The following is a 144,179-nucleotide window of genomic DNA, read 5'->3' on the forward strand; positions in this document are numbered from 1 at the left end:
CACACAGTCAGCTACCTCATTGCGCCTCTTTTTTTCTTTGCGTCATGTGCTGTTTGGGGAGGGTTTTTTGGAAGGGCCATCCTGCGTGACACTGCAGTGCCACTCCTAGATGGGCCCGGTGTTTGTGTCGGCCACTAGGGTCGCTAATCTTACTCACACAGCTACCTCATTGCGCCTCTTTTTTTCTTTGCGTCATGTGCTGTTTGGGGAGGGTTTTTTGGAAGGGCCATCCTGCGTGACACTGCAGTGCCACTCCTAGATGGGCCCGGTGTTTGTGTCGGCCACTAGGGTCGCTAATCTTACTCACACAGCTACCTCATTGCGCCTCTTTTTTTCTTTGCGTCATGTGCTGTTTGGGGAGGGTTTTTTGGAAGGGACATCCTGCGTGACACTGCAGTGCCACTCCTAGATGGGCCCGGTGTTTGTGTCGGCCACTAGGGTCGCTTATCTTACTCACACAGCGACCTCGGTGCAAATTTTAGGACTAAAAATAATATTGTGAGGTGTGATGTGTTCAGAATAGGCTGAAAATGAGTGTAAATTATGTTTTTTGAGGTTAATAATACTTTGGGATCAAAATTACCCCCAAATTCTATGATTTAAGCTGTTTTTTAGGGTTTTTTGAAAAAAACACCCGAATCCAAAACACACCCGAATCCGACAAAAATAATTCGGTGAGGTTTTGCCAAAACGCGTTCGAACCCAAAACACGGCCGCGGAACCGAACCCAAAACCAAAACACAAAACCCGAAAAATTTCAGGCGCTCATCTCTACTTTAAAGCTACACCCAAGTAACTGCACCTCCCACTAACAATACCCGATAGCGGCAGCTACACCCACCATGGTCTTATACTAGTAATGAAGAATCTGATACTGTGACCCCATCACGTCACGTTTCTTTCACAGCATTTCTCACTCCACTGCAATGACTGCATTCCTCTGCGTAGAGGGGGGCTGGGCCGATGGGCAGGGTGACAAATGCCCACTGGGATAGTCCCAGTTTCAGTGCCTTGGGCCGGCTGTGGCACCTTTAGAACTCGACTATCTGTCCAGTGCTTGTCTAGTAGGGCTGTGATTTCATTGTATATTCATTGTCCCGCAATTCTCGGTCCATTTGCAAATTGGCCGCATGCAATGGGGGTGGTGGCTCGGGGTTGGATTATGGGCGGGCAGCTTCCCAGCGACCAGCCCCTTCCTCACAGACTAGACCCTCCTCTGGTGTCCACACCCTCTTCTCCTCCCCTTGTTTCATACTTCTTTCCGTCCTCTGCTTAGGGATGTAACAAGGATGCTGCTACAGCCACCCTAATTATATTTCTTTTGCATCACGTCACCGAGTGCTTAGATATATTTTAGTAAAAGTCATCTTCATGCCTTCTCTAAAGGCCCCCATACATCTGCAATGGATTGTCGCAATTTCCCAATCCCCTGACGTCTGGGTTGGGGAAATGTGAATATTCAACAAGTTGAAAATACTCGATTCCTCAATCCTGACCGAAAATGGGTGGGGGTTGGCAAATTGGTGATTATAATATTAACATGAAGAAATTCCCGATCACCGATCATAGCACTGATCACTATGTGTGTACGGTGGCATTGCCCCTGTGTGTGTGTAGGGTGGCACTGCCCAATGTGTGCCTTAACTGTGGAGGTTAGAAAAATACTGCACTTTATCAGAGGGCTCATGACGGTTGCGTCAACCAGTATCAATGGTCACATAAATTAGTGATATAGGCCCTCATTCCGAGTTGATTGCTCGCTAGCTACTTTTAGCAGCCGCACAAGCCGCCCACGGGGGAGTGTATTTTACGCTTTGCAAGTGTGCGAACGCCTGTGCAGCCGAGCGGTACAAAATATTTTTGTGCAAAACAAGACTAGCCCTGCAGTTACTTATCCGGTGCGATGAATCCACAGGTCCCGGAATTGACGTCAGACACCCGCCCTGCAAACGCCTGGACACGCCTGTGTTTTACCAAACACTCCCAGAAAACGGTCAGTTGACATCCATAAATACCCATGTCAATCTCCTTGCGATCGGCTGTGCGAATGGATTCTTCGCTAGAACCAGTGCACAACAACAATGCTCTTTGTATCTGTATGACGCGCGTGCGCATTGCGATGCATGCGCAGTTTTTTTACCTGATCGCTGCGCTGCGAAAATTGGCAGTGAGCAAACTCGGAATGACCCCCATTGTGCGACTGCACATGACACCCATACAAATACCCCCTCTGGCAGCATTCTGTACTTAGTTATTTAGTTTCCACCTGCCACTGCTGGACGCCCCCCTTAGCGGCAACAGACATGCCCATAGGTGGAGCTATACACGCCCTTTAGGCAGAGCAGGACATGCCACTTCAGCGGCGCATAACGCAAATTCTTATACCATTTAGAATCTCCCTGAAACTAGTTCCCTTAACTGGCAAGTGTGATTTAGACTAGAGATGAGCGCCTGAAATTTTTCGGGTTTTGTGTTTTGGTTTTGGGTTCGGTTCCGCGGCCGTGTTTTGGGTTCGAACGCGTTTTGGCAAAACCTCACCGAATTTTTTTTGTCGGATTCGGGTGTGTTTTGGATTCGGGTGTTTTTTTCAAAAAACACTAAAAAACAGCTTAAATCATAGAATTTGGGGGTCATTTTGATCCCAAAGTATTATTAACCTCAAAAACCATAATTTACACTCATTTTCAGTCTATTCTGAATACCTCACACCTCACAATATTATTTTTAGTCCTAAAATTTGCACCGAGGTCGCTGTGTGAGTAAGATAAGCGACCCTAGTGGCCGACACAAACACCGGGCCCATCTAGGAGTGGCACTGCAGTGTCACGCAGGATGTCCCTTCCAAAAAACCCTCCCCAAACAGCACATGACGCAAAGAAAAAAAGAGGCGCAATGAGGTAGCTGTGTGAGTAAGATTAGCGACCCTAGTGGCCGACACAAACACCGGGCCCATCTAGGAGTGGCACTGCAGTGTCACGCAGGATGGCCCTTCCAAAAAACCCTCCCCAAACAGCACATGACGCAAAGAAAAAAAGAGGCGCAATGAGGTAGCTGTGTGAGTAAGATTAGCGACCCTAGTGGCCGGCACAAACACCGGGCCCATCTAGGAGTGGCACTGCAGTGTCACGCAGGATGTCCCTTCCAAAAAACCCTCCCCAAACAGCACATGACGCAAAGAAAAAAAGAGGCGCAATGAGGTAGCTGTGTGAGCAGGGCCGGCGCTACCACTAGGCAGCTTTAGGCAGCTGCCTAGAGCGCCGGCCGCTGGAGGGCGGCACTTTGCAGCACAACTAGGAGTGAGCGGCCTCCACTTTCCCCAGCAACCCACGGACCCGGTTTTTTTTTTTTAAGTATAGTTCTGTGGGTTCCGGAGGGGCGTAGGGGATTGAGGACAAGTGCGGCATCAGGCAGCAGCAGGCGCCCGCCCCCCGACAGAAGCAGCCGCCCACCTCGCGCTATCTGCAGCGCACTATGCACTCGGAGCCGACTGCAGCACCAGGAACAGTGCCTCCCCGCCAGCAGCAGCCGGCCGCCCCTCACCAGCTGCTGTGCACTATGGAGCCGCCGGCAGCAACAGCAGCAGTATCTCCCCGCTAGCAAAAGCGCTAACCCAGGCGGCACAGTGAGCCGGAAGATGGTGGCAGCAGCGGGGCACAGTACCTTATCCTTGCCAGCGGTAAGATGTCGCCCCCTTTGTGCGATGGTGGGGCACCCGGAGTAGTGGCTGCCTGGAGTCACACCCCGGGGAAGTGGTAGTTGCTAAAGTGTGCACTGAAGGGGGAAGGGGGGTTGGATTTATGTACAGTATGTATGGAGACATTATGTGTATATAGATGTATGGAGACAGTGTATATATGTGTGTATGTATGGAGGCAGTGTATGTATGTATGAAGGCAGTGTATGTATGTATGTATATATGTATGTACATATGGAGGCAGTGTATGTATGTATGCATGTATGTATGTATGTATGGAGGCTGTGTACGTACGTAGGCCGTGTATGAATGTATATATGTATGTACGTACGTATGGAGGCAGTGTACTGATGTATATATGTGTGTATGTATGTACGTACGTACATACGTACGTATCTACGGAGGCAGTGTATGGGTGTATATATGTGTGTATGTATGGAGGCAGTGTATGGATGTATATATGTGTGTGTGTGTGTGTGTATGTATGGAGGCAGTGTGTGTATGAATGTATATATGTATGTACGTATGGAGGCAGTGTATCGCTGTATTGTATATATGTGTGTATGTATGAAGGTAGTGTATGGATGTATGAAGGTAGTGTATGGCTGTATATATGTGTGTATGTATAAATGTATATGTGTATGGAGGCAGTGTATGGATGTATTGTATATATGTATGGAGGCAGTGTATGGATGTATATATGTGTGTGTATGTGTGTGTATGTATGGAGGCAGTGTATCGCTGTATTGTATATATGTGTGTATGTATGGAGGTAGTGTATGGATGTATGAAGGTAGTGTATGGCTGTATATATGTGTGTATGTATGAATGTATATGTGTATGGAGGCAGTGTATGGATGTATTGTATATATGTATGGAGGCAGTGTATGGATGTATATATATGTGTGTGTGTGTGTGTGTGTGTGTGTGTGTATGTATGTATGTATGTATGTATGTATGTATGTATCTATGTAGGCAGTGTTTGGATGTATATATGAATATATGGATGGATGTATAGAGGCAGTGTATGTTTATATATGTATGGAGGCAGTGTACGGGTGATCCCCCCCCCTGCCGGCCACCTGACAGACGGGATCCCGGCTTCAGCATGGTGACCGGTGGTCTCCCAACCGCCGGTCACCCGATATCAACCCTGTGTGTATGTATGGAGGCAGTGTATGTATGTATGTATGTATGTATGTATGTATGTATGTATGTATGAGAGAGGCAGTATATGTATGAAAGAGGCAGTGTATGTATGTATGTATGTATGTATGTATGTATGTATGTATGAGAGAGGCAGTGTATGTATGAGAGAGGCAGTGTATGTATGAGAGATGCAGTGTATGTATGTATGTATGTATGTATGTATGTATGAGAGAGGCAGTGTATGTATGTATGTATGTATGTATGTATGTATGTATGTATGTATGTATGAGAGAGGCAGTGTATGCATGTATGCATGTATGTATGTATGTATGTATGTATGAGAGAGGCAGTGTATGTATGTATGTATGTATGTATGTATGTATGCATGTATGTATGTATGAGAGAGGCAGTGTATGTATGAGAGAGGCAGTGTATGTATATATGTATGTATGTATGAGGGAGGCAGTGTATGTATGTATGTATGTATGTATGTATGTATGAGAGAGGCAGTGTATGTATATATGTATGAGGGAGGCAGTGTATGTATGTATGTATGTATGTATGAGAGAGGCAGTGTATGTATGAGAGAGGCAGTGTATGTATATATGTATGAGGGAGGCAGTGTGTGTATGTATGTATGTATGTATGTATGTATGTATGTATGTATGAGAGAGGCAGTGTATGTATGTATGTATGTATGTATGAGAGAGGCAGTGTATGTATGTATGTATGTATGTATGAGAGAGGCAGTGTATGTATGTATGTATGTATGTATGTATGTATGTATGTATGTATGTATGAGAGAGGCAGTGTATGTATGAGAGAGGCAGTGTATGGATATGTATGTATGAATGTATGAGAGATGAATGAAATAGAAACAGATAGGCAGCTGGGTAGGGTGTCCGGATGTGGGAAGGGGTTGCCACTGAGTGTAGCTATCAAATAATTCCCGATATCTTTGAGAGATAATGCAGTCAACGGCTGGGAAATGTATAAGATGCCACCTATGAACTTTCACCTTAGTGACTGGGAAAGTGAGTAACTGATGATGTTGGGGGGCAGTAGGCAGACATTTTGCCTAAGGTGCCAAGAAACCTTGCACCGGCCCTGTGTGTGAGTAAGATTAGCGACCCTAGTGGCCGACACAAACACCGGGCCCATCTAGGAGTGGCACTGCAGTGTCACGCAGGATGGCCCTTCCAAAAAACCCTCCCCAAACAGCACATGACGCAAAGAAAAAAAGAGGCGCAATGAGGTAGCTGTGTGAGTAAGATTAGCGACCCTAGTGGCCGACACAAACACCGGGCCCATCTAGGAGTGGCACTGCAGTGTCACGCAGGATGTCCCTTCCAAAAAACCCTCCCCAAACAGCACATGACGCAAAGAAAAAAAGAGGCTTTTTACTGATATTTGGTGTTTTGGATTTGACATGCTCTGTACTATGACATTGGGCATCGGCCTTGGCAGACGACGTTGCTGGCATTTCATCGTCTCGGCCATGACTAGTGGCAGCAGCTTCAGCACGAGGTGGAAGTGGATCTTGATCTTTCCCTAATTTTGGAACCTCAACATTTTTGTTCTCCATATTTTAATAGGCACAACTAAAAGGCACCTCAGGTAAACAATGGAGATGGATGGATTGGATACTAGTATACAATTATGGACGGGCTGCCGAGTGCCGACACAGAGGTAGCCACAGCCGTGAACTACCGCACTGTACTGTGTCTGCTGCTAATATATAGACTGGTTGATAAAGAGATAGTATACTCGTAACTAGTATGTATGTATAAAGAAAGAAAAAAAAACCACGGTTAGGTGGTATATACAATTATGGACGGGCTGCCGAGTGCCGACACAGAGGTAGCCACAGCCGTGAACTACCGCACTGTACTGTGTCTGCTGCTAATATATAGACTGGTTGATAAAGAGATAGTATACTCGTAACTAGTATGTATGTATAAAGAAAGAAAAAAAAACCACGGTTAGGTGGTATATACAATTATGGACGGGCTGCCGAGTGCCGACACAGAGGTAGCCACAGCCGTGAACTACCGCACTGTACTGTGTCTGCTGCTAATATATAGACTGGTTGATAAAGAGATAGTATACTCGTAACTAGTATGTATGTATAAAGAAAGAAAAAAAAACCACGGTTAGGTGGTATATACAATTATGGACGGGCTGCCGAGTGCCGACACAGAGGTAGCCACAGCCGTGAACTACCGCACTGTACTGTGTCTGCTGCTAATATATAGACTGGTTGATAAAGAGATAGTATACTCGTAACTAGTATGTATGTATAAAGAAAGAAAAAAAAACCACGGTTAGGTGGTATATACAATTATGGACGGGCTGCCGAGTGCCGACACAGAGGTAGCCACAGCCGTGAACTACCGCACTGTACTGTGTCTGCTGCTAATATAGACTGGTTGATAAAGAGATAGTATACTACTAATATTATATATACTGGTGGTCAGGTCACTGGTCACTAGTCACACTGGCAGTGGCACTCCTGCAGCAAAAGTGTGCACTGTTTAATTTTAATATAATATTATGTACTCCTGGCTCCTGCTATAACCTATAACTGGCACTGCAGTAGTGCTCCCCAGTCTCCCCCACAATTATAAGCTGTGTGAGCTGAGCAGTCAGACAGATATATAATATATATAGATGATGCAGCACACTGGCCTGAGCCTGAGCAGTGCACACAGATATGGTATGTGACTGACTGAGTCACTGTGTGTATCGCTTTTTTCAGGCAGAGAACGGATATATTAAATAAACTGCACTGTGTGTCTGGTGGTCACTCACTATATAATATATTATGTACTCCTGGCTCCTGCTATAACCTATAACTGGCACTGCAGTAGTGCTCCCCAGTCTCCCCCACAATTATAAGCTGTGTGAGCTGAGCAGTCAGACAGATATATATAATATTATATATAGATAATAGATGATGCAGCACACTGGCCTGAGCCTGAGCAGTGCACACAGATATGGTATGTGACTGACTGAGTCACTGTGTGTATCGCTTTTTTCAGGCAGAGAACGGATATATTAAATAAACTGCACTGTGTGTCTGGTGGTCACTCACTATATAATATATTATGTACTCCTGGCTCCTGCTATAACCTATAACTGGCACTGCAGTAGTGCTCCCCAGTCTCCCCCACAATTATAAGCTGTGTGAGCTGAGCAGTCAGACAGATATATATAATATTATATATAGATAATAGATGATGCAGCACACTGGCCTGAGCCTGAGCAGTGCACACAGATATGGTATGTGACTGAGTCACTGTGTGCTGTGTATCGCTTTTTTCAGGCAGAGAACGGATTATAAAGTAAACTGCACTGTCCTCACTAGTAAACTCTCTCCACTCAGTCTCTACACTTCTACAGTAACAGTACTCCTCCTAGTCAGCTCCAGTAAATCTCTCTCAGTCTCTTATAATCTAAATGGAGAGGACGCCAGCCACGTCCTCTCCCTATCAATCTCAATGCACGTGTGAAAATGGCGGCGACGCGCGGCTCCTTATATAGAATCCGAGTCTCGCGATAGAATCCGAGCCTCGCGAGAATCCGACAGCGTCATGATGACGTTCGGGCGCGCTCGGGTTAACCGAGCAAGGCGGGAAGATCCGAGTCGCTCGGACCCGTGAAAAAAAACATGAAGTTCGGGCGGGTTCGGATTCAGAGAAACCGAACCCGCTCATCTCTAATTTAGACCAGCCCACATGTTATGTGGGCTGGTCTAAATCATACTTGCCAGTTGGGTCTTCATCTATCCATGTTGGGTCTTGCACACAGCATACAGAATTGCATCACATTCCCGGGCAGAAAAGCAAATCATATATACTCCAATAAGCCCAACACAATATGCCATGGATATATACTGGTGACAGAGAGCTTCATCCCTCATTCACTCTCAGTACCTCTTGCTAATCATGCCCCTCTATAATCACACTGCCCAGGGCACATGCATGAAGCATCCCAGGCACTGTGATCACCAGCGGGGCCGCGCATCGTGATCGTTCATGGACACTGAACGATCTGCACTATTATGAACGATTTGTCGTTCCGATCCGTCTAAAATGGCCAAATCGTTCATAATATCATCTAGTGTATGAGCACCTTAAGACATTGAATGCAGAGTACATGTATTGGCAGCTGTCATATCACTGCACTGACAGCCTGCCGGGGGACCAGAAGCATTCAGTCAGCCGAGGGCAATCACACATGTGGCTGAATCCAAAATACAGCCCTGTCAGCGGGCCCCCTGGGACCCACCGGGCCCTAAGCGGCCATCTATGTTGCCTAGCGATAAATTCGCTACTGGCTGGGCACCCCCTGATGATTTAGAGGAGAAATGCAGCACACAATTGATCTGTCCTGATGATTCCTGAATTACTTTCGGTCCTCCCTCTGCTGGCAACCTTTGGCTTCTGTATAGCAGGAAAGATATAGCTTAATTTTCACAAACCAGGGAATGCGGAATCTGGGCAACAAGATATCCCCCTAAGGGAGTCCATAAATCAACCCTAGTCCTCCACATGATAATCACCCTGCTACAGCTTTGCAATACTGGGTATACAGTACACAGGCAGATAAAATGCCTGTCAGACCGATAGGCTTTTTATTTGACACTGTAGATATCACATGCATACACTGTGAGATCTCTCACAGTGTATTGGCCGTGACATCGTTGCTCCACCCTGGGGAGGAGACATTTGCCCGTTCCTTCCCATGTGAAGGAACAAGGGAATATGTGTGTGTGCCATCCGCTGCAGGGTATACACTGCCTGATGCAGCTAACATGACACTTACAAAATATCGAATTGGAGGGACATGCTGGATGGTCCGGCATGTCTGCCCAATAAATATTCCCGGATTGGTTGTACGCATACACACTGCAATTACTTGGCTGATGCCCTGATAATGGGCGAATCAGCCAGATAATTGTAGCGTGTATGTCCAGCAGGGCCGGTTCTAGTCCTTGTGTCCGTCAGTCACATTACAGCACACAGTAGTACCCCTTATGCTAATTACGCCAGGTAGAGCCCCTTACACACATTATACCACAGTAGAGCAGAGCCCCTTGTACACGTTATGCCAGGTAGAGCCCCTTATAGAGGGCAAACAGAGGCAAAACAAAACCACAGGAAAAAAATACCTGATTCATGCCCTTTACATTATTTGTAATTTTTACTTATAGTAATGCCCCTTACACATTATGACACACATCATAATACCCATTACACATCATTCAACACACCTTAATGCCCATTACACAGTATGCCACACACGGTAATGCCCTAATCCCCAGTAAGCAGCCTCTACCTCAGGCAAATACGCATTCCCCACTCTCCCTCCAAGACAGGTCACGATCTCCCCCCTCTCCCTCCCAAGCATGTCCCCGTTGTCCTCACACCCCACCCTTTGCTCCTAGGCACATGCCTGTTGTCCCCCCCTCTTCCTTCCAGGCACTATGCCCATTGTCCCCTCTCTTTAACACCTTAATTCCTTCGCATTGCCCAGCGGCCAGCTTTCTTTCACTCATGGCTCCGATGCTTAGCTCTGCCCTCTCTCTCTCTCCTCCCTGGTCCCCATCCTTCTCTCCTCCTCTCCCCAGACTCCTCCTCCATGGCTCTGCACTCTGCCTGTATTCCCAGTGCTGTCCAGGGCTCTGTGCTGTTGTCTCTCTCACTGATTGAACCCAGGCTGTGTGGGGGCTCCCTGCGGGATCAGAGCGCTGCCCGACCGGGACTCCACTCCTCACATCCGCCAGCTGGGACTTCGCTCCAGCAGCAGCAGCAAGAGCAGGAGGGGAGAGAGCCAGGACACAGAGCAGCCAGCCAGCTGGGGAAAAATGAGAACCAGGGCGGTAGCGGCGGATCTACCATGGTGCATGGGGGCAGCTAGCAGGGTGCCAGATCACAGGACACACCGGCTACACAGCCAACCAGAGGGACACTCAGCAGCAGCACCCAGGTGGGGGGGCAGGGGCACTACTACCCCGGCGCCCTCTGGTGTCGGCTGCAGCAGGCGCCCACGCTGCCCCACGTTCTTGCTGCAACTGTTTTTAGTGTGTGGGGTACGGGTGGTGGATGCCTACGAGGTAACTGCAGCCGCGCCCTCAGGCCGTAGCGCCCCGGGCAGCCGCCCTGCTAGTCTGCACCTAAAACCGTTCCTGATGCCCATCATCACTGTCACGATCCTCACATCTACAGTAAATGTATCCACTCTATATAACCATATTTTATGTATGCCCTGTTACCCCTACTTTATCTTTCTGAAAAGCACTGTGGCCCCTTATCAATTAACCATCATAATAATAAGAATTATTGTAGAATTAATAATTAACTACATTTAACATTTGCTTACAGTGTTTATTGCATCCATTCTTTCTTGTGTGCACTATCTTTCATTGTCTTTCCTTCCTCCAAACATTCTTGTTTTACGTTTTCATTTTCTTTTTCTTCTTTCAGAATGTTCTAATGCTGAGCAGTGTACTAAGGCTTCAGGAAGCAACTAGCTAAATTAAAGAGAAGCATATGATATGAGAGGCTTGTATGGTTCCTCACAGTTCCTAATTTAGCTGAAACTTTTGTAAACCCCTGGGGACGGCTGAATTGCACACCTGTGAAATTGCTTAGCTTTCTGTCTACAACTTTCTTCTGGTATTCTCTCTTTTAATCAGCATATAACATGCCCAGAGCTACTCTCTGCCAGTTTCGCTAGCAAATCAAATGGCTCTCGAGGGAGTAGAGTAGGAATGGCATTATTCCTTAAACTAATACAAAAAGATCACTGTTCATCCCAGGGCTGACATAACCCTCCAAATGTGGTGTGCTTACTACATTGTCCATTTACGCTACACTATTAGGTATAGCCACAGTATATTTTACCTCTAGTCTTTAGGAGACACACTCCAGCTTTTTATTAAAATGCAATATAGTATACACATTACCCATAGTCCTTTAGGAGCATATTTATCACAATTCGCATTGATGTTGTAAATACAGCATGCTACGTCTAAATTCGCAATGCAAAAATGGATACTTTCATGCAAATTTACCAAGCAGGAGACGGGTTTATAAGACCCCGTCCGGGCGAAGAGCTGAAAGCAGAGTGTTAGAGTAATGCTATTACTTTACTTCTTGGTTCAGCCTCTCTGCACGTTCTGCACATGACGCGTATGCGTTGCTGGAATGGCGATGGAGAGGCAATACACATTCCGGAAATAGGTAAATCAACTGCACAGCAGCCTCCACAGAATTCTGCAGAACTGAGTTCCCTTTATAGAGGCGGTGATGTATCAAGCAGTAAAAAGAGTGAAGTGAACTAGTGGAGGAGTTGCCCATAGCAACCAATAAAAAAACGCTTCCTCAAAGCTGATTGGTTGCTATGGACAACTTCTCCACTGGTCCACTTCTCCACTCTTTACACTGCTTGATACATAAACCCCATAGTCTTTAAGGCAGTAAAATAAAATCCTGTTACTGTCCTTTACATTCCGTACGTCTTCTGCTGACATTTTACCACATTTCCAGTACTGTCTCCTTCTTCTGGGAGCAATGCACTGGGAATGCTTGATTTGGTCCTTTAGATGGACTAGGATTTTGCTGTACTGTTTAAGAAAGTCCCATCTAGCCAATGAAACATTAGAACATTAGGTGTGATAATTACAATATCCAGCTCAATAGATGATAAAGATGGAAATGAATCAACAAATATAAAAATGTTAATTACTACCAGGGCCGGTGCTAGGGTGTTTGGCAGCCCCTGCAAACTATAAATTTGCACCCTCCCTCCCACATATAAAGGGACAGAGCGTGCTGATGGGTGTATTCTCACAAGGAAGGGACATGGCCACACAATAGTACCCCAATTCAATTTACGCCACCCGGAAGCACAATCTTATTCACATTACACTGCATGCAGTGCCCCTGATTCACATTACACCACATAGTAGTATCCCTGATTCACGTTACAACACACAGTAGTGCCACTTATTCATGATATGCGACTCAGTAGTGGCCTTATTCACTATACGTCAGACAGTAGTTCATCTTATACAGTACACAATGCCAACAGTAGTGTAGTGTCCCTTGTACACAATGCTCACAATAGTGCCCTTTGCACATAATGCCCACAGTAGTCGTGCCCCTTACACACACAGTAATGCCCACACTAGTAGTGAACCATATGCATAAAGTTTTGCCTACAGTAGTAATGACGCTTACACACATAATGCCCACAGTAGTAGTGCTCCTTACACATACAGTAATGCCCACAATAGTAGTGCCACTTACATGTATCATGGCCACAGTAATAGTGTCGCTTACACACATAATTCACACACAGTAGTAGTGCTGCTTACACATACAGTAATGCCTACAATTGTAGTGCTGCTTACACACATAATGCCCACAGTAGTAGTGCCACTTACAGATGGGTCCACAGTTATCTTGACTAGTTTTCTGCGCCTAGTCACAACATGACTTATTAGCATAAACCCTTCATCTATTGTTCTCAACTGCAATACAATACAGAGAACAATACAGCAGGGGATTAAGTCATTACAGCAGGGGATTAAGTCCGATTGGCCAGTCTCAGTTAATCCTATTAAAGGTCAAGATAAATGTGGACCCATCTGTACATGCATCATGGCCACAGTAGTAGTGCTGCTTACACACATAATGTCCACAGTAGTAGTGCTGCTTACACATACAGTAATGCCCACAATTGTAGTGCTGCTTACACACATAATGCCCACAGTAGTAGTGCTCCTTACACATACAGTAATGGGCCTGATCGCAGCAGCAAAATTGTTCTCTAATGGGCAAAACCAAGTGCACGGCATGTGAGGCAGATGGGATGTAGTTACAGCCGGTCACAATACCTCCCCCTACATCCTGCCCCCTCAAAATCCTGAAGGTCGGTATGCATCCTTTTGACCCAGTCGACCTTTTGACCCTGTCGACCTAATGCATGTCTACCATTAGTGGTGGACCTATTGACTTTGACTGTAGACCTTTTTAGTGTAGCTCTATAGTCCGGATACCGCCACTTACACATACAGTAATGCCCACAGTAGTAATGCCCTTGTACATACATACATACATACATACATACATGCATATAGGCAGTGTCATATAGACACATACATAAATACATACATACATACATACATATAGGGAGTGAAAGAAAGAAGGAAGGAAGGAGAGGAAAAATTCAGACAGACAGACTGAGACACCTGTCATGTCACATGTGCAGCTTCCTTCTCTTGGCCATGCTGCCAGCCAGAAGTCAGGATATAAGATGACGAACATGGTGTTGTAGCCCCACCCCCACAATTCTAGGCTCAGCACACGCCCTTCTAACCCCACTGTCTCATCACCATAGAGCAGTAGCAGCAGTAAGGAGGGACTAAGGAGGATGTGTAGCACTGTCTGCCTCTGAGGGGAGAGGAGATCCGGCCTGCGGGATCATCACTGAAGTGCTCCTGCCTTGCCTTAGCTTGCTGCTGTCTGTCATACAGGGGGTAATTCAGAGTTGATTGCAGCAGCAAATTTGTTAGCAGTTGGGCAAAACCATGTGCACTGCAGGGGGGGGGGGGCAGATGTAACATATGCAGAGAGAGTTAGAATTGGGTGGGGTGTGTTCAAACAGAAATTTAAACTGCAGTGTAGAAATAAAGCAGCCAGTATTTACTCTGCATAGTAACCCACCCAAATCTATCTCTCTGCAAATATTATATATGCCACACCTGCAGTGCACATGGTTTTGCCCAACTGCTAAGAAATTTGCTGCTACAATCAGGTCTGAATTACCCCCATCGCCTGCAGACCCACTATGTCAGTCCCTCCATTGGCTGCCTGTGTTCTACCGTATTCAAAATACTGATACTTACACACAAGGCTATTAACCATACTACACCAACAAACATCTCTTCGCTTATCTCAAAATATCTCCCAACCCATCCCTTTCGCTCTTCACAAGATCTCCGTCTCTCACCCACACTCATTACTTGCTCCCATGCACGATTACGGCACTTTCTTCGGGCTGCACCCACTCTGTGGAATGCACTGCAGGGGGGGGGGGGGGGGGGGCAGATATAACATGTGCAGAGAGAGTTAGATTTGGGTGGGGTTTGTTCTAACTGAAATCTAAATTGCAGTGTAAAAATAAAGCAGGCAGTATCTACTTTGCACAGAATCAATATAACCCACCCAAATATAACTCTCTCTGCACATGTTATATCTGCCCCCCCCTGCAGTGCACATGGTTTTGCCCATCTGCTAACAAATTTGCTGCTACAATCAACTCTGAGTTACTCCCGATGAATGTCTAGCGAAGAATATTACCCTCACAGCTGCATTCAGAATGGATTGTAATGGTAAGAGTCTCTTAGTAAGACCAGTAAGAAGACTTTGGATATGTTTCTTAGATGTATGTAACATGATTTTGAGACAAATTGAATGTGGGGAGCAAAGGACAGTTCTGAGTCAAGTATGACACCTAGGCAGCGGGCTTGTGGTGTAGGGTTGATTGTAGAGTTCTTAACAGTGATAGAAATATCAGGTTGGTAACTGCTATTGGCCGGTGGAAATATAATTAACTCTGTTTTGGAAATATTAAGTTTGAAGTGGCGAGATCACATCCAAGATGAAACGGCAGAGAGGCATTCAGTGACCCTGACCAACACAGATAGAGACAAATCAGGGGAGGATAGGTAGATTTGAGTATCATCTGCATACAGATGATACTGAAATCCAAAAGAGCTGATTAGTTTCTCAAGAGATGAGGTATAGATTGAGAAAAGCAGAGGACCTAAGACTGAGCCCTGCGGTACTCCAACTGAAAGAGGTAGCGAAGAAGAGGTGGATTCAGAGAAACGGACACTGAAAGAGCGATTAGATAGGTAGGATAGGAACAAAGAGAGGGTCGTGTCCTGAAGACCTAGGGATTGCAGTGTTTATATGAGAAGAGAGTGGTCAACACTGTCAAAAGCAGCAGCGAGATCTAGAAGAATAAGTAGTGAGTAATGGACTTTAGACTTCGCAGTGACCAGATCATTCACTACTTTAGTCAGTGCTGTCTCTGTGGAGTGTTGGGAGCGAAAGCCTGATTGATGTGGGTCCAATAAGTATGAGTTAAGAAAGTGTGTGAGGTGAGTGTAGGCAAGTTTCTCAAGTAGCTTAGAGAGACATGGGAGCTGAGAGATGGGACAATAGTTTGACAGAGAGTTAGGGTCAGAATTTTGTTTTTTTCAGAATGGGAGTAATCACTGCATGCTTGAACAGTGAAGGAAAGATACCAGTAGACAGAGAGATTACAGCTGTAAGTTAAGGTTGGGATGAGCACAGGAGACAGAGCTTTACTTATCTGTGAGGGTATAGGATCAAGAGGAGAGGTAGTAGAGTAGCAGGATGAGAAGAGTGTTGATACTTCATCTTCATTTGTGGGATCAAATTAAGAGAAAGTGCCAGAGGGTTCAGGTAGGGAATTGAGTAGGTCACTGGTTGAGGAAGAGTATACCATTTCATCTTGGATCTTATCAATCTTGTCCTTGAAGTAGGAAGCAAGATCTTGCACCTTGATAGTGGCTGGCATGTTGGGTGTAGGAGGGTTGAGAAGTGATTTAAATGTATTAAAAAGTTGTTTGGGGTTAGAGGCTTCAGCAGAGATGAGAGTTTGGAAATATGTTTGGCAGTGTCCAGGGCATTACGATAAGAGTGACAGACAGTCTTATATGTGAGGAAGTCACTTGGAATGTGAGATTTACGCCACTGGCGTTCAGCTTTACGTGACAGTGTTTGTAGGTGTCTTGTTACTTTAGAGTACCATGGTTGACATCTAGGCCTACGTAGAGTGTGATGGGTAGCTGGAGTCACTTGGTCAAGGGCTATCTCTAGAGTCTAGTTCAGGTGTGATACAGCTATCTCAGGAGAAGTGAATGCAGAAATAGGTGAAAGCAGTTGTTGCAGTGAGATGGAAAGTTCTTGAAGATTAATTGCATTCATATTTCTATGGGTTTGAGGAGGATTGGAGGATGTCAGCGACACAGAGTTTGAAGTATTAGAGGAGAGCATGCAGGTGATAAAGTTGTGATCTGAGAGAGGGAAAGGCATGTTAGTTAATTCAGAAACTGAGCATAATCTGGTGAATACTAGATCAAGGCTGTGGCCCTCCTGATGAGTAGAGGAGTCAGTCCATTGTGAGGGGCCGAGAGAGGAGGATAGAGAGAGTAGATTGGAGGCATAAGCAGCAGATTTTGGACTATCAATAGCAATATTAAAATCTTTCATGATGATGGTGGAGATGTCAGAGGATAATAAGTGAGGGAGCCAGGCAGAAAAATCATCTAGAAATTGTTTGGTTTGCCCAGGTGGGTGACAGATAGCTGCAACACGCAGAGAAAAAGGAGTGTAAATTCTGATAGTACAGTGGGGCAAAAAAGTATTTGGACAGCCACCGATTGTGCAAGTTGACCCACTTAAAAAGATGAGAGAGGTCTGTAATTTCCATCATATGTACACTTCAACTGTGAGAGACAGAATCTGAAAGAAAAAAAAAACAGGAAATCACACTGTATGATTTTTAACCAATTTATTTGTATATTCTTGCGGAAAATAAATATTTGGACAATCAAAAAGTTTAACTCAGTACTTTGTAATATAACCTCAGTTGGCAATTACAGAGGTCAAACGTTTCCTGTAGTTTTTGACGAGGTTTGCACACACTGTAGCAGGTATTTTGGCCCACTCTTCCATGCAGATCTTCTCTAGATCTGTCATGTTTTGTGGCTGTCGCCGGGCAACACGGACTTTCAACTCCTTCCACAGATTTTCTATTGGGTTGAGGTCTGGAGACTGGCGAGGCCACTCCATGACCTTGAAATGCTTCTTACGAAGCCACTCCTTAGTTGCCCGGGCAGTATGTTTAGGGTCATTGTCATTCTGGAAGACCCAGCCGCTTTCCATCTTCAATGCTCTTACTGAGGGAAGGAGGTTTTTGCCCAAAATCTCACGATACATGGCCCCATTCATCCTCTCCTTAATACGAATCAGTCATCCTGTACCCGTTGCAGAAAAGCAGCCCCAAAACATGATGTTTCCACCCCAATGCTTCACAGTGGGTATGGTGTTCTTGGAATGCCATTCATCATTCTTCTCCCTCCAAACACGGCGAGTGGAGTTTATACCAAAAAGTTAGATTTTGCTCTCATCTGAACACATTACATTCTCCCAAATCCTCCACTGGATCATCAAGATGGTCACTGGTAAACTTTAGACAGGCCTGGACATGTGCTGGCTTAAGCAGGGGGACCTTTCGGTCGCTGCAGGATTTCAATCCATGACGACGTAGTGTTTTACTAATGGTAACCTTTGTGACTGTGGTTGCAGTTCTGAGGTCATTGACCAGGTCCCCCCATGGAGTTCTGGGCTGATTCCTCATCGTTCTTAAGATCATTGATACCCCACGAGGTGAGATCTTGCATGGAGCCCCAGGTCGAGGGAGATTGTCAGTGATCTTGTATTTCTTCCATTTTTTTAATAATTGTGCCAACAGTTGATCTCTTCTCACCAAGCTGCTTGCCTATTGTCGAGTAGCTAATCCCAGCCTTGTACAGCTCTACAATTTTGTCCCTGGTGTCCTTAGACAGCTCTCTGGTCTTGGCCATGGTGAAGAGGTAGCAGTCTGATTGTTTGAGGGTGTGGACACGTGTCTTTTATACAGATAACCAGTTCAAACAGGTGTCATTAATACACACCTGTCTTTCCCCACACACTGCAGCGGGCGGTGCACGCCCAGGGGAATCTGGTTTATAACAGCGGGATCCCGGCCAGCACGGCTAAACCCTCCAACTCTACAACCCATTTGGGCTCTCTGGACTTACCCGAGGACGCTCGGGTCTTTTTAGCCCTATTGGAGAGGTAATTCAACAATTTATTTCCATCTATGTACCGGCTTCTGGAACCTTGAGGCGATTTACAATACAGCCCAAGAATATAGAGCCTATAATTGCTCTCAGCATTGCTATCTATATTCAGCAACTGTGTTTCATTTAACAACTAAACAGCTTTATACAGCAGCCTTGGCAACAGTGTTGCAATAGTTGTTTCATTTGAACTGCTGCTAGCCATCTAATTGGTATCCAGTAGGCATTTCTGTTCTTATTATCCATTGAAACATTATATGCAATTTATGTGAGCTCTAAATTCAACATACGTGGCTATTCAGTGAGGATAGGGTTTTATGCATTATATTTTACATATGAGCTTGTGCTAAACAAAGTGTATTTTATATTGGTTTATAATAAATATTTATTTTATATTTTTATCTGACTCTTTGGTTGTGAAAAAACTAGGACTTCACAGTGTCAGAATGAAATGAGCGCCTCTATTTAACATTTTTCTTTCCGATCCTTCTAGCTCAGGAGTAGCACACAACTCCTTATAGAGGCGTACGTACATTTGACACTGTTAATTCCAGGTTGAGGATATCAGTCCTGCATAATTTATAACTGATAGACATAGCGCAGCAATTTTTTCTTCTTTTTTCTGTCATTAATACAGGTAATGAGTGGAGGATAGAAGAGCTTCTTAAAGAAGAAGTAACAGGTCTGTGAGAGCCAGAAATCTTGCTGCTTGGTAGGTGTCCAAATATTTATTTTCCACAAGAATATACAAGTAAATTGTTTAAAAATCATACAATGTGATTTCCTGTTTTTTTTTTCAGATTCTGTCTCTCACAGTTAAAGTGCACCTATGATGGGAATTACAGAGCTCTCTCATCTTTTTAAGTGGGTCAACTTGCACAATCGGTGGCTGTCCAAATACTTTTTTGCCCCACTGTATGTATTTCAAATGATGTAATGTGAGTAATGGAACCTCTTGTGGAACTGTGTATGCAAAAGATTGGGATAGTAATAATCCAACCCCACCTCCTTTACTGTTACCAGGCCTGGGTGTGTGTGTGAAGTGGAGACCACCGTGTGATAGTGCTGCAGGGGAGGCCGTGTCTGGTCATGTGAGCCATGTTTCTGTAATAGCCAGCAGGTTGAAGTTGTTAGATATGAAGAGGTCATGAACAGAAGTTAGTTTGTTACAAACAGAGCATGCATTCTATAAATCACATTTTAGAAATTTGAAGGGTGCAGGGAGACGTGATGTTTATAAGGTTAGCTGTATTTCTATATTGCAGTGAATCAGGTGAATGTGAGTGGGGCAGGTGTTTGGTTCCTGGATTAGGTGAAATGTCACCAGCTAATAGCAGTAAGAGAGAGAAGTAAATATAGTTGTATGAGGTTTGTGAATGTTTTTTATGGTGTCCAGATGTGGATGTTATTGTTAAAGTACAAAGATGAGTAAATAGGTCATGAAGGAGATAAATGCATTGAGCTGTCAAAGTCGAAAAATATCATAATGCATATGCCTTGTACTAACACCAGGCGCATGCCCGCTGTGCGCGCGCCCATTCTGCCGTGCGTGCACATACTCGCAATTTGCGTATGATCGCTCCCGCGTTCCTGCGGGTGGTGTGCGCATTTACGGTAGTGTTTGTGAGCGCATAGAGGGTTATCAAAACATTTCATATTTAACCCAAAGAGTGCACATTGTACACATAGCCCCCTGCACCACATCAGAAAGAAATAGCTGTTTAAAATAGTTACTGAACAAAGGGATTCACCTTTACAGGATAGGAGAGGACAGAACAAGGTTACAAGGTGGTGTTTGGTATTCAGCTGTAGGGTATTTTAAGGGAAACATTCTGGTGTTGGTTAGAGGAAGATCGCATATTGCAGCGTATAGTTATGTACAGAAGCAGAATATAGATATAAAACTGTATTTACTATGTATTATGTATGCGGCGGGAATCCAGAGGATACCACCCCCAAGAGCAGTTGAGAATGACATCGCCCACCTTTTCAAATCAACCTATGACCTCTCCTGTAATGTAAATGAACATCTCTGTGTCCAATAGACAAAGGGATTACAGTGACCATTGTATTGTTTTGGATGAAGTGAATAAATAGAGCTTGCAGCAGGCTTGGTCACACAAGACTCTGAACGCTTTCTACCTGATAGCGGAGGACTGGTCTAGGACGCGCTTGCGAATGAATTCTCACGTATGTACATTCTCTGTAGCCATTATTCTGTTTAGATATCATGTTAGCTTGTAGTGTATAAATTGTATTGTTATTTCCTTTTGTCTAATTAATCCGCAGTGGCCTTAGAACCCTGTGGTTTTACTCCATATCGGTGTTGTGTCCTCATTTCTCTGCTAGGGGTTATAGGGTTATTATATTCACAAACTGCTTAAGGTTTTAACGTGTATTTGGTAAAGGGTACGCACTGTGAGTACTTTGTACCGACAGCGCTGCACAAGGTTTAAAGTGTATCATCATTACAGTGCCGTGCTGCAGAAGGTTTAAAGCATAAACGTATCATTACATTGTATCACTAACAAGGTTTAAAATCTATCATCCTATTGTGTGCGCACGGTGTGTACTTTGTACTCCCGGCGCGGCGTCCTGTACGCTAAGTCCGTAAGCTATAGGACTCTGTACGCAAATAGCGTACACAGTATGTAGCATGTGTATTCAATCTAGCGGCCGCAGCGGCCCCACGATAAAGGTGTATTTAAAGTTATAGCTTTATGTTTAAAGATAATAATTGACATTATCAATTGGGGGCTCGTCCGGGATATCACGTTCTTAATGATGCACTGTACATTACAAACGCGGCTGTAATTGATCGGCTAATGATAGACGCATCGCAAAATGCTGACGAAAAAAAACATCCACGTTAATGTATTGTTGTGGTATCAGTAAGACGCTGATAGGAAATTTTAAGGGACAAGGTGTTTCTCATAATATTTAAGATGCTAAAAGGTATTTTTATTGTTGCAAAACAAGGTTCAAAGGTCATATTGTGTTTGATTCAGATTGGATTGTTTATTTGTTTAAGTAGGTTTAAAAGTATATTTAAAAGTTTGCATAGCTTTGGTATAGTTTTATTTTTAACTCAACCCTAAAATAACTTCAGGGGCTGGCATGGTGTGTGATTTCTTTGTGACAAAGGAAGCCGCATGGTCTGTCCTCCATTTTGGACTAACCACATGGCCTGTCCACCATTTTGTGTAAACCTCATGGATGTGGAAGGGGGAGGAGCAGCGGCCATTTTGGGAAGGTCATTTTTTCTAAATGGCTGATTTTCACTGCCCGGAATAATCAGCCATCCTTGGTCAAAAAGAAATCACCATTTATGAGTTACCAATGCATTTATTTAACCCATGCCATAGTCAATTACAAATAGTTTCAGATGGGGCTTAATAAAAGTTAATAGTAAGATGAATACGTGATGTAAGAACCACATACAGATATAAACAAAGTTTTTTTTCTTTACCTCTAGGATTCAGTTAACTCTGCTTGTTGTAAGATAGCCATTGAAATGCAAATTAACCTGTGTAATTGCTTTTTCCTAGCAGTGAAAAACCACCTTTACAGACAGCCAAAAGCACAGCATTCATATGCAAATTAGAAGCTCTTAATGAGTAAATGAGTCTCAGGAGACCAGTGAATTGTACATAGATATAATATTATAATTATGTGTGTGTTTATATCAATGTATGTTCTGCAAGATAGCTATCCAATATGAATCATACCATTGGAATTATTGATTACTAGATTCATTTAGACCTGTATTTTGTACTCTTTATACCTGCTCGCATTATTGCCATAAGCATTGATTACTAGATTCATTTTGACCTGTACTGAGAAAATTTGTTGCTATTTAGTTAAAATATAGAGTTAATATTTAAGGAAGTAAGTGTAAGACGCACACACAGCCTGGCCTAGTTTTAAAGGTTTATACAGAAGAAACTGTGTGGTGTTAAGTGAGCGATTATAGGTAATATCGCTTACAATTATAGAAGTGTGGGATTTGTAGTACTGCGGACGTACGGCCTTTGTACACGTGTCTCGGACAAAACACGGGACTGTGTACGCTACGTAAAGCCATACGCACGTGACGTGTTTACGCAACGTGCGTACAAAGTACGACCGCTAAGTACAAATTACACGATGGCATTGTTTTAGTTTAAGCGCGAGACGGTATCCACGCGATAATAGCACAAATTTGTTCAGTTTCCAATATTTAGTTTAAAAAAACTTTTTTTCTGTATTACCTCTGGGGAAAGCTATCAGTTAACAGGAAAGGATTTTTCTGATCAGAAAACTATAGAATGATAGGGTGGGCTGAAAAAGGGTTGAGTTTATTGAACCCCTCTTGGTGAACTTGGTGATCTTGGTGAAGCTTGGTGAAACTTGGTGAAGCACGGTCTAGGTGAATACGTGGTGAGCACGGTCTAGGTGAATACGTGCAACGGAGTGTGATAAAGTTTTCGTGGTATTACACGCCGGCTGTTTTGGAGCACAGTGTGAAGACTCCAGTGATCCTACCACTTATAGATAGCAAGTGTCTATGAGCAGTACGATTGGACCGCACGGTTGTATGGGCAATACGTGATGCAACGTGATACGAAGTTTTGCATATTTGTGCGTAAATCTCGTCATCATACGCGTTATGGGAAGCACATGCAAGCGTGATTTGTGTAAAGTAAAGGTTTAAGGGAATTTTCGCCGATCTCTCAGGAAAATCTTGAGAGGTAGGGCCTGCAACGGCTACACGTGTCTGCTAAAAAGGGCGTATCCGTGATACTCGGAGCAGAAGAAGTTTAGTGGAAGAACTTTAAGGATTTCCACCGTAGACTACTGTGTTTGGAGCATTTTAGGCAGTTTTCCCGTGTTAAAAAGGTCCACAATGGAAGCCAAGTGCACAACACAGGGACGTTCAGCAGTCAGGGTTCAGACTGCAGATTTCAGACCCAGGGGGTCAGCTCGGTTAGTAATGTGGGGGAAGTATGGTCCCCACACTGAGACCTTTTGTGATGAATGGACACGAATGACTGTGGGGGATAAAGCACCATTTCCTGGGATAGGTAGTTTTGACTCAGAGGTATTGCGTAATCTAAGGCTTAGGATCTGTCTGATAAAATCCCTAAAACAGAGGATCAGACACACAAACTGTTTACATTTATGGCAACGAGAGAGTGATATGCAGAGGGAACTAGCTTACACAGCTGGTTCTAACCCTAGCAGGAAACTGATAGCAACTGCACCACCACCATACATTACAGGAGAGGAAATGGCTACAGAGAATGGCATACTGATATATGATAAGAGTAAAGTTGATAAATGTATTAATGACGATAAGAGTAAAGTTGATAAATGTATTAATGATGATAAGAGTAAAACTGATAAATGTATTAATCCTACCCCTGCAAGTTGCATCCCATTTTAAACTTCCCTCAGGACTACAAGCAAGAAGATAAACCCAGCACGATATTGGCACTCTCTCTAGCAGCCACCATACAAGACACCCAAGTGGGCACGTCCCAACCAGTAAGAGCAGTAGCAAAGGCCCCTAGCAGAGGGACAGGTGAGGTCGTGTCCACAGGTAAGTACGGTACTGTACATTATGCAGAGACAATAGCACCTCACATTGTAGAGGCAACTAAAATGTACATCATAGGGAGGTAGCTGTGTCCGTATTAATGAACGGGTTAAAAGAAACATTGAGAACAAGGGTACAAACCACTCAACCTAATTGGAGAGGTATCTCGGTGGCTGCATTAAGAGAGTCCGCTATCGAGCACGATCTGAACATCATTAAACACAGGGAGTCACAGGGGGATAAGCTGATGACAGTAAGTATAAAAGCCCTGACAACGAAGCCACATCAACCGAAACCCCAGACCCCTGATGGTAAGTCGTATGTAGTTAAATGATATAACTGCCAGAAGGAAGGACATTACGCACGGAACTGTAATTATAAAAGCACACATAAGATATACTGACCGCCTAGACAAGAAAATGAGCAAAGTTATGATACACGTAATTGGGATCAGGGATCACATAGGAAAAATTTTGGGCCGCACCTGTAGTCTGCAGCCAGTGAAGTTGATTGCTAGCCTTGGAAGTGAACCTGAGGTCACAGTTGATGTAGTTGGTAGATCATTTCTTCTAGATACAGGGGCGGCCAAGTAAACTCTGTGATTTATCTTTAAAAGTTTCCTCTTCATCTCTGACGTTCACCAACAGAACTACAGCTCAAACGTCACATGTCTACTCAGTCTTTTCAGAGGTCTGCCCAACCCCAGTATATCTCACCAGCATCATTGTGCCTGGCCATGCACAGAGGGTGGAGAGTGGAAATACTGGTGGAGGGAGACTGTGCAGAGATACCGATAGACATGTTGGTGTGACAGCCTGATGGTGAACGGAAATCAGACAATTTTTCTTTTTTAGTCTCTCTCTCTCTCTTTTTCATTTTCCACGGATGGTTTACTTCACACAACAGTTAAGCACATTGTAATGCAGGATTTATGTTCCCTACAGAAAGGTCGCTGACTCGGAAAGAATCGTATCACTGGAGTGTCTGTTCCGGGAAGGCTGAGAGGCAGTACTGTTGAGACGGCACCTGAGCACTGAGAATAATAAGACCAGAGGCGGCTGTCGCACCAGTTTTTCTTTTTCCCTTTTATTATTTTCTCCACCTCCCGTCACCCTCCTTTCCTCCCCCTTCTCATTCTTTTCCTCTTCCTTTAACAAGATGGACTTACCCCAAGAGACTGCGTTCCGGGTTTTCCTGTTGACCCTGTTGTTGACCAGAGCAGTCTGTTTCGGTGAGAGTACCAGAGAGGTCGAGAAAGGATCTGGAATGGGTTCTGATGGCAAGGACGGATTTGTAGAATTCCAAGAGCAACACATTCACCGAGCAAAGAGCCGACAGAATGCCTGTAGACCCTGAACTTATACGCCAAATAGCCGACGGTGGAAGATATTTTCGCAAAAATACATCCATTCGGAAGAAGACTTTGATGGACATTCTACAGACATTGATGGACATTCTAAAGACTTTGATAGACACTCTAAAGACTTTTAAAGACTTTTTATGGACACTTGAAAGACTTTGATTACCACCCACAGCAAGGATACACCCATCCGGACAAGACTTCAACCAACACCCAAGGATGATTGCACAATTGTTGTATGAATGTATTTGTGATGTTTCTTATCTTCATCTCTACAACCTTCAGGTAGTGACACACATAGTCGACAGGTGATATATATATCCACATATTAGCATTCACAAGTTTTTCCCCTCCATGTATCATCACTAAATGTGCACCCCATTTGTTGGAACAAGAAGCCGAAAATAGCTCGGTAGTGTTTGTTGGCCCACTTACAGACCCTTAATACGGGATAAGAAGGATTTAATGTATACTTCGCAATACCTCGAAGCTTATCTAGAACATGTACGGCACGATGATACATGCCCCTCAGACATGAAGTTCATACATACATGCTTTTACTATCCCACTAGGTCATACATTTCCCTCCTACTCCTCTCCTCCTACCACCCAATCATTTATAGGTATTGTATTGTATATTTTTCTGTTTAATGTTTAGATAGTCTCAGTTATTGTTGACTGCCAAAGGGTGGATTGTCAAAGTAAAAAATATCATAATGCATATGCCTTGTACTAACACCAGGCGCATGCCCGCTGTGCGCGCGCCCATTCTGCCGTGCGTGCACATACTCGCAATTTGCGTATGATCGCTCCCACGTTCCTGCGGGTGGTGTGCGCATTTACGGTAGTGTTTGTGAGCGCATAGAGGGTTATCAAAACATTTCATATTTAACCCAAATAGTGCACATTGTACACAGAGCCCCCTGCACCACATCAGAAAGAAATAGCTGTTTAAAATAGTTACTGAACAAAGGGATTCACCTTTACAGGATAGGAGAGGACAGAACAAGGTTACAAGATGGTGTTTGGTATTCAGCTGTAGGGTATTTTAAGGGAAACATTTCGGTGTTGGTTAGAGGAAGATCGCATGTTGCAGCGTATAGTTATGTGCAGAAGTAGAATATAGATATAAAACTGTATTTACTATGTATTATGTATGCGGCGGGAATCCAGAGGATACCACCCCCAAGAGCAGTTGAGAATGACATCGCCCACCTTTTCAAATCAACCTATGACCTCTCCTGTAATGTAAATGAACATCTCTGTGTCCAATAGACAAAGGGATTACAGTGACCATTGTATTGTTTTGGATGAAGTGAATAAATAGAGCTTGCAGCAGGCTTGGTCACACAAGACTCTGAACGCTTTCTACCTGATAGCGGAGGACTGGTCCAGGACGCGCTTGCGAACGAATTCTCACGTATGTACATTCTCTGTAGCCATTATTCTGTTTAGATATCATGTTAGCTTGTAGTGTATAAATTGTATTGTTATTTCCTTTTGTCTAATTAATCCGCAGTGGCCTTAGAACCCTGTGGTTTTAACCCATATCGGTGTTGTGTCCTCATTTCTCTGCTAGGGGTTATAGGGCTATTATATTCACAAACTGCTTAAGGTTTTAACGTGTATTTGGTAAAGGGTACGCACTGTGAGTACTTTGTACCGACAGCGCTGCACAAGGTTTAAAGTGTATCATCATTACAGTGCCGTGCTGCAGAAGGTTTAAAGCATAAACGTATCATTACATTGTATCACTAACAAGGTTTAAAATCTATCCTATTGTGTGCGCGCGGTGTGTACTTTGTACTCCCGGCGCGGCGTCCTGTACGCTAAGTCCGTAAGCTATAGGACTCTGTACGCAAATAGCGTACACAGTACGTAGCGTGTGTATTCAATCTAGCGGCCGCAGCGGCCCCACAATAAAGGTGTATTTAAAGTTATAGCTTTATGTTTAAAGATAATAATTGACATTATCAGAGCTTAAGCATTATCAGCCATTTTGTTAAGTAGCAGCCCTGATGTAGTGAAGAAGTATGCTTTGTTGAGAAATCATAATAATGCTGACATTTCATAGTTAGTACGTTCTGTGGAAAGCAATGTCGTAGCTATAAGTCTTGAAAACATGTTATTAGGCAGTTTGTCTTGTGTTTAGACTACTCTTGAACGACACAATGGAGGGTGGTTTCTGGGAATGCATTTTGTTATACTTTGTGAAGTATATCAGTTTTTCATGAAAGTAACTTTCTGCTATATAATGTCATGCTGAATAAAGTAGCTTCAGTCTCATTTTGTGGACATAACTGCATGTGTTGTCTGCTTCCTGGGATTCCCAATCGATTGGTAAACAAACAGTATCGTATACAGACAATTGAAGGGACTTGCTAGAGGAGGCTTATCTCCAACAGTCATGAGTATTAATAAGAGGTGTGTGGATAATTGAGGCGGCAATGTGTACAGAGGGGTGGGTTGCAAGGAGAGTAGACAATGTATTTGCTTTGAAGAGAATACCATGGAGTGTAATGAAGTACAACAATCTGAGGTGCATGGTGTGTTTGTGAAAGAAGGTATTTAAGCATGAATGTATGTGACAGTTTTAAAGCTGAACATTCAAATACTTGATTACTGGTGGTGTTTAGCTGTTCATTTACAAACACATTATGAATGTGAATGCACTTTGACTAGCACAGCTGACCCTAGATTGCATGTAATGAATACTATGTCTAATTAATACAGGCTACCAATGAGAAAAATGTGATGTTGATAAAAGGCGATAGATTACACTGTATTCGACTAGGCAAACAACAGCCATATACAGTAGACCTTCATTAAGTATGGATTAATAAGTAACATTTGCAGTACAAGTATTATAATTGCATACAAATCATGATCTACAGTAGCAAAAGTTGCTAAGCATAGATTGTTTGCATAGTGATCACAAAGTGAGGGTTGCAGAGTAATATATACATACATTAGAAGTTACAAAGTAGTTAATTTGTAGTTGTTTTAGGTGCTTAATGTTTCCTACCAGTAGATGTGCAGCGGGCATTTTTTGTGTTTTGTGTTTTGGTTTTGGATTCGGGCTCGCGGTCGTGTTTTGGATTCGACGCGTTTTGGCAAAACCACCCTTTCGGGTTTTGGATTCGGATGCGTTTTGGATTCAGGTGTTTTTTTTTTAAAAAACGCCTCAACAACAGCTAAAATAATAGAATTTGGGGGTAATTTTGACCCTATAGTATTATTAACCTCAATAACAATAATTTCCACTCATTTCCAGTCTATTCTGAACACCTCACAATATTATTTTTAGTCCTAAAATTTGCACCGAGGTCGCTGGATGACTAAGCTAAGCGACCCAAGTGGGTGGCACAAACACCTGGCCCATCTAGGAGTGGCACTGCAGTGTCAGACAGGATGGCACTTAAAAAAATAGTCCCCAAATAGCACATGATGCAAAGAAAAAAAGAGGTGCACCAAGGTCGCTGGATGGCTAAGCTAAGCGACACAAATACCTGGCCCATCTAGAATTAGACTCCAGTATCATGTGAATTATAAGGTCCAAATCACTGGAAGAAAATGACAAAATCACTAGAATTAAAAGCCAGTATCACAGGAATTATTTGTTCTAATCATTGGAATTATTGGTCCAAATCACTGGAAGAAAATGTAAAAATCACTAGAATTAAAAGTAGTGATGAGCGAGGTTCGGTTTTAGTCGGTTTTACTCGGTTCTCAAAACGGCATCTTATTGGCTATCCAAAACACGTGACATCCGTGAGCCAATAAGATGCCGTTTTGAGAACCGAGTAAAACCGAGTAAAACCGAATCCGCTCATCACTAATTAAAAGCCAGTATCACAGGAATTATTTGTTCTAATCAAGGGTATTATTGGTCCAAATCACTGGAAGAAAATGACAAAATCACTAGAATTAAAAGCCAGTATCACAGGAATTATTTGTTCTAATCAATGGTCTTATTGGTCCAAATCACTGGAAAAAAATGACAAAATCATTAGAATTAAAAGCCAGTATCACGGGAATTAATTCAAATGGCAGACACTGAGCAGCACGATGCAGCACAAGACACTGAGCACTGACCAGTGATACTGAGCACTGATGATACTACTGAGCACTGATACTGAGCACTGATGATACTACTGAGAACTGACACTGAGCAGCACAATGCAGCACAAGACACTGTACTAGTATTAGTAATGTAGTATTACTGAGCACCACAAGACAATGAGCAGTGATACTGAGCACTGATGATACTACTGAGAACTGACACTGAGCAGCACGATTAGCACAAGACACTGTACTAGTATTAGTAATGTAGTATTACTGAGCACCACAAGACAATGAGCAGTGATACTGAGCACTGATGATACTACTGAGAACTGACACTGAGCAGCACGATGCAGCACAAGAGAGACACTGTACTAGTATTAGTGAGCAGCACAAAAGCACTCTGGAATTGTCACCCCCCAGATACCACTGTTACTGAAATGATGATGACCGATGCACAGTCACAGGACACTAATACCACAGCACCCTACAGCAGCAAGATGCAGCACAAGAGAGACACTGTACTAGTATTACTGAGCAGCATTAAGCACTGATACTGAGCACTGATACTGAGATTTGACACTGAGAGAACGTAGCCACGTCCTCTCTGTACCATCTACAATGCCCGAGTGAAAATGGCGGCGACGCGCGGCTCTTTATATGGAATCCGAATCTCGTGAGAATCCGACAGCAGGATGATAACGTTTTGCCTCTTTCTGGTTTTCCGAGTCAGGCAGGAAAAACCGAGCTGGGCTCGGACCCGTGTTTGACACGTGGAGTTCGGGGGGTTCGGTTCTCGGCGAACCGAACCCGCTCATCTCTAGTTTTCGTATAGTTTAAGTACAGGATAAGTATAGGCTGAAAAACACTTATATTTCTATACTTTGATTTCTACACCCTGCCTATGTCAGCCAGGATATGTCAGCCTTGTAACCCTTAATATGTAGACCAAATACCAAGTGTATGAATTTTCCCTGATTAAGGCCACAACTCACTACCCATTACCCACTGAGGGGTAGTGAGGAGAGCAATACATTTAAAACAAACAGATGCTGAAGGGGAGATATACCATCACAAAACACTAAGATCAGACTGTTCTTAAAGTTATTTCAAATTACCTAAGAATGCAGTACTATTAACTAAGCCAAATGTATCAGTGTCTGCTGGGAGCAGCAGTTCCGATTACCTAAGAATGCAGTAATATCATACCTCCCAACATGACCCTTTCCAGGAGGGACACTATACTCTGCTTCTGGACTTTTCTCTTAATGTATGATTGCTGGCACCTGTGTTGAGCAGGTTATTGGATAAGAAAGGTGGTTCAGCACAGGTGACGGCAATCATAAATTAACAGTGAAATCCAGGAGCAGAGCATTATGTCCCTCTTGGAGAGGGTCATGTTGGGAGGTATGTAATATTAACTAAGCCTAATGTATCAGTGTCTGCTGAGAGCAATAGTTCAGATTACCTGTAGGTGAGAAGATGACAGGGACGTGCAGTCAGGGGAGGCAGTGCCTCCCCTGTCATTAATGAGTAAAATAATACAAAGAAGATACTTATGACACATAAGTATCTTCTTTATTATTTTACCTATCATTATATATGTTCAAATCACTTTGGGAGGCACCGATCGTGGTGCCTCCCGTAGTGATTAGGAAAAGTATGGGGAGCGGGGGGCGGGCACAGGCGGGCCCTAGCAATGGGCTGGAAAAGCCCATTGAAATAACATGGGAAAGCGGCACCATTAGTGGTGCCGCTTTCCTACAGGGACGTGCTTTCAACCTATGAAAGCACGTCCCTGTGAGTGAGGCCACAGTGATTGGCCAGCGGATCCGTCTCTGGATCCGCTGTCAATCACTGTATGGGGCGGCATCGGTACCTGCGGAGGTGCGGCGGCGGAGGTACGGGAAGCGGCGGGCCGGGCGGCGGAGGTACGGGATGCGGAGGTACGGGATGCGGAGGTACGGGATGCGGAGAGGCGGGCGGCGGTAGCGGCGGCGGTAGCAGAGTTTTGGCAGCGGAAGCGGTACCCATTTCAAAAATGGCGCCTTAGCGTCATTTTTGAAATTCAAGATGGCCGCCGCGAGCCAATCATGGCTCGCCGCGTCATCGCCCCGCCCCCTCCCGCTGACTTATATAAGTCAGCGCGAGGCAGCGGCTGTCAGTCCGACGGCGGAGGAGGAGCGGAGAAGAGCTCCTGAAGACGCCGTGGAAGTCCTGGATGGGCGGCGGCTATGCAAAAGAGCTTAGCAGCCGCCGCCCACCAGGTGAAGATGCTGGAAGTCCTGGGAAGGCGGCGGCCATGCAAAAGAGCTTAAAGGCCGCCGCCTCCCAGGTGAAGACGTCGTGGAAGTCCTGGATGGGCGGCGGCTATGCAAAAGAGCTTAGCAGCCGCCGCCCACCAGGTGAAGACGCCGGAGGAAGACCCCAGAAGCCCTGGGGAGGTGGCGCCCTCCCAGGTGAAGACGCCGGAAGCCCTGGGAAGGCGGCGGCCATGCAAAAGAGCTTAAAGGCCGCCGCCCCCAGGTGAAGACCCAGTTTAATAAAGAATTTTTTAAAGAATGTGTTGTGTTTTTTTTTTTATATTTTCTTTACAGGTGGACTACAGGTGCCAGCGGGCCCTTTATGTCCGGGCATGCTGGCACTTGTGGTTCTCCAAGTGCCAGCATGCTGGGGCAGGCTTGCTGGGACCTGTAGGCCACCTGTAAAGAACAATATTACTATTCTTTGCAGGTGGACTACAGGTGCCAGCGGGCCCTTTATGTTCGGGCATGCTGGCACTTGTGGTTCTCCAAGTGCCAGCATGCTGGGGCAGGCTTGCTGGTATCTGTAGGCCACCTGTAAAGAACAGAACATACAATGAACCCCGCACCCACCGCCACCAGGGGTGCGGGGCATAGCACTGGGCTATCAGCCCAGTGCTGGTTGTTGCTCGGGAGGGGGGACCCCATTTTGATTTTTTGGGGACCCCACTTTCCGAGGAATTCCAGCCCTGGGCTGACTGGTTTGGGGGGTGTTTAATGGCATGGCAGGGGGACCCCACACTGAGTGTCTACCCTGCTATGGCATTATCCCCCCTGGCTGGTTCTGCATGGTGCTGGTTTTAGTGGTGTGGGGGGACTGCACTTTTTTTTTTTTTGGGGGGGGGGGGGGGGCGAGTTTAGCTGCAGTGCCTCCCCAGGCCCTGACCTCACCGCACGTCACTGGAAGATGAACATGAAGATAGAAGTAGGATCACAGTCTTTGCAGGGGTTGAATATGATTGATACAAAGTACAGGATAAGTATAGGCTGAAAAACACTTCTATTTCTACACTTTGATTTCTACACCCTGCCTATGTCAGCCAGGCTCTGTCAGCCTTGTATCCCTTTTTCAAACACATAGAGAATATGAATATCTATATGATCAAGAAATGTCAACGTTCTCACAGACAGCTGTGACTAGTCACAAAGAGATGATGATTCATTTAGAAATTAAAGTCATTTGGATATCCAGTCAACAAACCCATCCATTACGACATTCATGCGATTTAATTAAACATGATGAATTCCCATTTTCTCCCGAACATAAAATGTTTTCTAATCTATCAAAGGAAGAAAATGGTGCCATTAAATATTTGAGTGAAAAAAAAATCACCTGCTGATAAGTATAGGGTTGTAATTATGAATCATATTTATTATATTGATGATGAATATCCCAAAATTCCACTAGTTGAATTTTACCAAAAGTGTATAAAACGTTAAGCAGTGCACGGGGAGGCCCATCATCATCTCTCGTTACTCTGACATATATTGTCACAGTACTCTATGTAGATCTTTTCTACAGCCAATGTACTACATCATCTATTAAAGGTACAAAACGTTTTCTTAAAAATTTGGGACAGCTTGCGTCAAGCTCTACACAATAACAACAACGGAGGGAATGGATGCTGAGAGAGGTGTGGAGTCAGAGGTGCATGCAGTAACAGCCATCTCCCAGTAACCACAAAGCAGTGGTGCAAGTAGAAAAAATGTCTTAAAGGTACTGTGTGTCAAATGGGTCTGGCCACATTCCACATGGGGCATGGCCAATTAAAATGGGGGCGTGATAGACATACAGGGGGAGGGGCAGATACACATATGACCCCAATAGTCCCAGATACACGTTGCCCCACAGTGCCAGATATACATTGCCCCACAGTGCCAGATACACATTGCCTCACTGTGCCAGATACACAAATGCCCCCAGAGTGCCAGATACACATTGCCCCACAGTGCCAGATACACATTGCCCCACAGTGCCAGATACACATTGCCCCACAGTGCCAGATACACATTGCCCCACAGTGCCAGATACACAAATGCCCCCAGAGTGCCAGATATACATTGCCTCACAGTGCCAGATACACATTGCCCCACAGTGCCAGATACACAAATGCCCCCAGAGTGCCAGATATACATTGCCTCACAGTGCCAGATACACATTGCCCCACATTGCCAGATACACAAATGCCTCCAGCGTGCCAGATATACATTGCCTCACAGTGCCAGATACACAAATACCTCCACTGTGTCAGATATACATTGCTCCTCAGTGCCAGATACAGAAATGTCCCCAGTGCCAGATACACATGTCCCCCCAGTGGCAGATATGCTCCCAGTGCCAGATATGCCCACAGTGCCAGATACAGAGACGCCCCCAGTGCCGGATATGCCTCCAGTGCCAGATACAGAAATGTCCCCAGTGCCAGATACACAATGGGGAATTGGTATCAGATATTAAAGTGGGGGCGCCCATAGGAAACAGTGACCACAATAAGGTCACATTCAATATAAGTTTTCATAAACAGTCCTATACTGGCTCAACTAGGACTCTAAACTTTAGCAAAGCAAACTTTGAAATGATGAGGAAAACTTTAACGGATATTGATTGGGAAGGTTTGTTTCTAGGAAAAAATACTACAGAGAAATGGGATGTATTAAAATCACTACTAGCTAAAAATACTCTCAAATTTATTCCTACGAGCAGCAAAAAAAGGATTAAAAATAATAAACTAATGTGGCTTAATAAAAAAATAAAGGAACTTATGGGCAAGAAAAGGCGAGCATTTAAAAAATACAAATCTGATGGGAATGCGGAATCATTTCAGCACTATAAGGACTGTAACAAAATATGCAAAAAAGAAATAAGAGCGGCTAAAGTAGAAACAGAAAACTAGTAGCTAAGGAAAGCAAATCAAATCCGAAAAAAAATTCTTTAAATACATTAATAGCAAGAGATTAAAGAAGGAGAGTATAAACCCTGTAAAAGTCAAGTCGGGAGTCTTAATCAAAAATGATACTGACATAGCGGACATACTTAATGAATTTTTTTCAACAGTATTTATTAGAGAGGACCCAATTCAGGGACTAACACACAATCTCAATAATGATAATATCCCACTGATAGGTACTTATTTAAGTGAGGAGGTAGTCTGTGACCTATTAAAACATTTAAAGATTAACAAGTCACTGGGGCCCGGTGGAATTCACCCAAGGGTTCTTATGGAGCTTCACTCTGAACTGGCAAAACCGCTATTTTTGATATTTAAGGATTTAGTTATATCAAGTATGGTTCCCAAAGACTGGCGTATAGCGGAAGTAGTGCCTATATTCAAAAAGGGAAGTAAAGCTGAACCAGGTAACTATAGACCAGTTAATCTTACATCTATAGTGGGGAAAGTACTGGAAGGTATTCTAAGGGATAGTATTCATAAGTTCCTTGAAGCCAATAAAATCATTAAAAGGAATCAACATGGATTTGTGAAGGACAGATCCTGTCAAACCAACTTACTTGGTTTTTATGAAACAGTAAGTGCAAACCTCGATCAGGGTAAAGAGGTGGATGTAATCTTTTTCGACTCTGCCAAAGCTTTCGACACAGTACCCCACATGCGACTTATCTACAAGCTACAAGAAATAAGGCTAGGAAGCACTATATGCACTTGGGTCAAGAATTGGTTAGATAATAGAGAACAGCGCGTTGTGGTTAATGGATCGCTTTCAAATTGGACTGAAGTGTTAAGTGGTGTGCCACAAGGCTGGTATTAGGACCGCTATTGTTCAACATTTTCATTAACGACCTAACAGAAGGTCTAGAGAGCATGGTGTCAATTTTTGCAGATGATACCAAATTGTGTAAGGCTATAAATATGGAGGAGGATGCCGAGTCTCTTCAGAATGACTTAGTTAAATTAGAATCATGGGCAGCCAAATGGAGAATGTGCTTCAACACAGACAGGTGTAAGGTAATGCACTGTGGGGTAAAATTAGTGGAAAAAGATTTAGGTGTTCTCATAGATAACAAACTAAGCAGCAGTTCCCAAAGTAGGATGGCAGCAAAGAAGGCTAATAAGATACTAGCATGCATAAAACGGGGAATTGATGCAAGGGACGAGGGTGTTATACTCCCGTTATATAAATCACTAGAGAGACCACACCTTGAATACTGTGTACAATTCTGGGCACCGTACTACAAAAAGGATATCCTGGAGCTAGAAAAGGTTCAGAGGAGGGCGACCAAACTAATTAAGGGCATGGAGACGATGGAATACAAGGAAAGGCTTGAAAGACTAGGCATGTCTACATTGGAAAAGAGGAGACTAAGAGGGGATATGATCAACATCTACAAATATATAAGGGGACAATATACAGAGCTTGCGCGGGACCTGTTTTTGGCCAGATCAACACATAGGACTCGTGGACACTCGCTCAGGTTAGAGGAGAGGAGATTCCGCACAATACGTCGTAAAGGCTTTTTCACGGTAAGGACAATACGTGTTTGGAATTCCCTGCCTGAGGAAGGTTTAATGGCGGACTCTGTCAACACTTTTAAGAATGGGTTAGATAAATTCCTAATGGATAAGGATATCCAGGGTTATGGTGCGTAGTCACGCACCATAGTTACTATAAAAAGGGATAAAATGTAACGGCTGACATCAGCATCAGTCAAAATTTTAGACAAATCATCATGCATAGGAGACCACTAATATGTTGAACTCGATGGACAATGGTCTTTTTTCAACCTCAAATACTATGTTACTATGTTACATGGCCCCCCAGTGCCAGAAATGCCCCCCAGTGCCAGATACAGAAATGCCCCCACAGTGCCAGATATGCCCCCAGTGCCAGATACACAAATGCCCCCACTGTGTCAGATATACATTGTCCCCCAGTGCCAGATACAGAAATGTCCCTAGTGCCAGAAACACGTCCCACCAATGGAAGATATGCTCCCAGTGCCAGATATGCTCCCAGTGCCAGATATGCCCCCAGTGCCAGATATGCCCTCAGTGCCAGATACACATGTCCCCCAAGTGCCAGATATGCCCGCAGTGCCAGATACACATGTCCCCCCAGTGCCAGATACACATGTCCCCGCAGTGCCAGATATGCCAGCAGTGCCAGATATGCCCCCAGTGCCAGGTACACATACCCCCCTTCCCCTGCTGCTGCTGTGCTGTAATGTGTGTGAGGGGAGGAGAGCGCAGCGTGCGCCTCTTCTGCCCCTCAGTCTCCGGCGGTGGTGCGGGTCTCTACCTTCAATTCAGCGCCGATCCATGAGCCAGTCAAAGCTTGCAGACCGGCAGCCAATCAGGAGCCTTGGCTGCCGGTCCGTGAGATCTGATTGGCTCACGGGCCGGAGCTGAATTGAAGACACTGAGGGGCAGGAGAGGCGCAGGCTGTGTTCTCCTCCCCTCATGCAGTGGCGGTGAGCAGCAGCAACGGATGAAGCGAGCAGCGGCCTGTCGGCGTGGGTACGGCGTACCCACGGCTAAATTCTTAAGGGTACGCTGTACCCACCCATACCCGCCCACTTGCACCCCTGCCACCAAGCAACGCTCCTGGTTTCCCTCATCATCTCTGATACTATTGGCCCTGCACGCAACAGCATATTTGTGTGCAGGCGCAGGGTAATGCATGCATGTAAGGGTTTTCAGAATATTCATGCAGTTGCAATTAATCGCTCCACCCATGCTAACATTGACACTGTGTACAGTTAGTGTGTACCTCTGAATCAGGCCTATAAGTGTTCTGCCACAGACTTTTTAATGTTTCTTATTGATGTGATCCGCTACTGTATAAGAACATTTTTTTTGGCTTGAGAATTATTTCTATTTCCAACAACAGAGGACAGTGATGCTATCATATGCAAATATATTTTTATGCATCAATGTGCAAGAGCACACCAACAACTAATGAATTAAGTAAAGTGCCCCGCCTTAACATGTTTGCTGGAGTTCTTAGTAGTAAATACAAAACCCTTTGTTGCACATTTCTTTTTCAGCTGTGGGCCTGAGGAGAGATCCTTGCTTCTCTGCTATGGAGAGAGGGAGGAGCAAGGGAGCTGCCAAACAAGAAGTGCAGAGCAAGAGCTGACAATATACTGCAATCAGGTAACATGCTGCCTATGATAATCCTGAATACTACAACATCTACATAATAATGAATGGTGATATGTCCTATCTCCATCATGACATGTGCTCCCCCACCCCTCCCCCCATCTAATGGCTCCCATGGCAGAGACAGGTCCATATTAAGGTTGTCCTGTAACCACCCTATTATTCTAGTTTGTGCGTGTGCGTTTTTCACTTTTTACTAGTGGAATTGAGTATATATGTTTGAAATCTGTATCTTATATATGCATCTCACCACAAGAGATGTAAATGCTGTAAAGAACACAAATTTATTACAACCAATTCTGATCAACCCATAGGTTCACAAGTACACGCATGTGAATAGATAGAAAAGGGCTGTGTGACTGTTTATCTTGCTAATTCTCATCCACAATTACCCTTGTAGCGTCATCACTTGATGTGGTTGTTAAAAATCCCTTTGAACTCTGCGGGCTATTCATTTCAAATTACATTAAACAGAAATGATTATACTTTGCTTGAAGCCTGCACTGGTCAACGCATTCTACAATACGACTCCTGAAAGCACTAACAGCTTCTATTTCATTAGTTGCTGAGTTGCCAAAATCTGCATTTTTCGGGTTTGGTGAGCGTGCGGCATGCCGTCCGAACTCAGACGTATTTTTAAATGGGCAACACTTACAAGGCATGGTTTTGCATTGTAAGTACTGTATTTGCCCCTTTAAAAAAATGTCCAAGTCCGGCCATACATGTTAGAATATTAGCAATATTTTCTCTAATATACCCAAATAGACAACACTGAGAGCAGGGGAACAAAAACCTGACTGTAAATAATAATTACACGCTGTGCTTATATTTTGCTGAGCTGTTTACGCAACATTATTTCCTTATTTATGTCTATTGCAAAGATTTATTGCAATTGACTGCTCATATATGTTTTCATAAAGTCAGGTTGGAAAGATAAGTTTATTGTATACAATCACTAATCCCTGTCTTTAACAAATAAAACTGCTCCCTACTGATTTCATTTTTGAAACTCATATATTTTTACTTCACAGCATCCAAACATAAAATAATTCTAGGATAAAAACCCATTAATAAAACTGCGCCGACATAAATCTCTTTCCTTTTTTTTTTCAAGCTGAACAAATAAAGCATAAACTCTTCCATTGCCCTGATCGTATTAGAAACAGCCTCTTTCATCAATATTACATTGCACAAAAAGGTTTAAAATGTCTCCATTAGGCATAAGATAATATATAAACAATATAAAATCAGCAAATTGTTCAAACAGCAAGAGTGAAATAACTTTAGCCTTAAATTAAGTTCCCTGTGTTCTCTAACGATAAGTAGCTTCTAGGGTGGCCAATCCCGGGATCCGGATTGGCGGGATCCCGGGATTTAGGCCAAAAATCGGCCATGATTCAATACCGAGATTGGAAGCTCTAATCCCGGGGATTGAGGGATCATGCGGCCCTTTGTTTTTTTAAAGCCGGGCAGCGTTGGGCGTCCTCAGGATGCCGCTCCCCCGGCGCAGCGTGATGTGCAGTCACAGGTCATGCTGCGCAGTCAGCCATCCACCTCCGCAGAGTCCACTGGACGTCTCACAACCCCGTCGTATAGTGAGTTATATGTGTGGGGCGAGGCAGGGCGAGAGGGGTGGTCACATAGGGAATAGCCAATCCCGGGAATCCTGGGATTGACCAGTTTTCAATCTCGATACCCGGGATTGAAAAAATGGGCTGGGATTGGCCACCCTAGTAGCGTCTTCCCTCTAAAGAAACTACCTATTTAATAATAATAATAATAATACTAATAATAATAATAATAATAATATTATTAATAATAATAATAATAATAATAATAATAATATTATTATTTTAATATGCCGATGATACAGAATAACTTTGAAAAGAGGTCTTATGGCCCAAAGATTGTTATCTTGCCTAAAAATAACTTTTTTTTTGCTGTTTACATTGTTGAAGTCCAAATTATAATCCTTTCACACTGACAAAAATGACCTGGGATATTGTACATGAACGCGCAGTAACCTGGATTTTAGTGCAGTGTGAAAGTGCCCAGGGAAAATATCCTGGGTCAAGCAACGCAGCATTTCAACCCGTGTTAAAAGTAGGGTTAAACAAGCGTCAGATCCGGGTTGCTGTGCGGTGTAAATGAGTTACCGGGGCGATGCAACCCACTATCTGTTCACTGTATGGAAAGGGTAGCGTGTTGAAAACGATTTGGACTAACAATATATCAATCCGATATATCGATATTGGGCGCATCGACTGGATGGTCTTTAAGGTGTGTGTCTCGTACATAGGGGGTCATTCTGAGTTGATCGCTAGATAAAAATTAAATTAAAAAGCGGCACCTCAGCGCATGCGTATGCGGCGCAGAGCGCATGCGCGACGTACTTTCACAACGGGCGAAGTATTTTTACACAAGGTCTAGCGACGCTTTTCAGTCGCAAGGGCAGCCACAGAGTGATTGACAGGAAGAGGGCATTTCTGGGTGTCAACTCACCGTTTTCAGGGAGTGTTCGAAAAAACGCAGGCGTGCCAGGAAAAATGCAGGCGTGGCTGGGAGAACGCAGGGCGTGTTTGTGATGTCAAATCCGGAACTGAACAGTCTGAAGTGATCGCAAGATAGGAGTAAGTCTGGAGCTACTCAGAAACGGCACCATTTTTTTTGTAGTCGCTCTGCGATCCTTTCGTTCGCACTTCTGCTAAGCTGAGATACACTCCCAGAGGACGGCGGCACAGCGTTTGCACGACTGCTAAAAACTGCTAGCGAGCGAACAACTCGGAATGACCCCATAGACCCCTTTATTTCGATCCACCTTTGTCATTTATACATACGTACGAATAAGAACCAGCCTGGGTAAACATAATTTGGGTTGGCCACACTCTATCAGCCCACGTTACTTGATAACACCACTGTCACCGAGAAAAATAATGGTTTACTAAATATAGAAAGTTAAATCAGTGTGTACAACTGTGACACCAGCCCCCTGAAACGCATGTAAAGAGAAATGGGACTTTAGTTACAGTCTTCCTGTCATGAATAAGTATCTAATCGATACGCAATGAAAACATCGGGATTTTGCTCTCAAATTTCTGCCTATTTCACAGTATTGCTTCCTGCTCCTATTGTTTGTTTTGTCTGTCCCAATAAAGCTTCAAGTCACATTACAAACCAGTTTACCCAGATCAAATTTAGTAAAATAAAGATCTGGTTAATTTCTAATTAGGTTCCAATGTCATCATTAAAGATCTTTTGAATCCCTTGTCCCCAAAATAGTAGGTTTAATTTCATCCTTGATAATGATGTGTAACAGCTATCTGCGGAAGGGCTGAAAATCCTTAAAAGTCAGCTAATCTCTTAAAGCATGAAAGTGCCGTCAGTCGCATACATTATTTAACAGAATTGTATAATATTTCATCTGCCTCATCTGGATAAAAGTTAATTACTTGGAGAAATGTGATGAATTCAACAGTGTTCAATTACCATCCATTTGGCCATGTACAGTGCATAATGTTACAGCATCCGGATGCAGAGATTAAGACAAAAAGCTAAACTAACACAGTAAAGTAGTTTATTACATTGGTTTATACAACCCAGATTATTTTTTTTTTTTATTCTAATTAGAAGTTTTAAAAGCTTCATTAATGAAAGCATAAAACATATTATTAAAAAGATATATAGCCTTCTATATATTTAATACTAATATTACTTTCTTTCCTGGAGCTTTAGTGGAATAGACAATAAAGATTTATATATTTGGTCCTATTCCATTATTACGGTTTTAATGCTGTGTAGAATTTATCAGGTTACAGTACTGGCGAGGAGACCGTTAAACTGTACTCAGTACAGGACTGCAACAGGGATGAAAGTACATAACGTATGTATAGTGCAGTGCAAGCTGTGCTAAACTGCAACGCTAACAGATTTCCCTATGGACACCAGTCATAAGATAAAAATAAAATGTATCTTTTAATATAATGTAATAAAAATAGATTGCTGCGCTGATTATACATATACAAAGTTGGCGTCACAGCATGGAATGTCAGGTTTATAGGGTATCGGTAATCTTACAGCTGCGGAGCGAAGAATTGTCATTACTACATGAAAAAATAATGACTTTTTACGCAAAAGCCCACCTACAGGAAGATCAGAGAGATGCAGTAGGCTCAGCAGCGTACAAAGTGCGGCGTCTTTGTTTCCGTAGGGCTGCTAAGGCAAAATACTGTACAAATGCCTAATGTAAAAGAGCTACTGATGATATTCATAAGTGTGTTTGTAATATTTCAGTAGCTTTTCAAATAAGAAGATATTCTAGATAGTGAGGGATTTTTTTTTTCAGATTAATATCACTGAATACCTGGGAGTCCTGATAAGTGGAGACTTCACGTGTATGCTTAGCGTACAATCAGCAAGTTTGTACTGCACATGCTACAAAATAGCTATCTGCCTAGATCTGTATGCAGATGTGGGAAATGCTCCGGCACTAGCTAATTATGAGGGAGATTTATCAAATCTTGTAGAGAGATAAAGTACCAGCCAATCAGCTCCTAACTGCCACATTACAGGCTGCGCTTGCAAAATAACAAAAAAAAACCAGCTGCGCTTCAAAAGGATACCATTTACATACGATATTGTTTAAAACCACGAATTTCAGATATTTAATAAGAACGTGCAAAATGAATCAATAACAACATCCGTATGATTAATAAATGACTAAGGGGGACATGTACTAAGCAGTGATAAAAGTGGAGAAGTGAGCCAGTGGAGAAGTTGCCCTTGACAACCAATCAGCTGCTATGTATACTTTTATAGTATGCAAATTATAAATGTTACGGCAATGCTGATTGGTTGCCATGGGCAACTTCTCCACTGGCTCACGTCTCCACTTTTATCACTGCTTAGTAGATGTACCCCTAAAAGAGCCTGATAGCCAATATCTAGACCATTTTTAGTCTCTCTTAGGGCAAGTCTTGTATGCAAATGCCGGAATAAGCAATATGTGCTGATAAATGCGAAAGTTCTCCCTGCAGGAAGATATTGTTATGACATCCAGTCTGGAGATCGATAGTTACCAAATCCCTTGTGGTGTTGGCCGGGTATTCCACCTAGCGAGGGTCCAGAGTATCCTCTTTATCCAACGCAATGGTCGTGGTGGTTCTCCCTTTATTAATTTATTACACTGCAGAGTAGCACAATCTTATTCACATTACACTGTACATAGGCCCAGATTTATCAAGCCTTGGAGAGTGATAAATTGCACAGTGATAGTGTACCAGCCAATCAGCTCCTATCTGCCACGTTACAGGCTGTGTTTGAAAAATGACAGTTAGGAGCTGGTTAGCTGGTACTTTATCACCATGCAATTTATCTCTCTCTATGGCTTGATAAATCTGGGCTATAAAGCCCCTGATTCATATTATACCACATAGTAGTAGCCCTTATACACAATGCCCACAGTAGTGCCATTTATACACATAATGTCCACAGTAGTAGTGCCCCTTACATGTAGTAGGGGCGCATATAGACATAATGAAGGGCAGAGAGAGGGGGAGACATATGCTGGGCAGAGAGAGGGGAGAAACAGATGCTGGGCAGAGAGAAGGGAGAGACAGATGCTGGGCAGAGAGAAGGGAGAGACAGATGCTGGGCAGAGAGAGGGGGAGATAAATGCTGGGCAGAGAGAGGGGTAGATAGATGCTGGGCAGAGAGAGGGGGAGATAGATGCTGGGCAGAGAGAGGGGGAGATAAATGCTGGGCAGAGAGAGGGGTAGATAGATGCTGGGCAGAGAAAGGGATAGATAGATGCTGGGCAGAGTGTGGGGGAGACAGATGCCGGGCAGAGAGAAGGGGAGATAAATGCTGGGCAGAGAGAGGGGTAGATAGATGCTGGGCAGAGAGAGGGGTAGATAGATGCTGGGCAGAGAAAGGGGTAGACAGATGCTGTGCAGGCAGAGTGTGGGGGAGACAGATGCTGGGCAGAGAGAGGGGGAGATAGATGCTGGGCAGAGAGAGGGGGTGATAAATGCTGGGCAGAGAGAAGGGAGAGACAGATGCTGGGCAGAGAGAAGGGAGAGACAGATGCTGGGCAGTGAGAGGGGAGAGACAGATGCTGGGCAGAGAGAAGGGAGAGACAGATGCTGGGCAGTGAGAGGGGAGAGACAGATGTTGGGCAGAGAGAGGGGGAGATAAATGCTGGGCAGAGAGAGGGGTAGATAGATGCTGGGCAGAGAGAGGGGGAGATAGATGCTGGGCAGAGAGAGGGGTAGATAGATGCTGGGCAGAGAGAGGGGGAGATAAATGCTGGGCAGAGAGAGGGGTAGATAGACGCTGGGCAGAGAGAGGGGTAGATAGATGCTGGGCAGAGAAAGGGGGAGATAGATGCTGGGCAGAGAGAGGGGTAGATAGATGCTGGGCAGAGAAAGGGATAGATAGATGCTGGGCAGAGTGTGGGGGAGACAGATGCCGGGCAGAGAGCAGGGGAGATAAATGCTGGGCAGAGAGAGAGGTAGATAGATGCTGGGCAGAGAAAGGGGTAGACAGATGCTGTGCAGGCAGAGTGTGGGGGAGACAGATGCTGGGCAGAGAGAGGGGGATATAGATGCTGGGCAGAGAGAGGGGGTGATAAATGCTGGGCAGAGAGAAGGGAGAGACAGATGCTGGGCAGAGAGAAGGGAGAGACAGATGCTGGGCAGTGAGAGGGGAGAGACAGATGCTGGGCAGAGAGAAGGGAGAGACAGATGCTGGGCAGTGAGAGGGGAGAGACAGATGTTGGGCAGAGAGAGGGGGAGATAAATGCTGGGCAGAGAGAGGGGTAGATAGATGCTGGGCAGAGAGAGGGGGAGATAGATGCTGGGCAGAGAGAGGGGTAGATAGACGCTGGGCAGAGAGAGGGGTAGATAGATGCTGGGCAGAGAGAGGGGGAGATAAATGCTGGGCAGAGAGAGGGGTAGATAGACGCTGGGCAGAGAGAGGGGTAGATAGATGCTGGGCAGAGAAAGGGGGAGATAGATGCTGGGCAGAGAGAGGGGTAGATAGACGCCTGGCAGAGAGAGGGGTAGATAGATGCTGGGCAGAGAGAGGGGGAGATAAATGCTGGGCAGAGAGAGGGGTAGATAGACGCTGGGCAGAGAGAGGGGTAGATAGATGCTGGGCAGAGAAAGGGGGAGATAGATGCTGGGCAGAGAGAGGGGTAGATAGATGCTGGGCAGAGAAAGGGGTAGACAGATGCTGGGCAAGCAAAGTGTGGGGGAGACAGATGCTGGGCAGAGAGAGGGGGAGATAGAGGCTGGGCAGAGAGAAGCGAGAGACAGATGCTGGGCAGAAAGAAGGTAAAGGTGCTGGGCAGAGAGAGGGGGAGAGACAGATGCTGGGCAGAAAGAAGGTAAAGGTGCTGGGCAGAGAGAGGGGGAGGCAGATGCTGGGCAGAGAGAGGGGGGACAGATGCTGGGCAGAGAGAGGGGGAGACACAGGTGCTGGCAAGAGAGAGGGGGGTACAGATGCTGGGCAGAGAGAGGGGGAGACAGATGCTGGGCAGAGAGAGGGAGAGATAGATGCTGGGCAGAGAGAGGGGTAGATAGACGCTGGGCAGAAAGAGGGGGAGACAGATGCTGGGCAGAGAGAGGGGTAGATAGACGCTGGGCAGAGAGAGGGGGAGACAGATGCTGGGCAGAGAGAGGGGTAGATAGACGCTGGGCAGAGAGAAGGGGAGACAGATGCTGGGCAGAGAGAGGGGGAGACAGATGCTGGGCAGAGAGAGGGGGAGACAGATGCTGGGCAGAGAGGGGGGACAGATGCTGGGCAGAGAGAGGGGGAGACAGATGCTGGGCAGAGAGAGGGGTAGATAGATGCTGGGCAGAGAGAGGGGGAGACAGATGCTGGGCAGAGAGAGGGGTAGATAGACGTTGGGCAGAGAGAGGGGGAGATAGATGCTGGGCAGAGAAAGGGGTAGACAGATGCTGTGCAGAGAGAGGGGGAGACAGATGCTGGGCAGAGAGAGGGGGAGACAGATGCTGGGCAGAGAGAGGGGGAGACAGATGCTGGGCAGAGAGAAGGGGAGACAGATGCTGGGCAGAGAGAGGGGGAGACAGATGCTGGGCAGAGAGAGGGGGAGACAGATGCTGGGCAGAGAGAGGGGTAGATAGATGCTGGGCAGAGAGAGGGGGAGACAGATGCTGGGCAGAGAGAGGGGTAGATAGACGTTGGGCAGAGAGAGGGGGAGATAGATGCTGGGCAGAGAGAGTGGGGGACAGATGCTGGGCAGAAACAGATGCTGGGCAGAGAGTGGGGGGGACAGATGCTGGGCAAAGAGAGGGGGATGCTAGGCAGAGAGAGGGGGGCAGATGCTGGGTAGAGAGAGAGGGGGGTGGCAGATGCTGGGATGAGAGAGGGGACAGATGCTGGACAGAGAGAGTGGGAGATAGATGCTGGGTAGAGAGAGGGGGGATGCTAGGCAGAGAGAGGGGGGTGGCAGATGCTGGACAGAGAGTGGTTGGGGCAGATGTTGGATAAAGAGTGTGGGGGCAGATGCTGGGCAGAGAGAGGGGGGGCAGATACTGGGGAAAGAGGAGGGGTGGATGCTGGAGAGTGAGGGGACTGATGCAAAGGAGAGGGGGGTGTGTGTGGACAAATGATGGACAAAGAAAGGTGGGGACAGATGTTGGACAGAGAGAAAAGTGAGGACAAAGAGAGAGAGAGGGTGGCAGATGCTGGGGAGAAGGGGGGCAGATGCTGGTGAGTGGGGGGATGACAGATGCTGGGCAGAGGGAGAGGTAAGGACAAATGCTACACAGAGGGGGAGGAGATGCTGGGGAGAGAGTGGGGGAGGGGGCAGATGCTGGGCAGAGGGAGAGGTAAGGACAGATGCTACACAGAGGGGGAGGAGATGCTGGGGAGAGAGTGGGGGAGGGGGCAGATGCTGGGCAGAGGGAGAGGTAAGGACAGATGCTACACAGAGGGGGAGGAGATGCTGGGGAGAGAGTGGGGGAGGGGGCAGATGCTGGGCAGAGGGAGAGGTAAGGACAGATGCTAGACAGAGGGGGAGGAGATGCTGGGGAGAGAGAGGGGGGGGGGGTACTGGGTTCAGAATATAGAGAATCAGAATGAAACATGTAGAAGTCAGAGAGAGACAGAGCCTGCACAGAGAGGATGCAGATACAGTAGGCAGGAGCTACAGAGACAGGAGCTATTACTGTGGAGACAGGGGGCAGGCTGATTACTCACAGACAGGTGCCATGCTGTGATATCCTCAGTGTTCCAGGGGAGAGAGGAGCATGTGACAATCTCCTCCAATCAGGGGCTCTTCTTATCAGCATGTGCACCTCCAATAAAAGCTCAGCACATGTTCTTCTGACCATTTTGTTGAGATCAGGGAAGAGACTCGGGAGTCATTGGCGCTCATTCCGAGTTGATCGCTCGCTAGCTACTTTTTGCAGCCGTGCAAACGCATAGTCGCCGCCCACGGAGGAGTGTATTTTCGCTCTGCAAGTGTGCGATCGCATGTGCAGCCGAGCGGTACAAAAACATTTTGTGCAAAACAAGACCAGCCCTGAAGTTACTTATCCTGTGCGATGGTCCTAGCAACGGAGGTTCCGGAATTGACGTCAGACACCCGCCCTGCAAACGCCTGGTCACGCCTTCGTTTTTCCTACCACTCCCAGAAAACGGGCAGTTGACACCCATAAACACCCTCTTCCTGTCAATCTCCTTGCGAACGGCTGTGCGAATGGAATCGTCGCTAGAAGCTTGGAACAGCAACGATGCTGTTTGTACCCGTACGTCGCGCCTGCGCATTGCGATGCATACGCATGTGCAGTTTTGCCATTTTTTTACCTGATCGCTGCACTGCAAAAATCGTCAGCGAGCAATTAACTCGGAATGACCCCCGGAGTTGGCACCGCAGTGAGTTGCAGTGACGTCCCCTGCTGCCGCTGTCTCAGAGCTGCCGTTTATACAGTGCAAATAAACTAGAAATTATCCCGCACCAGACTAAAATATAGAGATTAATTACTATTATAGAGAGAAAGAGGGTTAAGTTTGCAAGAGACAAAAAAGATTTTGCCATCAATAAGGTGTTCAGATGGCATAAGCTATCCGAACAACAGTCCAGAAGATTGAGAGAGGATCCTTATACCTCATCAGAAATTGACTCTTCAGTGAAGACACAGGTGATCATATATCGATAAATACCTCCAGTTATAAAGGGGACTTAGACCAGAGACTTTCTTTTTTAGAGGACGGCAGGGCTCATCGTGGACAAGGAACAAGAGGAAAACGAGACGTGGCCGCAAGAAAGACCAAAAACAGACAGAGGTGGGAGTCACCCCCATCCGGGAGATATCCCACCCGGACATACAAGAAAAAATAAACAAAATTAATCAACTCAATATCATTAATCTTACTGAACGGACCCTTACGGAGGAGCAAAAGAACATATTGATGAAGGGCCTCTCTTTCTCACCCTCCAAACCCCTTAACCGGTTCATATGGGGAAAAAATTTACGTCTTTTTGAAAGGAAGCTTCTATTGAAGAAGTTCTTTTCCATGAAATCTAATGAAAATCTGTTTTCCTCACAATCGATAGAGTCGGGATTCAGCCAGGGAAATGAGAATATGACCATTCCATGGTCATCTCAAGAAAGGGTAGCCCTGGAATCCCTGGAGGAACTATCCAGTAATGGACCACCAGTATTGGATAATCTTATCACTACAAGAAAGATATGCAAAAAAAGATCTACTTTTGTTCCTCCTGAAATAATTAGTCCAGAAACTACGGTTTTCCTGAATTTGGTGTCCAAAGAATTTGATCAAATTTATAGAAAACTGGACACCTCAGACTGTCGGGGAATCTGAGTAGAAAGGAAAGATTGGCCCTAGCTGAGATTAAGGGGTGGGACGATACCATAATTAAACCCTCTGACAAAGGGGGCAACACGGTATTGTGGCCAAAGGTGTTGTATATGAGGGAAGCACTCAGACAGCTCAATGATACAACCTGCTACCAAAGACTTACATTTAATCCCACTCAAAACTACAAGGAGGTCTATAACAACATGATTGAACGTGCCTTTATAAATGGCATCATTCTCAAGGAGGAACGCGATTTTTTACAAACCATTAATCCAAAAATCCCCACATTTTATCTACTCCCGAAGGTCCACAAAAATTTACAGGAACCTCCAGGACGCCCCATTGTATCCGGAATAGGTGGACTCTCGGAGAAGGCGAGCATTTTCTTAGATACTCACCTTAGATCACACGTGACACAGCTAGCATCATATGTCAAAGACACGCCTGACGTCTTGAGAAGATTAAATGATATCCAACTAGAGGATAATTATATTCTAGTGAGCATGGACGTGGAGTCCCTTTATACGTGCATCTCCCATGATCTAGGGATGAAAGCAGTGGAATATTTCCTGCGCATGGAAGGGATTGGTGACTTTCAACTTTTTCTACTGAAGTTACTCAAATTTGTGTTGAATAAAATCTACTTTGTCTTTGATGATCGCTACTACCTCCAGGTAAGAGGGACGGCTATGGGGGCGGCCTGTGCGCCCACATATGCCAACCTCTTCCTGGGGTGGTGGGAAAGAGAATATGTCTTCTCCGATAGAAATGACCACCATACACTGCATATTATTACTTGGCTACGTTATATCGATGATGTTCTCATCATTTGGGGCGGCTCTGAATGTGAAACGAGTTCCTTACAGAGTTAAACATCAACGACCTCAATCTGAGACTCACGATGAACCACAGTTGCCAGGAAATTCCCTTTCTTGATTTGAGAATCTACCGGGATGGAGAGAATATGCTGGCCACAGAATTACATTGAAAGGAGACTGCTACGAACAGCACTCTCCATAACTCCAGCTCACACTTTCCTCCCACTATATCCAACATACCTCAAGGGGAGTTCCTCAGGCTTAAGAGGAATTGTTCTGATGTGGAAACCTACCGACACAAAAGTGAGGAGGTCACCATCCGTCTCAAGGAACGAGGCTATAGTCATAGGTCCATCAAAAAGGCACGTAACTTCCTCCTGAAGACAAGTAGGAACTCACTTATCTTTCAAGAGAAGAAAGACAATGATCAAGATGAATTAAGATTTGTGGTAGATTTTTGTCAGGAGTGGAGACAACTCAAGAATGGTATACAAAAACACTGGCATGTGCTCCTATCTGACCCAGGTTTGGCGACCAATCTGGGAGACAAGGTCTCAATGAGCTGGAGGAGGTCACCCAATTTGAAGGACCATTGGGTACAAAGTCATTACCAGCGGAACCCCTCTGTGTCTCCCACGGTAAGGGGCACCTTTCCATGCGGGACATGCAGGGCCTGTAACTATATCTTGCCAACACAGGAAATCGTTGATAAATTCGGAAAGCAACATAGGATCAACGATTTTTTCAATTGTAAAACAACCAATGTGGTCTATTGTCTTCAGTGCTTGTGTGGCAAAAGGTATGTCGGGATAACTACACGCATGTTCAAACAGCGGATACTTGAACATGCGGGTACAATTAGGAATGTGGACAGAGACTTGCAGAATTTTCGACAAATCACGACGGTGGCGAGACATTTTCTCCAATACCGCCATGACAAATCTCATAGGATGCAAGTTTTCGGCCTGGAAAAGGTTAAACTTGGAATAAGAGGAGGGGATGCAATGCAGGAACTACTTAAAAAGGAGAGCCAGTGGACCTACATGCTGGGAAGCCTTGCTCCATCTGGACTCAATGAACATATAAATTACACAGTGTTCCTGTGACAACCTCCATATGAACCTAGTCCCATCTCTCGATCCACAATAATAATCGCCTTTGTCATCTTGCACTCTTACATCCATCCTTATGCACACTTGATTATTCTTTATTTTACTCTGTCCTCGTGTTTGCGATCATATTTATTTAATCTACACATTACATAATTCCAGCACTTTTATTTACCAACAATACACAATTAAAATGATCCCCATCTCTCCTCTATCATTTTCTCCTTCCCTTAGATCCCCTAATCACATTTACCTATTACACTCATTCACAACACTATAGTCATGAGGGCATGCACTCACATACATCATGTTCCCAGTTGTGTTTTGGTCATCTTCACTTGTGTCATTTTTTTCACCTTGGGTTGGGTTTGTATCACTGCACTAACACACTTATTACTAATTCGTCACTTCCCTTTAGGTCAAATCTACATGTAGGCCCCCCCCCTTCTCCCCCCCCCTTCTTTAGACCATTCTGGCCGAATCACATTACGCACATACCATCAACATAATTACACATTGCATTAGCATATTTTCGCCATTTCACATCTCTAGTCTCATTATAGTCACATAGCAGCCTCACAGTAATAGGGTTAAACACTTTTTTGTTTATTTCTCTTTATTTTTCTATATTTATACTCATATTCATATTCCTGCTCATTTTTTTTAATCTCACATAACACTAAAGGATACTCTGATGGGGATTTTACTAAGATTATCAGATAATTAGATCATGATTCTTTAATTTCTTTTATGTTTAATGTTTATTTTTTATCATTAATATCTGTATAGTCTTTTTATTTTTATTTATATTTTTCATTTATTCTTCGCTATTTGTATATAATAAAAATCTTTATATATACCCATATCTATATTGATTAATTTATATCAATTTTATTTTACATTTATTATTATTATTTATTTATTTAGTTGACTGGACGATCAGTGGTATTTCTTTACTTATTTTTACAACATAAATCTATATTATGATATCGCAATACTGTGAGATATATGTACTCTACATCAAAGTTTTCCTTATGATACCACGAGCATATTACTATTATTTTGTGTTTCTATCAAGATATAGGCACGAAGGTCAGGTTCGGAGTGAAATATTTTGCATATGGATTATATCCTATTGTTAATGTATTACTCTATCACATTCAGGCTTAAGATACCGGCCTAATGTTTTGAATTCTCTTTATGGACTGTTGTGATTAGTGAACTAAGCATAGCTTCTAGTATGCGGCACAGGTGTGTTAAGTGACGTGTAGCACACGAATTTACATATCGGCAAGGGCATTGGCCAATGCTCCCTTTTTAAGCATATCACCTGAACACCACCTTAGCCTGCAAGGTGAGCAAGCCCATGTGGTGAAACGTACGTCCAAAAACGGCCCGACACACGGACTCCCCACTGCAGGGGGAGCCGTGATCAGCAGTGCGAGCATACAGCGGCTGAAGCGGCACAGAACGGCTGATCGGTATCTCCCCCTTTTTTCTTTTCTTTCTTCCAGTTTGGACGGAGGCTCTGGCCCCGGTGGCGCATCCGGACCCTGCAAGGCTGATGGCATCAGGGTCCGCCTAACACCACAAACGGGACCACGAGCCGCCGCCTGTTCTCTTTCTTTGTTTTCAACAGCACAGCCCGCGGTCTCACTCTCATCTGTCCTCCGTTCCTTGATGAGGTCAGATAGCAGAAGGGATTTTCGGACTGGAGTGCCCACTGTTTCTTTTCTTATTGCTCACATTTTAGTTACCCACACCCCATTGTTCTTATACCAATGGGATCAGTGTTCCCTTTGATATGGTAATAATCAGTGGCTTACTCAATGTGTAAACATCAGTATTTATCTGCTATTTTATATTCAGTTGACACTGCCATTTAAGAGAAACCGTGCTGTGGGAACACAATTAAACCCCCTCTTATTTTTTCAATTATACCTCATTGTTCCATTAGCGAATTGTGTGCACATAATTTATGTGGTATTTCAGTCAGCCAAAAATACTGAGGCTGATTTGGGTTTCCTCTATATCCTTCTTTTCCCCTCTCTCTCCCCCTTTTTCTTCTATATGTACATTTACCCTTTTTCCAGTGGCGCATTTGGACCCTGCAAGGCCGGTTTGGCATCAGGGTTCACCTAACACCACGTTAGGAATTTAGGTTTTTTGTCCATCTCTTATTTTTCTGGACACAGCTCACGTTCCCACTCTCATCCGTCCTCCGCTCTTAGATGAGGTCAGACAGCAGATGGGATTAGTGAACTAGAGTGTCCACTAATTCTATTTTCCTTACACTGTGTGTTTTTTTAAATTAATTTTTGTTCATGGTTACAATCCCGCATGCATTTAAAGACGCATAGTGACATATATCTGTCATGGTAAATTTTCTATGATTTTGAGTGGCTACTCATAGGGCATTTATATTTTGACCATATACTACACATAAAGGTTATTTTTGCTGGATCTGGTGTGACTTATGCAATTTGTTGTTCGCTTCTGCACAATAACAACAGTCACTTCTATTATACACAACCAAATCCTTCCAGGGATCTCACTTAGTAACCCTTTTGTGTGATACCTTGTGACACCAACATTTAGATACACACTTTTAGGTTGTTACATGGTTACCTTTGAACTGCTTTGCCCATGGAATACTCTGTCATGGTTATTTTTGAATTACATTGTGTATAAAATGCTCAGCCACATGGCTGGGTAGCCACCCATATTGTATTTCTGTGAATGCTATATTTGCAGCCAACCCTCCTACAATATTGAAGGGGATTTAATTATGTGTTTTATGACTACTTGAATTTATAATATTCTTACTGGAGATACAACAGAGGAGTCATGCCGATATAATTATTAGATCTTTGTTATTCGAGCTGGGATCTAGAAGGATATATTAGTTTCATGTGCAGATTTTCTTCAGCCACAGGATCTGATGACCTATAATGTATTATGTATGCCGCCTGCTAGAACCTAGACAGATGACTGTCTTTTGAGCTGTGTATGAATTATATGCTCAAGTTTTATGATTACATATGATTTTTGATAAATTTTTGCCACAAGGACGAATTTTACGTCCAACATTATATTTCTAGGGGAATTCTTTAAATATTATTTGAATTATATTACCCCATGTATTTTATAGTCCAATGTTAAAAAAATAAAAGTTACGTTTTAACTTTGAACAAACATTTCATCATCACATATATATTACCAAAAAAGAGTGCTCCAAACAAAGGAATTTTCTTTTATCGGTGAGCTGTGGGTCCTACCACATACGTCGATTAACTGTGTAGTTTATACACTGCGACAGGTGCTGCTCAGCCGGCAGCATCAGCGCACAGCAGCAGAGTAGAAGAGCCCGGCGCCTCCCTCCTTTGCATACCCTTGCTAGGGTATGCAAAGTGTATGCCAGAGGCTCAGACAGCAGCTGTGCAACAGAAAAAAGGAACTTCATGGAAGAGGACTTAAAAGTTTCAGGTCACATCTTTTGTCAGGGTCCTTTGATGCCATACCCAAAGATCTCCCACTGGGGTGCCATGATGTGAAGGTGGGAGGCAGTGGGGGGGGGAGGGCGGGGATGGGGGGCACTAATGGTCTTTGTACAGGACCCACTAATTTCTTCCTTGTGTTGTAAACACTGGACATTTGTCTATAGCGGACGGTATTGATATCCCGGTGCTTGGTACGCGTGCAGTTAGAATACCGACAGTGGCTTCCCGATGCGCAGGATCCTGACACATGCGATGTAAGTATCCTGTTCTACCCCCTGTACCCTCCCTTCCCGCAGCCTGACTCTAACCCTCCCCAGTGGTGCATAAATATACCCCCCCCCCACCCGCAGCCTAAACCTAACCCTGCCAACCCCGCAGTCTAAACCTAATCCCCCCCCTCTGTTCTACCCCCTTACCCTCCCTTCCCGCATCCTGACTCTAACCCTCCCCAGTGGTGCATAAATATATCCCCCCCACCCGCAGCCTAAACCTAACCCTCCCAACCCCGCAGTCTAAATCTAATCACTCCCCCCTCCCTGTTCTACCCTCCTTACCCTCCCTTCCCGCAGCCTGACTTTAACCCTCCCAACCCCGCCGTCTAAACCTAATCCCCTCCCCCCTCCGTTCTACCCCCCTCACCCTCCCTTCCCGCAGCCTGACTTTAACCCTCCCCAGTGGTGCATAATTATACCCCCCCCACCCGCAGTCTAAACCTAATCCTCCCCTTCCCCCCCGCAGCATAACCCTAACCTTCCCCCCACAACCTAAACCTAACTCCCTCTCCCTGCGGCCTGACACCAAGGAGCCCCGGCATACTTAAGTTCAAGATGCCGGCAGTCGGGATTCTGGCACTGACATTTTTATCCAAGTCGGGATTCCGGCAACGGTATTCCGACTGCCGGCATTCCGAACGCTGGTATGCCGATGGCATCCCGTCTATAGGACATCTTTTGCACTTTCTATGTATATTCGATGCTGCAAAACTCTACATGCACAAACCACATAGTAATAAAAATGTTTTCTTGCTTTGATTACATATTACTAGTTACACTACATGTATATGGGCGGTATTCACATGATATATCACGCCCAATCTCTTTTGTAAAGTGATCCCCATTATCGCGCATATCGCACCCATAGTAATCGGTTTTAGCTGCATAAAGGGTTGGGCGCCCTCGTTACCCCAGGGGTAGCGATCTGAAATGATGATACCACTCCCATCAGCAGAAACAGAACGCATGTGGAAGGGGGTGAAAAGAATTGAATACCGCCCATATATGTCAAAAGGAGAAAGGAAGGTGGTGGAAGTGGATGTGTAATACTGTGAAAGCACTATACAAATTAACAAGTGTCTCTGCAGTGAAGCACGGTACTGCCTGAGCCTGTGGAAAGTCACCTGACTGCTTTTGGTAAATAGGATGTCTAGTTGTTCCACCAACCAGCAAATGGTGCATGCGAGTTAATAAGACACTTGGCTGAGGTGGCTGCACAGTTGAACATATAAGAATAGATAAGCTTACTGAAGGAAAGAAACAGACATACCCAAGAGTACTGCAGCTATGGCAATTGTGGATTCTAGCTGTCATTTTAAAAATATTATTGAATGTCCAGCAAGTACAGTATTTCTGAGTTTACCGAGTCATTTAGCGTCCATCAGGAGCCACATACTGAGATTAGGTCAGAGAACAGTAAGGGTGGAGGAAAATTTAGCATTAATCATGTTTGCAGGTTTGGTGAATTTGTGACAATAATGGAAACTTTTTGAGTTTCGCTGTTGCTGCGGTCATTCCGTCCACTACTATTCTGCATTGTATTTGTGCAGACAATGAATTGTCAAAGTCGAAAAATATTGTAGTACACACATCACGTACTAACAACACACACATGCCTGCTGCACGTGCACTTGTTCCGCCGTGCGTGCACATATCCGCAATTTGCGTATGGTCGCTTCCGCGGTCCTGCGCGTGGTATGGGTATTTACGGCGGAGTTTGTGAGCGCATAGAGGGTTATCAAAACATTACATATTTAATCCAAATAGTGCACATTGCACACATAGCCCCCCTGCACCACATCAGCAAGTATCAACAGTTTAAATGATTCCAGGACTAAGGGATTTGCCTTTGCATGATAGGAAGGGACAGACTAAGGTTATAAGGTGGTGTCTGGTATCCAGCTGTAGGGTATTTTAAGGGTAACATTCCGGTGTTGGTTAGAGGAAGATCGCATGTTCCTGCGTATAGTTATGTGCAGAGGTAGAATATAGATATAAACTGTATTTACTGTATATTATGTATGCGGTGGGAATCCAAAGGAGACCACCCACAAGAGCAGTTGAGAAAGACATCGCCCACCTTTTCAAATCAACCTATGACCTCTCCTGTAGTGTAAAGATGCATCCCTGTGTCCAATGGACATTACAGTATCCATTGTATTGCTTTTGGAAGTAGTGTATAAAAAGCCTGTTGCTGCCTGGCCAGTCAGAAGACTCTTAACGCTATCTACCTGATTAGCGGAGGACTGGACCAGGAAGCGCATGCGAATATTCTCACGTATGTACATTGACTGTAGCCATTTACTCTGTTGTATTGTAGTGTATAAATTGTATTGTTAACCCCCTTTCAGATATATACTCTGTGGTGTTGGAACCCAGTGTTTAACTACAAATCGGTGTCGTGTCCTCTTTTCCCTGCTAGGGTTTAAAGCGTATTACATTACCTAACTGTATAAGGTTTAAGGTGTAACATCATTGCAGTGCTTTGCTGCATAAGGTTGAAGGTGTAATATCATTGCATTGCATTACTACTAAGGTTTAAAGTATAACTCTGGGTGTGTGCGCGCTGTGTGTACTTTGTACCCCCAGCGCGGCGTTTGTACGCTAAGTCCGTACAAGGTACGGGACTCAGTATGCAAATAGCGTACAAAGTACGTAGAGTGCATATTAAGTCTAGCGGCCGCAGCGGCTCCGTGGTAAAAGTGTGTTTAGAGGTATAGCTTTATGGTTTAAGATAATATCGACATTATCAATTGGGGGCATCGTCCGTTTTTTCCACATACCCGCAGCCTAACAGGTTAAAGCAGACTTTATCTATCAGCAAAGGGTGGACAGGTATCTCACGTAAGCCTTCTCCTGGTTGGTGGATACACTGGAAACCCTATTTGTATTGCTGATTAGATGGCGTCTGCTCTGCATGGTTTGTAGGGATGCTGGTAGGACCCGTAAAGTAAATACACAAAGCTATTTTAAAAATCTGTGAATTACTGTTTGGCGCCAAATGCGCACATAACACAAGCATACACCTGTACTTTGTACTTTGTATACCTGCTCATATTGGCCCTCATTCCGAGTTGTTCGCTCGCAAGCTGCTTTTAGCAGCTTTACACACGCTACGCCGCCGCCTACTGGGAGTGAATCTTAGCTTCTTAAAATTGCTAACGAAAGATTCGCAATATAACGAAAAGACATCTCTGTGCAGTTTCTGAGTAGCTCGAGACTTACTCGGCATCTGCGATCAGTTCAGTGCTTGTCGTTCCTGGTTTGACGTCATAAACACACCCAGCGTTCGCCCAGACACTCCTCCGTTTCTCCAGCCACTCCCGCGTTTTTCCCAGAAACGGTAGCGTTTTTTCACACACACCCATAAAACGGTCAGTTTCCGCCCAGAAACACCCACTTCCTGTCAATCACATTACAATCACCAGAACGAAGAAAAAACCGTGAGTAAAATACCTAACTGCATAGCAAATTTACTTGGCGCAATCGCAGTGCGGACATTGCGCATGCGCATTAGCGACTAATCGCTCCGTTGTGAGAAAAAAATAACGAGCGAACAACTCGGAATGACCCCCATTGTTACCATAAATACTGATTACTGGATTCATTTAGACCTGTATGGAGAAATTTGTTGCTATTTAGTTAAAACATAGACTAAATATTAAGGAAGTTAACGTAAAACACAAATACAGTCTGGCTTAGTTAAACAGGTTTATACAGAAAGAAACTGTGTTGTGTTAAGTAAACGATTATAGGTAATATCGCTTACATTTATAGAAGTGTGGGATTTGTACTATTGCGGACGTACGGTTTTTGTACACGTGTCTCGGACAAAGTACGGGACTGCGTACGCAACGTAAAGACATACGCACGGTTGCGTGTTTACGCAACGTGCGTAAGGGTACGACCGCTAAGTACAAATTACACAATAGCATTGTTTAGTTTAGGGGCGGAACAGTAGCCACGCTACAATAGCACAAATAGCTCGGTTTCCAAAATTTAGTTTAAATAAAACCTTTTTTACTGTATTACCTCTGGTACTAAGGCTGTTTATCTGAATGAAAGTTAATTTTCTGTACAGAAAAACCAAAGTGTATTTGAGTGAACGAACGTGAGTGAGCAAACATAATAAAGGTTTTGTGGACCCAGGGAATTCGGGATCCCGTCGAGTGGTACACCAAAGTGAGTGGAGACTTGGTAGCGTGAGAATAGCTGACTCACGTTAATATAGATTGAAGTACAAAGGAGCAAGGTAGCAGAGTACCGCAGACCAGAAGGTCAGCAAGGTTTAGAGTACCGCGGCCCAAGAGGTCAGCGAGGTTTAGAGTACCGCAGCCCAGGGGGTTAGCGAGGTTTACCCATATAGGCTTGTTTTTGATACGCTCCGGCTGAGGTTTCGCAGCCTGAAAAATCGATTCCATTGGTCGTACGGCGGATAAGTAACAAGTACCTATACGCTGTGCGATTGGACCGCGCGTGAGTGGGTGCAATATTTAGTGCAACGTGATACCCTTTTTACGAGCTTTGCGTAAAATCGCGGTATCATTAGCACTGGATATAGCATACGCAAGCGTGATTTGTGTATAATAAAGGTTTAGGAAGTTTTCGCTGGTCTCTCTCAGAAAATCTCCAACAATTTATATTTACTGGAAAGGATAAGTTATTCCCAGAAACTTCCAGTGAATAGAGGTTACACAGGGCCCTAGGTTGGGTACATTACCTTCGCTATTGACAGTGTATGGTAGTATTGGCCAACGTGGGCGTGAGTGGGTGAAAGCACTCGGAGAACTTTCACCGTTGCCTTATATTGAGTATTTTGGTTATTTTTGTGGGATTAGCCAAAAGGACAATACCTGCAAAATATGGGGGCCAGTTGCTCAAGTAAGGGACGTTCAACCAGGGTTCAGGTTGACATTCCGCGGCCCAGGGGGTCCGCGAGGTACATAATGTGTGAGAAGCATGGACCACACACAGAAGTTTTTTGCAATGAATGGGAACGTATGACTGCGGAAGATAGGGAACCATTCCCTAAGGTAGGCAGTTTTGAACCAGAGGTATTGCAGAATTTAATGAGTAGGATATGTCTAATAAAATCCAGAAAACAAAGGATTAGACATACAGATTGTTTAAATTTATGGCAGCAAGAGGGCGATATGCAAGGGAAATTAACATATGCAGCAGGTTCCAAACCTAGCGGGAATGAGAACACAAACACACCATTGTCAACACAGGTCGAAGGGGAACAGAAGGCTACAGTCAATGATACATCCGTAAATGATAGTAATATGAAAGAGCAATTTATTAACCCTAACTTTTGCAAAATGTATCCTGTTTTGAAGTCTCTCCAAGGTTTTAGGTCACAGTGAGATGAAGGATTCAGCCAAATCGCAGCTCTCCTCCAAGCAGTCATGTTGCAGGAAACTCAGGTGGGACCTGTCCAACCAGGTAGAGCAGTAACAGTATTCCCCAATGAAAGAACTGGTGAGGTCACAGCTACCGATAAGTATGAGACAGTTCATTGCACAGAGACAACAACACCACACAATAAACAGATCAGGAACGGAATGGTAGGATTACACCCTGTCTTGGAAATAGTAACTCCCAATGGGGGAACCGATAGTCAGGAAGTAGTCCTCACCAGGGATAATGCAATGTATTGCCCGTGGCCCAGAGATGAGCTGCGATCAATCATTTCAGAATTCCCCGACCCTCGGAAGCATTTAGCCAGATGTCAGAAATTTATCAGAGATCTGGGTAATGCGTATGAACCGACAAACCAACATTGGTGGACATTTTTGAAAGCATGCCTACCCCCTAATATTGACACCCAAAAATTTACCACTGATTGTAGGCTAGAGTCGGATAGTCCTATGACTGACAGAAACAATCAGGAAAATATAGAACGAATTAATAGGCAACTAGAGTTGTGTTTCCCCACTGAGTGGAGAAGAATTTTCTCCATAAAACAGAGGGAAAATGAAATGACATCTGAATATTTCCACCAAGCACTGCAGGAAATGGATAGATACATGGGGGTATCAGATACAGGGAACGACACGAAATGCTGGAAGGTAGCCGTGTCTGTGCTAATGGACGGACTCGATAAGACAGTAAGGGACAGAGTACAAACATCTTTGCCTAATTGGAGAGGGGTCACAGTAGCTTGCCTTAGAGAGTGCGCAATTGTACACCACAAAAATATTGTTAGGCGTAGAAAACAACAAGAGGAGAGGCTGAGGGTTGAAAGTATGCAGGCTCTTACACCAAAGTCTCATCAGTCCAAACCCCAAAACCCTAGTAGTGACAAAAGACCGAGAATATGTTACATTTGTAAAAATAAAGGACATTTTGCTAGAGATTGTAAGAGTAGTACAGCACATAGCCAATATAGACCCCTAGGCAGAATAAACAAGCCACGTTATTAAACACATAGACGGGATCAAGGGACATATAGTAAGGAATCACGATACAGTATAGAAAAACACAGATTCGGTTAAATGGGAAGAACAGAATAAATGCAACTTTACCCTTTTGACAGAATTTACGGAGATTAGGAGGAGGCCTCTAAACTTCTGCTTCTCTCTTTAGCAGAAGTGACCTCTAAGTAATTTAACAGGAGTTTTGTTAGAGATGGTATACATATAGAGTGCTCCCACCCAGGAAGCACAAAATATGTTAAATACCCACGAAGACTAATATTGCATTCCACTGTTTTAGATGCATGTCCATCACAGGTAGAGGAAATTATCTCAAGGATACCGGGTTCCCTATGAACTTAGAATGGACAAGACACTGGATTGATGGCTGGGATAGTCCCAGTAGAGATATAACACACATAAATTTTTTTTTAAGGGGAACAGACCGATTAGGGAATCATTCCCCGTAGTGCCCAATCCAGATGTCAAACTTTGTAAAATCTTCTTTGCCTTTACAAACTTACCTGTTACTAAACTCTGTAATTTGTCTTCAAAGTTTCCTCTTCATTTCTTACGTTCACTGACAGGATTATAGTTCAAACGCCACATGCCTACTCGGTCTTTCAGAGCTCTGCCTAAATCCAGTATATCTCACTAGCATAGGGACACCAGTATCAGTGTGCCTGGTCATGCACAAAGGGTGGAGAATGGTAATACTGGTGAAGATAGACTGTGCATAGATACCGATATACATGATGGTGTGACAGCCTGATGGTGAACGCAAAACTGACAAATTTTATTTTTATTATTTCCCCCCCTCTTTTCACTTTCCAAAGATGGTTCACTTCACACAACTGATAATACAGTTAAACACATTGAAATGCAAGATTTATGTTCCCTACAGAAAGGTCGCTGACCCGGAGAGAACATCGTATCACTGGAGTGTCTGTTCCGGGAAGGTTAAGAGGCAGTACTGTTGAGACGGCACCTGAGCGCGGAGAACAACAAGACCAGAGGCGGTTGTCGCACCAGTTTTCTTTTTTTCTTTTTTATTACTTTCTCCATCTCCCACTACCCTCCTTCTCTCCTTCCCTTTTCCTCCCCCTTCTTGTTTCCTTTCTCTTCCCTTAACAAGATGGACTTACCCCAAGAGACTGCGTTCCGGGTTTTCCTGTTAACCCTGTTGTTGACCAGAACAGTCTTTTTCGGTGAGAGTCCCAGAGAGGTCGAGAAAGGATCTGGAATGGGTTCTGATGGCGAGGACGGATTTGTAGAATTCCAAGAGCAACACATCACTCGAGCAAAGGCGAGTATCAGAAAACGATCTGGTAGTCAGGGAGCTCGGAGGCACTGTGAAGGGTTATTGGCTGAGGAAAATTGCATTTGTAAGAATTGTGAGAACATAGTTGAGGATGGGTGCATCCAGAGATGTCAGTCCAGCCTTAATATCAACATGGACCGTCATCCATTGAGTGATTACCACTCACTAGTGGGTAAGGTCTTAAACCAGACAGAATGCTGGGTGTGCTCACAAGTACCTCAAGGTCAGAGCAAGTCAGGATTAGTACCGTACCCTTTAGCAATAGATGAGGTACTCAAATTATGGGGTGGGAGACCGGTGGACAAGAAATTTAATATTTCTAGGCCCCCTAGTTTGAAGCTCCACCAGTATCATGTAGATAGATCCTTACTATGCTTCAACATTTCCAATTACCGAAAACCAGGAAATTGGGAGGTGACATGGAATAACCAGACCATGGCCTTTTCGCATAGAGCTGATGGGATGCCCATAGACTCTGAACTTGTACGCCAAATAGCCAACAGTGGAAGGTATTTTCGGTATAGGTATACTCGAGGAAGCAAGACCATGTGGGTTGGAGAAGTCTCACCAGGGTACTGTGCTCATATCATCCAGCCTGATACTTGTACTGAGCAGATGGGAGAACTAGGGATTGGGTTTTTCACTTGGAAAGTTTGTAATATGGTAATGTCATATTCTGTCCCATATGTTCTCCCCGATGATGCCTATTTCATATGTGGGAGGAAGGCGTATAAGTGGCTTGCCCCGAAATTCAGAGGGATTGTGTTATGTTGGAAGAGTGTTGCCAGAGGTCATGACCATAACCCATGATAAGATGAAAGATGTTCACTGCAGTGCTCAGGCTCCTTGTACTCATACTCACTATGAGCACATCGTCAAGAGACACCTCATAGATAGGACAGAGCACGTAGCCTCTGATTTGATCCACGAATCCACCGGGATTCAATTCCTTCTCGCATTAGACATCACCCGTACTGCCAGAGGAATTATAAATTATAGGTATATCCATGCGCTAGCGAACTTGATAGATAATATCACTGAGATGTATGGCGACACCTTCAGGTATACGGGTAGGGAGTTGCAAGCTTACAAGACAGAACTGATCCAGCATAGGATGGTCCTCAATTCTATCACAGCCGTGATGGGTGGGTATTGTGTCACTTTGGCAACTCAATATGGTGTGAAGTGCTGCACGTATATTACAAACAGCACTGATGACCCAACCGAGATCATCGATCAAAAGATGGACGATATCTTGCAGTTGAAGTGGGAGTTCCGGAGGAGACACAACCTTACCCTGACGGCTGTGGGTAATGAGCTGACCAGCTGGGTCTCAGGGTTGAACCCACGAAATTGGTTCTCAGGATTAGGAGAGTGGGCTCAAAATGTTATTATAAGTGTGGGAAAGTTTCTCCTTTGTATCCTGGGAGTCGTCATAATTATTGGCTTGATATTTAGGTGTGTTCGAATTCTAAGGCGGCGCAAGCGCGGCACAAATTTGATGAGTTTAAGGAGCGGGGGCATTGTTACAGCAGCAGATTTAATTTACGACCCATCTATAGAGACAGTGTTATGATAAGGATTGCAAATGAATTCCATGGCCTGTTTCTTTCACCCGTTTTTCCTTTGTCTCCCCTTTGCCCAGATACACCGATCCGGAAAAGACATCGACTACACCCAAGAATGATTACGAAAATGTTATGTGAATGTATTTTAGATATGTGTCTTATCTTCATCTCTACAACCTTCAGTTAGTGACACACATAGTCGACAGGTGATATCCACATATATTAGCACTCACATATGTTCCCCCTCCATGTATCATCAACTAAATGTGCACCCCATTTGTTGGAACAAGAAGCCGAAAAGAGCTCGGTAGTGTTTGTTGGCCCACTTACAGACCCTTAATACGGGATAAGAAGGATTTAATGTATACTTCCCAATACCTCGAAGCTTATCTAGAGCATATACGGCACGATGATACATGCCCCTCAGACATGGATTCATACATACATGCTTTTACTATCCCACTAGGTCATACATTTCCCGCCTACACCTCTCCTCCTACCACCCAATCATCTGTAGATATTGTATTGTATATTTTTCTGTTTAGTGTTTAGATAGTGGCAGTTATTGTTGACTGCCAAAGTCGAAAAATATTGTAGTACACACATCACGTACTAACAACACACACATGCCCGCTGCGCGTGCACTTGTTCCGCCGTGCGTGCACATATCCGCAATTTGCGTATGGTCGCTCCCGCGGTCCTGCGAGTGGTATGGGTATTTACGGCGGAGTTTGTGAGCGCATAGAGGGTTATCAAAACATTACATATTTAATCCAAATAGTGCACATTGTACACATAGCCCCCCTGCACCACATCAGCAAGTATCAACAGTTTAAATGATTCCAGGACTAAGGGATTCGCCTTTGTATGATAGGAAGGGACAGACTAAGGTTATAAGGTGGTGTCTGGTATCCAGTTGTAGGGTATTTTAAGGGTAACATTCCGGTGTTGGTTAGAGGAAGATCGCATGTTCCTGCGTATAGTTATGTGCAGAAGTAGAATATAGATATAAACTGTATTTACTGTATATTATGTATGCGGTGGGAATCCAAAGGAGACCACCCACAAGAGCAGTTGAGAAAGACATCGCCCACCTTTTCAAATCAACCTATGACCTCTCCTGTAGTGTAAAGATGCATCTCTGTGTCCAATGGACATTACAGTATCCATTGTATTGCTTTTGGAAGTAGTGTATAAAAAGCCTGTTGCTGCCTGGCCGGTCAGAAGACTCTTAACGCTATCTACCTGATTAGCGGAGGACTGGACCAGGAAGCGCATGCGAATATTCTCACGTATGTACATTGACTGTAGCCATTTACTCTGTTGTATTGTAGTGTATAAATTGTATTGTTAACCCCCTTTCAGATATATACTCTGTGGTGTCGGAACCCAGTGTTTAACTACAAATCGGTGTCGTGTCCTCTTTTCCCTGCTAGGGTTTAAAGCGTATTACATTACCTAACTGTATAAGGTTTAAGGTGTAACATCATTGCAGTGCTTTGCTGCATAAGGTTGAAGGTGTAATATCATTGCATTGCATTACTACTAAGGTTTAAAGTATAACTCTGGGTGTGTTGCGCGCTGTGTGTACTTTGTACCCCCAGCGCGGCGTTTGTACGCTAAGTCCGTACAAGGTACGGGACTCAGTACGCAAATAGCGTACAAAGTACGTAGAGTGCATATTAAGTCTAGCGGCCGCAGTGGCTCCGTGGTAAAAGTGTGTTTAGAGGTATAGCTTTATGGTTTAAGATAATATCGACATTATCAGAATATATACATCTAACATAAAGAGGTATATAAATCAACCTACATTTTCAGATGTCCATTATACCCTTTTCAGACAGAAAATGAAATTACCAGGTGAAGCAGGTCTACCCAGTCATTTCATGAAAAACATGGGTCCTTTTTCCCTTTTTCTGTATGAAAGGGTCGACCTGGGTTGAAATTCCCATGACTTCAACCCAGGAATTTACCAGGGTTGGAGACACGGGAATTTCGACCCGTGTTGACCCTTTCTCACAGACAAATCCGCAAATTACCGGGTAAAATTTTTTGAAAGAGACCGGCAAAACGACCCGTCACTTTAGCAATTGCCGGGATTTCTGTCTGAAAAGGGTATTACAGATGGGTGTGGATCATAGGGTCAATGGTAATTAGGTAAACAGTCATTAGGTCGACCACTAATAGTCGACAGTGACTAGGTTGACACTTGATATATGTTGACACAGTTTTTAGTCCAACATGGAGAAAGGTCGACATGAGTTTTTAATATATTCTTTGGGGTCGTCTTCTTCGTAAAGTGACCGGGAACCCCAATTAGTGCACCGTATACTCCTCGCTTCGCTCGCCATGCTTCAGGCAAGGTGCCTCACTTGACTACCGCTGCGCTCGGCACAGGTTACTATTCCCAATCGTAGTCCACGTGGATCGTAAAGTATGAAAAAGTTTTAAAAAATGGGAAAAAAGTGAAAAACTCATGTCGACAGTTTCACGTGTTGACCTTTGTCATGTCGACCTATTGACCATGTCGACCTATTGACCATGTCGACCAATAGGGGGCAATGAGTGTCGACCTAAGTGCTGTCGACCTAAAGACCGGATCCCTTACAGATACATTCCCAAAGCATGTGTATTATAAATGAGGGCAGATGAACTGTAGTGTGGAAAAACTAAGGGAGACAGTTGCACCGATACTTCGGAATCCGACGTGTCCTCAGCACCTATAGGTAATTCCCTTTTAAGCAGGTGCCGTTAAACAGATGCTGCTGCTAATGATTGGATGTAAGTGCACTAGCCATGTGTTCTAAAGCAATTGTTGTGTATGTCATTAGTGCAGTACGTATTGTGTAATGGTTAGCGTTACTGCCTCACAGCATTGAGGTCATGGGTTCAATTCCCACCATGGTCCTAACTTTGTGGAGTTTGTATATTCTCCCTGTGCTTGTGTGGGTTTCCTCCCAAATACCAAAAATATACTGTTAGGTTAATTGGCTTCCAACAAAATTTAACCCTAGCATGTGTGTACATGTGGAAGGGAATATAGACTGTAAGCTCCACTGGGGCAGGGACTGATGTGAATGGTCAAATATTCTCTGTAAAGCGCTGCGGAATATGTGTGTGCTATATAAATAACTGGAAATAAATAATATGTTTGCTTTCTGTTTTTGAAAACATTGCATGGATCAGTTTCTTATTGCAGTTCCATTTCCGGCCTGCAGGATGTGATCATGGGTAATACTGATGCACACAACCCCAGCCTATCATTTATAGACTTTTACCATGTTTTGGAGACTTAACAAATATATTGCTTTGGCTTCACAGAGCTGTAAATTTACTTATTTTATTGTTCCACAGTCAGTACCAGACGTTTGTAACATGTGTTTCCTATGTTATTATTATGAGCCCTTAGGTGTTTCAATATTTCTTCAGTAGCTGTTATTCAGCCTCTGGTCTCAGATCACCAATAGTAACATTCTGTGCAATATAAGGTTTTTTGTTTTTGAACTTAATGTTTGATGTACAGTATACTGTACTTTACCAGCATATTAAAGGTATTTACAGTAAGAAGAGAATACTGCTTGTTTTGAGGCATGTTTGACTAGGACTAGAGAATATGTTGCAATGGGCAGCACGGATGGTGTAATGGTGAGCATTACTGCCTCACAGCACTGAGATTGTGGGTTTGATTCCCACCATGGCCCTAACTGTGTGGAGTTTGTATATTCTCCTGTACTGACATGGGGTGTCTCCAGGCACTCCTGTTTCTGCCCACACTCCAAAAATATACTGGTAGGTTAATTGGCTCCCAACAAAATTAACCATAGCGTGAATGTGTGTGCGTGTACATGTGGTAGGCAATATAGACTGTAAGCTCCACTGGGGCAGGGACTGATGTAAATGGACAAATATTCTCTGTAAAGCACAGCAGAATTTGGGCCGGATGTAATGTCTGTGAGATCCTGTACTTTTTTTAAAGTAGTAAACGTTTACAAGGCAAAACCAACCAGGTTTCGCCTTGTAAACATTTGCTGCTTTAAAAAAACATCCTCCATAGGTGTGTGTGTGTAGGTGGGAGTATCACCATTTGACCATCACTTATGTGCCATATTGTATGTTGCATCTACAAGGGCACCCATGAGTTGGGTACCGTCCTTCAAAACTCTGTTTTACTAAAGTGTGAGTTTTTTTTTAGAAGTGGAGATGTTGCCCACAGCAACCAATCAGATATTAGCTATTATATCTTCTAGAAGCAGCTAGATGAATGTTAAAAGGATTCTGTTTGGTTGCTATGGGCAACATCTCCACTACTAAGAAATCACACCTTAGTAGATATAGCCCTTAGAGGGAGAGGTACTAAGCAGTGATAAAAGTGGAGAAGTGAGCCAGTGGAGAAGTTGCCAGTGGCAACCAATCAGCAGAGCCGGCCCTGAGGATAGGCAAACTAGGCAAATGCCTAGGGCATTTGGTATGCCTATGGGCACCAGCAGCTTCTGCTGATTAAAATGATATGCAGCATGCCTATATTCTGTGTGTAGCATTTCGTATGCAGATACAGCCACAGTCGCATACAGTATATAGGCTTGCTGCATATCATTTTAATCAGCAGAAGCTGCTTGTGCATCCTATCCACATAGCAATGCAAGTGAGATGCATTTAATCAAAAAAGGCGCCCGTTAGCAGAGCTGCCAGCTGACTCACGCCAGGCATCTCCTGCTGCATGGCGCATTGAGGCAAGATGTATCAGGACACATCTGTATCCAAGCAGAGGTCACAGTGTTAGCGACCGTGTGAGTGCTGTGTGTGTGGGTAGGTTGTGCAATAGTGTTCGGCATATGTGTAAGGGGCATTATACGTGTCATGTGTATAAATGCATTAATAATGTGCGGCATACGTTTAAGGGGCATTATGTGTATAAGGGCATTAATAAAGGTTGGAATAATGTGTAAGGCGTATTATATTTAGGAGGACATTAATAATGTGTGCCATGTGTAAGGGTCATTACTGTGTGGTATTATGTGTATAAATGCATTACTAATGTGTGGCATTATGTGTATAAAGGTGCTCTACTGTGTGGTGTTACGTATAGAAAGGGCACTACTGTGCGGTCTAATGTGAATAAAGAGCAATATGGTGTGGTGTAATATGAATAAGAGGCACTACTGTGAGGAGTAATGTTTATAAGATAAATTGGTACTGCTGTGTGATATAACGTGAATAAGGGACACTATTGCATTATAAAATATGAATAAAGTTGCAGTCCTGTGTGGCGTAATTTGAATTGGGGGTACTATTGTGTGGCCATGCCCCTTGCCAGCAAAAAACACATACCTTTTTGGGCTGTGCGCCGAATGTGCGCACTGTTCCTATTTAAATTATAGGAGGTAGGAACACCAAAATAATGACAGCTATGGGTGAGGGATGATGGTGCTGGGAAAGAGGTTCAGGTCAGAAGCAGAACAAGTGGTGGTGATAGGGGGCACCTGCCAAAATCTTGCCCTAGGGTATCATATTGGTTAGGGCCGGCTCTGCCAATCAGCATTGATGTAATATTTATAATTTGCATACTATAAATGTATACAGAGAAGCTGATTGGTTGCCATGGGCAACTTCTCCACTGGCTCACTTCTCCACTTTTATCATTGCTTACTACATGTCCCCCTTAGTCTGGATCATCAACTTTGGTTGTTTGCTGCCAGCCATCACAATTAGCATATGTTGGCTTTACACTCTTTTACTTTTGATGGCTGATCTGATTCTTGACTTTGCATTGTTTGAGCTTACAGTATCTTTGCAGTTTCATGACTGATCTGATTTCTGATGCTGGATTGTTGGACCTTGCCTTCCTCCATCATTTATCCATACTGTTACACTAAGTCATGAACCCCAATGACTGTACAGAAGAGTAAGCATACAGATGGAGGTGCGCTCATCTGAGGCGGCTCCATCGCAAACGAGCACTCCCGGCGAGACTAGGTGATCCGTCCACTTAGTCACGCCGGGAGTGCACAGAGACGCTCCCATTCAGAGCGTCTCTGTCCGGGTGAGCGGACGGAGACGCTCTCCATTCAAGTCAATGGGGTGCATCTCTGTCGCGGGTGGGCGCGCGCCCGAGCAGACGGGGACGCTCTAGGTGATAGGGGTGCCTGGGCCGGCGCGCCTAGTCACAGACGTAGCCACGACTAGCGTGGCTCCGCATCTATATATAGATATAAGGTAAGAGAGGCCAGGATATAGGTGATCTCAGTTCTGTGTAGGCTGACATTACAAATATATATAGGAACTCTTCACCAGAGTGGAGTCCTCTTGCCAGTTCCGTTTGTGAAAACCATTAGACTCCGTGCCCCAAAATAGAAAGTGCCCATTACGATAAACATATAGAGTCTACTTCCTAATTCTGACAATAGTGCAGGGCAGGACCGGATTAAGGCTGGTGGGGGCTCGGGGGCAATGAAGTTGTGGGGGCACCCCACCAGTAAATGTGTTGGCAACCCAGAGCACCACCTGTGCCCCCCACTGCACGCTGAGCACCCCCCAGTGCCCCACCTGCACAGCAGACACCCCACTGCAGCACACCCTTCCCCCTGCAGCACACAGACGCCTGCGGCACAAACACATAACTCCGCAGCAGACACTCACACACGCACAGCAGACACACTACCTGCTGTACGCTGCCGCTGCAGCATGGCCAGGGACAGCATATCGCAGCAGACCCGGCCGGCTCAGAGTCCGTGTCTTGCGGGATGTTACTTCCTTATCCCACGACACTGACTGTAGATAGAACAGCTCCTCGGCGGGCGCTGCCACTAGGGGACTACTCCGCTGGACGCAACACGGTGTGGGGGCCCCTAATGTGTTGAGGCCCCGGGACAACCTCCACTGTCGCCCCTCCCATAATCCGCCCATGGTGCAGGGGATGTAGTCCTTATGTTGACATTTACAATGTTGACAATCATAATATCGACACCAAATCTTTTTTTATGTCATTATGGAGTATTGTGTGCAGAATTTTGAGGGGAAAAATAATTTATTCCATTTTGGAATAAGGCTGTAACATAACAAAATGTGGAAAAAGTGAATACTTTCCGGATGCACTGTAGATATCCAGCAGGTATCCTTACTACATTTATCTCTTTCTATGCTCCAGGCGACTGAGCACAAGCATCGGAACTACAATTGTTTTTTTTTTTTTTTAGAAAGTTTTCAGAAGGACATATGGGAGCAGAAAAATCCAAGTCTCCGGACAATGACCTATAAATAAGATTTTAGTAGCGTGAACATCTTATATATAATTTACAGAGCAATCACAATGTAGTTGTCAGTTTTTAATTACTTTAAATAACAACAGGCTTTCAGCTCTTCCAGATATCTACGAACGGTGCTGAAAACACTACGTCCACTGCACAAAAATACCGTAGACTTGTTAGGCCAGTAATAAATCAACCGCTAGATTAATGTAAAATGCGTACTTGATTCAATCCACATACTGTAATGTGAGGGAAGGCAAATAGAATAACATCTATTTCCATCATCTGAGCTTTGTCTAGATAACCTCTCCAGTCTGCATTATTAATCAGAACTCAGAGAATGTAGGGCCGGCATTGAAGCCAGACTGTGTCGTTACTTTCTCCTGTAATGAAAATAAGTGCCAGCGATAAAATGGCAACTTTCTTTGTTATAAAATCACCTCTCTGCTAATATCCACTATAATTTATAATTTTTTTTATCTACAGCGCATTTTTTTTCCCTTTCAGGAATGATTTTTAGATTATGAAAAGTTCCATTTTTAAAATCTCATTTTAAAGGGATTCAGTTTACTGCTTGCAGGAGGCTTTCAATCACCTCGATTTCTCCTGTCAGTGTCTGCAACATATTTTACTTAGCTCCGTGTACGCTGGTAGGTCTCTTGATAAAAAGAGGGCAGAACATTTTCAATACGCTACCCTGTCTCTTCACATGTATCACTAGCCAAGCTGTCATTAATGACAAATCATCACTATTAGAGTTTCAGCTGTCTATTATTTTTAGGAAACAAATTGGTCTCAAAACCCTTATTCGTAGGGGATCTGGTGCTTAACCTATTTCGGAGAAGATGGAATGGAAACAGCCTTCCTGCAGACTCGCCTTCTGTGCAGGGGGGAAAAGGTTTGTTAATTTCAAATGGCGACCACATTAAAGCCAGTTTATATTAGCATGTGTTCATGCAGTCAAGGGCAATAAAATCAGTGCAGCAGCATTAAGGCTATCGTTGTACAGGTTGAGTATCCCTTATCCAAAATGCTTGGGACCAGAGGTATTTTGGATATCGGATTTTTCCGTATTTTGGAATAATTGCATACCATAATGAGATATCATAGCGATGGGACCTAAGTCTAATCACAGAATGCATTTATGTTTCATATACACCTTATACACACAGCCTGAAGGTCATTTAATACAATATTTTTAATAACTTTGTGTATTAAACAAATTTTGTGTACATTGAGCCATCAGAAAACAAAGGTTTCACTATCTCACTCTCACTCAAAAAAGTCCGTATTTCGGAATATTTGGATATGGGATACTAAATATGTAACAATAAAAATACAAAAAGTTGAATATTTAAATGGGATACGGTCAATAGGTCGACCACACTTAGGGCGACAGTAATTAGGTCAACATGCATTAGCTCGACATGGTCATTAGGTTGACATGGAAAAAGGTTGACATGCGTTTTTCGGGTGTGGTATGGAAGGTAGATAGTAACTAGGTCGACAGTGTCTAGGACGACCACCGTTGGTCGACAGTAACTAGGTCGACAGTGTCTCTAGGTCGACATGGTCTAGGTCAAAAGGTCGACATGAGTTTTTTTATATATTTTTTGTGTTGTTTTCTTCGTAGAGTGACCGGGAACCCCAATTAGTTCACCATGTCCCTTCGTATGGCTCGCTTCGCTTTCCATGGTCGACCTAATAACCCATACCCATAGATAATATGTCTAAATATATTGCAAAAGATGTAAGGGGAGATATATCAAGCCTTGGAGAGAGAAAAGGTGGAACATTTTCCCAGTGCTACCAATCAACTGTCAGTTTCACAGCACTGAGGTCATGGGTTCTATTCCCACCATGGCCATAACAGTGTGGAGTTTGTATATTCTCCGCATGTGTGCGTGGGTTTTCATCCAGGTACTGGGATTCCTCACGCAATCCAAAAATATACTGGTAGGTTAGTTGTCTTCCAACAAAAATCAACCCTATTGTGCAAGTGTGTTTATGTACATGGGCAGACCTGATGGGCCAAGTGGTTCTTATCTGCCGTCAAATTCTCGGTTTCTATGTAACTTCTCTACTGTTTTTCTCCCTCACAGGCCTGATACATTTACCCTGGTATGGTTTGTCATTGCATATGATTGGTGAGTAGTGATGTCATAATGAAACGTGTGCATTATAAATATATAAAGATTATAAGGAATAAATTTGACTCTTGTTTTCCATTGTCGACTAATGGATTGCATGACAAAATCACTTTCTGTATGTTGATAGTGAAAAAGAGGAGGTCAGTAATTAAAGGGTAATTTATTTTGTTGCAACTTTTTAAAGAAAAACAAATCATTAAGTCCTTATTCCTGTTTCATGGTGTCCTCGCTTCTTCACATCCTCCGATAGTACAGTATCTATGCTGAGGCTTTCTCATGTCTTGGTGTTTGTAAGCCAATGACCCACCACACATGACCCAACACAAAACTATAGCTTTAGGCGTTCATCAGGTCTCACTTCATAGAAGCCTGGCATCATCCAGGGCCATCACAGCACAGAGGAAGTAGCTTAAGGGGAGAGACCCAAAACAAGTTGGAAAATTGAGGGATTATAAGTATTTATTATAACGAGTAGAAAAAATAATATTATTCTTTAAGGGTACTAACTGTATAATGATGTTAGATGAGGACTTGCTGAAGAACGAGCTGGTTCATTCGCACTCTTTACTCCTTCTGATCCTGAAAAAGTCACTATGCACCCATCACAAAAATTAGATTGTAAGCTTTTTTGGCCAGTGCATCAATGTTCAACTTCTGTGCTATGTAATTGTAAACGTATGTACGTAAATATGTGATACAATTTTAAATTACAATATTGCAGTGCATAAACTGTTTTTCTTTCTTTCTCTTACGTCCTAGGGGATACTGGGAATCCATTTAGTACTATCGGGTATAGACGGGTCCACTAGGAGCCTTGGGCACTTTAAGAATTTGATAGTGTGCGCTGGTTCCTCCCTCTATGCCCCTCCTACCAGACTCAGTTTAGAAAATGTGCCCAGAGGAGCTGGTCACGCTGAAGGAAGCTCCTGAAGAGCATTTATTTTATATGTTTGTTATTTTCAGTCAGGACTGGATGGCACCAGCCTGCCTGCTTCGTGGGACTTAGGGGGGAAGGGAACGGCCCAACCTCTTGTAGGGTTAATGGTCCCGTTTTCCCTGACAGGACACTAGCTCCTGAGGGAACTAGTTGCAAGCCCCACCACGGCGAGCGTACACCACCGCAGCATGCCGCCACCCCTAACAGAGCCAGAAGAAGGAAGAGTGGTGAGTACTAAGCCGGCGTCCCTGTTAGCGGGTCGCCGGCCATTATGGCGACATGAGGGTACGGAGATGCACGGCTTCTGAACGGAGTGGACCGCGTCTCCCGCTGTGTAAGGACACAGATGTTGAACAGCGGACACAGTACCCAGACTGACAACAAAGCCATAAAAGGAGTCTGTCTCCATTTTATGCACTCAGACACAAACAGCCAGTATAAAAAAGAGCGGTAAGACCACGCGCCATTGGAGGGGCGGGGCTTCACTATGAGCGCATCCAGCAGCTCACCAGCGCCATTTTCCCTGTGCAGCTGACACAGATGCTAACTGACAGATACACGCAGCTCCTCTGGAGAGACTCCAGATTACCTTAGCGGTACCTGGGGGTCATAGCACGGGGGGAGCGGTTATTAGTGTACTTTGGGGGGTCATTCCGAGTTAATCGCTCGCTAGCTGTTTTTAGCAGCCGTGCGAACATAAGGTTGCAGCCCACAGGGGAGTGTATTTTAGCCTTGCAAGTATGCCATCGCATATGCAGCCGAGCTGTGCAAAAACATTTTGTGCAGTTTCTGGGTAGCTCTGAACTTACTCAGCCCTTGCGATCACTTCAGCCTGTCCGGGGCCGGAATTGACGTCAGACAACCGCCCTGCAAATGCTTGGACACGCCTGCGATTTTTCAAACCTTCCCAGAAAACGGTCAGTTGCCACCCACAAACGCCTTCTTCCTGTCAATCTCTTTGCGATCAGCTGTGCGAATGGATTCTTCGGTGCATTCGCATGCGCAGTTCTGACCTGATCGCAGCGCAGCGAAAAAACTAGCATATGATCAGGTCGGAATGACGCCCTAAGTCCCTAATCTAGGTACTTAGTCTGCGACCCAGCTAAACTTGGCATAAGTGGTCAGGGCGCTGTGTGCTGGCTCCATACTCTCTCATTGTCTCCCTGTAAGGGCTCTTTGTGTGTTAATTGTGCATTTAACCTTTTCCTGCTTGTGTGTGCTGTCGCTGTTACAGTATGTCAGGCAAAGAGTGTGTTTCATGTAAGGCACAGGGTTCCTCTTCTCCAGGGGGTTCACTAGTGTGTACTCAGCGTAGTGTCCCTTCCCAGGGTAGTGGGGCAGAACCAGCATGGCTGGACTCCATTAGGGGAATGATTTCCAACATTTCTACTAAATTGTACCGCAATGAAAAAGAGACAATACTTAAGACAATCTATGACTGAGTTTATGAAAAGAGACTCAATACTCAGTCCCTGCAATTTGTCCGCAAAAACTTACTTTGGCCCACATCCTGCAGTCTGACTCTGATAATGAGGGGTCAGACATGGAGGAGGGGAAGGTGGACTCAGAGGTGGGGGAGGGTACTCTGTCACAGGGAATAGAGGCTCTCATAGAAGCTATCAGAGAAGTTCTGCATATCCCTGATAAGATAACAGAGGAGACTGAGGAATCTTATTTTAATATGAAAAAGAAATCCTCAGCCACTTTTCCTGTGTCAAAGGAACTAATACCCTGTTTGAAGAACCGTGGGTTAATCCTGATAGGAAATTTCAAATCCCTAAAAGGTTGCTATCACCTTTTCCTTTTCCTCCTGAGGATAGGAAAAAATGGGAAAATCCACCGATAGTGGATGCATCAGTATCCAGGCTGTCACGAAAAAAATTGTATTGCCTGCCCCGGGTGCAGCCTCCCTGAAAGACGTGGCTGATCGTAAAATTTAAACCCCACTCAAATCCTTGTATACAGCTGCTGGGGTGACCCAGAGACCCACTATAGCATGTAGGTGGATTACAAGAGATATTACCAAATGGTCGAGTAACCTAATTGAGAGGGTAGACACCTTGCCTCAAGGGGAGATTATTTTACTCCTGCAACATATACAGTACACTGTGAATTTTATGGTGTAACCCTTAAAAGAAATAGGCTTGCTTAATGCATGCACCACTGCTATGGCAGTGTCAGCACACAGGGGCTTATGGCTACACCAGTGGACTGCTGACGCGGACTCCAGCACAGGCGTGGAAGGCCTACCCTTCACAGGAGAGGCCTTATTTGGAGATGAACTAGACAAATGAATCTCCAAAGCTACTGCGGGTAAGTCCACATACCTTCCTACTGCCGCTCCCCCAGCTAGGAAGGCCTACTCAGGACCCAATTTACAGTCCTTTCGGACTGCCAAGTTTAGGGGCAAGCCCAGAGGTTCTTCTATCTCCACCAGAGGCGCTAGAGGTAAACCAAGCAAACCATCAACTGCTGGTTCACAGGAACAGGGCTCAAGCTCTGCTTCCTCAAAACCTTCAGCATGATGGTCGACCGAGATGCCTGGAAGACTGGCAGGTGGGAGCCCGGCTAAAATTCTTCAGTCACATCTGGACAACATCGTGCCAGGATCCCTGGGTTATAGATCTTATTTCCCAGGGCTACAGACTGGAGTTCCAAGAGCCCCCACCTCACAGAATCTTCAAATCAGGCTTACCAGTTTCACAAGAGGCCAGTATAACTGTACATAACGCCATTTAAAAAATGGTACAGACCCAGGTCATTGTTCCAGTTCCACCTCATCTGCAAAACAAGGGGTACTATACCAACTTGTTTGTAGTACCGAAACTGGACGGTTTGGTGAGGCCGATTCTGAACCTCAAGTCGTTGAACCCGTACTTACGTGTATTCAAATTCAAGATGGAGTCTCTGAGAGTGGTGCTCTCAGGTCTGGAGGAGGGGGAATTCCTAGTGTCTCTGGATATCAAGGATGCGTACCTTCACATTCCGATCTGGCCGCCTCATCAGACTTATCTATGATTTGCACTGCAGGACTGTCACTACCAGTTCCAGGCCATTTGGTCTCTCCACGGCACCGAGAGTGTTCACCAAAGTGATGGAAGTGAACATAATTCCTGGACGATCATCTGATAAAGGCACCATCGAGGGAGTGGTTGTTGGACAGCATTGGCCTTCCAACCAGACTACTCCTGGATTACGGGTGGATGCTGAACCTACCAAAATCTCACCTAGAACCGACACAGAGGCTTGCTTTCCTGGGAATGATACTGGACACAGTCTCAGAGAGAGTGTTCCTTCCCTTGGAGAAGGCTATGGTAATCCAGTCGATGGTTCGGACTGTCCTGAAGCCAACCCGGATCTCGGTGCATCTTTTCTCGTAGTAAATCCTTTTCTCGTAGTCCGTAGGGGATACTGGGCGCCTGCCTGGTGCTTTGTTCTACCTGCACTGTTACTTGGTTAAGTATTCTGGTAGTGATGAGCGGGTTCGGATCCTCGGAATCCGACCCGCCCGAACTTCACCTTTTTTTTTTACACGGGTCCGAGCGACTCGGATCCTCCCGCCTTGCTCGGTTAACCCGAGCGCGCCCGAACGTCATCATCCCGCTGTCGGATTCTCGCGAGACTCGGATTCTATATAAGGAGCCGCGCGTCGCCGCCATTTTCACACGTGCATTGAGATTGATAGGGAGTGGACGTGGCTGGCGTCCTCTCCGTTATAGTAGAACACAGAGTGACTTAGTTATAATTGTGGGGAGGATTGGGGACGGGGAGCAGCTGTTAGGGAGTACAGTGCAGGGTTTTGATTATACCACCAGTGAGTTTAATCCTTTGTTTCTCTGCCTGAAAAAAATGCTCCGACCACCATATCTGTGCTCACTCAGTGTGCTGCACTGCTGCATGATATATCTGTGCTGAGTGCACTGCTCTGCTCACACTGCCTAATTGTGGGGACTGGGGAGCAGTTATAGCAGGAGTACAGTGCACAGTTTTGCTGACAGTGACCACTAGTCCAGTATACGTTTGTCTGCCTGAAAAACACTCCTGTGTTTTTTTTTTCTTCATACTAGTTTAGCAGTCTGCTGACAGTGTCCACCAGGTCCGTTATACAGTATATTATATATATAAGCAGCAGTACGGTAGGCCACGGCTGTACCTACCTCTGTGTCGTCAGTGCACTCGTCGTCCATAAGTAATATAATACTATACTATCCATCCATCTACATTGTATACCTGTGTTTTTTTTTTTCTTCATACTAGTTTAGCAGTCTGCTGACAGTGTCCACCAGGTCCGTTATACAGTATATTATATATATAAGCAGCAGTACGGTAGGCCACGGCTGTACCTACCTCTGTGTCATCAGTGCACTTGTCGTCCATAAGTAATATAATACTATACTATCCATCCATCTACATTGTATACCTGTGTTGTTGTTTTTTTCTTCATACTAGTTTAGCAGTCTGCTGACAGTGTCCACCAGGTCCGTTATACAGTATATTATATATATATATAAGCAGCAGTACGGTAGGCCACGGCTGTACCTACCTCTGTGTCGTCAGTGCACTCGTCGTCCATAAGTAACATAATACTATACTATCCATCCATCTACATTGTATACCTGTGGTGTTTTTTTTTTCTTCATACTAGTTTAGCAGTCTGCTGACAGTGTCCACCAGGTCCGTTATACAGTATATTATATATATATAAGCAGCAGTACGGTAGGCCACGGCTGTACCTACCTCTGTGTCGTCAGTGCACTCGTCGTCCATAAGTAATATAATACTATACTATCCATCCATCTACATTGTATACCTGTGGTGTTTTTTTTTCTTCATACTAGTTTAGCAGTCTGCTGACAGTGTCCACCAGGTCCGTTATACAGTATATTATATATATATAAGCAGCAGTACAGTAGGCCACAGCTGTACCTACCTCTGTGTCGTCAGTGCACTCGTCGTCCATAAGTAATATAATACTATACTATCCATCCATCTACATTGTATACCTGTGCTGTTTTTTTTTTTCTTCATACTAGTTTAGCAGTCTGCTGACAGTGTCCACCAGGTCCGTTATACAGTATATTATATATATAAGCAGCAGTACGGTAGGCCACGGCTATACCTACCTCTGTGTCGTCAGTGCACTCGTCGTCCATAAGTAATATAATACTATACTATCTATCCAACTACATTGTATACCTGTGGTGTTTTTTTTTCCTTCATACTAGTTTAGCAGTCTGCTGACAGTGTCCACCAGGTCCGTTATTATTATTCTGTATATATTATATATATAGCAGTACGGTAGGCCACGGCTGTACCTACCTCTGTGTCATCACTCGTCGTCCATAAGTATAAGTAATAATAGTATACTATCCACCCATCTACATTGTATACCTGTGGTGGCTTTTAGTTGTGCGCAAAATATGGAGAACAAAAATGTGGAGGTTAAAAAAATAGGGAAAGATCAAGATCCACTTCCACCTCGTGCTGAAGCTGCTGCCACTAGTCATGGCCGAGACGATGAAATGCCATCAACGTCGTCTGCCAAGGCCGATGCCCAATGTCATAGTACAGAGCATGTAAAATCCAAAACACAAAAGATCAGTAAAAAAATGACCCAAAAATCAAAATTAAAAGCGTCTGAGAAGCGTAAACTTGCCAATATGCCATTTACGACACGGAGTGGCAAGGAACGGCTGAGGCCCTGGCCTATGTTCATGGCTAGTGGTTCAGCTTCACATGAGGATGGAAGCACTCATCCTCTCGCTAGAAAAAAGAAAAGACTTGCGGCAAAAGCACAGCAAAGAACTGTGCGTTCTTCGAAATCCCAAATCCACAAGGAGAGTCCAATTGTGTCGGTTGCGATGCCTGACCTTCCCAACACTGGACGGGAAGAGCTTGCACCTTCCACCATTTGCACGCCCCCTGCAAGTGTTGAAAGGAGCACCCACAGTCCAGTTCCTGATAGTGAAATTGAAGATGTCAGTGTTGAAGTACACCAGGATGAGGATATGGGTGTTGCTGGCGCTGGGGAGGAAATTGACAAGGAGGATTCTGATGGTGAGGTGGTTTGTTTAAGTCAGGCACCCGGGGAGACACCTGTTGTCCGTGGGAGGAATATGGCCATTGACATGCTTGGTGAAAATACCAAAAAATCAGCTCTTCAGTGTGGAAGTATTTCAACAGAAATGCGGACAACATTTGTCAAGCCGTGTGTTGCCTTTGTCAAGCTGTAATAAGTAGGGGTAAGGACGTTAACCACCTCGGAACATCCTCCCTTATACGTCACCTGCAGCGCATTCATAATAAGTCAGTGACAAGTTCAAAAACTTTGGGCGACAGCGGAAGCAGTCCACTGACCAGTAAATCCCTTCCTCTTGTAACCAAGCTCGCGCAAACCACACCACCAACTCCCTCAGTGTCAATTTCCTCCTTACCCAGGAAAGCCAATAGTCCTGCAGGCTATGTCACTGGCAAGTCTGACGAGTCCTCTCCTGCCTGGGATTCCTCCGATGCATCCTTGAGTGTAACGCCTACTGCTGCTGGCGCTGCTGTTGTTGCTGCTGGGAGTCGATCGTCATCCCAGAGGGGAAGTCGGAAGACCACTTGTACTACTTCCAGTAAGCAATTGACTGTCCAACAGTCCTTTGCGAGGAAGATGAAATATCACAGCAGTCATCCTGTTGCAAAGCGGATAACTGAGGCCTTGACAACTATGTTGGTGTTAGACGTGCGTCCAGTATCCGCCGTTAGTTCACGGGGAACTAGACAATTGCTTGAGGTAGTGTGCCCCCGTTACCAAATACCATCTAGGTTCCACTTCTCTGGGCAGGCGATACCGAGAATGTACACGGACGTCAGAAAAAGAGTCACCAGTGTCCTAAAAAATGCAGTTGTACCCAATGTCCACTTAACCACGGACATGTGGACAAGTGGAGCAGGGCAGACTCAGGACTACATGACTGTGACAGCCCACTGGGTAGATGTATTGCCTCCCGCTGCAAGAACAGCAGCGGCGGCACCAGTAGCAGCATCTCGCAAACGCCAACTCGTTCCTAGGCAGGCTACGCTTTGTATCACAGCTTTCCAGAATACGCACACAGCTGAAAACCTCTTACGGCAACTGAGGAAGATCATCGCAGAATGGCTTACCCCAATTGGACTCTCCTGGGGATTTGTGGCATCGGACAACGCCAGCAATATTGTGCGTGCATTACATCTGGGCAAATTCCAGCACGTCCCATGTTTTGCACATACCTTGAATTTGGTGGTGCAGAATTATTTAAAAAACGACAGGGGCGTGCAAGAGATGCTGTCGGTGGCCAGAAGAATTGCGGGCCACTTTCGGCGTACAGGCACCGCGTACAGAAGACTGGAGCACCACCAAAAACACCTGAACCTGCCCTGCCATCATCTGAAGCAAGAGGTGGTAACGAGGTGGAATTCAACCCTCTATATGCTTCAGAGGATGGAGGAGCAGCAAAAGGCCATTCAAGCCTATACATCTGGCCACGATATAGGCAAAGGAGGTGGAATGCACCTGTCTCAAGCGCAGTGGAGAATGATTTCAACGTTGTGCAAGGTTCTGCTACCTTTTGAACTTGCCACACGTGAAGTCAGTTCAGACACTGCCAGCCTGAGTCAGGTCATTCCCCTCATCAGGCTTTTGCAGAAGAAGCTGGAGGCATTGAATGAGGAGCTAAAACAGAGCAATTCCGCTAGGCATGTGGGACTTGTGGATGGAGCCCTTCATTCGCTTAACCAGGATTCACGGGTGGTCAATCTGTTGAAATCAGAGCACTACATTTTGGCCACTGTGCTCGATCCTAGATTTAAAACCTACGTTGGATCTCTCTTTCCAGCAGACACAAGTCTGCAGAGGTTCAAAGAACTGCTGGTGAGAAAATTGTCAAGTCAAGCGGAACGCGACCCGTCAACATCTCCTCCTTCACATTCTCCCGCAACTGGGGGTGCGAGGAAAAGGCTACGAATTCCGAGCCCACCCGATGGTGGTGATGCAGGGCAGTCTGGAGCGACTGTTGATGCTGACATCTGGTCCGGACTGCAGGACCTGCCAACGATTACTGACATGTCGTCTACTGTCACTGCATATGATTCTCTCACCATTGAAAGAATGGTGGAGGATTATATGAGTGACCGCATCCAAGTAGGCACGTCAGACAGTCCGTACGTATACTGGCAGGAAAAAGAGGCAATTTGGAGGCCCTTGCACAAACTGGCTTTATTCTACCTAAGTTGCCCTCCCTCCAGTGTGTACTCCGAAAGAGTGTTTAGTGCCGCCGCTCACCTTGTCAGCAATCGGCGTACGAGGTTACTTCCAGAAAATGTGGAGAAGATGATGTTCATTAAAATGAATTATAATCAATTCCTCCTTGGAGACATTCACCAGCAGCAATTGCCTCCAGAAAGTACACGGGGACCTGAGATGGTGGATTCCAGTGGGGAATTAATAATCTGTGAGGAGGGGGATGTACACAGTGAAAGGGGTGATGAATCGGACGATGATGATGATGAGGTGGACATCTTGCCTCTGTAGAGCCAGTTTGTGCAAGGAGAGATTGATTGCTTCTTTTTTGGTGGGGGCCCAAACCAACCAGTCATTTCAGTCACAGTCGTGTGGCAGACCCTGTCGCTGAAATGATGGGTTCGTTAAAGTGTGCATGTCCCGTTTTTACAACATAAGGGTGGGTGGGAGGTCCCAAGGACAATTCCATCTTGCACCTCTTTTTTCTTTCTTTTTTCTTTGCGTCATGTGCTGTTTGGGGAGTATTTTTTGGAAGGGCCATCCTGCGTGACACTGCAGTGCCACTCCTAGATGGGCCAGGTGTTTGTGTCGGCCACTAGGGTCGCTTAGCTTAGTCGTCACACAGCTACCTCATTGCGCCTCTTTTTTTCTTTGCGTCATGTGCTGTTTGGGGAGTATTTTTTGGAAGGGCCATCCTGCGTGACACTGCAGTGACACTCCTAGGTGGGCCAGGTGTTTGTGTCGGCCACTAGGGTCGCTTAGCTTAGTCGTCACACAGCTACCTCATTGCGCCTCTTTTTTTGTTTGCGTCATGTGCTGTTTGGGGAGTATTTTTTGGAAGGGCCATCCTGCGTGACACTGCAGTGCCACTCCTAGATGGGCCAGGTGTTTGTGTCGGCCACTAGGGTCGCTTAGCTTAGTCGTCACACAGCTACCTCATTGCGCCTCTTTTTTTCTTTGCGTCATGTGCTGTTTGGGGAGTATTTTTTGGAAGGGCCATCCTGCAGTGCCACTCCTAGATGGGCCAGGTGTTTGTGTCGGCCACTTGGGTCGCTTAGCTTAGTCACACAACGACTTTGGTGCAGCTCTTTTTTTCTTTGCATCATGTGCTGTTTGGGGACTATTTTTTTAAGTGCCATCCTGTCTGACATTGCAGTGCCACTCCTAGATGGGCCAGGTGTTTGTGTCAGCCACTTGTGTCGCTTAGCTTAGCCATCCAGCGACCTCGGTGCAAATTTTAGGACTAAAAATAATATTGTGAGGTGTGAGGTATTCAGAATAGGCTGAAAATGAGTGGAAATTATGGTTATTGAGGTTAATAATACTATGGGATCAAAATGACCCCCAAATTCTATGATTTAAGCTGTTTTTTAGGGTTTTTTGTAAAAAAACACCCGAATCCAAAACACACCCGAATCCGACAAAAAAAATTCGGTGAGGTTTTGCCAAAACGCGTTCGAACCCAAAACACGGCCACGGAACCGAACCCAAAACCAAAACACAAAACCCGAAAAATTTCAGGTGCACATCACTATATTCTGGTTTGGTTAGCTGTTGCTGTTCCTGTTCAAGTTTGGTTATCATGGCTTTCCTCTTGTTCTGTGTGTGCTTGTTCATAATCTCACTGGTAGGAGGAGCATAGAGGGAGGAGCCAGCGCACACTATCAAATTCTTAAAGTGCCCAAGGCTCTTAGTGGACCCGTCTATACCCCATGGTACTAAATGGATTCCCAGTATCCCCTACGGACTACGAGAAAAGGATTTAACGGTAGAAGATAAGCGTACCAGAATTCACACATTAAGTGTTGTAACGTGTAAAACAAGGTTTCTTTATAATCAAATTGTGTTCAAATAGTGATCATAAATTGGTGTTTGTTGGTTGTATGCTTTAATAAGAGCGTACCCCACTCACTATGGTTGTGGGATAAACAAAGCCTATAAAGGTATCTTTAGATTCTATGGTGAAAAGTGAGAGAGTGTACCCCACTCACAATAATGTGGATGAAGCAAAGCACGTAAAGGTATCTTTGGCATTTGTTTTTGTATTGTATCTTGATGTGTGGTGACACTTCAGGGAAGAACACTATCTAAGGCAGCTCCATTTAGCACCAGTGTAGCAAGAGTCCCCTAATCCCCCTTTTTGGTTTAATAAACCATTTGGGTATTAGCAAAATCCTATGTATGTCAACAGTATCCAGTTGGGCAGGACCAGGAATCATAGATATTACTCTCTAACAGAACCATACCAGTCTATGATGCCAGCTATGCTGAGCCTACTTTGCATATGTCTGTACTGTATAGAGGTTGGGTTCGGGTGACCGGCAGTTGGGAGACCGTCAGTCACCATACCGACGCTGGGATCCCGGCTTTTAGATTGCCGGCGGGGGAAGGGGGCGAATGCAACAAAGCCCCTTGCGGGCTTGCTGCACTTGCCACGGGTCCTATTCCCACTCTATGGGTGCCCTGGACACCCACGAGTGGGAATAGTCCCTGTTGGTTGGCAAGCTGACCGCCGGGCTGTTCACCGTTCGGGATTCCGGCATCTGTACAGTCACAAAACCACATCTCCTGAAGAAAAGGGTCACAACTCAACCACAATAAAATAAAAAATACTTATATGGTAGAATAGTTGGATTTTGAACAACTGTAAAATTGAACAATGCAACTTTGTTTACAGCACTAAGGTCTTGTACAAATCTGTTAGTGCTCTTGCCTGGTTTATTTTCCGGGGTGTTGTAAGGTGGTAAGGTTAAAGTCTTGTATTGCAGATCTTATACATTTTTCAGCATAGTGAGAAAATGGACACTGACTGCCTTAAAGATAGTGTTGTGACCATCCAACAGCCACCATCAGGGTGATACTTCTGCAAGTATCTCTTTCTAAAATAATTGGAACAGGTTGCGTAGTGAGTAATTGGGGTATATTTTTACTAACATTCGTAATTCTCCCGATTTGGTGGGAGAATAATCACGAATGACATCGAAAGTGTAAAACAGCAACTTTTTTAATTTATTACGACTAATTTACTAAGCTGTCGTATTTTGCATTTTCGTGTTTTCCGATGTCGATGTCATTCGTGATTTTCTGGTGTGTAATGCGGCCGATTTGGTAGTTTTGCGGCCGTGTTTTCGTGTTTTTTTATGACTGCGTCACATGTTTGTTACGGCAGTGTTTGTCCGTGCACGGCCGCGTTTTTTTCCTAAGTTTCGTTTTTGTCACTCGTCCGTGATTGATTGTATTCGTAATGGAGGAGTGTCTGTGCACATTACTATAAAAACGCCCCAAACACACCGCACCTCGTGGGTTTAGCTAGTGGAGAGGAGAGAGGAAGGTGTATTTGGAGTTGGTGAGTTTGGTGGATTTTTTGGTGGTTTTTGTGAGGAGTTTAGCGATTGTTGAGTGATGTACTGTGTGTGTAAGTAGTCTTGTCATACTTGTTGTGGTGTTTTTTCAAAGTTTGTTAATTTTTTTGTCCTTGTTTTTTTTTTCAAGTCTATTGTCATTGTTTGTGAGTGAGTGAGTGAGTGAGTGTGTGTGTATGTGTGTGTGTGTGTGTGTGTGTGTGTGTGTTGGCTGTGTGGTGTGTTGCGGTAGTGGAGGAGTGTGTTTTCTGTTTTTTTTTTTCTGTGTTTTGTGTAGTTTGTCCTGGTTATGTCTGACTCAGAGGTCAGTGTGGTGGAGGAGGTTAGTGAGAGGGAGGAGGTCAGTGTGGTGGAGGAGGTTAGTGAGAGGGAGGAGGTGAGTGAGGTGGAGGAGGTGAGTGAGATGGAGGGGGGTAGTGAGAGGGAGGAGGTTAGTGAGGAGGAGGAGGGGGTGCCTGTTGCTGCGTCCTCCAGTGATAGCGATGGTGCTGTAGCTCCGCAGCCACGCACCACTACCAAGACTGGGCGCAATGTAAAGTTCAGCTATGCTGAGAACATGGCGTTGGTGCGGGAGCTGATGAGGCATCATCGCCAATTGTTTGGGCAGGATGCTGCCAAGGTGTCCTCCCGCAGGAAGTCTGTCCTGTGGGGGAAAGTTATCCATGCAGTTAATAGTGAGGGTGAGGCGGACTGAGGACACGTGTCGCAAAAGGTTTTACGACATCAGACTAGCGCTATTATAAAGTATTAAAACTTTAAAACAGGAACTTGAAGTAGGAATCTCCTCATCCAGAACACCATTCAACTGTTTCCCCGCTTATCAGAAAGACACTCACTTTATAGTTCTGTCTCGAGTTCCTATAAAGGTATTAAGCAGAAATTAGTTTACTTTACATTACGTACAAAATGGTTACAGTACACTAAGGTTTTGCAGTTAACAATGTGTTTTCCAAGTATGGTCATAATGTTTTTTAACATTTTTCAACAGTACGCCAGACCAGCGCTCCAGACAGGCCACTGCCAACTGATGTGGGTGCTGGGATTGCAGGTAAGAATTCACTGTAGTCACATATTCTGCAAACACATAGAAGTACAAAATAATAATGTTTATCTATTCACATAGGTTCTTATTCTGCAAGCCGCCCTCTAAGGCGCCCATCACAGGTCTATGTAAACTTACCCAGGAGGCCAAGTAAGACGCGCCGTGTGGATTTGGAATCAGCGGATCCATCTTCCCCACCCAGGCGGCGCATCTCTGCAGTCTTGTCCCAGCCACCACAGGCACTATTGTGTAGTCCCCAAAGTGATGAGCCCCGATCACCTCAGTTATCTGGTGAGTAAAAACATACACTAAACACATTCAAAAATGTAGACACAGTACATTTACTATGATGAGATTTGTAGCTGTGATGACATGTTTGCCATAACAACCAATCTGATTTCACGAATAAACTTCTTGAAGGTGCAAATGCAAAAATTATCAAAGTCTAATTGTTTGCTATGGCCAACATCACATTTAAAAATGACCACCCATCTTACTAAATTTAGTCCACACACAAAAAGAAGAGCAACTTACTCACCTAACTACCTCCCCTCCACAGCATTATAGTGTTCACACACCTCCCCTGTCCTGGATGTAGACTGCTTACTTGATCTGCTCCTCTGGACCATCCAGGTGAGCAGTCTATATCCTGGACAGGGGAGGTGTGAGAACACTATAATGCTGTGGAGGGGAGGTAGTTAGGTGTGGAACCCGCCAGTCAGTCTATGTGCACGCCTGTGATGGGACATATGTTTTTATAAACAAAAGATTACTCGTTTAGAAATACACAACTCAAATATAAAAATGTCCGGAGTATTATTAAGTTTGAAATGTTTAGGACTAAAAAATATATTAAATGTAAACTAAACAGTGCATGTTGGCCACCCCATACAGAACCAACCTTCACGTCCGACGTTGACCAGCAGGAACCAGAACAACAAGCCACCTATACACTGCACCTAACACCCGTTGTTCCGACCCAGGAAACCCAGCCGCAGGATATCCCCCAACCCTCCATTAGTCCACAACTGCTCCAAGCTCCACCCCAGCAACAAATGTCCGCGGACTTTTGGTCCAGTTTGGCAACCCAACAGAGCCAAAACACTGCCTGCCTGAACGCCCACACCCAACACCTTGCCAGTCTGCCCCATCATCTGCCGCGCATTAGTAGGAACTCGGGCAGACTGATTGTCCAGGTAGGCAGAATTGCCACTTCTATGGAGCAAATCCGGACCGACAACACTCAAATGCTGGCTAATTTAACGCGCATCATTGATGAGCAACAGCGCCAGCAGCAAGCACTCATCCAACTGGTCCAACACAATCAGATGGTAAATGAGTCATTGTCGAGGATTGTGGCCAGCCACACTGCAAGTAACAACCAACTGAATGCCAGCATTCACAATTTAAGCCAAAGCATCACTTTGATGGCAGCACAACAAGTGAGCTCCAGCTCAGGAACCACGACCCCTAGCCAAACACCAGTAACCTCCCCTGTTCGTAGATCCTCCCGAGCACGTGCCAGTGAGCCAGCACAAAGCACGGCACCCAGCACACACAAGAAAAAAAAATAACACGAAAATAAAATTTTAGAAACACAATAAAACTTTGATTATTCAAATCACACAACTTCCGGTGTCTGTGTCAAACATTGTTGAACACGCTATGTGTGTATTATTTACTGGGGTAATGAATGACAATGTATTTTGAACAATCACTAACTAAAATGTACAGACCACTATAAAGAACAAACACTAAGTAAGAAAACACACATTCACACTTACAAAAATGTATTGCAAAGTGTTTAGTCAAGGTTAATTACATCCAAAAAAAAACTTACCTGTAAAATACAGCAGAATCACTTCTTGCCTTACCTGCCTCCCTACATCTGTACTCACACTGTCACCAGATGTTTCTAACTCCTCTGCTTGCTGACTGTTTTCTTCATCATGATGTGCCAGATGTTGATTCAAACACAGATTATGTAGAAAACAGCAGCAGAACACAATCCTAGTCACCTTGGAGGGACTATACAACAAAAGGCCTGCAGATTTATCCAGACACCGAAACCTAGATTTCAGCACCCCAAAACATCTTTCTATCACATTCCGCGTAGCCTTATGTGCATGATTGTAACTGTGTTCAGCAGGAGAATCAGGTTGGGACTATGGAGTCAGTAGCCAAGAGTAGCAGCCATAACCCCCATCACCTGAAATACAGATATAGGCAACATTAGTACATGTGTCTGATGAATAATTACCCCAAACAAAAATGGTGTTTGTAGTTAACACACATACACACAACACACTTTGAACATACCCAGCAGCCAGCCATCAGGCATTTGTCCGTCCTCAAATTTATCAAAGAGAGATGACTGACTGAGGATGAAGGAGTCATGGCAGCCGCCAGGGTAACCTGCAACCACACTCATAATTTTGAGATTTGCATCACAAACCACCTGGACATTAGTTGATTGGCTAGAATGCCGATTAGTATATATATATTGTCGGCCCCTAGGTGGTCTCAGCTCAACGTGTGTGCAATCTATGGCCCCCAGCACATTGGGCATGTGAGCAAGCTCATAGAAAGCTACCCTGACAGCATGCCACTGCGACTCCTGGGTAGGGAAGCAGATAGAGGCATTTATATGTGGTTCCAAGACATCCAAAACCTGAGTGGACATTAATAAATCTAAGGTGAGTGTCATGATCTGTATTCAATACAATACTGTGTTATAAGACCTTACAGAAGCAACACTTAGACATAGACGTGTATGTATTTTTCAACTCACCTGATTCAAAAATTTAGAAAAGGTGGGCTGGGAGATACCAATAACGTCGCCTGTCACAGCCTGGAAGCTCCCAGTAGCCATAAAGTGTAACACAGCCAGGAGTTTGTGCAGGCCTGAGACAGAGCGAGAGCGTGCTGTCTCAGGATCTAGTCCCAGTTTGACAAGGTCATACAGTCGAAAAATGTTGTTTCTATTTAGGCGAAACATCTGTATGACCCTATCATCAGACAATGCGTTTAAGTTTAAACGACCCCTAAAAAAACGTGGCTGGCGCAGCCTCCGCGGCACCTGTACAACCTGCTGACCATGTTCACTTACCTGGCCCAGATTTCTTCCAGACTCATGGACCAGTCTCAGGTATCCCCCAGCAACCAGTAAATCTGTAGCACACACCACAGCCGCCATTTCAGAGTGAGAGAATTTCCAATTGTGCCTGGGACCCTTTTATAGGGCCAAACATTCAGGTGTGAGTAATGGATAATTGACTACACATGTAAACACGCTTCTCAAAAGCAGGTCTGTTTTTTTTTAGGACTTTTTTACGATTTGTATTTTTTCACGGCCGCAAATGCATTTTCACGGTAGACATTACAAATACAAATTGTTAGTAAATGACCGAGATTCATATCTAAACAGCCGCGTTTTGACCGATGGTGTATTTATTCGTATTTTTATTCTTGGACTTGCAAAAAAATACGAATGGCCTCATCACTGCCGTGATTTCTGCTTAGTAAATGACCGAGATGACACTTTGATGAAAAAACGGCATCTCGGTCAAAATCGGGACCTTAGTAAATATACCCCATTGTTTCTACTTTTGTGTACATTTATGTTTCCTCCACCAACAGAGTGATACTGCTGCAATGCTGCAAGGATCTCTTTCTAAAATAATTGGAACATGTTGGCCTGACAAATTGGTTAGTACCTCACGTTCACTGGTCAAAAGATCAAAAATGGAACCCTCAATTGTGTCCTGGGAGCGCCAAATACTCATGATCTTGGGATCATACCACGTTTGTAACCAGAAACTGGGATTCTGGAGCAAATGTGAACAGTATTAAATCCTTGTACTTAATACACACTGGTTCCTGATAAAGAAACCACCTTCTTTATGGACCGTACATACAATAAAAAAAAGATTTATTATCAAGTAGGGTAAATACTGTATCCTTCTTACCGGATCACACGGTTCCTCAGCTTAAGTTCTAGATTTGGCCAACGAGAGCCCTTTTTTTTGTATATTCCACATGGAAGAAACTTTTTGAATTCACACAAACATTAATTTCTGCTGCGGGGTACACTGGGCTCCACAAGGATGGACAATGTAGAATAGGATCTTGATCCGAGGCACCAACAGGCTCAAAGCTTTGACTGTTCCCAGAATGCACAGTGCCGCCTCCTATATCACCCCGCCTCCCAGCACAGGAGCTCAGTTTTGTAAGCTGGAGCTGCAGTAAGCAGGCACTGAACAGAGGGGCTGCTCCAGGCAGCCCTAAGAAAAGCTTTTTATGAGGTAAAAAATTAAGACTTCAAGGGCAGCAGCGGTGGTAAATGTCTTGTGACATTCACTGCTGCAGCTCCAGCTCTCCCCAGTGGCGCTGTACACTCCCGAGCCCTGGTTGCCGGGTACCTACAGCGGAGGCTCTGGTTTTCTTCACGTTAGACAAACATGGCTGGGGCTCTCCAGGATCGCGTGGCCGCGCTTCGGGAGGTGGTAAGTGGGTCCCGCTTGCGGGACCTGGTCTTTATCTTGCTCCGGCGCGGTCAGTGGGAGGCGGGCCGCGTGCGCTGGCGGTGGACACTGTGGATACAGACGATCCCACTAGATCACCAGGGCATGGGCGCGGGTCAGGTTTTCTCTCTAAATCAATTCTTATATCGCCCACAGTACCCGGTGGTTTTGCCAGCAGAGGGGATAAGGCTTAGACCTGAAGCCCGTCCCCCAGCCCCAGGGCGCCATTTCTAGCAAGTGTTCCCGCCCTGGAGCTGCATATCTGTCTTTTCCTCACTCCCTGTCTGTGTCTGCGGCGCCATTATCCCTCAGCTCACTGTTCCTGGGACTGCTTGGGCAAATCCTCCTATGTAAAGCCGCCTGGTTGTCAGCGCTGTGCCTTTACATGACACTTAAGTATTCTACCTGCCTTTTTAGTCAGTGCTAGTTAAGAAAGAGTGCATTTAGTCAGGGTTTTATAGTACAATTACCCTGTGATATACATCCAGTTCTTACTGTGTACTGTTATATCTATTGTTATATAGCTGTGTAAGCTAGTCCAGTGCAGTATTATTGTCAGTAATAACCTCTGCATTGTACAAACTGTGACTTTCTGTGTGTGCATTTGATAGCTGAGTGGTGTCCATTTCGTGTCTTTCACTCAACCTGCTATCCCTATATTCCATAACCTGAGGGGGCTTGGTGCGTCAGGTGTTATCTAATATAGGATTTTCACAAAGATATACTGTATTACGTATTTTTCTCTGTGATTTAGTCACCATATCTCTCGTTTATCTCTGCTATTGCTGACTACACTGTGCAGGGGTTTGGGTTCAGAGGTATAGTGCTGCTGATAATTGTACTGTGTTAACCTCATACTGCAAGTTCTATCATGTCTGCTTCTGAGGGTAACGGTTCTGGGGCTGAACACACTGCCGGTGTTGCTGACGCCACGGGGCCATATGAGGAGAATATAGCAGCTGTGGGCTCTGGTTCTGGGGGCTCCAGTGGGACTGTGGCAACGGAGGCACATACTGACCCACCGTGGGCCGCTTTTTCCACGCTTCTGCATACGCTAGTTCATAAACTAACTCCCCCTATGGGACCCCCAATGCCGGTACAACCGTATGTGGTCCCTGCAGCTAACCCGCCGTGGGCGGACGATTTATCTGCTCAATTAAAGAAGTTGAACCAGTCCTTGACTACTAAAAAGTCTGACCAATGCTCGCCTAAGTCCAAGAGGTCCTCTAAGCGAGCGCTTATCTCCTCACAATCCACTGCTGTCACTGACACCTTGTCTGATGAAGACGGCACATTTACTGACCTCTCAGGTTCTGACTCAGATACGGCTGATGGGGAGGGTAGTTCACATGTGGATGTTCCTGATCTTTTGGAGACTATTAAATTAATTCTACAGATTACAGATGATCCCGAGCCATCCGTCCCTCCTAAGAAACCAGATAGGTTCAAGCGTCAGAAGGTGGTTAAGCAAGTTTTACCTCACTCTGACCACCTAGTGGATATACGTCATGAACCCTGGGAAAACCCGGGTACGAAGTTTGTGCCTCAAAAGAAGATGCTGGCTCGCTATCCCCTCGCGCCAGAGCTGTCTAACAATTGGGAAACACCTCCTCCAGTAGACTCACATGTGGCTAGGATGGTGGTTTCCTCAGCTCTACCTGTCACTACCGTCACGTCTCTAAAAGAGCCTATGGATAAAAGTGTGGAGGGTTGTCTGAAAGCGATTTACACCCTTACGGGTGCTGCGCAAAGGCCCACTATTGCAGCTACATGGGCTGAAAGGCTATTGAAGCATGGGCCTTGGAGTTAGAAGCTGAAATCTCTTCTGACCATGCTAGACAATGCTTGTCATATATTTTCACAGCTTCTCGATATATTAAAGAGGCGGCTTCTGATGCCGGTATCCTAGCAGCCAAGGCCTCTACTACATCAGTCCTGGCTCGCCGGATATTGCGGCTGAGATCCTGGTCTGTGGATCTGGACTCTAGAAAAACCCTGGAGGTACTCCCTTTCAAGGGAGATATTCTGTTTGGGGAGGACTTAAATAAGATTGTGGCTAACTTGGCTACTGCCAAAACTGCCTGTCTGCCTAATACCGCTCCTTCTGTGTCGAAGGCGTATCATAAGCAGGCCCGCACTTCCAAACCTGGTAAGCCGAAGCCCAAAAGAGCCTGGGCTGCCCGTCAGCCAGCTGCCAAGACCGACAAGCCCATAGGCACACACAGGGGAGAGGGGGTTCTGGTTGCCCAGAAACCCCCTCCCTTTGGCAAGTGGCAAACTATGACAACAATAGCAATGGTATACAATGCGATTACTAGAGCTGCCATCGCATCATGCAGAGCTGCTGCACATACCCAGTAGCAGCTTTTTCTACAAAGTTTGCTGTGTATGTGGTTCTGAGCCCTCATTCAGTGCACTGGACCAAAGAGTAGCTAACAGAAAGAAGAGACAGGAGCCTTAACATGAGGTGGCAGAATGTGTGCTTAGAAAGTGCAGTACTAGTTCCATAATGTTTGTGCCTTTATTATACAATGTTTAAACTTTTCCTGACCACTTATATTATTTATATAATTTAAATATGTTTCTTACAGCCTATACTATAGAATCATCTATAATGTTCTGCAGAGTGGGATATTTGGAGATTGCATTTGGAAACCCCCCTCTAGAAATCCTGCGTTTGCCACTGAAGCCCGCCGCATGATGGGGCGGGCCTCCCCCTGGGGGATCCCAGGGTGGGAGGCCAGCTTCTAGAGTATACCCAGGAATGGTTGAAGACCGCTTCAGATGCCTAGGTACGGGAAGTCGTCACTCGAGGTTACGCCATAGCCTTCAAATACCGACCCCCTCATCGATTTTGCCAGACAGACGTCCCTTTGGACCAGACAAAGGCAAAAACTCTACACTCGGTGGTACAGACCCTCCTGGATACAGGAGTCGTAGTACAGGTGCCTCTTGCTCAGAGGGGCCGGGGGTACTATTCTCCGCTGTTTCTAGTCCCGAAACCGAATGGGTCCTCCCGGCCCATTCTCAACCTCAAGGCATTGAACAGGTTTGTGAAGGTCTCCAAGTTCCGTATGGAAACCCTTCGCTCTATAGTTCTGGCCTTGGAACCTGGGGACTACATGGTCTCCCTGGACATACAGGATGCTTACCTGCATATTCCTATAGCAGTGTCACATCAACAATACCTGAGGTTCGCTATTGGCAACCTACATTACCAATTTCGGGCGTTACCCTTTGGTTTACCAACGGCTCCGTGAGTCTTCACCAAAGTTATGGCGGTGATGACGGTGGTACTCCGCCGTCAAGGGGTCAGGATACTGCCGTATCTGGATGACTTGTTAATCCTGGCAAATTCCCCAGATCTTCTCCTGCGTCATCTGGATATGACGGTCCGGTTTCTACAAGCCCACGGGTGGCTCATCAACTGGAAGAAATCCTCCCTGGTCCCTGCTCAGAGCATGGTGCACCTGGGAGCGTAGTTGGACACTCACAACCAGAGGTTGTTCTTGTCTCAGGAGAAAGTCCTGAAGATTCAGGACAGGATTCGTTGCTTCCTTTCTCGTCCGCAAGTGTCGATACATTCGGCAATGCAGGTGCTGGGACTAATGGTATCAGCATTCGACATGGTGGAGTATGCTCAATTCCATTCTTGCCCCCTCCAGAGGCTGATTCTAGCCAAGTGGGACGGCCTGCCTCACCGGATCAGATCTCAAATGATCTTCTTGACTCCAGAGGTCCGTCTGTCGCTACACTGGTGGCTCCGGGACCAACAATTGTGCAGGGGTCGTCCCTTCTGGATATCCAACTGGGTCCTGTTGATGACAGATGCCAGTCTAAGAGGTTTGGGCGCGGTGCTGGAGTAACACTTCCTTCAGGGTCGGTGGACCAAGGAGGAATCTCTCCTCTCGATCAACATTCTCGAATTGCGGGCGGTCTTCAATGCGTTGAACCTGGCCCAGCATTTAATTCAGAACCATCCTGTTCAAGTACAATTGGACAACGCCACTACAGTGGCTTACATAAATCATCAATGCGGCACTCGAAGCCATTTGGCAATGAAGGAAGTCTCACGGATTCTACGTTGGGCGGAACGCCATCTACCGGCCATATCGGCAATATTCATTCCGGGAGTCCTGAATTGGGAAGCGGACTTTCTCAGTCGTCAGGACGTGCATGCCGGCGAGTGGGGCCTCCATCCAGAAGTGTTTCAACTCCTAGTGGAAAAGTGGGGCCTTCCAGACGTGGATCTGATGGCGTCTCAACACAATCACAAGGTTCCGGTCTTCGGAGCAAGGACAAGGGATCCTCGAGCAGCATTCGTGGATGCGCTGGCGGTGCCGTGGAGGTTTCGGCTGCCGTATGTGTTCCTTCCGGTGTCACTCCTGCCCAGGGTAATTCGGAAGTTCAAACAAGAAATCTGCTTCTCATAGCTCCAGCGTGGCCCAGATGGCACTGGTTCTCAGACCTGCAGGGCCTATCGTCAGAGCGTTCAATTCTACTTCCACAACGCCCAGACCTCCTCGTTCAGGGCCCTTGTGTCTACCAGGACCTAGCCCGGCTATCTTTGACGGCGTGGCTCTTGAAGCTTCCGTCTTGAGGGCTAAGGGGTTTTCTTAAGGGGTCATTAAAACTATGTTGAGGGCCCGGAAACCGGCTTCTGCTCGGTTTTATCATAGGGTCTGGCATTCCTACTTTGTTTGGTGCGCATCTAACAATTATGACGCTTCCAAGTTTAGTACAGCCAAACTTTTGGCTTTTCTGCAGCAAGGCCTAGATTTAGGCATGCGTCTGGCCTCCCTTAAGGTTCATATTTCTGCCTTGTCGGTGTGGTTTCAGAGAAAAATTGCGACTTTACCTGATGTTCATACTTTCACTCAGGGTGTGTTGCGTATCCAACCTCCCTATGTCCCGCCTGTGGCTCCTTGGGACTTGTCGGTGGTTTTGGAGGCGTTGCGGGAGCCTCCATTTGAACCTCTTGGTTCAGCTGACCTTAAGTGGCTTTCCCTTAAGGTGGTGTTCTTGCTGGCTATTGCCTCTGCTAGAAGAGTGTCCGATCTGGGTGCCTTGTCTTGTAGTTCCCCATATCTGATTTTTCACCGTGACCGGGCGGTTCTTAGGACTCGTCCCGGATATTTACCTAAGGTGGTTTCTTCGTTCCACCTTAATCAGGAGATTGTGGTTCCGGCCTTTGTCTCTCCTGATTTGTCTCCCAAAGAGCAGTCTTTGGATGTGGTACGGGCTCTCCGTATCTATGTGAAGAGAACTGCTTCTATTCGAAAATCTGATTCTCTCTTTGTTTTGTTTGGATTTCACAAACATGGCTGGCCTGCTCATAAGCAAACTCCAGATGGATTAGAATGGTAATTACACATGCTTATGTGAGGGCTGGTCTGTCAGCTCCTGCTCACATTACGGCCCATTCTACTCGGTCTGTTGGACCTTCTTGGGCGGCCCAACGTGGTGCGACCCTTGACCAATTGTGCAAGGCGGCTACGCGATCCTCAGGGAACACGTTCATAAGGTTCTATGCCTTCGATACTGCCGCTTCCCAGGATGCTTCCTTTGGACGCCGGGTTCTTGTGCCCGCTACAGTGCGTCCCCTCCCATAAGGAACTGCTTTAGGACATCCCCATTGTCCAATCCTTGTGGAGCCCAGTGTACCCCGCAGCAGAAAACGAGTTTTATGGTAAGAACTTACCTTTGTTAAAACTTTTTCTGCGAGGTACACTGGGCTCCACAAGGCGCCCACCCTGACGCACTTAGCTTCTTTGGGTTGGTAAGGCATTAGCTGCTGACGTCTCCTATCCTGAGAATGCGGTGTTGTGGCTCCTAACCGTTGTCGTCTCTTTTCCTGCTACTGCATTGGGCTGGTTAACTAAAAACTGAGCTCCTGTGCTGGGAGGCGGGGTGATATAGGAGGCGGCGCTGTGCATTCTGGGAACAGTCAAAGCTTTGAGCCTGTTGGTGCCTCGGATCAAGATCCTGTTCTACACCCCATTGTCCAATCCTTGTGGAGCCCAGTGTACCTCGCAGAAAGAGTTTTAACAAAGGTAAGTTCTTACCATAAAATTCATTTTGGCCCGGTCAGACTGGCCCATAGGGATACTGGGGAAATCCCCATTGGGCCTCAATGCCGGAAAGCCCCATTCCCTCCTCTTACTGTAGGTTACTTGGTGGAATAGGACCAAGGAGGAACATGGGTGCTTGGTAGGTTTCAATGGAAACTACACTAAGATTCACCCTCCTTTCAATCATAATTACTGGTTAGGTTAACAGATATTACTGTAAATTTACTTGTGTGAAAATAACATTAAAAATACAGAATATTGCAAACTAAGAATTTGGCTATAAAAAATGTAAAATGTAATCAACACATATCTGATCACAGTGGTAAGAACTTAGTCAAAAAAATGTTTGTTTGTTTTTTTCCCTACGTTGGCAAGTATTTGGCCTTTTCTAGACCTATTGCAGTTCTCCGTGAGCCTTAGACACAGGACGGTCAGTACCTGGGTCTGTTGTCAGATTTGCAGTGCATTAATGTTGTATATGCACAGTATATATAGACAGGATCACCATCAAATATATGTTACATTACACTGCTATTGTAGCACTATGGTGTATGGGATTTGGTATGCCTGACCACCATCCCGGCAGCGGAATGTCGGCGTATGGGGGGGCGAGCGCAAGAAGCCAGTGGCGCACCCAGGGGGGGTTTCCGGGCACCCAGAAACCCCCCTCCACCAAAAATAAATAATTATATATATATATATATTTTTTTTAGCTGCATGAGTATTATTAATGGCTGCCTAGCGTCCTCTGCAGCCTGCTGTCTTCCTGGTGGCACTTGTAAGTGCTTAATAAAAGTTTACTTTATTTTAATTACAGTACATATATATCCATGTGCATACATATATACACACATGTATATACATACATATAAACACACACACATATGATATATATTAGAGATGAGCGGGTTCGGTTTCTCTGAATTCGAACCCGCCCGAACTTCATGGTTTTTCTCACGGGTCCGAGCAGACTCGGATCCTCCCGCCTTGCTCGGTTAACCCGAGCGCGCCCGAACGTCATCATGACGCTGTCGGATTCTCGCGAGACTCGGATTCTATATAAGGAGCCGCGCGTCGCCGCCATTTTCACACGTGCATTGAGATTGATAGGGAGAGGACGTGGCTGGCGTCCTCTCCATTTAGATTAGAAGAGAGAGAGAGAGAGAGATTGACCTGATTTACTGGAGCTTAGGAGTACTGTAGAAGTGTAGAGAGTGCAGAGTTTACTAGTGACTGACCACAGTGACCACCAGACAGTGCAGTTTTATTTAATATATCCGTTCTCTGCCTGAAAAAAACGATACACACAGTGACTCAGTCACATACTGTACCATATCTGTGTGCACTGCTCAGCCCAGTGTGCTGCATCATCTATGTATATATATCTGACTGTGCTCAGCTCACACAGCTTATAATTGTGGGGGAGACTGGGTAGCACTGCAGTGCCAGTTATAGGTTATAGCAGGAGCCAGGAGTACATATTATATTAAAATTAAACAGTGCACACTTTTGCTGCAGGAGTGCCACTGCCAGTGTGACTGACCAGTGACCTGACCACACTGACCACCAGTATAGTTAGTAGTATACTATATTGTGATTGCCTGAAAAAGTTAAACACTCGTCGTGTGACTTCACTTGTGTGGTGTTTTTTTTTTTATTCTATAAAAAACTCATTCTGCTGACAGACAGTGTCCAGCAGGTCCGTCATTATATAATATATACCTGTCCGGCTGCAGTAGTGATATATATATATTTTTTATATCATTATTTATCATCCAGTCGCAGCAGACACAGTACGGTAGTTCACGGCTGTAGCTACCTCTGTGTCGGCACTCGGCAGTCCATCCATAATTGTATACCACCTACCCGTGGTTTTTTTTTCTTTCTTCTTTATACATACATACTACTACATCTCTTTATCAACCAGTCTATATTAGCAGCAGACACAGTACAGTACGGTAGTCCACGGCTGTAGCTACCTCTGTGTCGGCACTCGGCAGTCCGTCCATAATTGTATACCACCTACCCGTGTTTTTTATTTCTTTCTTCTTTATACATACATACTACTACATCTCTTTATCAACCAGTCTATATTAGCAGCAGACACAGTACAGTACGGTAGTTCACGGCTGTAGCTACCTCTGTGTCGGCACTCGGCAGTCCGTCCATAATTGTATACCACCTACCCGTGTTTTTTTTTTCTTTCTTCTTTATACATACATACTACTACATCTCTTTATCAACCAGTCTATATTAGCAGCAGACACAGTACAGTACGGTAATCCACGGCTGTAGCTACCTCTGTGTCGGCACTCGGCAGTCCGTCCATAATTGTATACCACCTACCCGTGGTTTTTTTTTCTTTCTTCTTTATACATACATACTACTACATCTCTTTATCAACCAGTCTATATTAGCAGCAGACACAGTACAGTACGGTAGTTCACGGCTGTAGCTACCTCTGTGTCGGCACTCGGCAGTCCGTCCATAATTGTATACCACCTACCCGTGTTTTTTTTTTCTCTCTTCTTTATACATACATACTACTACATCTCTTTATCAACCAGTCTATATTAGCAGCAGACACAGTACAGTACGGTAGTTCACGGCTGTAGCTACCTCTGTGTCGGCACTCGGCAGTCCGTCCATAATTGTATACCACCTACCCGTGGTTTTTTTTTCTTTCTTCTTTATACATACATACTACTACATCTCTTTATCAACCAGTCTATATTAGCAGCAGACACAGTACAGTACGGTAGTCCACGGCTGTAGCTACCTCTGTGTCGGCACTCGGCAGTCCGTCCATAATTGTAAACCACCTACCCGTGTATTTTTTTTCCCTTTCTTCTTTATACATACATACTACTACATCTCTTTATCAACCAGTCTATATTAGCAGCAGACACAGTACAGTACGGTAGTTCACGGCTGTAGCTACCTCTGTGTCGGCACTCGGCAGTCCGTCCATAATTGTATACCACCTACCCGTGGTTTTTTTTTCTTTCTTCTTTATACATACATACTACTACATCTCTTTATCAACCAGTCTATATTAGCAGCAGACACAGTACAGTACGGTAGTCCACGGCTGTAGCTACCTCTGTGTCGGCACTCGGCAGTCCGTCCATAATTGTATACCACCTACCCGTGGTTTTTTTTTCTTTCTTCTTTATACATACATACTACTACATCTCTTTATCAACCAGTCTATATTAGCAGCAGACACAGTACAGTACGGTAGTCCACGGCTGTAGCTACCTCTGTGTCGGCACTCGGCAGTCCGTCCATAATTGTATACCACCTACCCGTGTTTTTTTTTTCTTTCTTCTTTATACATACATACTACTACATCTCTTTATCAACCAGTCTATATTAGCAGCAGACACAGTACAGTACGGTAGTTCACGGCTGTAGCTACCTCTGTGTCGGCACTCGGCAGTCCGTCCATAATTGTATACCACCTACCCGAGGTTTTTTTTTCTTTCTTCTTTATACATACATACTACTACATCTCTTTATCAACCAGTCTATATTAGCAGCAGACACAGTACAGTACGGTAGTCCACGGCTGTAGCTACCTCTGTGTCGGCACTCGGCAGTCCGTCCATAATTGTATACCACCTACCCGTGGTTTTTTTTTCTTTCTTCTTTATACATACATACTACTACATCTCTTTATCAACCAGTCTATATTAGCAGCAGACACAGTACAGTACGGTAGTTCACGGCTGTAGCTACCTCTGTGTCGGCACTCGGCAGTCCGTCCATAATTGTATACCACCTACCCGTGGTTTTTTTTTCTTTCTTCTTTATACATACATACTACTACATCTCTTTATCAACCAGTCTATATTAGCAGCAGACACAGTACAGTACGGTAGTCCACGGCTGTAGCTACCTCTGTGTCGGCACTCGGCAGTCCGTCCATAATTGTATACCACCTACCCGTGGTTTTTTTTTCTTTCTTCTTTATACAAACATACTACTACATCTCTTTATCAACCAGTCTATATTAGCAGCAGACACAGTACAGTACGGTAGTCCACAGCTGTAGCTACCTCTGTGTCGGCACTCGGCAGTCCGTCCATAATTGTATACCACCTACCCGTGTTTTTTTTTTCTTTCTTCTTTATACATACATACTACTACATCTCTTTATCAACCAGTCTATATTAGCAGCAGACACAGTACAGTACGGTAGTCCACGGCTGTAGCTACCTCTGTGTCGGCACTCGGCAGTCCGTCCATAATTGTATACCACCTACCCGTGGTTTTTTTTTCTTTCTTCTTTAGACATACATACTACTACATCTCTTTATCAACCAGTCTATATTAGCAGCAGACACAGTACAGTACGGTAGTTCACGGCTGTAGCTACCTCTGTGTCGGCACTCAGCAGTCCGTCCATAATTGTATACCACCTACCCGAGGTTTTTTTTTCTTTCTTCTTTATACATACATACTACTACATCTCTTTATCAACCAGTCTATATTAGCAGCAGACACAGTACAGTACGGTAGTCCACGGCTGTAGCTACCTCTGTGTCGGCACTCGGCAGTCCGTCCATAATTGTATACCACCTACCCGAGGTTTTTTTTTCTTTCTTCTTTATACATACATACTACTACATCTTTTTATCAACCAGTCTATATTAGCAGCAGACACAGTACAGTACGGTAGTTCACGGCTGTAGCTACCTCTGTGTCGGCACTCGGCAGTCCGTCCATAATTGTATACCACCTACCCGTGGTTTTTTTTTCTTTCTTCTTTATACATACATACTACTACATCTCTTTATCAACCAGTCTATATTAGCAGCAGACACAGTACAGTACGGTAGTCCACGGCTGTAGCTACCTCTGTGTCGGCACTCGGCAGTCCGTCCATAATTGTATACTAGTATCCATCCATCTCCATTGTTTACCTGAGGTGCCTTTTAGTTGTGCCTATTAAAATATGGAGAACAAAAATGTTGAGGTTCCAAAATTAGGGAAAGATCAAGATCCACTTCCACCTCGTGCTGAAGCTGCTGCCACTAGTCATGGCCGAGACGATGAAATGCCAGCAACGTCGTCTGCCAAGGCCGATGCCCAATGTCATAGTACAGAGCATGTCAAATCCAAAACACCAAATATCAGTAAAAAAAGGACTCCAAAACCTAAAATAAAATTGTCGGAGGAGAAGCGTAAACTTGCCAATATGCCATTTACCACACGGAGTGGCAAGGAACGGCTGAGGCCCTGGCCTATGTTCATGGCTAGTGGTTCAGCTTCACATGAGGATGGAGGCACTCAGCCTCTCGCTAGAAAAATGAAAAGACTCAAGCTGGCAAAAGCAGTAGCACCGCAAAGAACTGTGCGTTCTTCGAAATCCCAAATCCACAAGGAGAGTCCAATTGTGTCGGTTGCGATGCCTGACCTTCCCAACACTGGACGTGAAGAGCATGCGCCTTCCACCATTTGCACGCCCCCTGCAAGTGCTGGAAGGAGCACCCGCAGTCCAGTTCCTGATAGTCAGATTGAAGATGTCAGTGTTGAAGTACACCAGGATGAGGAGGATATGGGTGTTGCTGGCGCTGGGGAGGAAATTGACCAGGAGGATTCTGATGGTGAGGTGGTTTGTTTAAGTCAGGCACCCGGGGAGACACCTGTTGTCCGTGGGAGGAATATGGCCGTTGACATGCCTGGTGAAAATACCAAAAAAATCAGCTCTTCGGTGTGGAGGTATTTCAACAGAAATGCGGACAACAGGTGTCAAGCCGTGTGTTCCCTTTGTCAAGCTGTAATAAGTAGGGGTAAGGACGTTAACCACCTCGGAACATCCTCCCTTATACGTCACCTGCAGCGCATTCATAATAAGTCAGTGACAAGTTCAAAAACTTTGGGTGACAGCGGAAGCAGTCCACTGACCAGTAAATCCCTTCCTCTTGTAACCAAGCTCACGCAAACCACCCCACCAACTCCCTCAGTGTCAATTTCCTCCTTCCCCAGGAATGCCAATAGTCCTGCAGGCCATGTCACTGGCAATTCTGATGATTCCTCTCCTGCCTGGGATTCCTCCGATGCATCCTTGCGTGTAACGCCTACTGCTGCTGGCGCTGCTGTTGTTGCTGCTGGGAGTCGATGGTCATCCCAGAGGGGAAGTCGTAAGACCACTTTTACTACTTCCACCAAGCAATTGACTGTCCAACAGTCCTTTGCGAGGAAGATGAAATATCACAGCAGTCATCCTACTGCAAAGCGGATAACTGAGGCCTTGGCATCCTGGGTGGTGAGAAACGTGGTTCCGGTATCCATCATTACTGCAGAGCCAACTAGAGACTTGTTGGAGGTACTGTGTCCCCGGTACCAAATACCATCTAGGTTCCATTTCTCTAGGCAGGCGATACCGAAAATGTACACAGACCTCAGAAAAAGAGTCACCAGTGTCCTAAAAAATGCAGCTGTACCCAATGTCCACTTAACCACGGACATGTGGACAAGTGGAGCAGGGCAGGGTCAGGACTATATGACTGTGACAGCCCACTGGGTAGATGTATGGACTCCCGCCGCAAGAACAGCAGCGGCGGCACCAGTAGCAGCATCTCGCAAACGCCAACTCTTTCCTAGGCAGGCTACGCTTTGTATCACCGCTTTCCAGAATACGCACACAGCTGAAAACCTCTTACGGCAACTGAGGAAGATCATCGCGGAATGGCTTACCCCAATTGGACTCTCCTGTGGATTTGTGGCATCGGACAACGCCAGCAATATTGTGTGTGCATTAAATATGGGCAAATTCCAGCACGTCCCATGTTTTGCACATACCTTGAATTTGGTGGTGCAGAATTATTTAAAAAACGACAGGGGCGTGCAAGAGATGCTGTCGGTGGCCAGAAGAATTGCAGGACACTTTCGGCGTACAGGCACCACGTACAGAAGACTGGAGCACCACCAAAAACTACTGAACCTGCCCTGCCATCATCTGAAGCAAGAAGTGGTAACGAGGTGGAATTCAACCCTCTATATGCTTCAGAGGTTGGAGGAGCAGCAAAAGGCCATTCAAGCCTATACAATTGAGCACGATATAGGAGGTGGAATGCACCTGTCTCAAGCGCAGTGGAGAATGATTTCAACGTTGTGCAAGGTTCTGCTGCCCTTTGAACTTGCCACACGTGAAGTCAGTTCAGACACTGCCAGCCTGAGTCAGGTCATTCCCCTCATCAGGCTTTTGCAGAAGAAGCTGGAGACATTGAAGGAGGAGCTAACACGGAGCGATTCCGCTAGGCATGTGGGACTTGTGGATGGAGCCCTTAATTCGCTTAACAAGGATTCACGGGTGGTCAATCTGTTGAAATCAGAGAACTACATTTTGGCCACCATGCTCGATCCTAGATTTAAAGCCTACCTTGGATCTCTCTTTCCGGCAGACACAAGTCTGCTGGGGTTGAAAGACCTGCTGGTGAGAAAATTGTCAAGTCAAGCGGAACGCGACCTGTCAACATCTCCTCCTTCACATTCTCCCGCAACTGGGGGTGCGAGGAAAAGGCTCAGAATTCCGAGCCCACCCGCTGGCGGTGATGCAGGGCAGTCTGGAGCGACTGCTGATGCTGACATCTGGTCCGGACTGAAGGACCTGACAACGATTACGGACATGTCGTCTACTGTCACTGCATATGATTCTCTCACCATTGAAAGAATGGTGGAGGATTATATGAGTGACCGCATCCAAGTAGGCACGTCACACAGTCCATACTTATACTGGCAGGAAAAAGAGGCAATTTGGAGGCCCTTGCACAAACTGGCTTTATTCTACCTAAGTTGCCCTCCCACAAGTGTGTACTCCGAAAGAGTGTTTAGTGCCGCCGCTCACCTTGTCAGCAATCGGCGTACGAGGTTACATCCAGAAAATGTGGAGAAGATGATGTTCATTAAAATGAATTATAATCAATTCCTCCGCGGAGACATTGACCAGCAGCAATTGCCTCCACAAAGTACACAGGGAGCTGAGATGGTGGATTCCAGTGGGGACGAATTGATAATCTGTGAGGAGGGGGATGTACACGGTGATATATCGGAGGATGATGATGAGGTGGACATCTTGCCTCTGTAGAGCCAGTTTGTGCAAGGAGAGATTAATTGCTTCTTTTTTGGGGGGGGTCCAAACCAACCCGTCATATCAGTCACAGTCGTGTGGCAGACCCTGTCACTGAAATGATGGGTTGGTTAAAGTGTGCATGTCCTGTTTTGTTTATACAACATAAGGGTGGGTGGGAGGGCCCAAGGACAATTCCATCTTGCACCTCTTTTTTCTTTTATTTTTCTTTGCGTCATGTGCTGTTTGGGGAGGGTTTTTTGGAAGGGACATCCTGCGTGACACTGCAGTGCCACTCCTAAATGGGCCCGGTGTTTGTGTCGGCCACTAGGGTCGCTTATCTTACTCACACAGTCAGCTACCTCATTGCGCCTCTTTTTTTCTTTGCGTCATGTGCTGTTTGGGGATGGTTTTTTGGAAGGGCCATCCTGCGTGACACTGCAGTGCCACTCCTAAATGGGCCCGGTGTTTGTGTCGGCCACTACGGTCGCTAATCTTACTCACACAGCTACCTCATTGCGTCTCTTTTTTTCTTTGCGTCATGTGCTGTTTGGGGAGGGTTTTTTGGAAGGGACATCCTACGTGACACTGCAGTGCCACTCCTAGATGGGCCCGGTGTTTGTGTCGGCCACTAGGGTCGCTAATCTTATTCACACAGCTACCTCATTGCGCCTCTTTTTTTCTTTGCGTCATGTGCTGTTTGGGGAGGGTTTTTTGGAAGGGACATCCTGCGTGACACTGCAGTGCCACTCCTAAATGGGCCCGGTGTTTGTGTCGGCCACTACGGTCGCTAATCTTACTCACACAGCTACCTCATTGCGCCTCTTTTTTTCTTTGCGTCATGTGCTGTTTGGGGAGGGTTTTTTGGAAGGGACATCCTGCGTGACACTGCAGTGCCACTCCTAGATGGGCCCGGTGTTTGTGTCGGCCACTAGGGTCGCTAATATTACTCACACAGCTACCTCATTGCGCCTCTTTTTTTCTTTGCGTCATGTGCTGTTTGGGGAGGGTTTTTTGGAAGGGACATCCTGCGTGACACTGCAGTGCCACTCCTAAATGGGCCCGGTGTTTGTGTCGGCCACTACGGTCGCTAATCTTACTCACACAGCTACCTCATTGCGCCTCTTTTTTTCTTTGCGTCATGTGCTGTTTGGGGAGGGTTTTTTGGAAGGGACATCCTACGTGACACTGCAGTGCCACTCCTAGATGGGCCCGGTGTTTGTGTCGGCCACTAGGGTCGCTAATCTTACTCACACAGCTACCTCATTGCGCCTCTTTTTTTCTTTGCGTCATGTGCTGTTTGGGGAGGGTTTTTTGGAAGGGACATCCTGCGTGACACGGCAGTGCCACTCCTAAATGGGCCCGGTGTTTGTGTCGGCCACTACGGTCGCTAATCTTACTCACACAGCTACCTCATTGCGCCTCTTTTTTTCTTTGCGTCATGTGCTGTTTGGGGAGGGTTTTTTGGAAGGGACATCCTGCGTGACACTGCAGTGCCACTCCTAGATGGGCCAGGTGTTTGTGTCGGCCACTAGGGTCGCTTAGCTTAGTCATCCAGCGACCTCGGTGCAAATTTTAGGACTAAAAATAATATTGTGAGGTGTGAGGTATTCAGAATAGACTGAAAATGAGTGGAAATTATGGTTTTTGAGGTTAATAATAATATGGGATCAAAATGACCCCCAAATTCTATGATTTAAGCTGTTTTTTAGGGTTTTTTGAAAAAAACACCCGAATCCAAAACACACCCGAATCCGACAAAAAAAATTCGGTGAGGTTTTGCCAAAACGCGGTCGAACCCAAAACACGGCCGCGGAACCGAACCCAAAACCAAAACACAAAACCCGAAAAATTTCAGGCGCTCATCACTAATATATATACATGCGTATATACGTGTACTGTATATATATATATATATATATATATATATATATTTATATATACATGTTTAATATGCTATGTGTATATGTATATATGTATGTATATATGTGTGTGTGTATATATATATATATATATATATATATGTGTGTGTGTATATACGGTATATATATGTGTGTAGAGATATATATTTATATATATATATATATATATATTACACACAGACACACTAGTTTTACGGACCCAGCATATACTGGGTCACCTCAGTTCCCACCCCCGTGCTTGGCTCCATCCAGTTCTGGAAACCACCCCATGCAAATCCTGCGTTTGCCACTGGAAGCCCCTTGTGGGCTTGCTGCGTTCACCACGCTGCGGGCTTGGTGGCGACCTACGCTCACCACGGGTTCTATTCCCACTCTGTAGGTGATGTAGACACCCATGAGTGGGAATAATCCCTGTTGGTCGACCGTCAGGATTGTGAGGGGGGACCGGTCACATAACTACATCCCGGTGTATACACTACAGTGCATTGCTGATATCAATCTAGTACATTATGGGGCCGATTCAGACCTGATTGCTGCTGTGCGTTTTCTCACAGGCTGCGGTCAGGTCTGCACTTCGTATGCACCGCACTGCGCAGAGGCGCAACTGACCGCAGCAATGGGGATATATAGATACAGTATATCTATCTAGCTATCTATCTATCTATATGCAATGGAATTTGCAGTGCTATGTAATAAACTGTTAATGAATATATATTTATTTATATACAAACATATAATTATGTATATTTCTCCTTCGTCCTAGAGGATGCTGGGGACTCCAATATGACCATGGGGTATAGATGGGATCCGCAGGAGACATGGGCACACTATAAGACTTTGAAGGGGTGTGAACTGGCTCCTCCCTCTATGCCCCTCCTCCAGACCTCAGTTAGATTCTGTGCCCAGAGGAGACTGGTCACACTCTAGGGGAGCTCTACTGAGTTTCTCTAAAAGACTTTTGTTAGGTTTATTTTTTTCAGGGAGCACTGCTGGCAACAGGCTCCCTGCTACGTGGGACTGAGGGGAGAGAAGCAGACCTACTTCTGTGAGACTGATAGGCTCTGCTTCTTAGACTACTGGACACCATTAGCTCCAGAGGGTCTGATCACTTGGGTCGCCTAGCTGCTCGTTCCCGGAGCCGCGCCGCCGTCCCCCTCACAGAGCCAGAAGAATGAAGACAGGTGAGTAACCGAAGCAAAGAAGACATCGGAAGGCGGCAGAAGACTTAAGTCTTCCTGAGGTACCGCGCTGCGCGCCATTGCTCCTGCTGACACAGGCACTGCATGGGTGCAGGGCGCAGGGGGGGCGCCCTGGGCTGCAATGTAAACCTCTTTTGGGCAATATCTGGCTAAAATAAAGTACATAGGCACTGTTTTGAGACCCCCGCCAGTATAATTATAGCGGGACCAAAGCGCGCCTTGTAGGGGGCGGGGCTTCCTCCTCAGCTCTGACCAGCGCCATTTTCTCTCCACAGCTTGCTGCAGAGACACTGCTCCTGGCCCTTCCACTGCTGTCACAAGTAACAGGGTGCTAAAAACGAAGGGGGGGGGGGGGGGCACATAATTTGGTGATTGGTTGTATTATATCACAAGCGCTTATAGGTCTGGGGCATTTTGTTTTCAGACTGGGGTGGCGCAGGGCGTGAGCTGGCAAACGCCTTCTCTGTCTCTCTGAAAGGCCTTATTGTGGGTCTGTCCCCTTTAGTCCAGTGTGTGTGGGGGTGTCGGTACGTGTGTGTCGACATGGCAGAAACTGAATGCTCTTCCCAGGAGGAGGTTAGTGTGAGAGATGAACAAAATGAAGGAGTGACTCTGTCGGCACCGCCGACTGCTGATTGGATTGATATGTGGAATGTGTTGAATAGCAGTGTGGCTTTGTTGAACAAGAGGTTGGACAAATCTGAGTCTCAGAACCAAGCATGGAGGCAATCCATGGGAGACGTGGTACCACACACTCAGGCCCCCTCGGGGTCCCAAAAACGTTCATTTACCCAGATAGCAGACACTGATACCGACACGGATTCTGATTCCAGTGTCGGCTTTAATGATGGGTCATATCAGGGACGCTGCAGTCTATTTAAAAGAGACAGCGAGGGATATTGGCCTCTTGGGATCAAGGGCCAATGCCATGGCAATCTCGGCTAGAAGGGCGTTGTGTACTCATCAATGGAATGGTGATGCTGATTCTAAGAAGGCTATGGAGGCTCTGCCCTACAAGGGTGGAGTTTTGTTTGGTGAAGGCCTCGCAGACCTGGTCTCTACAGCTACCACGGGTAAGTCCTCTTTTCTGCCTTTTGTTCCTCCACAGCAAAAGAAAACGCCTCCATATCAAATGCAGTCCTTTCGGTCGCAGAAATTCCAGAAAGGACGTGGGTCATCCTTCCTTGCGGCAAGAGGTAAGGGAAGGGGCAAAAGATCGCTGGGTGTGGCAAGCTCCTAGGAGCAGAAGTCCTCCCCGACTTCTGCCAAATCCACCGCATGACGCTGGGGCTTCCCTGCGGGAGTCCGCACCGGTGAGAGCGCGTCTTCAAATCTTCAGTCAGGTCTGGGTTCTCTCGGGCCTGGATCCTTGGGTACTGGAAATTGTGACCCAAGGTTACAAGCTGGAGTTTCAAGACGTGCCCCCATGCCAATTTTTCAAATCGGCCTTGCCAGCTTCTCTTCCGGAAAGAGAGGTAGTGTGTGCGGCAATACAAAAGCTGTGTCAGCAGCGGGTCATTGTCGAGGTTCCCCCGTTACAGCGGGGAGAAGGGTTTTATTCAAGCCTGTTTGTGGTCCCGAAGCCGGACGGCTCGGTCAGACCAATTCTGAATTTAAAATCCCTCAATGTGTATTTGAAAAGTTTCAAATTCAAGATGGAGTCTCTCCGAGCGGTGATCTCCAGTCTGGAGGGGGGGGGGGGATTTTATGGTGTCAGTCGACATAAAGGATGCTTATCTGCATGTCCCCATTTATCTTCCTCATCAGGCGTACCTGAGGTTCGCTGTTCAGGATTGTCACTACCAATTTCAGACGTTGCCGTTTGGTCTTTCCACGGACCCGAGGATTTTCACCAAAGTAATGGCGGAAATGATGGTACTCCTGCGCAAGCAAGGGGTCACAATTATCCCGTACTTGGACGATCTCCTGATAAAGGCGAGATCACAGGAGCAGTTGCTAAAAAGCCTTGTGCTCTCCCTGCAGGTGTTAGGCGCCGGGGTCCGCTTGTCTGCGCGGCCCGGCGCCTAGCAACTAGAGACGCCGTGCGCGTACAGCCGCCAGCTCCCTAGCAACGCTAGACGCCGGGCGCGCTGAGCAGCACGGACCCTAGCAACGGGGACGCCACTGGCGGACCGCGTTCCCCGTTGCTAGGCTTTAGGAAATTAAGATATTCACCTGCTCTCTGGCCGTGCAGCAAGGCAGCTGCACGGCATTTATTCTAATCAGCCTTTAGCAGCTGATTGGAGGACTCCTTGTTAAATACACTCCCAGGGCTTCTCACAGACGCCGGTAATAGCTTCCTGCATGCTGCCTTTGTTTGCTGAGAGTCTGTTTCCAGTCCTGCTGTATCCGGTCATTCCAGTCCTCAGAAGTCTGGTATTCGGGAGTTGTCATCTCATCCCAAGAGGTCGTTTGGTTCCCTGGAGTCCTGACTGATCACCGTTTTATATCCAGTGGTGTTCGTGAGTTGTGGCTCTGCCGTGTGTTGCGGCTCAGCCGCTTTACCTTTTATATTTTGTGTTTGGAGCATTTGCGGAGGGTTCCGCTTCCACAAGTCCTCTCTGGTACTCGGCGGTGCCGGGTAGGAGAATTGGACAAGTGGATATTTTGGTTGTCCTTTTCCCTGGCGGTTTCTCCGCACATATTATAGTTTTGAGTTTGCTTAGCCCCTGGCCTGGTTGTTTAGTTAGAGGGCCTCTTGTTATCACCCTGTCTCGGGTTTCCCTTTGTCTCTCATTAAGACTGGGGGGCATCGAAGTTGGGCAGACATAATCCGCCCTTCAAACGCGGCTGCCAAGGGCTCAAGAAACCATAGTCTCGCAGGGGATTTCTGACAACACGGGTGAGACAACAGAGTTAGGGCGCCAGGGGCTATTTTCCTGTCCTGCTCCCTTCCCCAGCATTCCGTTCCAGTGCTCCGGTCCTTGCCATAAGATCTCCTCTGACCAGAGTGCTGGAATCATAACATTATTACCGGCCATACCAAAACTTAAAATTAAACGGGGTTTAATTTTTTCTCATTCAGTTTTGTGAGAGTTTATCGGCCTCATGAATCCAACAGGTTTAGGGCCAAATCCTGGTCAGCTCAAGGTCAGCCAGATTCAAGAACTTACTCAGATGGTTCAGGATCTTTCTCTTCGGGTGAAGTCGCAGGAAGATCTTTTGCGAGCTTCCCCAAGGGTAGTCCCTGAACCAAAGATGCATTTGCCTGACCGTTTTTCTGGTGATAGAAAAGAGTTTTTTAATTTTAAAGAATCCTGTAAGCTTTATTTTCGTTTAAGACCGACTTCCTCGGGTACTGAATCTCAGCGGGTCGGGATTATTATTTCTTTGCTCCTGGGGGATCCTCAGACCTGGGCATTTGGTTTAAGAGCAGAGGATCCGGCATTGTTGTCAGTTGACGCTTTTTTTGAGTCTTTAGGGCTCTTGTATGATGACCCTGATAGAGAGGCGTCCGCTGAAAGTCAGTTGCGCGCTCTCAGACAGGGTAGAAATCCTGCGGAGGTTTATTGTACGGAGTTTCGCCGTTGGTCGAACGACTGTGGCTGGAATGACCCAGCCCTGCGCAGTCAGTTTCGCCTCGGCTTATCAGAGTCTATAAAAGACAGTCTCCTTCAGTACCCCGCTCCTGAGACTCTCGATAAACTCATGGAGCTTTCTATTAAGATTGATCGTCGTCTCAGAGAGCGGAGGGCTGAAAAAGGAGCACCTGTAAGGTCAAGTCCGTGTGTATATTCCATTCCTGAAGACGTAGAGGAGCCCATGCAGATGGGTCTCTCCCGGCTGTCTCCTGAAGAAAGGGCCAGAAGGCAAAATTCTGGTCTTTGTCTGTACTGTGGGGGTAAGGGACATTTTGCTCGTAATTGTCCGAACAAGTCGGGAAACGCTTTGACCAGGTGAATTGTGAGGGGGTTCACCTAGGTCTGCAGCAAATCTCCTCGAATAACTCCCTTTTAGTCCCATTTAAAGTTTCCTTTGGCAGCCTCAGTTCTTTGGTGTCGGCTTTTGTTGACAGTGGAGCTGCAGGAAACTTTATGGATTTAACTTGGGCTAAGGCCTTAGGCATTCCTCAGTTACCTTTGGGTAGGTGTGTCACCATGCATGGCTTAGATGGGAGTCCGCTGTCTAATGGGATTATTTCTCTCCATACACCCCCTGTACTACTTACAGTAGGAGCTCTACATTCCGAGAAAATCGAGTTCTTTCTTACACATTGCCCAGCAGTTCCAGTTGTTCTGGGTCACCCTTGGCTGGCCTTTCATAATCCCACCATTGATTGGCGATCGGGGGAGATTTCACAATGGGGTACTTTTTGTGATAAGGAATGTATCACGTTTCCAGTCAGAGTAGCAGCTATCATTCCAGAACTCATTCCGGTGGAATACCAGGAGTTTGCTGATGTTTTCTCCAAAGGCAATGCGGACATTCTGCCTCCCCATCGGCCTTATGATTGTGCTATTGAGTTAATTCCTGGTGCCACATTGCCAAAGGGAAGATTATATGCATTATCCGGGCCAGAAACTGCGGCTATGAATGATTATGTAAAGGAGAGCCTTGAGAAAGGATTTATTAGACCATCAAAATCTCCTTTAAGTGCAGGCTTCTTCTTTGTGGAGAAAAAGGATGGCTCGCTTAGACCTTGCATTGATTTTAGAGCCCTGAATAAGATCTCAGTTAAAAACACCTATCCTTTGCCGTTAATTTCTGTACTCTTTGATCAGTTACGTTCTGCTGTGATTTTTTCTAAAATTGACCTTAGAGGAGCGTACAACCTCATCCGAATTAAATCTGGAGATGAGTGGAAAATGGCCTTCAGTACTCAGTCGGGTCACTACGAATACCTGGTGATGCCGTTCGGCCTGTCCAATGCTCCGGCAGTTTTTCAAGACCTCATTAACGATGTGCTCCGTGACTTCCTAGGGAAATTCGTGGTCGTTTACTTAGACGACATCCTGATTTTTTCTGAATCAATAGAACAACATGTTACATGTGCGTCTGGTTCTTCAAAAGTTACGCGAGAATCATTTATATGCCGAGCTGGAGAAGTGTGAGTTTCATGTCACGGAAGTATCTTTTTTAGGGTACATAATTTCCCCTCAGGGATTTTCCATGGAACCAAAGAAACTCCAGGCCATCCTTAGTTGGGCGCAACCCACCAATTTAAAAGCAATTCAGCGCTTTTTAGGGTTTGCGAATTATTATAGGAGGTTCATTCATTCTTTTTCTGACCTGGTTGCTCCCATTGTAGCTCTGACAAAGAAAGGAGCGGATCCTACCAACTGGTCGCGTGAAGCTGAGTTGTCCTTCCGGGCCTTGAAACAAGCCTTTGTCTCGGCTCCAGTCCTCAGACATCCTAATCCGGAATTGCCCTTTGTGGTGGAGGTTGATGCCTCGGAGGTTGGAGTGGGGGCTATCCTTTCTCAAAAGGATCCGGAGTCTCTGGAGTTACATCCTTGTGCCTTTATGTCCAGGAAATTCTCCTCCGCTGAATCCAACTATGACGTTGGTAATCGGGAGTTACTGGCGGTAAAGTGGGCTTTCGAGGAGTGGAGGCATTGGCTGGAGGGAGCAAAACATACTATTTCGGTATTGACTGACCATAAGAACCTGCAATACATTGAATCGGCTAAGCGGCTTAATGCCCGGCAGGCACGTTGGGCATTATTTTTTACGCGTTTCAAATTTATAATCACTTTCAGGCCTGGTTCCAAGAATACTTAGGCTGATGCCCTGTCACGTAGCTTTCTTTCGGTTCACAATAACACTCCTGTGACCCCCATACTTCCATCTTCGGTCATCTGGGCGGGCCTCACACAAGATTTATTTACCCAGTTAAAACAGCTTCAACACCAAGCTCCTAGAATTACTCCTGCTGGTCGTCTTTACGTCCCTGAGTTTTTGAGAGCTACTGTTTTAACGGAATTCCATGATAACAAAGTTTCAGGGCATCCAGGAGTCTCTAAGACATTGGAGTTAGTCTCTCGCTCAGTATGGTGGCCTGGTCTTTCTAAAGACGTCAAGGAATTTGTTTATTCATGTCAGGTTTGTGCACAGCATAAGGTTCCCCGTTCCTTGCCCATCGGGCAACTTATGCCCTTAAATGTTCCTCTCAGGCCGTGGTCTCATATTTCCATGGATTTTGTGGTTGACCTTCCCCTTTCAGCCGGATTCCGAGTCATATGGGTGGTAGTGGACCGTTTTAGTAAAATGGCTCATTTTATTGCTCTTCCCCGATTGCCTTCTGCCCAAGGGTTGGCAGTTTTGTTTCTCCGCCATGTATTCAGGCTTCATGGGTTGCCTACGGATATTGTTTCTGATCGGGGTCCACAATTCATCGCACAATTCTGGAAATGTTTTTGTGCCTCATTGAAGATGAAATTGTCGTTAACATCCGGTTACCACCCACAATCCAACGGGCAAACCGAACGAGTTAACCAATCATTGAAACAATATTTGCGCTTGTATTCAGCCAAACTCCAGAATGATTGGTCCGAGTTTCTTCCGTTGGCTGAATTTGCTTACAATAATTCTTGTCATTCCTCCACTAAAGAGTCTCCATTCTTTTCAGTTTTTGGTTTTCACCCCAGAGCTAATTCTTTTTTTCATCATTCCTCAGTCTCCTCGCTAACCTTAACTTCCCATCTCAGAGCCATTTGGAAAAAGGTGCACCTTGCTCTCAGAAAAGCGGCCTTTCGAGAGAAGAAATTTTCTGACAGGCTCCGACGTCCTTGCACTTTTAAGGTGGGAGATAGGGTGTGGTTGTCGACTCGCAACATCAGGCTTCGACAATCCTCGGCTAGACTGGGACCCAAATTTATTGGGCCATTTCTTATTATTAAAAGAGTCAACCCAGTTGCCTTTCGGTTACGTTTACCAAGATCTCTCAGGATTGGAAATACGTTTCATTGTTCCCTGTTGAAACAATACGTTTCTTCCAGTAGATTTCCTCAGAAGATCTCTCAGGGTAGATCTCCAGTGGATGTACAGGGACAACAGGAGTTCTTGGTAGAGAAGGTTCTCGATTCCAAATTGTCCCGGGGTCGGCTGTATTTTCTAGTTCACTGGAAAGGCTATGGTCCGGAGGAAAGGTCTTGGGTCCTGGATAAGGATCTTCATGCCCCGAGGCTCAAGAGGGCATTTTTTCGGGAATTTCCTCAGAAACCTAGCTTTAGGGGTTCCTTGACCCCTCCTCAAGGGGGGGGGGGGTACTGTTAGGCGCCGGGGTCCGCTTGTCTGCGCGGCCCGGCGCCTAGCAACTAGAGACGCCGTGCGCGTACAGCCGGCTCCCTAGCAACGCTAGACGCCGGGCGCGCTGAGCCGCACGGACCCTAGCAACAGGGACGCCACTGGCGGACCGCATTCCCCATTGCTAGGCTTTAGGAAATTAAGATATTCACCTGCTCTCTGGCCGTGCAGCAAGGCAGCTGCACGGCATTTATTCTAATCAGCCTTTAGCAGCTGATTGGAGGACTCCTTGTTAAATACACTCCCAGGGCTTCTCACAGACGCCGGTAATAGCTTCCTGCATGCTGCCTTTGTTTGCTGAGAGTCTGTTTCCAGTCCTGCTGTATCCGGTCATTCCAGTCCTCAGAAGTCTGGTATTCGGGAGTTGTCATCTCATCCCAAGAGGTCGTTTGGTTCCCTGGAGTCCTGACTGATCACCGTTTTATATCCAGTGGTGTTCGTGAGTTGCGGCTCTGCCGTGTGTTGCGGCTCAGCCGCTTTACCTTTTATATTTTGTGTTTGGAGCATTTGCGGAGGGTTCCGCTTCCACAAGTCCTCTCTGGTACTCGGCGGTGCCGGGTAGGAGAATTGGACAAGTGGATATTTTGGTTGTCCTTTTCCCTGGCGGTTTCTCCGCACATATTATAGTTTTGAGTTTGCTTAGCCCCTGGCCTGGTTGTTTAGTTAGAGGGCCTCTTGTTATCACCCTGTCTCGGGTTTCCCTTTGTCTCTCATTAAGACTGGGGGGCATCGAAGTTGGGCAGACATAATCCGCCCTTCAAACGCGGCTGCCAAGGGCTCAAGAAACCATAGTCTCGCAGGGGATTTCTGACAACACGGGTGAGACAACAGAGTTAGGGCGCCAGGGGCTATTTTCCTGTCCTGCTCCCTTCCCCAGCATTCCGTTCCAGTGCTCCGGTCCTTGCCATAAGATCTCCTCTGACCAGAGTGCTGGAATCATAACAGCAGGTGCTGCAACAGCATGGCTGGCTCCTAAATTTGCCAAAGTCGCAGTTGATTCCGACAACTCGGCTGTCGTTTTTGGGCATGATCCTGGACACGGAACGGCAGAGGATTTTTCTCCCGTTGGAAAAAGCTCAGGAAATCCAGAACATGGTCAAGGAACTTCTGTACCTGCCAAGAGTGTCAATTCATCAATGCACTCGAGTGCTGGGGAAAATGGTGGAGGCCTACAAGGCCATTCTGTTTGGCAGGTTCCATGCAAGAACGTTTCAGTGGGACCTTCTGGACAAGTGGTCAGGGTCCCATCTACAGATGCACCGGAAAATAACTGTCCCCCAGGACCAGGGTTTCTCTCCTGTGGTGGCTCCAAAGTTCTCACCTTCTAGAAGGTCGCAGGTTCGGCATCCAAGATTGGATTCTGGTGACCACGGACGCGAGTCTCCGAGGTTGGGGAGCAGTCACACAGGGAAAAAATTTCCAGGGAAAATGGTCAAGCCAGGAAGCTTGTCTGCACATAAACATTCTGGAATTAAGGGCCATCTACAACGGCCTGCTACAAGCGGAACATCTTCTTCGCGACCTGCCCGTCCTGATTCAGTTGGACAACATAACAGCCGTGGCGCATATAAACCGCCAGGGCGGGACGAAGAGCAGAGCGGCGATGGCGGAGGCCACCAGGATTCTTCGCAGGGCGGAAAAGCATGCAAGCGCTCTGTCAGCGGTCTTCATTCCAGGCGTGGACAACTGGGAAGCAGACTTCCTCAGCAGACACGATCTCCATCCAGGAGAGTGGGGTCTTGATCAAGAGGTCTTTGCGGAAGTGACAAGTCGTTGGGGACTTCCTCAAATAGACATGATGGCGTTGCGCCTCAACAAGAAGCTGCCGACATATTGTTCCAGGTCGAGGGACCCTCAAGCAGTAGCGGTAGATGCTCTGGTGACACCGTGGGTGTTTCAGTTGGTCTATGTGTTCCCTCCACTTCCACTCATCCCAAAGGTGATAAGGATCATAAGAAGAACAAGGGTCCAGGCGATACTCGTTGTTCCAGATTGGCCACGGAGGGCCTGATATCCGGATCTTCAGGAATTACTCACAGGAGATCCCTGGCCTCTTCCTCTAAGAGAGGATCTGTTACAGCAGGGACCGTGCGTGTTCCAGGACTTACTGCGGTTGCATTTGACAGCATGGCGGTTGAACGCCAAATCCTAGCCAGAAAGGGTATTCCCGGGGAAGTCATCCCCACTCTACTTAAGGCTAGAAAGGAGGTAACGGCGAAGCATTATCACCGTGTTTGGAGAAAATATATGTCTTGGTGTGAATCCAAGAAGACTCCTACGGAGGATTTTCCTCCATTTTTTGCATGCGGGTGTGGATGCGGGCCTGAAGTTAGGCTCCATTTAAGTGCAGGTTTCGGCATTATCAATTTTCTTTCAAAGGGAGTTGGCTTCGCTTCTAGAAGTAAAGACCTTCGTGAAAGGCGTGCTGCACATCCAACCTCCATTTGTGCCCCCAGTGGCGCCGTGGGACCTTAACGTGGTGTTACAGTTCCTTACGTCACATTGGTTTGAACCTTTACAAAAGGTTGAGTTGAAATTTCTCACTTGGAAAGTGGTCATGCTATTGGCCTTGGCATCCGCACGGCGGGTGTCCGAATTGGCGGCTTTGTCTCACAAAAGCCCCTATCTGATTTTTCATGAGGATAGAGCAGAGTTGAGAACTCGTCAACAATTTCTACCGAAGGTGGTTTCTTCGTTTCACATGAACCAACCTATTGTGGGGCCTGTGGCTACTGAAACCTTGGCTGATTCAAAGTCCCTTGATGTGGTCAGAGCTTTGAAAATTTATGTAGCCAGAATGGCTCGGGTGAGGAAAACAGAGGCGCTGTTTGTCCTGTATGCGGCCAACAAGGTTGGCGCTCCTGCTTCTAAGCAGACTATTGCACGTTGGATCTGTAATATGATTCAGCAGGCTCATTCTACGGCTGGATTGCCGTTACCAAAATCGGTGAAGGCCCATTCCACTAGGAAGGTGGGCTCATCCTGGGCGGCTGCCCGGGACGTCTCGGCATTACAGCTTTGCCGAGCAGCTACTTGGTCGGGTCAAACACTTTTGCAAAGTTCTATAAGTTTGATACCCTGGCTGATGAGGACCTCATGTTTGCTCAATCGGTGCTGCAGAGTCATCCGCACTCTCCCGCCCGGTTTGGAGCTTTGGTATAAACCCCATGGTCCTTTTGGAGTCCCCAGCATCCTCTAGGACGAAGGAGAAAATAGGATTTTAATACCTACCGGTAAATCCTTTTCTCTTAGTCCGTAGAGGATGCTGGGCGCCCGTCCCAGTGCGGACTCTATCTGCAGTAATTGTACATAGTTATTGTTTAAGTTACACAAAGGTTGTGTTTGGTAAAGGTCAGGCTGTTGCTGGTCTGTTTTGGTTCACACTGTTAATTGGGTTTAGTTGAATGCCATGTTGTACGGTGTGTTGTGGTGTGAGCTGGTATGTATCTCACCCTTAGTTTAACAAAATCCTTTTCCTCGAAATGTCCGTCTCCTCTGGGCACAGTTCCTATAACTGAGGTCTGGAGGAGGGGCATAGAGGGAGGAGCCAGTTCACACCCATTCAAAGTCTTATAGTGTGCCCATGTCTCCTGCGGATCCCGTCTATACCCCATGGTCCTTTTGGAGTCCCCAGCATCCTCTACGGACTAAGAGAAAAGGATTTACCGGTAGGTATTAAAATCCTATTTTCTCCTTCTTTCGCAACACACACCACAGTCTGTCTCTCCCCAGTGACTGCATGCTGCATTCCCAGCTCCCAGCTCCCCCACCCCATACCAAAGCCCTGTATCCCATCACTAATACACTCTTACCCCAGGGAGAGAATCACCTGCGCTGCACTCCCCAGTATCCAGACACGAACACTACACACTCTGGGGGTCATTCCGAGTTGTTCGCTCGTTATTTTTTTTCGCAACGGAGCGATTAGTCGCTAATGCGCATGCGCAATGTCCGCAGTGCGACTGCGCCAAGTAAATTTGCTATGCAGTTAGGTATTTTACTCACGGCATTACGAGGTTTTTTCTTCGTTCTGGTGATCGGAATGTGATTGACAGGAAGTGGGTGTTTCTGGGCGGAAACTGGCCGTTTTATGGGTGTGTGCGAAAAAACGCTACCGTTTCTTGGAAAAACGCGGGAGTGGCTGAAGAAACGGGGGAGTGTCTGGCCGAATGCTGGGTGTGTTTGTGAACAACTCGGAATGACCCCCCATGTACCATGCGGCCCTCACACCCCACCAGAAGAGGCCGGCGCAGGGCACAGGAATCCTGGCTAGCGGAGCACAAGCAGGCACACAGTCACTGTGTATGAGAGACTACTGTCACTTCGAGGCTGCGCCCACATCACCTACAGCTCGCTGCCCTATTTGGACAAGACGGCTCACATCCCTGCCGGGCACTAAGTGGTGTATCCTTGGGGCCCCTTTGAACAATGGGGCCCGGTACACGTGTCCTCTTTGATCCCCCTGTCGCAGGCCCTGGTCATCGTCCGACAGGTTTATTTCATTACAGAAAAAAAGGAGGGGAGTATGCTTTGCGCTTGAAACAATATTGTTTCAAGCGCAAAGCATACTCCCCTCCTTTTTTTCTCTCTAGATTTTAACGTTGCAACCTGGCAAGTTGTTTATGCTTAGCTGCTGAAACATCTCAAATATATAACTATTTACACTATTACAGCGCCGGGTTATCACAAACGGTCTCCGTTTTGTGATCTCTTTCTTTTTTTATTTCATTACAGAAGCACATTCTTAAGGCCCGTACACACGGGGAGAGATCTATCAGTGACCGCTCAGCACACACCTCTCCCCCCGCTCAGCACTCAGCGCGATGTGTGCTGAGCGAGGGGAAGAGGCGCTCATTTCACCCAGCAGTGAAATGAGCGATGTGCTAGATTGAGCCTTCACGCAAGCCTATCTACTACTAGCGAAAGCGTCGCGCGGGGCCGCGCATCGCTATCGCTGTTGAGCATGGTTTCCGGTATGAATGGTCAACCATGTTATGGTCGACAGTCATTAGGTCGACCACTATCGGTCGACATTGACATGGTCGACATGGACACATGGTCGACACATGAAAATGGTCGACACATGAAAGGTCGACACATGAAAAGGTCGACATGAGTTTTTTTACTTTTTTGGTGTCGTTTTTTGCGTAAAGTGACTGGGAACCCCAATTAGTGCACCGCGTTCCCTCGCATGGCTCGCTTCGCTCGCCATGCTTCGGGCATGGTGCCTTCGCTCCGCTACCGCTTCGCTCGGCACAGATTACCGTTCCAATCGTAGTCCACGTGAATCGTAAAGTATGGAAAAGTTCCCCAAAAGAAAAAAAAGTTAAAAAACTCATGTCGACCTTTTCATGTGTCGACCTTTCATGTGTCGACCATTTTCACGTGTCGACCATGTGTCTATGTCGACCATGTGTCTATGTCGACCATGTCAATGTCGACCAATAGTGGTCGACCTAATGACTGTCGACCATAACATGGTCGACCATGTGAACGGATACCGTTGAGCATACACACGGAGAGATCTGTGCTTAAATTCTAAGCAATCTAGTGAGATTGCTTAGAATTTAAGCACGGATCTCTGCGTGTGTACCCCCCTTTACTTTGTGCTTCAGATAAGGTTACCACTAATTGTAGGTCATACAAAACAATTAAATTCACTTGCTAAGCAACAAAATACACACTGAGGATTTAATTACCATAAATGTGAGACACCAGTCCATTAGAGCTTGGTACAACACATTTGTTTTACATGAAATTATAATTATTTTCCCAAAGGTTTCCCTAAAAAGTCTCTTGATTAATTGGCAAACAAATAAACAGCAAAGGTCAAAACCTGGAGCATGTAACAGGGTAAAATAATATATTAATAGTGCTGTTGGAAGAGCTGCCCCTTATACATTAGAAACCTTACGTGATATTAAAAAATATATAACATTTTTAGAAGAACTTTGGCACAACAAATACAGTATTAAGTAGAAAGCTTTATATACAGAAGCAAACGCAAGAGTTCTAGAGGGGGGTTTCCAAATGCAATCAGCAATCTCCCGCTCTGCGGAACATTGAAGCAAGTGCGGGAGTCTGGGGGAGTTTTGGTCTTTTTATACATTGGATAGTGTATGAAATTCATTATTAATAATTAACATCCCATAATAAATAAATAAATATAATAGAACCTGGAGGAGACAGAACTGCACTTTCTAAGCACACATTCTCCCACCTCATGGTAAGGCACCTGGCTGTTCTTCTTGGTAGCTACTCTCTGGTCCAGTGCACTGATTGAGCACTCAGATCAACACATACAGCAAACTTTGTAGAATAAGCTGCTATACTGGTTATGTGCATCAGCTCCACTCCGTCCCTTAAACTGCAGCTCTAGTAATCATACTATATACCACAGGTTCTCAAACTCGGTCCTCAGGACCCCACACAGTGCATGTTTTGCTGGTCTCCTCACAGAATCGCAAGTGAAATAATTTGCTCCACCTGCAGACCTTTTAAAATGTGTCAGTGGATAATGAATACACCTGGGCACTTGCTGGGTTACCTGCAAAACATGCACTGTGTGGGGTCCTGAGGACCGAGTTTGAGAACCACTGCTATATACTACTACCATTGTGGTCAAACTTTGAGCCACTGTGCAAAAGAGGGGAGGTTTCCAGACAACTGGAATATATATATATATAGGTAAGCAAAGTCGACGGCACTCCCAAGTCCCCTAAATAAATGTAACGATGTAATAAATGTATGATCACATTCCCCCACTCATACGGGGGGGGTGATCGATCTCAGTTACTATTAAAGGCTGAGGCTAAGTGGATTTTTTTACTAGATACATTATCTCCACGCGGATTAAATGAACAGCTTGGCCTGTCAGCCTTTATTTAAATCACCTTACCATAATGGTTTGTTACACCTTTTTGCGTACAACGATATTGCCTCATACATTGTGGTATTACACCGGCTCTTCCAGCATAATATTGGGTTTATAAATATCAAATACTATGTGCATTTATGGCTTAATAAGAATTATTTTTTCTAGTACCAAGTGGCTACATTTTCATACTGTGATTGTATAAGTGATACATGATTACTAATATGGCCCTAATGATGCTTTGTAAATAGTTACTTTATTGTTTTGTTCATTTGCACTTGTTCTAGGTTTTTTTAGGTGCTCCGGTCCAGGTGTTCCCTGACGCCGATGCCGGCACCTCGTGATGACGTCATTGTGAACGGAACGAGACGCGACGGCTGATGGCGCCACGGACCACCCGACGGAGATAAAATGGTGAGTAATACCTGTTTGTAACTTTATCCTGACGAAAATGTCACTTTGGACATTGAAACGTTGACTTAAAAGACTTACGTGTCTGTCTTCATTTACGCCGAGAGTGCCGCCCGCAACCACATTCTATATATATATATATATATATGTGTGCATGCGACGGGTCCCCGGCGGGCAGCATACCGGCGCTGGGATCCCGACTGCTGGCTTGCCGACAGCGGGGTGAGCGCAAATGAGCCCCTTGCGTCACGCCATCATTCTCCCTCCAGGGGGGTCGTGGACCCTCAAGAAGGAGAAAAGGTGTCGGCATGCCGGTTGTCGGGATTCCTGCACTGGTATACTGTGCAACCGGTATACTGAATACCACATATATATATATATATATATATATATATACAGTATATATATATATATATATATATATATGTATATAGACTGTATTTGTTTATTTTGTGCAATTTTCTTTCCTCCACCCAATATTTTTGCTATGATTTTGTGCCATGTTATCTCCACTCCTCCTTACCCTCTGTTTATATACTGTATTTTATTATAATATTTTTGTGAAAAAAATGTTTCCTTCACCTTCTCTTTTCACCCCCCTATATTTCATTAATTATTTTAATAATTTTTCTGCCATTGTTTTATTGGTATTTAAGTATTTCTTCACTGGGTTGCTACTCTTCTTCATGACTAGTCTTCGTTCTCCGTGACACAACGTTATAACATAACATGCACTGCAAAGAAAATGGAGCCAGAAGCCAGAATGGGATGATGGACTGTCTTTACTTGCACTTGGCACATCATGATTGTTTTTGGGATTAGGTATGGGATCCTGACAGTTAGGATGCCGACAGTCAGAATACCAACAGCGGCATCCTGGCGGTCAGAATCCCCACAATTTTTACAATATAAGCTAACCCTACCCTTTACCTTCCCTTCCCCATAAACCTCCCTACTCGCAGCTTAACTGTAACCCTCCCCCTAGTTCCTAACCCTAAACCCAACCCCCCGCAGTCTAACCTCAACCCTCCCCGGAATACTTACATTTGGGATTTCTGCGTTGGGATTCCCAGAGTTCTTGGGATTCCGGCACCGATGTTCTGACACCTGGTATGTTGAATGTTGGAATGCCAACTACATCTTGTGTTTGGAGCCTCTCTAAGGGGGACATTTACTAAGCAGTGATAAGAGCAGAGAAGTAAGCCAGTGGAGAAACTGCCCCATCAACCAATCAACAGCTCTGTATAATTTTATAGTATGCAAATTATAGATGTTACTGCAGTGCTGATTGGTTGCCATGGGCAACTTCTCCATTGGCTCACTTCTCCGCTCTTATCACTGCTTAGTAAATGTCCCCCTAAGTATGGTACGAGCTGGGCACAGGCTCCACCAGAGCAGTAGCTGCTGCTGTCTCCGTTGCATTGTGCCTCGGACGGTGGCAATCCCCATTCTGCCTTCGATAAGGTCTTCACTTCAACTCATTCATGAATTCCATGAATAAAAAGTAGACTGTGCCCCAACAGTGACATTCTCCCTGACCCTGACAAGCAGATTTTCACTTATAACAGATTATTACTGAACAGCACAAACTCACTGCATAATCCTGCATCTTATCTCAATGAACTAGCAAAGATCAACAAATACATCATTCAAACCCCAGCCTCGCTGCGGACTCCATCAGTAAACGGATTCACTTGGATGACAGATCTGACCCTTGATGACTGTATCTTCTTGTCTGAATAAGAGAGATCCTCAGAATGTCAACATGTCGCCATGTGAAATGTTTCCATGCAGGGACTGGCTGGTAAATTTTAGTTGCAGCCCATATATACTACAATGTATATATATATATATATATACACAGTGGGGCAAAAAAGTATTTGGACAGCCACCGATTATGCAAGTTGACCCACTTAAAAAGATGAGAGAGGTCTGTAATTTCCATCATAGGTGCACTTCAACTGTTAGAGACAGAATCTGAAAAAAACAACAACTAGGAAATCACATTGTGTGATTTATAAACAATTTATTTCTATATACTTGAGGAAACTATATATTTGGACAATCGAAAATTTTAACTCAATACTTTGTAATATAACCTCGGTTGGCAATTACAGAGGTCAAACGTTTCCTGTAGTTCTTGACCAGGTTTGCACACACTGTAGCAGGTATTTTGGCCCACTCTTCCATGTAGATCTTCTCTAGATCTGTCATGTTTTAGGGCTGTCGCCAGGCAACACGGACTTTCAACTCACTCCACAGATTTTCTATTGGGTTGAGGTCTGGAGACTGGCTAGGCCACTCCAGGACCTTGAAATGCTTTTTAAGGAGCCACTCCTTAGTTGCCCGGGCGGTGTGTTTGGGGTCATGGTCATGCTGGAAGACCCAGCCACATTCCATCTTCAATGCTCTTACTGAGGGAAGGAGGTTTTTGCCCAAAATCTCACGATACATGGCCCTATTCATCCTCTCCTTAATACAGATCAGTCGTCCTGTCCCCTTTGCAGAAAAGCAGCCCCAAGGCATGATGTTTCCACCCCCATGCTTCACAGTGGGTATGGTGTTCTTGGGATGCCATTCATCATTCTTCTCCCTCCAAACATGGCGAGTGGAGTTTATACCAAAAAGTTCGATTTTACTCTCATCTGACCACATTACATTCTCCCAATCCTCCTGTGGATCATCCAGATGGTCACTGGCAAACTTTAGACGGGCCTGGGCATGTAAACAGAAAAATAGCAGCGCACAATGTAATAATTATAACTAAGAAGGATTGAGTGAAAAATTAATCACAATTTAATTATACAACTTTCTAAAAACACATAAAAATAAACCATGGTGTGGCCACTTATATAGTTCACCATTTAAATGACTGCTGCCTTTCTGGTGTAGTCCGTTCCTAATATAAAGTGGACTGGCAAAATCTTTGCTGATAAAACACTGGAAATGGACCAAAGGTGAAGTCCCACAAAGGTTATTACCACATTAAGCCGCTGGAGGTGTAGTCCCTTGGAATTGTCCTTTTGCTGGACTCAAACCCAGGCAAGGGTTGAGAGGGATCCTCACTGCAATGCGGTTCCTCCTGTTGTGCAAGGATGGGTGGTAATCCAGACGAATTATTTCTCTGTGGATTTTGCGCTCCAGTCCTGGTTCAGACACACCAAGGCAGCTGAGATGGCAGGAAAGAAAGTGGCCTGGCAAGCCTCCTGACGCGTTTCACTGCAAGGCACTGCAGCTTTATCAAAGGTGGTTATGTATGCAAACTGTCTGGGTATTTATACCCTCCATGATTACTTAACAGGTCAACAGCTGTTCACTCAATCCCTCTAATTAGTGTAAAATAATATATAAAATAATTCCCTGACTATTCCACAGGTTTATATCCATTAATAAGACAGACTCAGTGCTTAAAAATTGTGTTATATGCATAATATTTACTTTTGATGTATCAGATGAATAGCATTTATCCAGAAGGTCTCAATGAGGCAGTAGAACTAAATATGGTGATCTGATTCAACATTGGCGAGATACAATACCTGCCTATAACTAGTTGTAGATAGTGATACTGCCTAATCTGGAAATGTGCTCTCCTGTGTCTTTTCCTACTTAGTGTCAAAATATTCAACTTGCTATATGATGACTAAAGATGTGTCTAAAACGACCATCAGATCGGATTAAGTATTAAATCATTAAAGTCATCACTATATATTATCTATATATAAAAACCTTTGATGTCTCTACTTATTCCTTCTTACCTCTAATTTCTGTCTGGTTCCATTCCCTTCCCCCCTGCCTGTCCTGATCTCCACCTCATTCGGTGTCCTGCTTAGTTCCCAACAGATAAAAAATTAGCGAATAAAAAATTAGCGAATAAGAGCAGCTAAATGAGATGATAGGGAACTTAAAAGAATATGTGTATTAACATCAGGAATTTCTATAGTTAATGTCCTTTCCTTACTATCCCTTAAATAGGATAGTGTAATCTGGGATGAATGCACTGGCTCTATATAATGGAAATGATATTTGCATAATTGTGGGATGTAATCGTAAAGTCCAAGCAGCACTATGCTTTTAGCGGCGACGGGTTACCAAGGTAACCAAACATACAGCGAAAGTCTGAGGTCCACGTACAACCGTGTTCCTGCGTCACCCGGTCACGTGGCTAATTCAGTCACGTGACCGGAGAGACGCGTTACAAAGGAAATGGTGCCGAGCAGGTTGCCTAGCAGCAGGGGTAGCTTGCTGTCCACCGAGCGGAGATACCATTGGGTTCTCCTTCCCGGAAGTGACATGTCGGCTGTCTCGGGACGACAAATATTGTGGTTTGATTTCCTCATCTTTTTTCCACAAGTTGAATAGTATATCTACATATATCTGTAAGTCTTGTCTCCCCTAGTATTAATTCCTCAACAGGAGGAACCGCATTGCAGTGAGGATCCCTCTCAACCCTTGCCTGGGTTTGAGTCCAGAAAAAGGACAATTCCAAGGGACTACACCTCCAGCGGCTTAATGTGGTAATAACCTTTGTGGGACTTCACCTTTGGTCCATTTCCAGTGTTTTATCAGCAAAGATTTTGCCAGTCCACTTTATATTAGGAACGGACTACACCAGAAAGGCAGCAGTCATTTAAATGGTGAACTATATAAGTGGCCACACCATGGTTTATTTTTATGTGTTTTTAGAAAGTTGTATAATTAAATTGTGATTAATTTTTCACTCAATTCTTCTTAGTTATATTTATTCCATTGTGCGCTGCTATTTTTCTGTTTATCTGTTTGTTGTTCTGGGGTTGACTACCCCATTTTGTAGTAGCAGCATTAGAAAAGCAACATCTATCAAGCGCCCAAAACCCCTCCTTTTTACCTGGGCCTGGGCATGTGCCTGCTTAAGCAAGGGGACCTTTCGGGCGCTGCAGGATTTCAATACATGACGACGTAATGTGTTACTAATGGTAACCTTTGTGACTGTGGTCCCAGCTCTCTTGTGGTCATTGACCAGGTCCCCCCGTGTAGTTCTGGGCTGATTCCGCACCGTTCTCAAGATCATTGATAACCTACGACTTGAGATCTTGCATGGAGCCCCAGGTCGAGGGAGATTGTCAGTGATCTTGTATTTCTTCCATTTTTTAATAATTGCGCCAACAGTTGATCTCTTCTCACCAAGCTGCTTACCTATTGTCGAGTAGCTCATCCCAGCCTTGTGCAGCTCTACAATTTTGTCCCTGGTGTCCTTATACAGCGCTCTGGTCTTGGCCATGGTGGAGAGGTAGCAGTCTGACTGTTTAAGGGTGTGGACACGTGTCTTTTATACAGATAAACAGTTCATACAGGTGCCATTAATACAGGTAACGAGTGGAGGATAGAAGAGCTTCTTAAAGAAGATGTAACAGGTCTGTGAGAGACAGAAATCTTGCTGCTTGGTAGGTGTCCAAGTAAATTGTGATTTCCTGTTTTTTTGTCTCCACATTCTGTCTCACACAGTTGAAGTGTACCTATGATGGAAATTACAGACCTCTCTCATCTTTTTAAGTGGGTCAACTTGCACAATCGGTGGCTATCCAAATACTTTTTTGCCCCACTGTGTGTATGTATATATATATATATATATATATATATATATATATATTAGTGATGTGCACCGGAATTTTTTCGGGTTTTGTGTTTTGGTTTTGGATTCGGTTCCGCGGCCGTGTTTTGGATTCGGACGCGTTTTGGCAAAACCTCCCTGAAAATCTTTTGTCGGATTCGGGTGTGTTTTGGATTCGGGTGTTTTTTTTACAAAAACCCCTCAAAAACAGCTTAAATCATAGAATTTGGGGGTCATTTTGATCCCATAGTATTATTAACCTCAATAACCATAATTTCCACTCATTTTCAGTCTATTCTGAACACCTCACACCTCACAATATTATTTTTAGTCCTAAAATTTGCACCGAGGTCGCTGGATGACTAAGCTAAGCGACCCAAGTGGCCGACACAAACACCTGGCCCATCTAGGAGTGGCACTGCAGTGTCAGACAGAATGGCACTTCAAAAAAATAGTCCCCAAACAGCACATGATGCAAAGAAAAAAAGAGGCGCAATGAGGTAGCTGTGTGACTAAGCTAAGCGACCCAAGTGGCCTACACAAACACCTGGCCCATCTAGGAGTGGCACTGCAGTGTCAGACAGGATGGCACTTCAAAAAAATAGTCCCCAAACAGCACATGATGCAAAGAAAAAAAGAGGCGCAATGAGGTAGCTGTGTGACTAAGCTATGCGACCCAAGTGGCCGACACAAACACCTGTCCCATCTAGGAGTGGCACTGCAGTGTCAGGCAGGATGGCACTTCAAAAAAATAGTCCCCAAACAGCACATGATGCAAAGAATAATGAAAGAAAAAAGAGGTGCAAGTTGGAATTGTCCTTGGGCCCTCCCACCCACCCTTATGTTGTATAAACAGGACATGCACACTTTAACGAACCCATCATTTCAGCGACAGGGTCTGCCACATGACTGTGACTGAAATGACTGGTTGGTTTGGGCCCCCACCAAAAAATAAGCAATCAATCTCTCCTTGCACAAACTGGCTCTACAGAGGCAAAATGTCCACCTCCTCCTCATCGTCCGATTCCTCACCCCTTTCACTGTGTACATCCCCCTCCTCACAGATTATTAATTCGTCCAAACTGGAATCCACCATCTCAGGTCCCTGTGTACTTTCTGGAGGCAATTGCTGCTGGTGAATGTCTCCACGGAGGAATTGATTATAATTCATTTTGATGAACATCATCTTCTCCACATTTTCTGGAAGTAACCTCGTACGCCGATTGCTGACAAGATGAGCGGCTGCACTAAACACTCTTTCAGAGTACACACTGGAGGGGGAGCAACTTAGGTAAAATAAAGCCAGTTTCTGCAAGGGCCTCCAAATTGCCTCTTTTTCCTGCCAGTATACGTACGGACTGTCTGACATGCCTACTTGGATGCGGTCACTCATTAATCCTCTACCATTCTTTCAATGGTGACAGAATCATATGCAGTGACAGTAGACGACATGTCATTAATCGTTGGCAGGTCCTTCAGTCCGGACCAGATGTCAGCACTCGCTCCAGACTGCCCTGCATCACCGCCAGCGGGTGGGCTCAGAATTCTTAACCTTTTCCTCGCACCCCCAGTTGCTGGAGAATGTGAAGGAGGAGCTGTTGACGGGTCACGTTCCGCTTGACTTGACAATTTTCTCACCAGCAGGTCTTTGAACCTCTGCAGACTTGTGTCTGCTGGAAAGAGAGATACAACGTAGGTTTTAAATCTAGGATCGAGCACGGTGGCCAAAATGTAGTGCTCTGATTTCAACAGATTGACCACCCGTTAATCCTGGTTAAGCGAATTAAGGGCTCCATCTACAAGTCCCACATGCCTAGCGGAATCGCTCTGTTTAAGCTCCTCCTTCAATGTCTCCAGCTTCTTCTGCAAAAGCCTGATGAGGGGAATGACCTGACTCAAGCTGGCAGTGTCTGAACTGACTTCCCGTGTGGCAAGTTCAAAGGGTTGCAGAACCTTGCACAACGTTGAAATCATTCTCCACTGCGCTTGAGTCAGGTGCATTCCCCCTCCTTTGCCTATATCGTAGGCAGATGTATAGGCTTGAATGGCCTTTTGCTGCTCCTCCATCCTCTGAAGCATATAGAGCAGGCATGTCCAAACTGTGGCCCTCCAGCTGTTGTGAAACTACATATCCTAGCATGCCCTGACACAGTTTTGCTGTCAGAGAATGCTGAAGCTGTGTCAGGGCATGCTGGGATGTGTAGTTTCTCAACAGCTGGAGGGCCGCAGTTTGAACATGCCTGATATAGAGGGTTGAATTCCACCTCGTTACCACCTCTTGCTTCAGATGATGGCAGGGCAGGTTCAGGACTGTTTGCTTGTGCTCCAGTCTTCGGCACGCGGTGGCTGAATGCCGAAAGTGGCCCGCAATTCTTCGGGCCACCGACAGCATCTCTTGCATGCCCCTGTCATTTTTTAAATAATTCTGCACCACCAAATTCAATGTATGTGCAAAACATGGGACGTGCTAGAATTTGCCCAGATGTAATGCACGCACAATATTGGTGGCGTTGTCCGATGTCACAAATCCCCAGGAGAGTCCAATTGGGGTAAGCCATTCTGCGATGATCTTCCTCAGTTTCCGTAAGAGGTTGTCAGCTGTGTGCCTCTTATGGAAAGCAGTGATACAAAGCGTAGCCTGCCTAGGAACGAGTTGGTGTTTGCGAGATGCTGCTACTGGTGCCGCCGCTGCTGTTCTTGCAGCGGGAGGGAATACATCTACCCAGTGGGCTGTCACAGTAATATAATCCTGAGTCTGCTCTGCTCCACATGTCCGTGGTTAAGTGGACATTGGGTACAACTGCATTTTTTAGGACACTGGTGACTCTTTTTCTGACGTCTGTGTACATTTTCGGTATCGCCTGCCTAGAGAAATGGAACCTAGATGGTATTTGGTACCGGGGACACAGTACCTCAATCAATTCTCTAGTTGCCTGTGAATTAACGGTGGATACCGGACACACGTTTCTCACCACCCAGGCTGCCAAGGCCTGAGTTATCCGCTTTGCAGCAGGATGACTGCTGTGATATTTCATCTTCCTCGCAAAGGACTGTTGGACAGTCAATTGCTTACTGGAAGTAGTACAAGTGGTCTTCCGACTTCCCCTCTGGGATGACGATCGACTCCCAGCAGCTACAACAGCAGCGCCAGCAGCAGTAGGCGTTACACTCAAGGATGCATCGGAGGAATCCCAGGCAGGAGAGGACTCGTCAGACTTTCCAGTGACATGGCCTGCAGGACTATTGGCTTTCCTGTCTAAGGAGGAAATTGACACTGAGGGAGTTGGTGGTGTGGTTTGCAGGAGCTTGGTTACAAGAGGAAGGGATTTAGTGGTCAGTGGACTGCTTCCGCTGTCATCCAAAGTTTTTGAACTTGTCACTGACTTCTAATGAATGCGCTCCAGGTGACGTATAAGGGAGGATGTTCCTAGGTGGTTAACGTCCTTACCCCTACTTATTACAGCTTGACAAAGGCAACACACGGCTTGACACCAGTTGTCCGCATTTCTGTTGAAATAATTCCACACCGAAGATGTGATTTTTTATTTTTATTTTGACCAGGCATGTCAATGGCCATATTCGTCCCACGGACAACAGGTGTCTCCCCGGGTGCCTGACTTAAACACACCACCTCAACATCAGAATCCTCCTTGTCAATTTCCTCCCCAGCGCCAGCAACACCCATATCCTCATCCTGGTGTACTTCAACAGTGACATCTTCAATTTGACTATCAGGAACTGGACTGCGGGTGCTCCTTCCAGCACTTGCAGGGGGCGTGCAAATTGTGGAAGGCGCAACCTCTTTCCGTCCAATGTTGGGAAGGTCAGGCATCGCAACCGACACAATTGGACTCTCCTTGGGGATTTGTGATTTAGAAGAAATCACAGTTCTTTGCTGTGCTTTTGCCATCTAAACTCTTTTAAGTTTTCTAGCAGGAGGATGAGTGCTTCCATTCTCAGGTGAAGCTGAACCACTAGCCTTGAACATAGGCCAGGGCCTCAGCCGTTCCTTGCCACTCCGTGTCGTAAATGGCACATTGGCAAGTTTACGCTTCTCCTCAGACGATTTTGATATAGATTTTTGGGTCATTTTACTGAGCTTTATTTTTTTGGATTTTACATGCTCTCTACTATGACATTGGGCATCGGCCTTGGCAGACGACGTTGATGGCATTTCATCGTCTCGGCCATGACTAGTGGCAGCAGCTTCAGCACGAGGTGGAAGTGGATCTTGATCTTTCCCTATTTTACCCTCCACATTTTTGTTCTCCATTTTTTAACGTGTGGAATTATATGCCAGTAATAGATCAACGTATAATACTGGTGGTCACTGGTCAGCAAAACTCTGCACTGTACTCCTCCTATATAATACTGCTGGTCCCCAGTCCCCACAATAAAGCAGTGTGAGCACAGATATATGCAGCACACTGAGCACAGATATGGAGCATTTTTCAGGCAGACAACGTATAATACTGGTGGTCACTGGTCAGCAAAACTCTGCACTGTACTCCTCCTATATAATATACTGGTGGTCCCCAGTACCCACAATAAAGCAGTGTGAGCACAGATATATGCAGCACACTGAGCACAGATATGGAGCGTTTTTCAGGCAGACAACGTATAATACTGGTGGTCACTGGTCAGCAAAACTCTGCACTGTACTCCTCCTATATAATATACTGGTGGTCCCCAGTACCCACAATAAAGCAGTGTGAGCACAGATATATGCAGCACACTGAGCACAGATATGGAGCGTTTTTTTAGGCAGACAACGTATAATACTGGTGGTCACTGGTCAGCAAAACTCTGCACTGTACTCCTCCTATATAATATACTGGTGGTCCCCAGTCCCCACAATAAAGCAGTGTGAGCACAGATATATGCAGCACACTGAGCACAGATATGGAGCGTTTTTCAGGCAGACAACGTATAATACTGGTGGTCACTGGTCAGCAAAACTCTGCACTGTACTCCTCCTATATAATACTGCTGGTCCCCAGTCCCCACAATAAAGCAGTGTGAGCACAGATATATGCAGCACACTGAGCACAGATATGGAGTGTTTTTCAGGCAGACAACGTATAATACTGGTGGTCACTGGTCAGCAAAACTCTGCACTGTACTCCTCCTATATAATACTGCTGGTCCCCAGTCCCCACAATAAAGCAGTGTGAGCACAGATATATGCAGCACACTGAGCACAGATATGGAGTGTTTTTCAGGCAGACAACGTATAATACTGGTGGTCACTGGTCAGCAAAACTCTGCACTGTACTCCTCCTATAATACTGCTGGTCCCCAGAATAAAGATATTTGCACTGCAGCCCCCTGAAACAAAGTAAGAGGACGCCAGCCATGTCCTCTCACTATCATTTCCAATGCACGAGTGAAAAATGGCGGCGACGCACGGCTCCTTATATAGAATACGAATCTTGTGAGAATCCGACCGCGGGATGATGACGTTTGGGCGCGCTTGAACGTCATCATTGCGCGCTGTGTGTGTGTGTGTGTGTGTGTGTGAGCAAGGCGGGAGGATCCGAGTCTGCCTCGGACCTGTGTAAAAAGGGTGAAGTTCGGGGGGGTTCGGATTCCGACGAACCGAACCCGCTCATCACTAATATATATATAGCACTGTTCCATGGTACCTGCCTATTCCTAGATTTGGGGTACAACACAGTATGTGACCGCATTGTTAAAATAGAAATCACAGGGGCTCTACACTCACTCTATTTACTAGCAATAATAAACAGTGGAGTTGTAGTTTATGTATTGATCAATGCATTGAAGCCTGCAGCCCCCGGCAAGGGACCCCACTATACTGCAGGTCCTACTCTATTGCTCATAATAATTATCATGAAATTAGTTACGTATGTGCATTAACAGCATATGTTCTAAGCATAGTTCTAACTCATTAGCATCAGGATGCATTTGCACTCGCTCTGTAGCAGGTGAAGAAGCCACGCTCCCTCACAGGCATTCATGAGTATAATTGGTTGTCTGCATGAATACGCCCTTACCGGCAAGGGCATAGCTACCATAGGTGCAGACAGTGCAGCTGCTATGGGGCCCAGAGCTGAGAGGGGCTCACCTTCCCTGTCACAGTTGCATGTGTTATTGTTATGCACACCAGTGCCTGCAGGAATGTACTGGTGTCTGAACGGATAGGGATGCAAAACAAATGAACTTACAGACAGACTGGGGAATATGACATTACGTACACAGAAGGTGATAGGGTAACAAAATAAACACAAAGTGAACAGAGAAGCCCAGAGGCTAAGAAACTGGGTGTCTCCCTAGTATTAGTAATGCTCAGATGGAAAAAGCAAGATGTTGTGTTTTAATACGTAGAGAACCCGAAATGCTGTTGCTAAGGGCAACAGCAAAACCCTAAAGGGTTACCAACGGGTGTGGCAGTAAACTCCTTGGTCAGAGATGGAATGATAGACACAAGGAGAGTCTCCACAATCCTAATCCTCACTTGCAGTGCACAGGTTCAGCTTACTGCCACTAAACTGACACCTGAACTCCTTGCACAGTGAGACAGGATTTAGGCAGGCAAATCTGAGAATACAGCCGCAAACTTGCTAAGTTCACAGAGTAGCAAAAGAACCCCAGCAAGTTAAACGACTGACTCCAGTCTTACTGCTAGGTCTGGATTGGCAGAGTGTAGTACCAAATCCCCAGGCCTATTTGCAGTAAGCAACAACAAATACAAAGCTACACAGTACTGGCTAACTTTCAGGAACTGACTAACCAACAAAGATTCAGCAGCATCTGCTTAACCTGACAAGAGGCCTTATATAGCAGGTGCTGTCCACGCCCCACTCAGACCTCACAGACTGTGAGCACAAAAACCAGCACCGGATCCCCTGCCGTGCACAGAGCCTGTAACCACTGCACAGCAAAAGACCCGAACCGGAGTATCAGCTGCGCTCAGGTTACTCCGCTAGCACTTGTCTCCCGGTTGCCATGACGACGTGGCAGCACAGGGCAGGAGACCCTAACAGTACCCCCCCTCTGACGAGGGGTCAAAGAACCCCTACCACCGGGTTTATCGGGGAACTGCGAGAAGAAAGAGCGTATCAGTCTGGGGGCATGAAGAACACAACTGCGCACCCATGACCGCTCCTCCGGGCCATACCCCTTCCAGTGCACCAAAAATGACAGCCGACCCCGAACCATCTTGCAGTCAAGAATCCTTTCAACAACAAACTCCCTCTGGCCACGTATCAGAAGAGGGGAAGGTCTTCCACTGGAAGAAGGATTACTAATCGCCCGTTTTAAAAGGGAACAATGAAATGTTTTATTGATACCCAAAGAACGGGGCAGATCTAACTGAAATGCCACCGGATTGATAACCCTGGTGATCTTATAAGGGCCGATGAACCGGGGGCCTAACTTATGAGATGGCTGTCTCAACTTCAAATTCTTGGTAGACAACCAGACGAAGTCTCCTAATTTGAAGCTGCAGGGTCTTTTCCGCTTATCAAAAACCCTTTTGGTCACTAATGACACAGACACAAGGGCTTTCTTCACTTTCCTCCAAATACCTCTAAGGACCGAAACCACAGAGGAACCACCTGGCGTGGAGTCCAGGGGGTCAAAAGAATTGGCCTTAGGATGATGCCCATACACACAAAGGAAGGGAGAGATCCCTGTAGCAGAGTGAGCCGCGTTGTTATAGGCAAACTCCGCCATGGACAGATGAGCAACCCAGTCAGTCTGACACTTGGAGACATAACACCTGAGGAACTGCTCCAAGGACTGGTTCACCCTTTCAGTCTGCCCATTAGACTGCGGATGGTAGCCTGACGACAAGCTGACAGAAATCTGGAGATCGGAACAAAATGCCCTCCAGAATTTGGCCACAAACTGGGATCCGCGGTCAGAGACCACATCAAGTGGCAACCCGTGGAGACGCACAACATGCAGCAAAAATAATTCAGACAGGCGTCTGGCCGATGGCAGCCCAACCAGTGGAACGAAGTGCGCCATCTTCGAAAACCTGTCAACGACAACCCAGATGGCTGTCATCCCCGAGGATTTGGGCAAGTCCACCACAAAATCCATTGAAATGTGGGTCCATGGCTTAGATGGGATAGAGAGTGGATGTAATGGGCCAACAGGAACCCCTCTAGGAGTCTTATTTCGGGCACAGATGTCACATGCCCGAACCCACTGATCCACATCCTTAGCCACCGAGGGCCACCACACCGCCCTAGATAGCAACTCCCGAGTTCTGGCAATACCCGGGTGACCTGCCGACTTCTTGGCATGGAATTCCAGGAACACTCGCTGTCTTAACCTAGGAGGCACAAACAAAAGACCTACCGGAAGGTCTGGAGGAGCCTGCTCCTGTGCTCTAAGGACTAATGATAAGAGGTCCTGGGTAATGCCCACTTTAATACATGATGGGGACACAATGGGCAACGGCCCCTCGGTGGTCTCCTGGATTGGAGCAAAACTCCGCGAGAGCGCATCAGCCTTGATGTTTTTTGACCCAGGGCGATATGTTATCAAAAAATTAAAGCGAGCAAAAAACAAAGCCCATCGTGCCTGCCTGGCATTGAGATGCTTCGCTGACTCTAAATATGCCAGATTCTTATGGTCGGTGAGAATTGAGACCACAAACTTAGCCCCCTCAAGCCAGTGTCTCCACTCCTCGAGTGCATCCTTAATAGCCAACAATTCCCGGTTACTCACGTCATAATTCATCTCGGCAGGCGAAAATTTACGGGAAAAGTAAGCACAGGGATGAAGGCGATTATCAGACACTCCCATCTGAGAGAGCACTGCCCCAATACCCATCTCAGAGGCATCCACCTCCACCACAAAAGGACGCTCTGGATCTGGGTGTCGCAGCACCTTGGCCGAGACAAATGCCCTTTTGAGACGGGCAAAAGCCGCTTTGGCCTCACAAGACCAGTGAGGAACATCCGCCCCTTTCTTAGTGAGTGCCACCAAGGGCGCCACTATAGACGAAAATCCAGCGATAAATCGTCTATAAAAATTCGCAAAGCCCAGGAAACGCTGAAGCGCCTTCAAACTAGTGGGCTGCACCCAATCCAGGACTGCCTGTACCTTGGAACCCTCCATTTGGAAACCTTCTGGGGAGATAATATATCCTAGAAATGCGATTTGCTGAACTTCAAATTCGCACTTCTCCAGCTTCGCCCCAAGCCGGTGGTCTCTGAGTTTCTGGAGGACTAAGCGTACATGCTTCCGATGTTCCTCCAGGGAATGGGAGAAGATTAGGATGTCATCTAAGTATACAACTAAGAATCTATCCAAATATTCCCTGAGTACATCATTCATGAAATCCTGGAAGACTGCCGGGGCATTACAGAGCCCAAAAGGCATCACCAAATATTCATAATGCCCTGAGTGGGTATTAAAGGCAGTCTTCCATTCATCCCCCTCTCTTATTCGGATTAGATTGTACGCACCGCGTAGGTCAATCTTAGAAAAAATGGTGGCAGTACGAAGCTGGTCAAACAAGACCGAAATGAGAGGCAGTGGGTATGAGTTTTTAATCGTGATACGGTTCAATTCCCTGAAGTCGATGCAGGGTCGCAACGAACCGTCCTTTTTACCCACGAAGAAGAACCCCGACCCAACTGGAGACTGTGAAGGTCTGATAAATCCCTTAGCCAAGTTCTCCTGAATGTACTCTGCCATAGCCTGAGTCTCAGGACGTGACAGGGAGTACAACCTGCTCTTGGGAAGCTTAGCATTTGGCAACAAATCAATGGCACAGTCATAGGGGCGATGGGGAGGTAGTACCTCTGCAACTTTTTTGGAGAACACGTCCGCAAAATCTGCATAACACCCTGGCAATCCTGGCAAACTTAGCTGCGAGAGCCTGACTGGAAGACTCAAGCAACTCCTGAAACAATCAGTACCCCAACTAAGAATCTCCCCAGAGACCCAGTCAAATTGAGGATTGTGGGCCCTTAACCAGGGTAACCCCAACACCAATGGGGCAAAAGTACAGACAGTCACATAAAAGGACAATTTTTCAGAGTGTGTGGCTCCAATAAACAAAGAAATCTGGCTAGTGCAAGAGGTAATTTTACCTCGGGATAATGGTTCCCCGTTTAACCCACAAATCTCAATTTCCGATGCCAAGGGTACTAAGGGAACAGAGTGTTTCAGGGCGAATTGGCAGTCCATAAAAACCCCGTCGGCCCCACTGTCCACAAAGGCCTCAGTCTTGACAGTTTGACTGAGGATCTTCAAGGTCACCGGAATGATAAAAGTCTTCTTGGGAAATTCTGACTTCTGGCCTGACAGGATATTTCCCATCACCCTCAGGCCCTGAAGTTTTCCGGCTTTTCTGGGCATGATACTACCACATGACCTTTATTCCCACAGTACAAACACAACCCCTGCTGTCTCCTCCGCGTCTTCTCACGCGAGGAGAGGCGGGTAGCCCCAATCTGCATAGGCTCCTCGGAAAATTCCTCAGAGTCTGAGGTTCCCTTGGGAAAGAAGGAAACCTCGGTCTCCCTTTCAAGCCTACGCTCTCTCAGTCGTCTATCCACCCGGATGGATAACTGCATGAGCTGATCCAAGCTATCAGGCAAGGGATATTGTACCAGTTGGTCTTTTATCTGGTTAGAAAGACCTCTTCGGTACTGGTGTCTCAGGGCTGGATCATTCCACTGGGTATCATGGATCGAAATCTGAGCCTCGGCTGAGGCCGTCTTGTCAGGGTCATCATACAACATGCCCAGTGCTGTAAAAAAAGCATCAACACTTTTAAGCGACGGACAGTCAGGCTGCAACCCATATGCCCAGACCTGTGGGTCTCCTTGTAGCAAGGAAATCACTATGCCCACCCGCTGAATCTCCGACCCAGAAGACTGAGGCCTAAGCCGGAAGTATAGCTTGCAGCTCTCCTTGAAACAAAAGAACTGCGAGCGATCTCCAGAAAAACGATCCGGGAGATTTACTTTCGGCTCCTTAACCCCTGAAGGTGCTGCTGCTGCGGGAGCTCCGCCAGCGGCCTGGGAGGTGTGCATTTTAATGGACAAATCATTAAATTGTCGAGTCAGGACCTGCACCTGATCGACCACCTGTTGCAACGTATTTTGAGGGGTATGCTCCATATTCCCACAAAATTTCAACAGGAGTATTAGGCTGCTGAATATGTTATGCACACCAGTGCCTGCAGGAATGTACTGGTGTCTGAACGGATAGGGATGCAAAACAAATGAACTTACAGACAGACTGGGGAATATGACATTACGTACACAGAAGGTGATAGGGTAACAAAATAAACACAAAGTGAACAGAGAAGCCCAGAGGCTAAGAAACTGGGTGTCTCCCTAGTATTAGTAATGCTCAGATGGAAAAAGCAAGATGTTGTGTTTTAATACGTAGAGAACCCGAAATGCTGTTGCTAAGGGCAACAGCAAAACCCTAAAGGGTTACCAACGGGTGTGGCAGTAAACTCCTTGGTCAGAGATGGAATGATAGACACAAGGAGAGTCTCCACAATCCTAATCCTCACTTGCAGTGCACAGGTTCAGCTTACTGCCACTAAACTGACACCTGAACTCCTTGCACAGTGAGACAGGATTTAGGCAGGCAAAGCTGAGAATACAGCCGCAAACTTGCTAAGTTCACAGAGTAGCAAAAGAACCCCAGCAAGTTAAACGACTGACTCCAGTCTTACTGCTAGGTCTGGATTGGCAGAGTGTAGTACCAAATCCCCAGGCCTATTTGCAGTAAGCAACAACAAATACAAAGCTACACAGTACTGGCTAACTTTCAGGAACTGACTAACCAACAAAGATTCAGCAGCATCTGCTTAACCTGAGAAGAGGCCTTATATAGCAGGTGCTGTCCACGCCCCACTCAGACCTCACAGACTGTGAGCACAAAAACTAGCACCGGATCCCCTGCCGTGCACAGAGCCTGTAACCACTGCACAGCAAAAGACCCGAACCGGAGTATCAGCTGCGCTCAGGTTACTCCGCTAGCACTTGTCTCCCGGTTGCCATGACGACGTGGCAGCACAGGGCAGGAAACCCTAACAGTTATATACATTTTTCACCATTGGGTGGTACAGTACGTAGGGGTCCTTTTAAACTTTTTCCTTGGTGCCTGCAATATATCTAGGTATGCCCTTGGCCCTGCTCATTGTAGTGTGGTATAAAATGAACTGGAGGACATTTTAATTTTATACAATATGAACCTGGTCCCTGTAATGAGGCACAATATGAATGAGGAACACCACAGCCGCAACTAGGGGGGGCTATAGGGGCACGCGACCTGGGCGTGGAATGAGAGAGGGCATTGGCGAGAGGGGGTAAGCAGGAACATGCAGTGCAGGATGGCGCAGGGTTAAAGAGGCGCCGTCCCGCTCCGCCAGGACGCTCCGGAAACCTTCTTCCCGGAAACACAGAGGCGCCACTTCACACACATGTAATCCTCTGCCAGCGCTGTGTGGGTAGTGATGGTGTGCTTCAGAAACTGGGAGGAGGGGGCCCTGATTGATACAGCAGATCAGCACTAGAAGTGTGTAAAGGTAAGGACAGGCGGACAGCTATATATGTAAAATATGTGTGTGTGCAGTATACTTTAACCCTGTGTGTGTGAGCAGTGCAGTGTAACTGTGTGTGTGTGTGTGTGTGTGTGTGTGTGTCTGTGTGTGTGAGCAGTAAGCAGTGCAGTGTAACCCAGTGTGTATGTGTGTTGGAGCAGTACAGTGTTACCCTGTGTGTGTACGTGTGCTTGTGTGTCTGCTGGAGCAGTGCAGTGTAACCATGTGTGTGTACTGGAGCAGTGCAGTGTAACCGTGTGTGTGTGTACATGTGCGTGCGCTGGAGCAGTTCAGTGTAACCCGGTGCATGTGTGTGTACTGGATCATTGCAGTGTAACCCTGTGTGTGTTTGTGCGTGTGTGTGGGCTGGAGCAGTTTAGTGTAACCCAGTGTGTGTCTGCTGGAACAGTGCAGTGTAACCCATACTTGCCTACTCTCCCGGAAGCTGCTGGAGGCTCCCGTTTTTTGGGGTAGCCCCCCGCACCCCTGGAAGAGTAGGCAGGTCTCCCGCATCCTGCTCACACCCTAGTGATGCGGGCAGGATGGAGATAATCTCCCGTATTCGCGAGTCCGTGGGGTGGGGAAGGGGTTAAAATGATGCAAATCGCATTATTTTAGCCCCGCCCCTTTCCGCGGACCCGCGAATTGCTGCGTTTCCCGATGTGGGGGCGGGGATTGATGATATCACAGTCCAGTCCTGCCCCCCAAAGTCTTCTGCAGAGTCTCCTCTGCGGGCTTCTCCCGGAGAGGAGAAATGTAAAGTAGGTAAGTATAGTGTAACCCTGTGTTTGTACTGGAGCAGTGCAGTTTAACCGTGTATGTGTGCGTGTGTGCTGAAGCAGTTTAGTGTAACCCAGTGTGTGTCTGCTGGAGCAGTGCAGTGTAACCCTGTGTGTGTGTTCCTGCGTGTGTGTCTGCTGGAGCAGTGCAGTGTAACCCTGTGTGTGTACTGGAGCAGTGCAGTGTACCCGTGTGTGCATGCTGGAGCAGTTCAGTGTAGCACGGTGCATGTGTGTGTACTGGAGCATTGCAGTGTAACCTAGTATGTGTGTCTGCTGGAGCAGTGCAGAGTAACTCTGTGTGTGTGGGTGTGCTGGAGCAGTGCAGTGTAACCCTGTGTGCGCGTGTGTGCTGGAGCAGTGCAGTGTAACACAGCATGTGTGTGCTAGAGCAGTGCAGTGTAACCCAGCATGTGTCTGCTGGAGCAGTGCCGAGTAACTCTGTGTGTGGGTGTGCTGGAGCAGTGCAGTGTAACCCTGTGTGCGCGTGTGTGCTGGAGCAGTGCAGTGTAACACAGCATGTGTGTGCTAGAGCAGTGCAGTGTAACCCAGCATGTGTATGCTGGAGCAATGCAGTGTAACCCTGTGTGTGGGTGTGTGCTGGAGCATTGCAGTGTAACCCTGTGTGTGTGTGTGTGTTGGAGCAGTTCAGTGTAACCCGGTGTGTGTGTTGGAGCAGTACAGTGTAACCTGGTGTTGTGTGTATATGCTGGAGTACCCTGGGGTGGTTACTTCATTTGTAAGTATAGGAGTGGTGTATTTAATCATAGTATATTGTGGTTTGTATATATACAGGGGCATGTAGATATGTTTATTTGGGTGGTACGTGTATTAATCATAGTATATTGGGGTATGTATATATACAGGGGCATGTATATATGTTTATTTGGGTGGTACGTGTATATTCAGGGGCTGTGTATATATGTACCATACTGTGTATTGATGGTGTGTACATGTACAGGATGATGTATTTCTGTATATCATAAGGTTGTGTGTGTGTGTGTTGGTTTGCGCCAAATGACTGCCTTGCCCCGGGTGACAGATACCCTAGTTTCTACCCTGGGAAGCACTATGGGGTACATTTACTAAGCTGTGATAAGAGCGGAGAAGTGAGCCAGTGAAGAAATTTCCCCTTCAACCAATCAGCAGCTCTGTATCATTTTATAGTATGCAAATTATAGATGTTACTTCAGTGCTGATTGGTTGCCATGGGCAACTTCTCCACTGGCTCACTTCTCCGCTCTTATCACTGCTTAGTAAATGTACCCCTATATATCATAATGTGAATTGGGGGTACTGTGCGGCATAATGTGTACTGGCAGCTCTGAAATGTGACATAGTTGAACTTAAGCACTACTGCAATACATAAAAGATACCAGGGCACTACTATGGGGCATAACATTAAATAAGGCTCTACTATGGTTCAGACAATGAACTAGGGCACTATTATAGGGCATAAAATTAACAACTGAAGAGATGTGTCTCTCTAGAAGCAGTGGGACAGTCCATCTTTAAAATGTTGCTATGGGGCCCACAAAATTCTGGCTACGCTACTTATCCATAGTGTAGTATGTTTTAATCTACATATGCAGGTATAAAGGTATAAAAAACACACATAAAAGATAAGCATTCCACAAGGGATGCGGTCAATTTATCTACAATCAGAATCCTGATAGTCAAAATTCAGACAAGGTCAAAATCCGACATGGTCAAAATACAGACATTTAAAATTCCGACAAGGTTAAAATACCGACATTTAAAATACTGACAGGTCAAAAAGTCGACAAGATGGTGTGAATAAAGGTGCAATTACCGTCTGTGCATGAAAAGCAATGTAAATTAGCTCTCTGTATAGATGTTTAGAGAAGTACCTGCGGGTGT

The 144,179-nt window shown here is 45.6% G+C and overlaps 1 long non-coding RNA gene across 1 annotated transcript; it reads left to right on the top strand.

Annotated features, from left to right (window-relative positions):
* Window positions 1-19,596: 19,596 nt before the first annotated feature.
* On the top strand, window positions 19,597-88,041 carry LOC135050533 (uncharacterized). Its single transcript, XR_010241650.1, has 5 exons — window positions 19,597-19,729; window positions 38,096-38,204; window positions 87,007-87,066; window positions 87,142-87,351; window positions 87,955-88,041. It is a non-coding gene; the product is annotated as an uncharacterized LOC135050533 (long non-coding RNA).
* The last annotated feature ends 56,138 nt before the right edge of the window (window positions 88,042-144,179 follow it).

Source organism: Pseudophryne corroboree, chromosome 2 (assembly GCF_028390025.1).
Source record: "Pseudophryne corroboree isolate aPseCor3 chromosome 2, aPseCor3.hap2, whole genome shotgun sequence".
Classification (NCBI taxonomy): domain Eukaryota; kingdom Metazoa; phylum Chordata; class Amphibia; order Anura; family Myobatrachidae; genus Pseudophryne; species Pseudophryne corroboree.